The sequence below is a fragment of the Kogia breviceps genome, chromosome 6 (genome assembly GCF_026419965.1).
Source record: "Kogia breviceps isolate mKogBre1 chromosome 6, mKogBre1 haplotype 1, whole genome shotgun sequence".
Taxonomy (NCBI): Eukaryota; Metazoa; Chordata; class Mammalia; order Artiodactyla; family Physeteridae; genus Kogia; species Kogia breviceps.
The window spans coordinates 117,953,340-118,097,518 of NC_081315.1; the positions used below are offsets into that span (position 1 = coordinate 117,953,340).

Here is a 144,179-nt window from a genome sequence, read left to right on the forward strand (position 1 = left end):
AGAGAACAATGTGTTGTTGAGATCATCTGGATGGAATACATGGCTGAACTCAGTTAAGGCCTCTACAGAACATTTTAAGATTTTAGGGGGTTAGCGTGAAGATTTACTCATTTTGTGGGTGCCCAAGACAAGCCTTGTAAATAAGTTCCCTTACTTATTAAACCTGCCACGTACCAATCAGGAGTGGTCTGCCTCTTTCTTTGTTCTCTTCTGCCCTCTGTGTTCAGAGGCCACTTTCGATTTTCACCCAGGGAACTCCTGAGGTTGCAAACCAATAGGCATGCTGGGGTTGCAGTCTAAAATGAGCTTTTTTTTTTTTTTAATTTAAATTTTGTTGCTGCTTCACAGAATTAGGAATTATATATTATGGATTATTATGCTCTTTTAAAAATAAAGACCCAGTTTCTGAAGGCTTGTTTCTTCCTCTTGGTCAGAGCAACCTTTCTAGGTGATTGGGGTGGACTTAGCTGAAAGATGGAGCATGGGTAGGACTTCTCTTTTCCTTCTTGTTTACCAAGTACTTTAAAAAATCTGATATCTTTCATTAGAAGCATGGTATTACTTAATCTGTGAATTAAGCATAATATTACTTCTTTTTTTTTAAAAAAATAATAAACTATTTTTCTTAAAAGCAGGTTTAGGTTTACAAAAAAATTGTGCAGAGTACAGAGAATTCCCATATATTGCCTTCCCTCCCCTTCCCTCCAGTTTCCCTTACTATTAATACCTTGCATTAATGTGGTCCATTTGCTATAATTGATGAGCCAATATTGATGCATTATTATCAACTAAAGTCCATAGTTTACATTAGGGTTCACTCCTGTTGTTGTACATTCTGTGGGTTGTGATAAATGTATAATGGCCTGTATCCACCATTATCAGATCATACAGAATAGTTTCACTGCTCTAAAAATCCTTTGTGCTCCCCCTATTCATCTCTCCTCCATCCCAAACCCTGGAAATCACTGATATTTTTATTGTCTCCATAGTTTTGCCTTTTCCGGAATGTCATATAGTTGAATTCCTACAGTATGTAGCCTTTCAAATTGACTTCTTTCACTTAGCGATATGCGGTTATGATTCCCTCATGTTTTTAGTGGCTTGATGATTCATTTTGTTTTATTCCTGAATGATATTCCATTGTATGGATGTACCACATTTTGCTTATCCATTCACCTATTGAAGGACATCTTCCAAAATTTGGAATTTATGAATACGGACTGCAGTAAATATTCGTGTGTAGGGTTTTTTGTGGATATAAGTTTTCAACTCATTTTGGTAAAAACCAAGGAGCACAGTTGCCCTCCTCCTTCTTCAATACAATATTTATATCTGGTATTCATATCTTGATAAGTTGTAATTTGCCCTTGATAGCTAACTCCTGTGCCTGGGATCCTAATTTCTTTTCCTTAATACTATTTCAATTTCTGCCATGTATGAATCGCTAAGAATGCCAGGCAGATGTCAACAACTTTCTTTTTGAAGAACAAGAAAACGTTTTCAAATCTTGTAGGAACTGTCTCGATACAATTGACACTTATTGATAGAAGTGGACCGTGAAATAATCTGTGTGCTCTTTCTGTGGATGGATATTTAATAGTCACTCCTACTAAAACGCACTGCCTTGTCACTTCTGATTCCTGTGATCATATACATCTTTCTTTTGATGATATCCCAGCCTGTTTATTCTGATCTAAAATACCATCTAATGAGGAGAGAATCATGACTTCAGAATTCATATTCTCCATAAATGTGTGTAATATCGGAAAAAATTCTCAGCCTTTCTGATCTTCAACGTCCTAACTTGTGAAATGGGGCAATAATACCCACCTTAAAAGATGGTGTTGAGGAATGGAAGCAGTGTGAATAAAGCATCTGTATTTCCTATATGCCTGACATATTGGAAGCAATCTGTTGATGGGGTGGTGGTGGTGATGATTAATAACAGCTGTGTGTACAGCCAGGAGAATTAAGTGCTTTGTGCTTCAATAGGGAAATTTTATCTGAAGAGTTAGAATGATGACCAGCACACATAAACATATCTCCCAATAGCCTCCCTTCTCCTCTTGGTGTTCACTCATGTTTAAAAGCATTCAGAGCTGTCGCCTTGCCATTAACATTTAACTCTCTCATGGACCTACCAGCATGTCATCCCATCCAGCTGCATCACCTCAGGATCTACAGATCTAATAAATAAGCAATTTTTTCTTTGTCCTGTCACAAATCCTGTTGTCAGCGTGGCCTTTCTCCTTCTCCATGCCCGTCTGAGGCTTCCTAATTAATCCAGAAAGCTTTGCTTCATGCTCTGGTCCACATAGTTTGTGCAGTTCCCCTTCTTTCCTGACACCCTCCGAATACTTGGTGACTGGTCATTCATTAGTTCATACTCATAGACTCTTCTTTGTTGTGGTGGCTAATCAGCCCCAGCAAGGTCTTGAACTTAGGGACCATGACTTCTATTTCTTGTATTCCCTACAGTGTCCTATCACATAGAGCTCTTTAATTAATCAATAAATTAGTTAATTTGACTCAATCCCAGAAACTAAAAGGTATTAGGCAGCTCAAATCCATAAAGCTACAATAGATTTCTAGGCAGCATTAAAATAAGGAGGATGTTCATTTGTCCAGGAGAGTTCCAGTTTTATTTAGAAATAAGAATATGGACTTATTAAATATCTCTGGATGTCCTTTCTAGGTGGTAGTCCCTGTCCTATGTATTTGCCATCTGAGCAGCCCTAGGTTGTCTGGATGAGCTGGGATTGACCTTTAACATGAGTCACTAGTCTCAGCATCTACCATACCCATGTTGACTCCACCATTTCCTAAGGGGCTTATGCTCAACATTAATGACCACATTAGCCCAAGTGACGTGTAATTCAGAAAGCAAGATTTTTTACAACAAAAATAATATGAGAGGGCTTCTGTGATGGCGCAGTGGTTGAGAGTCTGCCTGCTAATGCAGGGGACACGGGTTCGAGCCCTGGTCTGGGAAGATCCCACATGCTGCGGAGCAACTGGGCCCGTGAGCCACAACTACTGAGCCTGCGTGTCTGAAGCCTGTGCTCCACAACAAGAGAGGCCGCGATAGTGAGAGGCCCGCGCACCTTGATGAAGAGTGGCCCCTGCTTGCCGCAGCTAGAGAAAGCCCTCACACAGAAACGAAGACCCAACACAGCAAAAATAAATAAATTAATTAATAAACTCCTACCCCCAACATCTTAAAAATAATAATAATATGAGAGATTCAAACTCCAAATAGAATACATTTGTGGGTTATTTCATATTTGTGTTCATGTTGTTCTCCTCTCTCTTCTCCACTAACAGACTGTCCTCTAAGCAAGCTCCTTCTAGTGCTGTCACCTGTGACACCCGGCAATGCATTTGCTGGAGGGGAAGCTCATTAACAAGGTTAGTAACTCAGTGCAGGGTATTTGTAGGACATTCATTCTGAGTCTTGAGTCTGAGTCCAGAAAGCAATGGAATATTCCATGTATTCCATGTATCCCCCCCCTCCCCCCGTGGCTTCTGCTGCCCCCTAGGGTCTGTTTCTCCGTGAGGGGTCAGAGCTGCCTGGCAGAGGCTGGCTGAAATCAGAGGAATCCTGACTTTAGCTGTTTCAGAAAAGTGACCCACTATTTGAAAATGACGAGAACATAATTAAACGTGAGTAAAAGGCTTGGAGTCGTTCCCGTTCTCCATAAGGGGTGTTCACCAGCGTGGCTGTTATTTTTGTGACTATCGCTTTATCCACATTTTGACTATAGTAGCACTGGGAACACTACCTCTGGGCAACTTAAATGAAAGCTTGTTTTCCAGGATGAAGTAAATTGGCAGAAATTTCCATTGTTCATCACATCTGGTGTAAATGGTTTGCCTGAGCTGGATATTTCTGGGTCCTGGGTGCACTCCTGAGGAAATAACTGCTGCTGTTCCAAGTAGAAAGTGGTCGAGGAGACAGCTATTCCACACTTGCAGCTTTTATTTTCTATCACTGAGATGTGAAAAGATAGCCTAAACTATCTGAGAAGGAACAGCATTCAGCTATGCTGGATTTCCAGTGCTTCCCAGATTTTGTGCTATTAGCTTATTTTTTCCAACACTGCTCTATGATAACAATCCCCTCCTTCCCCTGCACTCCTGGCCCCTCACGATGTTTTATTATGGTCCTGCTGAAAGAAAAGGTGTCTGTGCATACTGTAGCTCTTCATCTGGCGTCAGGGATTTCCCTTTGATTTGGAAAGAATAATCTTTCAAATTCCGCTATAAAATATACAGGAGGGAGAAAGATTAAGCTCCAGGAATGTGCACTGGTGTTGACATTCGTTCAGATAATGAGCTGAAGGTCATTTTTCTTTAATATTGCTCAGGTGAGTGATCAATTGCTCTAAAGTCTGCATTATCAGCAGTGCTGTTCACCACTGATTTATACAACGTGGTTTAACTCTGTCTCCATCCTTCCAGATATTCAAACGTAGCAAGTATTCAGCAGGTACCTCCAAGACATCACGAGCAACTCCCCAGCCCCCTCTTTGCTCTCTCCCTGGTTCTGCCCGGAATGTTTATGGTGAATAGCCAGCTATCTCCTCCTTGGCAACCGTCCATGCTTTCCTGTAGCTGGAATTGCCCACATTCGCATTTGCAAACAGAGGCTCGCTCAAGTGTAGCTAAAGGAGAGGGGTGGAGCCGAAAAGCTTTAAAAAGGAAAGGGGAGTCACTCTACTTTTCAAAAAGAGAAACCGTGTTTGGGGAGGAATCGTTTGTCCATATTTCTTCTTTCAGCCTCATCAAGGGTTGTGGTTGGAACTTTCCACCAATTCTTTCCTTTTTTTTTTTTCCCCTCTCTCTAGCCTTGGCCCTGCAGCTTTGCCTGTCACAGTGAAGTCCGCGGCAGGCCTCCAGTGCATGGCTGTTAAACTCTGCGAAATTTGTCATAAGGGTGTCAGGTATTTCTTACCGGCTTCCCAAAAACTTAGATAAAGAAATCTTTCCCTGGAGTGTCCCCTTCAGGCTGCATTTTGACGCTGTCATGAGTTGAAGGAGAAGGAGCTCGAGGGCAACAGGGCAGCAGAGGAAAAGATGCCCCAGGGCTGCAGGCCAACCCGGGTGGACAGGCTGGGGGTCAGACATACCCACCCTGCTCGGGCTATGCTCAAGCAAAGTCAACTTATTTTCTTTTGAGAGTTCAAGCCCATCAAGATTATGCTGCTGTCCCTTATCATTCTGTTGCCGGTAGTTTTTAAATTTAGTTTTGTTAGCCTCTCAGCATTGCAGCGCTGGAGCTGTCCTGAAGGCTCTCCCTCGAGAAATGGGAATTCTACTTGTGTGGGTAAGTAACCCCATCAAAAGGAGTTCGCATCTTGCCAGGAACTGCCCTCAGATACCTGTTCATTCTGTCTTGTATACTTGGGCATTTATTTTTGGTTTGTCTTTGGGTGTGTATATTTGCTTCCTTTTTGTTTTCTAATGCTGGCTGTTAGAGCTAATCTGCTATTAACTATATTCGTGGTTCTCAAATTGTCCTGTGTGTGAGTGAATAGGTCTCATTTTTAACTAGCTGAACATTTCACATAAACCTCCGTCTTGATTCTGACATGAGTGATTAAATAGTTGATTAGCTTTATACGGGAAACAGATGGCTTTTTTTTTTTTTTTTTTTTTGAGACTGTCTCTAAGCCATGAAGAAAAAAATATCCTCCTTCGGATAAATTTGTTTAAGAACTCAGAGGCTGCTAGAAACCAGTGAAAAATGGGAAGGGAATAGGGCACAAATGTGATTCTATCATTGTGAAAGTTAAGCTAAGTTTCAAGTTAAACCTCCTCCTATCCTCCCTCACTGCTGTTTCTGAAGCTCTGACGCAGCTCCAGTTTTTAGTAACAGGTGCATTGTAATTTTGGGAACTGCTAAGAAATGCTAATATGCCACAACCCCTCCCATATTAAATGGGTTTTTAATCAAGAGTGAGTGGGAATTCTACTGAATGTAAAATAGCAATCCTGAGTAAGGACTTTGCCTGAAAAAATGTCTCTTCCCCAGCCCCCTCCTCGATTCATTTAACTTAATCCTTGGGTGGGTCTCCAACCTGCTGCTCAAACAAGTTAGACATTTCCATCCATGACAGACCATGAACTGCCCTGATATTCCTTTCTTGGCATTTTGCCCTTCTGAGAAGAGGGCTAGTTCCCAAAAAGATGTAGATTGAAGGAAATACAGTAAATTTTTCAGATGAGAAGCCTCTGTAATATAGCACAAAATAGTGGGAATAAAGGGAACGCTTCTGAGGCAAACAGCTGTTGTTGGGCTCCTGTCCTGACCGTCCTGTGAAGGAAGTTACCCGTGAGGAAGTCAGGGCCCTGTCACCAGGCAGCATTTACTGGAACAGGTGAGCAGAGCCCTAGGGTACTGGAGGGAAGGTCTGCGTTCTAGTTATCTCCATGTCCCCAGCACCTAGAACATTTCTTCTCTCGTAGTATATGCTCAATAAATTCTTACTGAATGAATAGAGTGTGTTTCCCTGGTCTGCTAATCAAAGCCCTGAAGAATAGCAATGAAAAGGGAATGACAAAAGACAAAAATGACCTCATGAGCCTGTTACACAGCTGTTGGAGACATAGCTTTACACATAGTCATGTTGAGTGGACTGGACCGCTCCGGGGTGGAAGTAGTTGGCAAGTGACCAGAGTCGGGCACTGCCATCTGCATGGGATGAGGGGGAGATAGTGGGAGCCACTCAAAAAGCAGAACCTGAGAGAGCAAAAATAATACGAAAATGAACTTTTACTCATGGCTTTAGAGTCGCAGGGAACAACCCGATCCCTGCTAGCACGTGAGTTTGCACCTCATGCTTCTTGCCCCACCCCCACCAGTGGCTCAGAAGTGCCTTCACTGAGGCTGGTTGAAGAAATAAACTTGAAGCCCAGGATAGAGACAGTGAGTTAGGGGGACTGTGTCACAGAGTGGAAGGAACAGAGGTTTTAGAAGGAAACCTACCTCATTTCAAATCCATGCTCCCTGCTTAATACTTGAGCTACAGTGGAATATTGCTGAAAAGTAATAATGCCCCCTTTCAGAATTGTTGTGTGGATTCCATGAGATAACACGGGAAATGCACCTGCTACGGAGGCTAGCAGAATGTGCTCAATAAACGTCCTCCGGGCTCCGTATCTTGGCTAAGTAAATCTCTTTGATCAAATCCTATCACAAAATGCCTTACTTGAACACTGCAGTGACATGGCACAGACCCCACGGACGGTGGAATGTCTGGATGCCACTTTGTGACTCTGTCTCTTTGCTTCCTTGTTCCTCACAAGTCACAAGTTCAAAGCCCCTACTTTATACTCCACGTCTCCTGTTAGCTGATAACTGCCTGGGTCACACCCTATGCCCCATGCATTTCAGAGGATAGTATTTCTCCTCTCTAAATAGATATGGTGCCATCATCTATTTTTCCTCTAATTAAGTTCTACTTGCCTTATTCCTTGCCCCTGGCATTGAGACAGACCACCTGTAGCCAGCCTGACCCAGCAGGAAGAATGCTTTGTGGTCTGATTCAGGTAACTTTATGCAATGTTGTCCTGCATGTGACTGTGAGCCAGAGAAAACAAGTGATAACAACACAGAACTGGGTTTTCTTCATTTCTTCCCTCCCCTACACCTCCTGCGTTTTGTTTTTTAAAATCAACTGTGTATTCTGTTAGCTTCTGTTTGAACTAGAGTGCATAAGGAGAGCAGTAAGGAAAACTGCTGGCCAGTGGCTTCTGAACTTTCAAGCCTATTTGCCCTGGAGGAGAAATAGCAGTTGAAAAGGAACTGTTCCTGTTTTATGTCTGTACCTGCACTATTTATATGAACTTTCCTGGTAAATAGAGTGAAGAAGAAGTACAAGTCAAGCCTCAGAGAGCTGGCTGCAGGCTGGATCCTGGGCCACTAGTTAGCCAACTGGGGAGATCACTTTTAGCAGCAAACAGTGAAATCACTGATTTCAGCACCGGTTAAGGCTTGGTCAGCTTCCCAGTCAGGTGCAAACCAGAGGAACTCCATGATCAAAATCTTGTCTGTTGTTTCAGCCAGAGTTATGCAAAAGCTTTTTCAAAAAAAAATCTAACTGCAAAGAAATTACAGGAATGATCTTTTATGCATACCACGTGAATAAAAGCATCACCTAAATACTCAGTGGTTTGTGGTCTTTGAGGGGTAGTAGAGTTTAGTGGTAAAGAGCTTAAATTTTGGAAATTGCCTGCCTGGGTTCAAACCCCAGTTCTGCTGCTTGTGAACTGTGTCATTTTCCTCAGTATCAAATAAAGATAACTATCCCCTCCTCCAAGGACTGTTGTCAGGATTGTGTTAAAGTATTTGTTTTCAATGCTGGCTGTACATTAGAACCAACAATGGGGTTAGCATCCGGTCGGTGTGAGTGAGTGAGAGTCCCTTCTGGAGGTGGAAGCTGGGCATCTTTTTCTGCTACTCTCCCTTGGTGATTTCAACAAGCATAATGGGCAGCCTGGGTTTAGGGCCACTCAGTTAATACATGTAAAGTGCACAAAACAGCCTGGCATGTAATAAGCACTCAATAAGTCTTAGCTGCTATTAATATTTTTATTGTTGTTAACATTATTTTATTGGTGGGAATAGTAGTAGTATCTTCTAAATATGGCTTAGTTTCTTCTATAATAATTGAATTTCTTTTACACATGGAAAAATGCCACATTGAAAAAACCCAATGACAGTTTTATAACATTACAATTTGTAGTCAAAATAATTTCAACATACATAATTTGTATTTCTGTGCTCAAAAGAAATGTTTATGAAAAACACAGAACTGTATCAAACTGGTTTGAGTAGTGCCCTTGTGGAACTGCAGCTCTAATGTTTGCCTTTCTGTGACATCAAATGATAAAAAATTCCACTGAGTGCAAAGTAAGTCTGCTTGTTAGATTTCTTACCAGTAGTGATTTTAACAACAGCAAAAAACAAGCCACTTGAAAGTATTTAAATTTCATATGTATTTTTCCTTATGTTTGGAACCAATTTCCCTAAGATTTGTAAAGTTGTTGAGGGCATATAAAGGAATGATAAATTAGTTCTTCAAATGAATTTACATTTTTGGGCTAGTTGGAGGTTGTCCATTTTATTTGACATTCAATTTAGAAGTTGGAAGGCGAGACTTATTTGCTTATTTCAGAGAAGAGCAAATAATTGTTTCCCATCAAAAGTAAATGGACTAGTAATTTGGCTTAAGTAAATTCAGAATCTTACTTTATCATCTACAAATTTGCCTTCATAAAAATTCCATTTGAAATAATTCCTTGTATGGAATAAATTGTTGGCCTTTTTTTTAAAAACATCAGTAGTCTCCAAACTCCCATCTATAAAAAAAAAAAGTTAAAATGTGGACATATGCTCCCAAAACACATTTGTTTATTTATCAGTTACTTACATAATATATATACTAATATTACGAACATTATACAACACATAACATTTCTAACATTTTATTTCCACGCAATAATGAACCATCTTACAATCTCTAAGTGGTTACACATCCTACTTGGGAGAGACTGTATCAGAGAACTAGTAAAATGATGGAATAAATGCTTCATCCTTCTTCCTTATTAGCTCAGCTCCTTTCACTTAAGCATGAAGAGAAAATCAAAAAGGTTGCTAAGTTTTTTTTAAAGCAAAGGGGAATTATTTATAGTGCATGAGTTTTTTCAGAATATGTGATTGTAGAAATAAAAATTGATCTCCCCAGTTGGCTAACTTAGTGCCCCAGGATCCCTCCTGAAGTAGGGTTGTGCTGAAATTCTTCCATAAGGGCCAGAAGAACAGACCACATCCCTAAGAATGGGTTGGAGTTTCATAAATTCCAAAGCTCTATGGCCTGCTGGGGTCATAGTATCTTAGGATTTTTAAATAAAAATCGTCTGTGTCTCCATCCCATGTTCTTGAGGAACTCATCGTCTCCCTCCTCTATCCTGGAGGATTGCTGGGCGGGGACGGTGATGTGGAAGGAAAGGCTCTGTGTCCACTTGGTCCTTCCACTGAATTATTGATTACTGTGTGCCTTGCTTCCCTCACATGCTGTCCCTTTCCCACACTCCATTACCTCACACCCACACCACCCTGTTGTGAGGGTACAAACTTTAACTGAAGGCTTGGGGGAAAAAAAAAAAGTCATGGTCACATCCTGATCCAGCACATCAAACAACTAGAACAAAATGTTTTTCATTCTTGTACTTAAAAGTTAAATAATTGTTTTGTGTGGAAAAGCCTTACCCACCATCCTCTCTTGAGTGCCAGCTTCTTGCCACATTCAGCCACCCCTGTTTCTCTTTCAGTGATCTTGATCTACACCAAGTCCTCTTTTTCTCGGCCTCCATCTGTTTCAGGCAACCATCGTAGATTTATTCCTCCTCCAATTCTGTTTGCTTGATCGTATCCTAGGCCTCTCTTTATAAATAATAATTTTAAAACCTTAAAACATTTCTAAATGGTACACTGTTTTAGTAAAAACAAAACAGTTGTTTCTCAGAAGAGAAATTCTGGCCACAGGTTAAAACAATCATTTCGCTTGTCTTTCCACAATGGGGGAGTGTTAAGTTTGAGACAGAAGAGAAGGACCAGGTGGTGGGAATGCCACATGAAGCGGAGACTTTTCCTGAGCTCTCAGGCTAGGAAGGGGCCGCGGAGTTCCAGGGTTAGGGGAGCCCTTTCTCTGGCCCGGTGGACACAGGTCAGAAGTGAGGTAGGGCACTGCCTTGAAAAGAGACTTTCATAAGTCTGGTCTTGGCCAGCCATTGTAAGGTGGGTTCTTCTTTTCTATTAATCACTAGTCATTAAAGAAGATCTGATGAAAAGTTAAAGATGGATCTCACTTGCGCTGGGGAAAATGAGCAAAAGGCCAGTCCCCCGTTTCAGGTGAAATGGTAGAATGAGTGGCAGGTAGGACGGACTGTCTTCCACAAGCACTGTGAATCCACAGTGATGTGGCCGGAATGGGAGGAGGACGGATGAGAGCCACCAGTGGGTGAAGATGAGAGAGGCAGAATATTCCCCAGTCAGTGGTCTGCTATTAGGAGAATCAAATTGTTTGGATTATGAAGCAATTACAATGTCTCCTCTCTTATTTTTATCATGGACCCGTAGATTCTATTGTACTAATTTATTTAGATTAATTTATATATTGTCTCTTAATTCAGATGGTTAAAAAAAATCAAACATTAGACCTCAGATGAAAGGAAACAAAAATTCCTTACCTGGGAAACTTGTCTTCTAAAAATCTGTTCAACATTCTTAACCTTTTTGTCACTTTGATTATAGTGGAGAAAAATTGGAGAAGAAACTAGTAACTTTCCAATATGTGTAAATTGCCTGATCTAAGATATTTCAGCAATTACTTTAATGAAATAGTTTTGCAAACCTGTTCTGAGGGGAAAAATTAGACTCAGTAGCTAGCCGCAATAGCTGGAGAACTTTTCCAGAATGTCCAGGTCAGTTTTAAACAAGGTACTTTTCTTTCAAGGAATTTCTCAGTATTTTTTCAAGAAATTCTCAAATTCCACAAAGCAGTTTAGTGTTTAGTTAAGTTTTAGTAATAACTCCAAATTTGAGCAATCCTAGAGCTAGGGAACAAAATGTTAGTTTCACTGTGTTATAGTTTCTAATGTTAGAATTAGAATTAACTTTAAGAAACAACCAGGAACAAAAACAACAACAACAACAAAGAAAATCTTGAGCATTGAAACATAATTGTCCCCACTGTCTATTTACTTCTTGCCTACAGGTGAATACTTTCATCCAGAATGCTAATACTACTCACCATGAAGGGAGTATTACCTGGATATTAGGTGAACCAGGAATGCAGATTTATTTTGTAGGGATTCTGTATTAACAATGATGTTAATACAAATATTAGCTTTGCATACCATCACTCCAGTCATGTCCCCAGCTGCCCCATTTGCTGAGACCCACAACAAGAAGATGACTGAGATCCAGGCCTGAAAGGATGTGTAATGTTTTTGTCAGGTGTAGAAGAAGAAAAAATTACATTAAACAGAGGAGACCTTTATACTTCTTGAAAGATCTAGTCATATCTGAAAACACATTGTATTTTTTTTAAACATCTTTATTTGAGTATAACTGTTTTACAATAGTGTGTTAGTTTCTCCTTTACAACAAAGTGAATCAGTTATACATATACATATGTTCCCATATCTCTTCCCTCTTGTGTCACCCTCCCTCCCACCCTTCCTATCCCACCCCTCTAGGTGGTCACAAAACACAGAGGTGAACTCCCTGTGCTATTCGGCAGCTTCCCACTAGCTATCTAATTTACATTTGGTAGTGTGTATATGTCCCTGCCACTCTCTCACATTGTCACAGCTTACCCTTCCCCCTCCCCATATCCTCAAGTCCATGCTCTAGTAGGTCTGTGTTTTATTCCCGTCCTACCACTAATCTCTTCATGACATTTTTTTTTCTTAGATTCCATATATATGTGTTAGCATATGGTATTTGTTTTTCTCCTTCTGACTTACTTCACTCTGTATGACAGACTCCAGGTCTATCCACCTCATTACAAATAACTCAGTTTCATTTCTCTTTATGGCTGAGTAATATTCCATTGTATAAATGTGCCACATCTTCCTTATCCATTCATCTGTTGATGGACACTTAGGTTGCTTCCATGTCCTGGCTATTGTAAATAGAGCTGCAATAAACATTTTGGTACATGACTCTTTTTGAATTATGGTTTTCTCAGGGTATATGCCCAGTAGTGGGATTGTTGGATCATATGGTAATTCTATTTTTAATTTTTTAAGGAACCTCCATACTGTTGTCCATAGTGGCTGTATCAATTTACATTCCCACCAGCAGTGCAAGAGTGTTCCCTTTTCTCCACACCCTCTCCAGCATTTATTGTTTCTAGAGTTTTTGATGATGGCCAATCTGACCGGAACACGTTGTATTTTATATGGCCAATGTAACTAACCTCTGAGGGTAGTTGTGGAATAATACATGTAAATACATGTATGTCTTTCTTTAGGAGATCTTTTCCTTAACGTCATCATTCAAAACTTTCCTTTGATGCTGGAAATTAGTTAATGTATAGAAACTTCAGTCATTTTAGCCAAATGCAAGGCAGGAACTTCTTCTCTCATCACCTCTTGACCTTTCTAAGTCTGAAGTTTGCATTGGTGTGTGCATCTCTTTTCACTTATGACCTTGATTTTCATATTCTCCCAAGCCTGGCCATGGTAATGTCTCTCAGTGTCTGGATTTCCCAAGTATTTCCCAGGATACTTAGTACACTGGAGTTTGTGTGAGAATGACAGTGATTCATGGTGGGCACTGATTTATTTGCAAAGTGCCCTCCAGTGTAGGATAGACGAAACCTTTCAGAGAAAGGCACTACCTTCTTCCTCCATTCCGAGACACCTATCAGGGTGCTATGGACTAGCTTTTTGTGTAGTAAGTGGATTTCATTCATGGGGTGGTTCTTTTTGTGGGTAGTTGGTTGCTAGGATACACAGACAGTCCTAAAAACTTCATGGCAGCTGTCTTGTTCTTTAGCACATGGTGTGTCAGTTGAGAAATAGTATTTTATTTTGTTCACTTCAATGCTTTTCTGGTTAAAATTTCAGAAGCTTGAAGAAGGATCTTTCTTCTTCCACAAACTATCCTTGTATAAACAGGTCAAAGATGGAAGACCCCGTCAAACTCAACACTGTCATAATATATGGCTGTTGACACGAATCCTCTGCATTTTGGGTCCTTCCCTTATGAGGTTTCAAAACATGCCTAGAGATAGAAGCTACCAGGGATCTTCTGGTGTTTTTTTTCCTTCCCTCTGAAGCATGCAATTTTTCTGTTTACTGCAGGAATTTAATCTTTCCTTGGTTTGCAAGGAAATTGCAAAAAGCTCTAAGTGGATCAAAAGTCTTATTATGTTTTGGGAAACATTTGAAAAAGTTTCTGGAAGTTTTATATTTCTTGGCTATTCTAATGAGTCATGGCAAAAATTTCATGGAAGAGGAAAAAAATAAGGTATGTGAAGAAAACTTTCCATCGCGAATCTTAATGCATTTGAAAAGTACCCAATAATGTTCATGAGAGGATGATTGGAGACTGTCTTTCAACATTGATGTTATCTTCTGGAACAGAAAGCTAAATAGAAGCACCTTCTGCATGGATATCCCTCTTTAATGCAGACTATGTTGATGCATATAAAATGACCAGGTTTTATTCCTTCCAATAGACAGAATAAAATGCCATTTTTCAAACAGAGGATATATTTTTAGACAGAGTGAATTGTGGTTGGTGCTTTACCCTAGTGGATTGATCTTGTCCCAGGAAAAACTGGAGCTGTTTTGGACAGGTGGTAGTTCTAGTGTCGCACTTGATTGTTGCCTTGCTTTGCATGAAGGAGTCCTCTCACGCCTAGTCAGTGCACTATGCCTGGCAGGTTCTGATAGGCCTTAGCTGTTGAAATGGACAAGGTCCAATTATGTAGCTGATATGAGCTGCTAATACTTACCTCACAGGATTGTTATGAAGACTAAATAAATTAATTCGTGTAAGGTGCTTAGGATCTTGCCTGACACACAGTGAGTTCTCAGTAAATATTAGCTATTACTCTACCAAATACCATAGCTAAGACATATTAGAAACACCTTTGCTTTGTGTAATTTTTCTAGTACCAGTTTCTTCAGATTTGCAACAGTTCTTAGAGAAATCTGAAGTTGGTTTCTTGGCATGAGCCAAGTCCTAACAATCATCTAGGGTATTCTCTGTGATTTGTTACTATCCTTGATGATAAAGTATGGTACAAAATTCCCAATTAATTAATTTTTCTAAGTAATTATTCTTAGGGTTTGTCGCATTTGCCTTCAACATTCCAGGAAACTTATAGGAAGTATTTTTCTCTGTATTTATATAGCAATGCCCACAGCTAGGGCCCAGAAATTAGCACTGGTCAGGGTGGTATAATAAGAACAATGGAATTGGACTCAAGAGACATCTAAGTTCCAACACTTCTTCATTTTCTTTTCTTTCTGTCTGTTTGTCTAGAAACATTCAGAATTCAGTATCTATAGGCAAATATTTGTTTAGCCTTGCAATATGAGGAACATGATTGTGAAGGTAGGAAAAGGAGAAGATAATTGTGTTAGTTATAAATGAGACCAACACCAAATTTTGTACATTTAATAAAATTTTTACAGATTTAATCAATTGATTAATTTTGTAGACTTCTTTCAGAGAGTTGAGCTTTTGGTGTCACTTGGGGCAGGTTGTTTGCTTTAGGTTATTGTTTTATTTCCTTTATTAGAGCTCATAATGACACATTATTGATTTGGTGTTTGAAGTTTAGAGAAGCAGAGAGATGGAAACATTTCACAGAAAATAGGGGTTAAGATGAATAACATCTATTTATGAATTTACCACAAGCTTAGGATTCTTTCAAAAATGCGGCAAACACAGAAACTATTGAATTCTGTAAGACAGGCAGGTTAGGAATTGATAAATGTTAGATTAGAAAGGACCTTCAAAATCATCTAGCCCAACTGCTTCGTGTTACAGATGAGAGGTTGAAATCCACAGGGATGAAGTAACTCACCAGGTTCCTAAGAGAACTGGAATTCAGGACCCTCAACTCATTTTACAATATATACCAAGCACATGTTACCTCCCACAATTGATGTTGAAAACCCACCAGTGTAATGATTTTATTACTTCTTTCTATTGAAAAGTATTAATAATGTTAAGTTAGTGTAGGAAAAGTCTCTTACTAGCTCTCTATGTTGAAAGCGCTTTGAAGGTAGGACTGAGATTTCCTTTTATAAATATACCAATTATACCAATGAATTAATTCCCATCAATTCAACAAATATTTATTGAACATCAGTTATGTGTTTGGACTGACAGTGATGACATCACTGATCCAGATGCTCAGGGTATCCTGAGGGACAGTGAGGTTCTCAGAGGGCGAGGTGTGGGTGGGCTGCAGTTGACCTGATGCCTTATGGACCGTATTAGTTGGTTTTATCAAAGCTAACTCTTACAAAATCTAACAAGTGACTTAAAAACCCTCCTGCAAAGGAAGTAAAGATGGCAGACAATGCTAATAATGCAAGCCCAAGAAGATAATGAGGAAAGAACAGCACTGACCCCTTATTCTTAGAATGAGCTCTTCGTTGGCTGCATAAGGGATAAAAACATTTAGATTTGACAAAAAGGAGAAATTAACAAGAAGGAAGCCTGAAAAAATGGATTTATGCTTACTACTCTTATTAGTGATAAATCTCGAAACAAGTGAAAATTTGCCTCAAAATGTTAGCTAATGAAGCCATCAGGACAAGCAAGATGTTTTAGAATAAGTATCTAGAATGTGAAGATTAACTCTTTGTGAACAGTTGTGTTCAAAGTCATGATATGCAAGACTACATACCATAGCTTACTGATAAAAAGTTAGAGGGCTCCCTTGAGGTTTCTGACATTACAGCAAAAATGGTAAAGCCTCTATAAGTTGAAATATGCAATAACAAAATTTTTGTGACGGTTGCCTAAGTTTTTCAGTCATTAGGGCTAATGTGGTCTCTGGAAACAGGAGTTATCATCATCAATGTAAAAATAAACTCCCCTCACAAGTCTGGACTGCCAAAAAAAAAAAGGTGAAGCCTCACACTATTAGTTAAATACTTGTCCTCCTGCTCCCTGCTGTGGTAAAACATGCCTAAAGAAATACATGGAAAACCACATGGCAACAGATTAAATGTGTTCTTTTGTCAGCAAATACTACTGAAAACTTCACAGAAGGCATTACTGAAATTTTAAAGAAGTAAGTATTAGAAAAATTATACAGTTTGAGTGAGAGTAAAGGTGTTTCTGCTATATCTCAGCTTATGGTATTTTCTAGAGACTAAGAGTCAACATTTACTGAGAACTCACTATATGTAAGGGAAAATTCTAAGGTCTTGGCATGAATTTATTTTTTATTTATTTATTTATTTTTTTAAATATTTATTTCTGGCTGTGTTGGGTCTTCGTTTCTGTGCGTGGGCTTTCTCTAGTTGTGGCGAGCGGGGGCCACTCTTCATCGCGGTGCGCGGGCCTCTCACCGTCGTGGCCTCTCTTTCTGTGGAGCACAAGCTCCAGACGCGCAGGCTCAGTAGTTGTGGCTCACGGGCCCAGTTGCTCCGCGGCATGTAGGATCTTCCCAGACCAGGGCTCGAACCCGTGTCCCCTGCATTGGCAGGCAGATCCTCAACCACTGCGCCACCAGGGAAGCCCGGCATGAATTTATTTAGTCTTCATAATAATCCTATGAAGTACTATTATCATTTCCATTTCCAAGATGAAGGAACCTATGCACAGAGAGGTGAAGTAATGAGCTGAAAGTCACACAGCTATTATAATTAATAGTGGAGCCAGTAAAGAGTCAACATGGGTATTCTGTCTCCAGTGCCAGTGATCTTAGCCACTCTTGTATCTGCCTCTCTGTTTCAACAATGAAATGCACAAAGAACTGAGATACTTTTTTATAAGCCAATAAAAGAAAAATGCATCAGAGAAGAAATTTTCTTGGTAGTCAATGACTTCTTTATATATAATAGCAAATATATTGTGGAAAAAAAATAGTACGCACATACTCAGTGGCAATGGAGCCACTGCATTTACTGGAACATCAACAAAAAACGTTCTTGGGTGAGATGACAGCAGACCCTACAGTACAGTCTCCACAGTTTCACAGGGAATCAGGGCAGCAAAATCACTGAAACTGGAATTGCACAAAGTGCAGTGGGGCATCACTGATGTCATAATTTCTATAAAAACAAGACTAAACTAGATTCTTTATAATACTTTGTATTGAATGGGGGATAACCATGAAAATATTTGTCCCACATGCTTCCTGCAGAGTATCTGGAAACAAAGCACTTATGACAATGATCAAATGTTACATATTTTTCTTTTTAAAAAGGGACAAGTATTTCAAATTTTTTTACCTTTTCTGTGATGATAAATTGGTGTCAGTGGTATGCTACTCAAAAAATAACTAAAACAACAGAACTTTATCCCTTCCAGTTAAAGGTGACATTCTAACAATGAGTGAGAAAGTGACTTGCTGATTGTAGGAAATTTATGATGAAGAGAGTGGTCTGAAAACTGATGATGTTGGAAATGTTTCTATTGTCATGTGATTTGGTTGTTGAATCAATGTCAATATGTCACTTATTAAAAACTCTTATCTACCTCAGGGCCTTTGCACTGGCTCTTCTTTCTGGTTGGAAGGCTCTTACCCCACATATCTACTTGTCCCACCCTGCTCTTCTGTCTTTTCTCAATGTCACTTCCCCCATGAGGCCTTCTCTGACCACAGTTCTAACCTGCTCCACCCATCCTGTTACTGCCCACCCCTCTTTTTCTTTTTCTTTTTTTTCTTCTTCTGTGACACCTATCTGACCTCTGGTACACAGTGCAATTTACTGATTTACTCTGAAAAAACAAAAGAGCAAAACAAAACAAAAAAACTCTCATGTCTGCATTCTTGAAAAAATTCCTGTAAACAGTTTCCAAACTGTTTTTAAAAACTTCTAAATTAAGAATTTTTGTCCTTTCAATTCCACTTGCTAAAAATATAAAATGCAACACCTGGTTAGTTTGCATTTGCTGAATGAAATACAGGAAGGCAGAAATTTGCTAGTCTAATTCAATAAAATTTGTCAATAATTGATAGATGTAATTAAAAAGCATATTTTGTGATTTTGTAAATATAGCCAATGAAGCATTTCTTGTATTTGATATAGATATAATTGTGAAATATCTATTTTGTCTATGACAGTTATCAAAGACTAAATATCAAAACATATTGAACTTTAAACCAAATTTTTGAACTCCTATATTAAATTCAATCTTTTCAATAGATGCAAATGAATGTTGCATAAACTCAATTTTTAACATGCAGGGGGACTTTTGGGGCTGTGTGACATCTGCAACTGGAAATGTCCAGCAGAAAGTAGAAAATACAGAGGCAAAACTCAGAGGACAGGTCAAGATAGTGATTTCCGTGTGTGTGTGTGTGTGTGTGTGTGTGTGTGTGTGTTTGTGAGAAACATCTGGAAAAAAATTTTAATGTTGGGGAATGCATTTTAGTGTGGTAACATTAATCTTTAAATAAAATTGAGCATAATTTATGCAGACAAGCTGAGGAATAAACATGCTTACTTAAGATGAAGGATTACCTACAGCACAGGAACCTTCTGACAGCATTCACTGTTCTGCAAAACTGCATTATTATGAGTTTTAAAAAAGTTATAGTGAGGAATTCCCTGGCAGTCCAGTGGACTCTGCACTTTCACTGCAGAGGGCATGGGTTCGATGCCTGGTTGGGGAACTAAGATCCCATGTACAGCACAGCCAAAAAAAAACACAACAGTGATAGTGAGCTGTGATATAAGCTGAGTGATAGACACATAAATGAATGGAACAGACTAGAAAGCCCAGAAATAGAATTACATAAACACGGTCATTTGATCTTTGACAAAGGTACAAAAGCAATTCAATAGAGAAAGGATAATCTTCTCAACGTATGATGTTGGATCAATTAGACATCCATGAGCAAAATAATCTCAACCTAAATCACACACCTTATACAAAGATTAACTCAAAATAGATTATAGATCTAAATTTAAGTTTAAATAAAAGTTTAAAGCTTTTAGGAGAAAACATAGAAATCTTTATGTCCTGGAGTTGAGTTCTTAGAAATGACACCAAAAGCATGATATACAAAGGAAAAAAATTATAAATTGTACCTCATCAAAATGGAAACTTTTGCTCTGCTGTAGACAATGTCAAGAGGATGAAAACACAAGCTGTGTGCTGGAAGAAAACATTTGCAAAGCAGATATCTGACGAAGGACTTGTATCCAACATATATTTTTAAAAAATCTTTCAAATGCAATAATAAGAAAATAAATAACCTAGTTTAAAATGGGCAAAGGATTTAAACAGATATATTCAACAAAAGGCTTTAAGGATAGTAAATAAATCCATGAAAAGATGTTCACCATTTTTAACTGTTTTAGGCTGAATAAAGCCCCCAAATATATCTGTCTTAATTCCTGGAACTTGTGAATGTGACCTTACATGGCAAAAGGGACTTCACAAATGTGATCTTGAAATGGGGTAATTATCCTGGATTATCTAGGTGGATCCTAAATGTACTTACCAGCATCCTTACGAGAGGGAGGCCAGAACGTCAAAGGAGAAAGAAGACGATGGAAACAGAGAGACATTTGAAGATGATACTGTTGGCTTTGAAGATGGAGAAAGGGACCATGAGTCAAGGAACACAGGGAATACATTATATATGGGATGCAACATATTATAGAATTAGATATAAAAATATCCAGGTGATGTAATTATAGGAATCCACTGAAAGAGACCCTAATTAGTTCCTGGGACATGGATGGATGCAGAGAATCCAGCCTTTTGGTCAGCTTCCTGAAGTGGGTTCCTTGCCGGAGCTGAAGTACAAGACGCTAAACAATGAGTTCCTGATGAATTCAGTTTGGGATAAGCATGGTGTTTAAAAGCTAAATCTGTGTTCAGAAAGACATGGCTTTAAATCCCCAGTTGGTTATTTATTGGACATGTGACTTGTAGCAAGTTAATGGCTCTAAACTTCAGTTTCTTCTGTAAAATGAAGATGCCGGGAGCATCTACCTCCTAACGTTACCCAATTAAAGCAAATAATGCATTTAATGTGCTACCCCAGAGATAACACTCCAGATGTTGGCTGTTACTATTCTGATGGTATTTACCACCCACCTTCTTGGAGAATCAAAGTGTGTAACAGCACATTAAAGACTCTGAGTGGCTCTGTTGAAAAGAACAAGTTTAATTTTCTAGAACTTGCTAGCCTCAGTTACTAGCCTGAGGACCTGGTAATGGATTCTCTTTAGATTGATAATGAGAATGTGGCTGAGGGTCTGGAAGGGGCTATTTTTCGCTCCAGATGACTCATTTCTACCACCACTCAGGGACTAGGGTGGCAATCTTCACATTTTTCAGAGCTTTCCTTACAGAATTAAGATTTTGTAACTGAGCAGGACCCTATGGGGCCATCCCACGACAGACACCCCCCCCCACCCCCGCTTCAGCTTCTCTTTGTAGGACCTAGATAACAGTATTGGATGCCCATTTCCTGAGTTGTTTTACAGATGCTAAAACCCCCACCAAATGGAAGACATTAACTACTTGATGACCGTGAGCACACAGCGCTGCCCCAAACACACACCTGTTGGAGCTTAAGGATGAATATCGTTAACCCCTGTGACGCCGCCCTGTTACCTCGCCATCAGCCAATCAGAGAATTGTGCGCGAGCTGATCACACAGCCTGGGATGCCATTCCCTCACCTTCCTTTAAAAATGCTTTGCTGTAACCCATGGGGGAGGCCAAGGTTTCTGAGCACTAGCTGTCCTGGACTCCTTGTATGACTCTCTACAATAAATGCTGCACTTTCCTTCAAGTCACAACCTGGTGTCTGTAGATTGGCTTTACTGTGCACAGGCAAGAGGACCCAATTTTGGTATGGTAGCAGTTTAAGTTGACATATCCTGGCTCACCTTTCTAGATGTATTATTTCTTATTTCAAAAAAAATTTTATTGACGTAGAGTCGATTTACAATGTTGTGTTAATTTCTGTTGTACAGCAAAGTGATTCACTTATGTATATATATTTTTTCATATTCTTTTCCATTGTGGTTTACCACAGGATATTGAATATAGTTCCCTGTGCTATACAGTAGGACCCTGTTGTTTATCCATCCTGTATATAATAGTTTGCATCTGCTAATTGTTCCCTCCTCCCTGGCCCCCTCTCCCTTGGCAACCACAAGCCTGTTCCCTATCTCTGTGAGTCTGTTTCTGTTTCATAGATATGTTCATTTGTGTAGTATTTTAGATTCCACATATAAGTGATATCATTGTATTTGTCTTTCTCTTTCTGACTTACTTTGCTTAGTTTGTTAATCTCTGGGTTCATCCGCGTTGCTGCACATGGCATGATTTCATTTTTTTATGGCTAATATTCCATTGTATACATGTACCACAGATTCTTTATCCATTTATCTGTTGATAGACATTTAGGTTGTTTCCGTGTCTTGGTTATTGTGAATAGTGCTGCTATGAACATAGGGATGCAGGTAGCTTTTTTGTTTGTTTGGTTTTTGTTTTTTTTGCGGTACGTGGGCCTCTCGCTGTTGTGGCCTCTCCCATTGCGGAGCACAGGCTCCGGACGCGCAGGCTCAGTGGCCATGGCTCACGGGCCCAGCTGCTCCGCGGCATGTGGATCCTCCCAGACCGGGACATGAACCCGCGTCCCCTGCATCGGCAGGCGGACTCTCAACCACTGCGACACCAGGGAAGCCCCCAGGTAGCTTTTTGAATTATAGTCTTGTGTGGATATATGCCCAGGATGGGATTGCTGGGTCGTATGGTAGTTCTGTTTTTAGTTTTTTAAGGACCCTCCATATTGTTGTGCATAGTCGCTGTGTCAATTTACATTCCCACCAACAGTGCAAGAGGGTTCCCTTTTCTCCACACCCTCTCCAGCGTTTATTGTTTGTAGATTTTTTGATGACGGCCATTCTGACCGGTGTGAGGTGATACCTCATTGTAGTTTTTATTTGCATTTCTCAAATAATTAGTGATGTTGAGCATTTTACATGTGCTTTTTAGCCATCTATATGTCTTTTTTGGAGAAATGTCTATTTAGATCTTCTGCCCATTTTTTGATTGGGTTGTTTTTTTGTTATTGAGTTGTATAAGCTGTTTGTATCCAATGTATTATTTGAATTGCCTGGCTTCTATCTCACCTGTTCTGAATTTTGACCCTAATGAGTAAGCTGAGAAGAAAGCCGTGATTGCTCAAAAGGTAAATGTGTGCCCTTTTAGGAAAAGGAATTGAAAAAAAGATGAGGATAGTACTTTAGAGTGAAATAAAACTTTCTGCACTTCATAAAACCCAGATATTATTCAAGTCAGCCCCTTGGGAGGTAGGAATAAATGACTCCTATCAGGGGCTTAGGTAGGAGCAGGTGAGGAGGTATCAGGCTTTCTTACATCAGGCCCATCAGTTTAAATCTACATTCTTTTCTCATAGTGTCATTGAATCCTGAAAGTCCAGAGTTCCTTTTTCTCTTTTGTCCTGTGAGCCTTCTTCAGTCGGCCTCCAGATTTAGAGCAGGAAACCTGTGGCGGTGAGGGCAGGTGACAGTGTTGGCCTGAGAAGACTAAGTGTTGGTGTGTCTTGCTAACATGCTTGCCAGTATCCTTGATGTGGAAACCAGGTCCCACGAGCTTTTGTCCCCAAGGCCCAAAGAAGACAGTCAATTTCTCTTCTCATTTACCTGGGTGGGGCTGCTCCTCCAGACTCAGAGCAGATGAAGGGGTGATGGTTGTGAAATATTCTGTTTCTGCCACCCACATCCCCACCCCTTTCAATCAAAAACCGCTTTTTATAATTGATCTCTGTGCTCTGGAGGCCCCAGATCTGCAGTGTGCTCCAAACATTCTGGACTCCTTTCTAATTCCTGAAGATCCCCTTCTAATCCCCAGGTTGAGAAGTCAGAGGTTCCAATTGATTTGCTGTGACCTGTTTGCTGTCTTTGGGTTTGCATTCCTTAGACATGTTTGATTTTTCTATGCACTTCCTTCTCACTGAACTGCACCCAAAATAAATGCTGCGGGTTTTGACATGGGAAAGTTTAGCTGTTCAAACATGCACACCCTGCTGACACATCCACAGATTGTACCACACACCAGTGTGTATAGAGTCTTTGACAGGTTTGAAACAACACTAACTTATTTATCATTTCCAGTGTCCTACAGTCTAATGACTCTTTCGCCAGGCCTAATTCTCAGTCTTTTACTTTCTTTTAAATCATATTACAATTCATTTTCACAAATATTCATCCCAGGCCCTGGTTTACACAAAATGATGCTGACAACATAGGAATGGTGTTTTGAGGGAGGTGGAATAATCTGTTACAGAAGTAAAATGAAGATTGTGATGTCTTGACACATAACCCAGAGCAATGCAGGAAAGAGTACTGCGTTGGGAGGATAGTACATGGGTTCTAATTCCAGCTCTACCGTCTACTGTCGGTGGGACTCTGGGAAGCATCGCTGAATTTCCTCATCTGAACTAGATTACGGGTTTCCAAATTCACGAAGATATAAGAATCACCTGGATTGTCTGTTCAAAAAACAGATTCCTAGTCCTCAGCCCGGCCTTACTGAAATGGAATTTCCAGGGAAGGGAGCTGCAGAAGATAAACAAACACACACACACGCAACGCACGCACACAGAGCACCCTGTGTGATTGTTTTGAACAAACAGTTTTGGGAAACACTGAACTAGGTAATGTCTAGGGTGTTCTAGTTCTGAGGGCTATGATAAAACACTGGATGCTAGGATTCACCCATGAATGAGAAAAATCTGAAGATAAAAATGTATTCATTATTCATAATTAGTATCTTAATAAATATTTGTTTTTTGAAAAGATACTGAAGTTAATGCTATGGTCTGTTTTATGGGTCTAAGTGTTTTTTAGATTTATTTTTTCTCTTTGATTCATTGACTGTAATATCTGGCCTATGTAGCCCATGGTGTTATATTAAGGATAAATGAGACCAGGATGTGAAAGTTTGTTATTATTATTGTTGTTGTTGTTAGTAAAATAACTACCATAGGATTAGATTCTGCTTTTATTAATTTGATAGATCTGCTAGTGTCTATGTCTTCATTCATATTGGTAAAAAGCCCAGACAAATTAAAAATACAATTATTTCTTCATTAATTTATTGATTTAGGAAACAATTTTGAGTACTTACTATGTACAAAGCATTATGCTATGTTCTGTCTAAAATGTTTAGAGTGCTTTTCCTTTCTCCTTTTTCTACCTGGAAACCTATTTAGTAGTACTTTGGAATGAATCAAATGTTTTATCGATCTCATCAATGTGTCAATGCATTAGAAAATTAATAACATGTATTGACACATCTATTCAGTTTACACAGGATGCATGATACACATTTCAAAGAGAGGACTCCTGGCAACAAATCCACAGGCCCGCAGCAATCTGTGGCTCACAGATTAGTAGCTGTCTATTTAGGGTGTCTTTTCCTATGCCTTTCTTTTCTCCGTGCTACATTGCCATAAGAGAAATGAGTTATAGCGACATTCTAGTCCACGGGTTCAAACATGACCAGGGGTACAACCCTACGTAGTGAGACCTTGGTTGTGGGAATAAGTAACGGCAAATCATATTTGTGTAGTGCTTCACAAATAATGAACCAGTTTCACATCTATCATTTCATTTTCTTTCCCCAGTAGTCCTCTGATATGGGCTGGGGAGGTCCTGTAAGATGTCCAGAGAAACTAGTGAGCCAGGGCTGGAAACCAGGCCTCCTGGCTCTCAGTTTAATGCCCTTTCCATTTCTCCTGTGATACCTCTGATTCTACAGCTAGAATGGCAATGGAGAATGGGCTGTCCTTCACATCTCTGCAAGGGGTCTTGTGCTGTGGAAAAGATATGGGAAGAGTGATTTGAGCTAATTCTTTTAGATATTTATAAAGGCACCTATTTCAAAACTCTCACGATCTCACACTTTTCCCTTCTCTTGTATCTCTATTCCAATATATTCTCTAAAGTGGAGCTAATGTTTCTGACTCTAGAACATAATCCCCAAGTAAGAGGATGCTAATTCATCATCATTTGAAATCCTTAGAACAGGAAACACATTTATTATGTCACATTAAGTTATTAAGGTTTATTATTAAAACAGAATGGAGTCCGCCCAGCAGGGCAGTGAGAATGTGTTAGAATTCTTCTGCAGTTCCCTACTCATCCCAGTGGTTAACTGGTATAGTTATTATCTAAAGGCAGAATGGCAGAAGCCTCTTCATCCTCAGTCAGGAAAGACCAAGGAAACTAACCCTTGCTAACCGTGGCTGCAGAGTATGACACGGTGCCCTGACATTGGCCTGGAGCATTGGAGGCAAGCTCCATGTGGATGGCCAGTAATTTCTGCTGAGATTTCCAAAGAGACGTATCAGGTTCCCAAGCAGGTGTTGAGTACTTGGGAGTCTGAGTGGGTAGATAGATGGTCATCACCTGGAACAGGACGGGACCCCAGACATAGGGTTAGGATATAGGGCAAGGCCTTGTAGGAATCAAGAGATCCACTGAGGTCCACTACTCAGATTTGGCAAATAAAAGTTTAGTGCACTCAGTTACTTGAATTTTGAATACCAGGTAAACAGTGAATAATTTTTTAGGGTAAAGGATGTCCCATGTCCCAATATACATGCAATTCAAATTTAACTGGGAGTCGTAAATTTTATGTGGCAATGTTAACAGGAACAAAATATTTCAGAGCTTTCATGGACAGCATTTCAATTTTTCCTGATTCTGCTCAAGACCTCTAGGTTTCACCATGTTCTTCTTTGTCAGTAACCTGGATGCTCTGTTCATAAGGTAAGACTATAGAGGAGGGAGATCCATTTCCAAAACGGTAATATCTGAAATTTTATTTCCAATTTACATAATGAAATTTGACATTCATACAGACCCTCTTTACAATAGATTACAGTAGGTAGTTTCTTTTTGAACATAAAAATTAAGCTAGAAAGTGTCTTTCTCTTCAAATATTGCTATTTTCATAATTTGTCAATGTTCATTTCTTACAATCAATTTGTGGAGAAAATGATTTACAAAATTAACTGAACATCTACATGAAGTCTTTATTATCAAGACAATGGTATTTATTTAAAATATAAAAGCAGGACTTAAAAAATTAATTGTGGGGACTTCTCTGGCAGTCCAGTGGTTAAGACTCCAAACTTCCAAAGCAGGGGGCACGGGTTCGATACCTGGTTGGGGAAATAAGATCCTACATGCCGTGCCATGCAGTGCAACCAAAAAAATTTAAAAACATAAAAAAATAGAAAATTAATTCTGCCTGTGCTATTTGTCATGGGGAGGTATTTTGTCTTAATGGGATAAAATATCATTGAAAATATACTGTTTGGTTTATTTCTTCCCATGCAGGTCCTGCACCCTTCTTAATTTTCTCGCATGGAAACAGGATCTTTAGGATTGACTTAGAAGGAACTAATCATGAGCAATTGGTGGCAGATGCTGGCATATCCATGATCATGGATTTTCATTACAATGAAGAAAGAATCTATTGGGTCAATCTAGAAAGACGACTTTTGCAAAGAGTTTTTCTGAATGGGACAAGCCAAGAGGTAAAGTACCATTTCCCATGGCATTTGAGGGATTTTTGAACAGGCTGTCAAATATGATATAGCAAATTCATAACATATAGATAAAGGAAAATTACATTACATTGCAAATACGCGTCTGGCATATGTAGGTATTTATTTAATCTGCATCTGTGGTATCATGTTACTGAACAAGCCCATGCATGTGGCATTGATATTCAGAAGTCCCCAATAGGAGAAAGTGAGGATGTCAATGTAATTTTGAAAAGATGTAAGTTTATTAAGCCAGATCACCATTTTATGGTTAAAACAGATTATTTACATGATTATTTTCTACTCCAGTGGTTCTCAGCTGGTGGCAATGTTGCCCCTCAGGGGACATTTGGCAATGTCAAGAAATATTTTTGATTTTCACAACTGCACTGGGGAGAAGAGAAGATGTGCTAGAGGCCAGGGATGCTGCTAATCATCCTACAATATGTAGGATAGTCCCCCACAACAAAGAATTACCAGGCCCCCAATGTCAATCGTGCTGAGGCTGAGAAACCCTGTCTCATCTGTTTAAAATCTCTGTCATGGGTTTTTGCACCTAATATTTAGGAAGAAAATCTTTTCTTTTTATCCTCAAGGTGTTCACACTCTGGAAAAAAAATAATAAAGCAGGTGATAGATATAAAATATTTTGCTTCAATCACATATAAAAGATCTTTTATCTTTCTTCTTAATTAGTAGAACCCTTAAATGAGTCCCAGCAGGAATGGTCTCTCCTGGGAGATGGATTACAGAGAGCAAGTGGCCAGAGAAACCTTAAGCATTTATTCCCAACACAAAGTGCCTGCTGTTTGTTTTTGGGTTTTTTTTTTTCAAACACAACTTTCTCCCTCCAATTATTCTTAAAGCCTTCAATTAGGCACTAATCTGTTTTATCACATCTCTAATACTTACTAATCTCACTTTTAACAAAGATGGCTACTCATTACTCTCCAGCCATCTGTAGACTAGTTTCAAAATCTTGAGTTTAAGAATTTGGAGGTTTTCCTGTCAGAGAACAGGAAAAAGCATTAAATAGTTGTGGAATTTGTGGCAAGTCATTAGAAAAGGATTGGCCTGAAGCCTAAAATCCACTAGTATTAGTCCCTGCTTTGGGTTAAAACACTGTTTAAAAAGGACCACCATTAAAAGGCAAACAATTTACCGGGGTGAACTAATATATTAGCAATTAGTTAAATGGATTGGCTAGATTACTTTGTGTGGGGTGTAGGAATAGCACAGGCTCCTGAGACTGACTTCTGCCCAACTCTGTGTTTGCCGATTTCACATTGGTAGCTGAAAATCAGTGATTGTGGGAATATTTCCACCACAGAAATCTGCCATGGTACAGATCAGGGCTTCCTCCAATCTCTCACCCTCCACGCACCTGGAGGACCGGTTTACCCGCACATGCTGGAACTAGGAGATAACTGAGGTTTGGTTAAGTTGTTTTTATCACGAGAGAGCATAAAGAAAAGCCCTGCTATTCAGATCCTGGGGACAGAGCCTGAAGGCACTGAGGACTTTTAGAAAGGGAGGGACCTGGAAGGTCCCTTTATAAAGGGAGGAAGAGAGGCCAGAAGAAATTAATCTACTTCATGCCCCTATGCACAAACTCCAAGGGAATCTTGCCAGAATTTAGCAAAGCTTGGAATTGGGTTCAGGTGAGAACCTGGAAAGTTCCGTTAGCAAATGGAATTGAATAAACTAACCTTAAGGTAGCATGGAAATTCCACTGATACTATAGTTGAAATTATTAATACTTTATGGCAGATTGCCTAATTTCAATAAATATAGAATAAATTTTCATCTCAAAGCTGTGATATAAATACTGTGCCCAGAAATATTCACATGGGAGGATGAATATTGCTGCATCTGAATAATGGCATGGTATCTATGACTAGTTTATCATTTAAATTTTGGGAATGCACAAAAATGACAAGAACTTAAAAGAATAAACTTTGATACATAACAATAAAAACAATTTTGTTGTGAATGGGGAAATATTAATAACAATTTTAAAATTTGATTTTACAGAAAATATGCGAGATAGAGAAAAATGTTTCAGGAATGGCAATAAATTGGATCAATGAAGAACTTATTTGGTCAAATCAACAGGAAGGAATCATTACAGTAACAGATATGAAAGGAAACAATTCCCGTGTTCTCTTAAGCGCCTTAAAATATCCTGCAAATATAGCAGTTGATCCAGTAGAAAGGTAAATTCTGCTGGTTTTGGACATTGAAATACATTTCAAAATCTGAAATTCATGGAATCATAACATTTTGACTTAAAGAGACCTCCTGATTGAGACCAAGACTCTCTTTTACAATGCACAAACACCATTTTCAATAGGGCGTTTGCCTGGGGTTGAACTAAGGCAGGCTTGCTCTACCAGTAGCACTCTTGACTATACCATGGCTTCCTGCTAGAGAAGCGTAATTCTCCTTCTAACTTGAAATCACATGGAATTGCCATAACAGGGCAATAGATATTTGTTGACTTGAATTTTCATTCAAAATAGTCAAACTCGTCCTGTGCAGACATCCGGGGATTACTGAAAAACTGAGAGAAGTCAGCCATTTCAGTGACCTTACATTCAATTATGTGTCTACGTGATGTGTTTGCCCTCAGGTTTATGTTTTGGTCTTCAGAGGTGGCGGGCAGCCTTCACAGAGCAGATCTCGGTGGTGTGGAAGTGAAGCTTCTGTTAGAGACATCAGAAAAAATAACAGCTGTGTCATTGGATGTGTTTGATAAACGGCTCTTTTGGATTCAGTACCATAGAGAAAGAAGCAATTCTCGTATTTGTTCCTGTGATTACGATGGAGGTTCTGTCCATTTTAGCAAATATCGCACACAGTAAGTTTTACTTTTGGTATAAAATAACACAATTGCCATTTGAAGTGTGTGTGATAAATGAATTTTACTTTTGTCAGCTAAACTGGTGTAGTGGTTTAGTACAGATTTTGGAGTCCAAAAACTTGAGCTCAAGTCCCAGATTTACTATTTATTAGGTGAGTGACTTGGGCAGGTTACACGACTTCTCTCATCCTGTTTCCTTTAATGTGGATGTTGGAGTAGGGAGGGAACAAAAAGTGCCCACTGAACTGAAATGGTATTTTGAAACTGAAGAACAAGGCAGGCAGCTCCTTATAAGCAATGGATCAGTATATTATAGGGTAACTTTTTCAGAGGGTGGTATTGGGTAGGAAGCGATCCAGAGCATTTGTAGCTGCACTCCACACTCCCAAGGGCCCAGTGAGACAATTTTACAGTTAACCTAGGGTATGTGCTTGGAAACAGGAAGTCAAGATTTATTCCTAAGTCTTGTGGGTGCCGGAAATACGGCAGTGAAGGTCTTCATCATTTTATGGAGATTAAGAGAGCATAGAGGCCACCCGATCCTAATGATTATTAAACAATATCTATTATTTACAAAGCCCTTGACAACAGAGAAGTTATTTACTGCACAGTACAGTCCTGGGTAGGGTCAGCGGAAGGATAGGAGGAATCGTACGGGCCTAAGATGGCATCAGTTATGCTGAGAGCCATACAGTGGGGATGATAATAGGACGTATTTCTTGGGATTATTGTGAAGATTAAGCAAAGAAACACAAATAAAAATAATAGAATATTTGGCATATAATAAATTTTCACATGCTGGTTATAGTTATTCTTTTTGGAATTACTAGGTCATGTGTTTTGTGAAGCATCTGTCTTTCGTTTGATTTGCTATCTTGCCAGCAACTGACTCCAGCTTGTGGCAAGAGGCAGCAATTAGGTGTGCAAAATCGACACAACCTGAAGTCCACTCTTATCCTGTTCCTGTTTTCTTCCCTATTTTATTTTCACCACACTTATGTGCTGAGAGGCAAAAGAATGAGAATGGATCTGGAGCTAAAAATCGTATCCTTTTAATTCAGATTATGGCTACATAAAGAAAAATGTAAACTTAATATCTGTTTCTAACCCTAAATGAGAAACAATTGAAAAAGTAGGTGATTAAAATTCAGACAATAAATTGAAATGAAGGGAAACTTTTATAAGCCCAGAAGAAATGTTCTGCCATTCTTTATGTGTTTTTCCTGTTGTTTTTAGGCACAATTTTTTTGCGATGTCCCTTTTTGGTGATCGTATTTTCTATTCAACATGGCAAAAGAAGACAATTTGGATAGCTAACAAGCACACTGGGAAGAATATGGTTAAAATTAACCTCAGTCCATCATTTGTACCACCTGGTGGAATTAAAGTAGTTCATCCACTCGTACAGCCCAAGGCAGAGGGTGATCCTTGGGCACCTGGTGAGTCATCTTTGACCTCAAACAGGGTCTGGCATAGTCCCCACCTGCCTGCTTGCTCAAGATAGACACTTAGGAGTCATCCTTGATTTCTCCCACTGCCTCACCCTCAATTTCCAATGTACCACCAAATCCTTTCCATTCTACCTCCTAAATACATCTCAAAAGTCCACTCCCCGCTGCCACCACCATAGTCCAAACAGCCAGCATATCTTGTCTGGCCTATTGTAGCAGCTACTTAATCAATCTTTCTGTTTTCTCCTCTTGCCTTTAAATAGTAAATCTGATCTGTTAACCCCCCTGCTTAAAATCTTTCAAAAGCTTTCTTTTGCATTTAGGTCGAAATTTAACATTTAACCAGGCCTATCAATATTTGACCAATTTGATCCAGCATCTTTTCCTCCTCCCCTCACTGGACTCTAACACAAGTCTTCCTGTAGTTCTTTGGACATGCCCAGCTCCTTCATACCTTTGGGTTTTTTCAGTCACTCTTCTCTCTGCCTAGACTTCTCTTCAGTTCTGAGCTTAACTCTCATGTCCTCAGGTAGGCCTTCTCCGGTCATCCGAGCAAAGTTAGGCCCCTTCACCTCCTATCCTTCTCTAGATAGATATTCACTGAACTCATCAAACGTGGAATTACATACCACTTTGCTTTCTTTTTGATTTTCTCTCCCACTTGATTATAAATGCCATGCATGCAGGGACCATATCTGACAGATGGATGGATGGACAGATTGATGTAAACCACCCTATATTCAGTGGTTATTTATTTATTTATAAAGAATTAGTAAAATAAATGGATTAACTGAATCTAGTCATAGTCCCAAAGTGCTACCTTCAAATGTAGTCTTCTCTGAATTCTGTTGAAGGACGAAAGGAACGAAAAGTGCCCATTGAACTGAGGAAGCAACTTAAGACTGAAAAATGAGGCAGGCAGCTCCGTATAATCAGTGGATTGAATTATTGTAGAGGAACTTACAGGGTGGGATTGGAATTGGGCAGACAATGATCTGGAAGCATTCACAGCTGTACTCTGCACTGCCGAGGGGCCACTGGGACAATTTTATAGTTAACCTGGGGTATGGGGGTACGTGCTTGGAAACAGTGTTTATGAATGGGTCACTAGACTCATGGGTGCCAGGAATATGTCAGGGAAGGTTTTCATCATTGTTTGGGGACTCAAAGAGTATAGAGGCTACCTGGTCCTTATGATTATTACCTACAAAGCCCTTGATGACAGAAGTGATTCACTGCACAGCACAGTCCTGGGTAGGGTCAGCAGAGGACAGGAGAAACTGTAAGGGCCCAAGATGACGTCGGTTATGCTAACAGGCATACAAATTCCTTCACATATAATCTTTTTTTAGGTAGGCTGTCTTGATATGGCTTATATACCACATAGATTATATTACACTAACATCTGCCTTTATGTAAACATTTTATTTCAAGAGGGCTTTAAAATATATTTAATTTCATCTGCAACTAGCCTTGTGAGTTTCCGAAATAAAGATGGAATTGTTTGTTTTCTTTCTACCTGTTGGATGCTACTAGGATTTGGTAATAATGTGGGACATGGTCTAGACAATGAATCCCTCCCACAATTAGTGTATAAATGGGTTTGTACCTGCCCTTGACATAGCTCCTGAAGAGAGCTGTAGGGGCTGAACAGAGAACAGGAGTGAGATTGTCAAAGGGAGGTTAGAATCTAGAGGGAATTGACATTGTTATTTCTTATATCCTCAGGCAGGTAACTAATAGTACAAATGCTTTTAATCTATTTCTTTAAAAAACTTAGATAGAAACTATAATTTGTGTAATGACTATACTTTCAATGCAAGAGATGAGAAACTGCAAAGACAAATTCTTAGAGATGAAGCATTTGTTCAGGCAAGTTATTTTTTCAAAAATTCACTTATTTGAATGTAAAAAGCAAGAGTTGTGGTAAACAATTCAACTGTGGCTTGAGCACAACATTAAAGAACAACAACCAAGTAGCAAGACTATAAAATAGATGGTGACCATATTCCACACATAAAGGCAGTGAATCTGATATACTGCCAGTTAGTTACCTTACATGGGAAATTTTGACTCAAGCTCAAATACAACTTATTGTCCAAGTGGTGATGACTCCCAATAAAATTAGAACCAACAACTATAATACTATGAATAAATAATTATTGGTCTCATTCATAGTAGTTAGAGATATCATCATCACCATCATCACTATCTTACATTTATATGTAACCTCATAATTTCCAAAGTATTTTCTTGGGCATTATCATATGGGTTTGTCACAGCAACATTGTGAGACAGAAAGGTCCTCAATTATTGTACTCATTTCATAATTGAAAATTATGAAGCCTAGAGAAATAGAGTGACTTTTCCAGGATTACACACCTTGTAAATGATGGATTCTGGAAAAAAATCCCGTCAGTTTAGTGTTCTTTCTACCATAAACAGGTTAGCTCTTCAGAGTCCTTCACTATTACTTGACCTCTGATGGGGAGTTCAAATAGGACATTGAAAGCATGAATTTCAGGAGAAAATCTACAATGATGCGCTATAGAACAATGTGGCAAATAATAGAATTTGATTGGAAAGACGGTGCCAGCTGCAGAGTTACAGGCAAACCTGGAATCTAGAAGGTAGTTGGCACTGGAGATACTGGCTTTAGTTATTGATCAAAGGATGGGCTTCATATGAGGTCCAAGTGCAAAGGACTTTTTGATTTCAAGAGCGCTGTTACTTTGGCTATCATCAAATAGGTTTAAATTGATTTAGTGCCATGTACAACAGAAGGTCTTCACCTGAGATTTAAGGTTGTGAAGCCCTTGATTGTATATGTTAGATGAAGATATGCAATTGTCCCTCCAGTTAAGCAGGTTGTTTTTTTCTCAAGTGATATCTCAGAACCACTCAGATGGTTATGTGCACCGTTAATCTCTAAGGGCGGTATAACCTGTGACATTTTTCTATTTTATTTCCTATGCAGTAGGCTGTTTGTCTCCTGAATATATTATTTTTAGTCCAGACCTCTTTCTTGAGATATAGACAAATGAAGGGGGTGGGGGAACCTGAGGCATAGTGAGAGCTAAGCTGCAGAAAGAAGTGATTTCAAACATTGGAGATTTATTCATAATATACAAAAGGGAGCAGCCCTGTTGAAGGCCAAGGGCAAGGGTGGGGCTTACAAAGGCAAAGCCGCAGAGCTGCACAAGGAAGACTAATGTATCAGTTTAAACAAATCCTTGTTTGTCCAGGGCTTGTCCATTAGGATTGGCTGGTTATAGAGGAGTTCTATGCAGCAGATTGATGAGCCCAAGTTGAGGTAGCAGAGCCACGGTTTCAGCATCAGCCTGGTTTTCTGATGATTTTGACCTATTTCCTGAGAGTAGTCACTCTGGTGCCTCCTCTTGCTGTCTGCTTCCTCCCAGATCAGGGTCCTGCTGGGACCACGTCAGATATATACACTCAGGCTCAGCACAAGTTTCCTTCTCAAGGCCCACATGTTTACCTGCCTTCTGAGCATTTCTACTTGGATTTCTTGCAAGTGCTTCAGGAGCAAAGGAAATAACTGACCCACTCACTTTCCCCTCCCTTCTCCCCAGGTCCTCTCCCTCCAGTGTCCCTACTTTGGTGAGTAGCATTTTACCTCCATCTCGACAGGCAGAAATCTAGGAGTTGCCCTTTCCTCCCTCTTTCTCACTCCAACTCCATGAAATCAATCTCCAGCTCCTGACAATTCTACTACCTACCATCTAACCACTTGGTCCCCTCTCAGAGCCCTCCATCCCTGGTGTCCACTTAATTCATGTCCCCCACCTCCCTTTTCCATGCTGCAGGGGGTATAACCCTTCAAAATGAAGAACCCAATCATGTCGTTCCTGGGTTAGAATCAGTTGTCAACTCTCAATTGCCAATAATAAAACCCAGTCTTTTTATCTAACTGGTTCACGGGGTACCCCGTTCATTTCTCAGCTTCCACTCTCACCATTTTCTGCATTAAAGTCTGGGCTGCAGCCATCCTCAGAGATTTGATTTCCTCCAGGGAGGCATGCTTGCTCTCTCCTCCAGCCTTTCGGCATGTTCTGGAACACTCTTTTTTTTTTTTTTTTTTTTTTTTTTGGCTGCATGGCTTGCGGCTCTCAGTTCCCCGACCAGGGATTGAACCTGGGTCATGGCAGTGAAAGCCCTGAATCCTAACCACAAGGCCACCAGGGAACTCCCTGGCAGCACTCTTTCTAATTCTCGGCAGTGGCTTACTCTTCATCCTCTGAGAAACAGCTCCAATATCACTTCTTTCAGGAACACTTTCCCTGACCTCCTCACTCAGAGCCTCAGTAGCTATTTGCAGAAAATAGCAGATTTCCCCCGTCACAGGGCACTTATCATGAGTTGCGGTAATCGTCTGTCTTCCTCAACTTCCTTTGTCCTATGAGGACACAGACTACAGCTCTCCATTGTACCCAGTGCCTAGAGGACATGTAATAAACCAGAGTTGGAAAAACAACAGAGTGAGAAAAACACCCTTTGGTACCCTCTCCCTGCTAAATAATACCGCGAGGAACAAGTTCTAAAGATATTTAACAATCGAATGCGTGTTGCCCGTTCTTCCATGTTGCAAGCCCCTGCCCTTGGCCAGACAGTCTTCAGCGAGCCTGCTCCCTTTTGTATAGTTATGAATAAATCCCGGTGTTTTAAATCAGTTTTCTCTGCAGCAGATCTTTGCAGCTTAACTCTAGTGAGAGTCTTTTTCAGAGTCTTTTAGACTCTTTCATGCTTCAGTCTTTTTCTTCTTTCTTTTCATTAAGTGGTCTAGGTTTCAGGAAAAAGGTCTGGGCTAGAAGTAATAGATTTGGGAGTCACATGGGCTGCTGCGTAGGAAACAGAAAAATGGCACAGGTTGTATTGCTCTTAGAAATAATAGTCATGACCGGTGACTGGGTGCAGAATGATCTGGTCTGGACTTCTCCTACATTATCTCATTTAATCTCCACAACAGCCCTACAAATTAGGTGTGATTATTAGTACCATTTTATAGATTACAAAGCTGAGGTTCAGAGACGTCACAGTTGCTTGTTCAAGGTCACACTGGGGTAGACCTGAGATTTGAACCCAGGCAGACTGACACCATGCTGCCTCCCCAGCTACCCTCTCACCATTGTCTATAGTTTCCTATCTTAGGTTTGCCTTAATTGTTTTGGGATAACTTGTCATTTGGCATATTCTTGTCTATCCATGGCCTGCTGGTGGTTAAAAGCTTCAGTTTGCACAGATTATGGGGTCCAAACCTCATTTTTTTTCTCTTTAAAATTTTTTTTCCACTTCAGGGACTCAGAAAATCAATCTCTCTGTCTCTGTCTCTCTCTCTCTCTGTCTCTCTCTCTCTCTCTCTCTCACACACACACACACACACACACACACTCTCTCTCTCTCTCTCTCTCTCTCCTCCTCTGGCTCTCTGAAAAGAGACACAGACTTGATCTCACATTTTTGTTTTCATGATTAAACTTATTAGGCAACAGTGTTCTCCTGGCTGCCCTGACACCTATACCGTTAGAGTTGTCCCTCAGTATCCACGGGGACTTGTTCGGACTCTGGCCAATACCAAAATCCGAGGATGCACTAGTCCCTTATAAAGTAGTTATGTAACGTCCTCCTTTATACTTTAAATCATCTCTAGATTACTTATCATCCCTAACACAACATAAATACTATGTAAATAGCTGTAAATACTATGTAAACAGTCTCTGGCACAAGGCAAATTCAAATTTTGTTTTTTGAAACTTTCTGGAATTTTTTTAAAGAATATTTTTGATCCACAGTTGGTTGAATATGCAAATGTGGAACTCATGGATACAAAGGGCAGACTGTATATGAATCTCAGAGCCAGTGTGGGAACTTCTTTGTATACAGTGTTAATGGCATTATTTCAAGCTCAACATGTAGAGAATTTGCAACTATAGTTTTACTGCTCACAGATGTTCTTTTGTAAAACGTGCAAATAATTTTGCTTTCTTCTGTGATTCTTTAAAATGTAGATTCCAGTTTTAAGCTCATAAGAGAATTTCAAAAGCATCTTCTTTGGAAAATGAAGCACATCTGTCATCAACACTGTTTAAAATACTTTGTATTCATTTCATGCAGAAAAATGTTGCTGAATTTCTTTAATTCTGAGAGTTCCTGAAGGAGAACTGTCTCCACCTAAAAATGTACCTGCTTATGGAAGTGACTAGTGTAGCTAAAACTGCCCAGGTGGGACTGTAATTCACTTTGATTATGTCATTGCTGGGGTTTCTACTGTAAAACCTTGGTTTTTTTGATACCTCTGGAAAAGAATCATCCTAGATATATGAATATTTTTTTCACATATTTTTTTCTTAAAATGTAAATATTGTGTTAAAGTACACATAACATAAAATTTATCATCTTAGCTATTTTTTTTTTTTTTTTTGCGGTACGCGGGCCTCTCACTGCTGTGGCCTCTCCCGTTGCGGAGCGCAGGCTCCGGACGTGCAGGCTCAGCGGCCATGGCTCAGCGGCCACGGCTCACGGGCCCAGCCGCTCCGCGGCACGTGGGATCCTCCCGGACCGGGGCACGAACCCGTGTCCCCTGCATCGGCAGGCGGACTCTCAACTACTGTGCCACCAGGGAAGCCCCCATCTTAGCTATTTTTAAGTGTACAGTTAGGTGGCATTAAGTACATTCACAGTTCTTGTGCAACCATCACCACCATTAATCTCCATAAATCTTATCATCTTGTAAAACTGAAACTCTACACCCATTAAATGAGAACTCCCCATTTCTGCCTCTCCTCAGCCCCTGGCAACCACCATTCTCCTTTCTGTCGCTGTGATTTTGACTACTACTCTAAGGACCTCATATAAATGTAATCATACAATATTCTTCTTTTTATGACTGGTTTACTTCACTCAGCATAATGTCCTCAAGATATATCTTTTTTTTTTTTTGGTTCATAAATATTTATTAAAATTCAAAGTTGGAGAATTCCCTGGTGGTCCAGTGGTTAGGGCTCTGTGCTTCCACTGCAGGGGGCATGGGTTCAATCCCTGGTGGGGGAACTAAGATCCTACATGCTGTGCAGCATGACCAATAAATAAAATAGGCTTTTAAAAAAACGGAAAGTTGTTTCCTCTCCTATCCCATGAGCATCCATCCATCCAGCTGCCTGTCAACTGTTAAGATGCATGACTACTGTCATAAATGCCCTTGAAGTCTTCAGGGTAACACATTTGCCAAACTTAAAACTTCTTGCTCCCTGCGTTGTAACCAGTACCTCTCTTGACACCTTTATATAAAAGATCTCCAAAATTTGCACCCCAAGCAAGCCATCCATGGATAAAAACGTGTACCCAGGATCAAAAAGTTGGCCCAGACAGGTCAAGGATTCAAGTCCACCCCTTCAATTTTCAGCTTAGTGCCTACATAGTGCTTAACTTCCTAAATAGTGCCCATTTGCCCATGGATACAGCATTAAGCTTGTGCTTTAAGACCTGTCCACCAGAAGCCATCAAAAGCCACACTGCATTCATGCCTGGCACCGTCCCAGGAGCCGTCTCGTACCTTCTCAGATATATCTGTTTTGTAGCATGTGTCAGAACTTCTTTTCTTTTTAAGGCTGAATAATATCCCACTGCATGTATATATCACATTTTGCTTATCTGTTTATCCTTTGATAAACACTTGGGTTGCTTCCATGTTTTAGCTATTGGGAATAATGCTCCTACAAACATGGGTCTGCAAATATCTTTCTGAGATGCTGCTTTTAATTCTTTTGAACGTATACTCAGAAGTGAATTGTTGGATCATACGGTAATTTTACTTTTAATTTTTTGATGGCCCATTATGCTGTTTTCCACAGCAGCTGTACTATTTTACATTTACACCAACAGTACACAAGGAGTCCAATTTCTCCATATCCTCATCTACACTTATATTCTGTTTTCATATAGTTTAAATGATCAGTTCAAACACCCAAAGCTCTGTTATTTATTACAGAAATCTTAGCAAATTATGGATTTCTGTACTTCCTAACATATTTATAGTTACTGACATTTTCTTAATGATGAGGGTCACATTTACAAAGATACACGTCATTGGGTCAAGAATAGCACTGATTTGAGGCAAAGCTGGGTTTTTAATGCAGGTTTGCCCTGACACCAAATGGCTGCCATGTGAAGTGCCTTTTAAATACTTGGAATGGCTCTTTATCAATTTTCTATCTTTCTTGCTGTTGTCTCTTGCTTCTTGCTGGTTTCCATATGCCTGGCTGTGGCCTCTTTATTTTCTGAGACTTTTTCCTGCCATTCATTTGTTGAGGAACCCAGATCATTTGCCCCTTAGAATTTCCCACATTCTGGATGTTTCAGATTCTATCCCCATGGTGTCATTTAACATGATTCTGTTTTTCCTGTACACTGGTCGTTTTAGCTTAGAAGCCTTATCAGATTCAGATTTTTTGTAAGAGTACTTTATAGGTGGTACTGCAGGTGGTACCATATGCTTCCTAGTGACCACGCCAGAGGGCACGTAGTGGCTGGGTCTCCATTCTTTTTGTGATGTTCAAGATTCATCAGTGGTTCAGGTGTTGCCAGCCTGGTCTGTCTGTTATAGAGTTTCCTATCAGCCTTTTGTGTAATGGCTTTACAGGCTATTAATTGTCATTGCTTAGAGGCATTTTTTCATTAGAGGTTTGAAGTAATGACATTCTAATTCTATCACTGCTTATTAGTTGAATAACTTTTCCACATCAGCTCTATGATTTCCCTGGGGAGCATCTTTTATAGGAAAGGTAAATTAAATGCTTGATTTAATCTTTCCCTTAACTTATCTGTTTTCAGAATAAAGGGTTAGTGTATCCTCCAGAGGTGACCTTCTTTTTAAAAAAAGCATCTTTATAGATTCAAGGATGTAAAAAATATTTGAGATGTTTTTATTCATTGCAGTTATTATCATTTTCACACTCAGATTATGCTGTCTTTCTCCAGGAGGAGCTCTGAGATAAGGCTTCTAGTTGTGGGAAAGATGACCAGTAACTAACCCTTAGTGGTCTAGAATGCTGGGCTGAGGCTGTGTCTGGGCTCAGCAAGAAAGAACATCGGGATCATGTAGCCACTCCTGCTAGTGCGGAATGCACTGCGGGTGGGGGTGGTAGCAATGGGAACGGAGCCTCCACACCTTGTCTTTGCATCTTCATGCTGTGGACTGGCCAAGCTCCTCAGAAATAGGTCTGAAATAAGGAAAGACTGAGTGGGCCTGAGGGGTGCATCTGAGAGTAAAAGGCATTTATTTTTTAACTGCTGAGACTGTCGATTTGTTTACTTTCTTTTTGTTTTTAAGATTTTTTTTTAAGTGGTCCATTTAAAAAAATCTTTATTGAATTTGTTACAGTATTGCTTCTGTTTTATGTGTTGGTTTTTTGGCCACTGATGCATGTGGGATCTTAGCTCCCTGACCAGGATCAAACCCACACCCCCTGCATTGGAAGGAGATCTCTTAATCACTGGACGCCAGGGAAGTCCCGATTTGTTTACTTTCTGATTCTTAGGTTTAGATGGATAAGGATACCAAGTGGCTAAGTTCTGGCTAAGTGATTTTTTTTTTTTTTTTTTTTACTATAATTAGGAATTCCAATAGCACAGAATAACCATTCTCATTTCTTCCTTCTTATTTTCTATTAACAAAGAAAAATAAACTTCTATATTATACAGTTTGGGAAGTTTTTTGGGGAAGGTGAGGGAGTCATTTATTCAGGGAACTCACTAATGAAAAAGACAATAGATAAAAATCATAGACACTTATAGAAAAATATATTGTATATATAATTTATATATTTTATTATACATAAAATATATAGCATAACATATTAATATGTTAACTTTATTATATATCAGTATATAATGGTATATATTAATATATTATATTAATAATATAAATATTTCTATAAAAGCCCATAATTATATATATATACATAAGTATATGTATATACATATACACATACACACATATTATATACATTAAAGAGATGAGGTCTGTCATTGAAGACTTGAGCTCGAGTCCCACTCCTACCCCTTATTACCTATATGTGATCCTTAAGATACTATTTCCTAATCTGTAAAATGGAAGACAATAATTACTCTGCATAGCTCAAGGGCTTGTTATAAAAGTTACATGTGATAATGTAAATGCTTTATAAAATGTTATTCAAATTTTTAACTATTGGGGGTGCTAAATATTTAGTTAGAAGAATGATTCAAGTGAATGGGTTCCAATGGAAGAGACTAGAAAGGCTTTGTTGATGAGGTGAGTCTGACACTGAATTTGAGGTAGAGAGAAAGGTGTGATCAGTGGAGAGAAGCAGGCTCGGGAAACCCACGTGTGTTGTTTCAGAAGTGCACCAGGGTAAAATCTGTAGTTTGCTTGGCTATCGCAAAGCTCACGAGAGCTTGCGAGTTGGGCAGTTATTGAAGGCGCAGTTGGTGGTGGACATTAAACTCCATGATTAAGGAGCTTTAATTTGGTCTCAAAGGTAATTAGGATCCACTGCTGGGCTCTGGGAGGGGTGTTATCTGAGGTCAGCAGCAGCATTCTGAGTGCTAGCTTCAGCCTAATTTGAAGCTAAAGAACAGCAGAAGATTAAGGAGATTAAACAAAATACAGCCCTCAATCCTCTATGTTTTGCCTCTTCCTAAAATGACCTTTTAAGTGTTTAGTGTCTGAATTCAGGTCACATCTTCAGCACAGCCATTCAGAGATGAATAGTGATTGCTTTCCTGCCTATGTTCATCATTGAATAGTAATGTATATTGTTAATAAGTATCATTAAAACCGTCATCAGTATGGTATAGTGGAAAGAATACTGACCATCTATTTGAGTTCTAACTCTGAGGTTGACTGGAAATTCAAGGAGAAACCAAATAAAGGAGTTAAGTTTCAGGTTTCATGATCACAGGTTTTTGTGCATGTATTCTAGATGTTCGTAGCACCCCTCTGTTGTAAAAGGCACCAGGTTAAGTGCTATTGGGACTATAGATGTGAATGGGATACATGTTTTATCCTCAAAAGCTTACTGATTAATGAAAAAGATATATACATATATATATAATTGTGATGATGGTGATGTTGATGATAATAAGAACACACAGAAGAACAGGTAAGAGGTAGTAGAAAAATACAAAAAAAAGAAAAATAACATTGGATCTAGATGAAGAACAGGGCAACTTCCTGTACCCTAGACACTAATTGTTTTCTCCATAAGTCAGTTTGAATCTCCATTAACATATCATAAGCAGGTATTAAGGTTTGAGAATCTTTAGAGGTATAAATTTAGAGGAATTTACAACAAACATTTGATTCTGTATAGAACCATAATTTTTTTTTTAAGAGGGATCTCAAAGAATGTCTACTTCAACACTTTTATTTCATAGAAACTGAAGTCAAAAGGATAAAGTGATTTTATGTAAAAGGCAGGATGAAAACAGAACTCAGTTTTCCCAATTCTTAATGCAGTGGTTGTCTATCATACTGGGTTTGGAAAGATTTTTTTTTTTGCGGTATGCGGGCTTCTCACTGTTGTGGCCTCTCCCGTTGCGGAGCACAGGCTCCGGACGCGCAGGCCTAGCGGCCATGGCTCACGGGCTTAGTTGCTCCGCGGCATGTGGGATCTTCCCGGACCAGGGCACGAACCCGTGTCTCCTGCATCTGCAGGCGGATTCTCAACCACTGTGCCACCAGGGAAGCCCCTGGAAAGATTTTTATAGGGGATATTTACAGGAAGCATAATCTCTCAATTTTTGGTTACCTCAAGAAAGTAGTAGCACTTTGGTGCTATTAAAAGGCTATTAAAAGGTGCTATTAATCAGACCTTTCTGGATTTTTGTTGTTGTTCATTTGTAAACGTTATAAAAAATACAGTTAAAACAATCACATACTCTTTTTTAGAAATTTGAATTAGGTACATTTTGTCTCCAGTACATTTCTGAGTTTCTGACTTTAGTCATTTACTTAAAAAATTGGGGTCATTTTGTTTTTAATTTTCTTAATTAAAATTTTGATATGTGAAGCATGTTGGAACATGAAAAACAATGTTACTAAACATGAGTAATTGGCATAAAAACCATGGACAAGAAACAAAATTTTTGGAATCAGTATCCAAAATCTATTCAGTGTAGGGCTTCCCGGGTGGCTGAGTGGATAGAAATCTTCCTGCCAATGCAAGGGATACAGGTTTGTTCCCTGGTCCGGGAAGATCCCACATGCCACGGAGCAGCTAGGCCAGTGCGCCACAACTACTGAGCCTGCTCTTAGAGCCCACGAGCCACAACTACTGAAGCCTGTGTCCCTAGAGCCCGTGCTCCGCAACGGGAGGGGCCGCAGCAGTGAGGGGCCCGTGTGCCGTAAGGAAGAGTAGCCCCCGCTCACCACAACTAGAGAGAGCCAGCGCGCAGCAACGAAGACCCAACGCAGCCAAAAATAAATAAATTAAAAAAATTTTTTTAATTATAAAAAAACTATTCAGTGTAAATCTTAACTGACTTAGTTGATAATATTGCAACAGTATTAAATAATTGTGCATGTAATTCTATCAAGAGTTCTGAATAAACAAGTTTAAAATAACTAAAGAAATAACACAGATTAGCTAAAAGGAGGCGTACATAACTGAGGTGAAAGTGGGATATTCCATTAGTACTTTAGGCCAGTGTTTCTCAAAGTGTGGTGTAAAGACTCCAGCGTCAGAATCATTCCAGATTCCGGTAAAAGTGAGCCTTTCCCTTGATGTATCAAATCAGAATCTCTAGAGGGTGACATGCCCTCCAGATGGTCTCAAGGTACATTAGAAACATTTTCAAGGGGGCAAGAATATGTTTCTAATGTGTGATGCTTTGTTGGTCAAGAAAAGTGTTTAGTAACTTGAAGTAGAAGGAAAGGGGTAGAGTCAGAGTGAGGGGCACCTTTCTAAGTAGACAGAGACCAGAGAAACCTACACGGGGGACAGTCTCAGCCTCTTGCACTACTGTGCTCAGGCTCTCGCTGGCTTGTTTCTTGTGTCTTTCACAGCAACGCTGTGTTTTTAGTGGGCTCCTCCCCTTACTCACAGGCTCTCACTGATCTCAGCTATGCCTGGTCTCCTGGTGCCTGACCCCAGTCCTCTTCCCCTGCCATCACCTATTACCAGAGCTCTGGCCTCCATACATGCACCTTGAGAGCTGCCCTCAAATTCAAGCTTACCTCTGTATTTCCCAGAGCATTTCACAAAGTCATTATTAAAATTGGCAAAAAAAAAAAAAAATGAGGAGGAACAAAATTCGAACAGGGATATATGTGTTACTAGTTCAGCCCTTGACTCTGGCTTTGAAAACCAAAGGTACCAAGTTGGCCATTTGTTGTTCAAAGTGTTTGACTAATTTAATCCAAGCACCTACCTTACTGAGCAGATTTTACTATTCACCCTGGGCTATTTTGTCACACATGGAATGCTGGCAGCAATTAACTCAGAAACTTGGGGATAAGAGATATGGCGGTGGTATATACTGTCTGAAAGAAGTTGTTCTTCACATAATGATACTAAAAACAGATAAATATATAGATCTGACCTATAAATATTATACTTAAGAAGACATGTTCTTCGTTTTGCAGCCTTTTTTGCTTCTTAAACAGATATTTCATTTTCAGCATTTCTGTTTATTGCCTTATGTATTTTTTAAATAAATAAATACTTTTGATAAAAGCAGGTCAAAAAGAAAAAGCTATTAAGTTGTGCTTAGTGTTCGTAACCCAAGGAATGACATCTCCAGGTAATTAGTATGTCCTATCCCAAGAGCTACTGTAGGAGAGATACCACTAGAGAAATAAGTGGGCTTCAGAATGCTGAGTAATCTGGACTAATGTTCGACCCTAGAGCAGTGCCACCTCCGTGAGACAACACCCCTGCTGATGTCACGGGAAGATTAGAGTTCTTAGGAGCCATGAGGGGACCATGCATTGCCCCTGTCAAAACACACCTCCACTCCAAATTAACCGCCTTCTCTTTTAGATCAGAAACTCTGCAAACTGAGGAAAGGTAACTGCAGAAGCAGCATGTGTGGTCAAGAGCCTAAGTCCCATGTGTGCATGTGTGCAGAGGGATATGCTTTAAGCCAAGATGGAAAGAACTGTGAAGGTAATGTGTGGTGGGCCAGTGGCTGGTCTTCAGTGGGCAATCCAGAACCTCCACGTGAAACCAATTTCAAGTTTCCTCCTTTTTTCCCCCAGAAAAGCAATTTTATTTTTTCCCCAATTTTAAGCCCTTGTAACACTTTCAGGTCTCCTTTATATCTTGTGTTCCCAGATCAGATACTTTCAGAGGCTACTCAGGGATTGATATAAGGCAGGGATTCTCTGAGTGGACTCTACAGAGCTCTGTGGGTTTGACGATGTGCAAAATGTCAGTATTGTCAAATGTTTTAGGGGAGTAGTTCCGTAGCTCTCATGAGATCCTCAAAGGGTATGTGACTCCCACATCTCATCACATAACTGTTTGGTAGGAATCTTGAGAAACTGCACCTTGGCTGGTTATCTTGGGCTCGTCCTATTGTGAGACTCCAGCCCCGATGTAATTAAGCCAAGGAGAAATGCCGTGTCCTTTCTCCTGGGATGTCCAGTGAGTTACCGATAAAAAGAATCCAATGGCTGCAACGTACATTCAGTGGAATTAGTTGGGGTGAGACTTCAGGTAAACCTGGTATCTGCCTGTTAACTGCAGTCCCCTGCTTACGTGGGACTAGTGGGCGAGAGCCATAGCATAGAACAGTGATCTGGAAGGCTGGGTTTCAGCCAGAGTAAAACTGCTAGGGAATGCTCCCACATTCAGGTGAAGGGCTCCTGTCAGCACTGAGAAAGCTGAAGAGCAAAGCAGGGGATATCCTGCCCTTGTCAAGAACTTTCTAGGGTCCTTGCCTTAAATGGCTATATCTTTTCAGGGGAAATAGTACTACTTTATCCCAAGAGTAATTTTAATATGAAAATCTGTATTTGAAAGTATAAACTGTGACAGTTTAAACCATGGCTTTCATGATAATTGAACTAATTTCTTTCACTCTTTGTTAGAGTAGCAAAAACAGTCTTGCCATGGTCAGTTACAGCAGATAGAGGTGTGAGATACCCTACTTTTTGCTGACTTATTAGTGATACTACAATTTATTTTCAAAAAATAACCATCTGACTGTCTTGCTGTTGTTATGGTGTAGATGTCAACGAGTGTGCCTTTTGGAATCATGGCTGTACTCTTGGGTGTGAAAACATCCCTGGATCTTATTATTGCACATGCCCTGTAGGATTTGTTCTGCTTCCTGATGGGAAACGGTGTCACCGTAAGTCACAACAAGTATTTATTGCATTATTTCCTCCATTTTCACTGATGTTTCTAAGGTGGCTATGATCTGGGTTGGTGGTCCTCGATCAATAGTATGCATCAGGAGTACCTTGGAGTTTTATTTTGGTTTGTTTTTTAAAATGCGAATGACCAGACTCTATCCCAGACCTGTTAAATCAAAACCTCCAACAAGCATGTATTTATATATTTTACTGTTTATTTATCCATATTTTATTGTATTTCATTATATATCCCTGAAAGGTAAGCATGTAAAAAACATAATCATGATACACTATTACATCTAAAAAACTAGCTCGAATTCCCTAATATCTAATACCCAGTTTTCAGGTATAACCACAATACCGTTATCACAACTAAAAAAATTAACAATAATTCCCTAATAACATCAAATATCTAGTCAGTTTTCAAATTATCTTAAAAAGTTTTCAACAGTTGATTTGTTTGACTAGGTATCCAAACAAGCTCCGTGTGTTATACTGATATTAGCTGATACCTCTCTCTCTTATCCTACAGATTCCCTCTCCTCTTTTTGTCCCCTTGCAAGTGTTTGCCGAAGAAACTGTTTTTTTCCTGCAGAGTTTCTCACACTCTGGATTTTACTGAACACACTTCTAAGATGTCCCTGTCCTTCTCGAACCTGTAGTTAGACCTGCAGGCTTGATCCGATTAGGCTTTGAAATTTTGATAATAATACTTCATTGGTATGCTTATACTTCCATCAGGAGACACATAACATCTGGTTGTTTCTCCCTCTGTCATCTGTTCTAAAGTTCCCCAATGGTCTTTCTTCTGTTTTTAAAAAACAAACTCTGGACAGTTTTACTGAAGAAAAAACATGCATGATTTACTTTTCACCAGTCCATTCTGGCATTCTTCTAATGCTGTCACCTGGGTCAATAATAGCCAGTGTGCATGTTACTGACACTTTCCAGTCAGTCCTCACAAGGGTCCTCCTGGCCGGCATCGCTAGTGCCAATAGGACGAGACCGAGTTTGGTTCAGAAGCGAAGGAAAGCTTTATTACTGGACCAGAGATTGGAGGGATGGGAGCTCACCTCCCTAGTACTCGCTCCCCTGACAGGCTGTGGGCAGGGCTGCTTTATAGGGTTCTCCACAGCTGGGAGGGGGCGGAGTTCCCATTGGGCACACACAAATGTGCTGCTCAGGCCCCAGATCGCAGTGCTGGGTGCAGGGTCTCTGCACACAGCTGTCTCTGCCATGTTGAATCGAGGTGTCGAGCACAGTGCTTCTGCATACGGCCCACCGAGCTGCAGTATCAGGTGCAACAGTTCTGCGCTGGGAACTCTGATCCCATGTGTTAGGCGCAAGGCCTCTGCACACGGCCCCCTACATGCAACTGAAACGAGACTAAGCCCAAAGAAGAGCTTAGACCTTATCTTATCACCTAGATTCCATCTTATTTTTCCCGAGGACCCCAGTGGGCTTTGCCAGTGACATACATACTCTAGTATTTTCCACATGCCATGCCCAATTCAATATTATTGCCACTGTAGTGGTGGCCACCAGTTTGGGCCAATATGGTGTAGTACTCTATTTCAGATTTCCACAAGGCTGGGCATTTGTTGGTGAGGATGACCAGTTTCTCTTTGCCTTGTCTGAACATTTCCAGAATCTGCTTGTACCTGCAGCACCTACTTTCCACTTTCTATAATGAGTTGGAGCATAGAGTTGATCAGGCCCAGCAACTTTTTCGTCTTCTTTTTGGCCACCATTTTTCTGCCTTAGGGTGGGACTGCCCCCAACCAAGAGCAGCTGCCAAGACTGCTGGGAGCAGGAAAGGGCCCAGTCGTCTTTCAGGGGATGGCTGTAGTGGCCATTAACACTCGTTTTCTAGATCCATTATTTCATCAGGGGAGTTGAATGATGATTTCTAGTTCTAATATTTCTTTTTAATCATTAATTGTAATACCTTTATAAAGAGAATGTTCTCTCATTAACTATTTGGTGACTTCAAGATACAATTCTTACAGTTAAGGCAGTATAAATGATGAATTTTTTTCTCTTTGTTTACTTATATTTAGGATAATGGGTTGGTTCTTTAACACCTTCCAAAGGTGGCCAATGGGGTTTTTTAATTTTATTTTTATTGAAGTATAGTTGATTTGTAATATCACATTAGTTTCAGGTGTACAGCAAAGTGATTCAGTTATACACATATATATGTATATATCTATATTCTTTTTTAAAAAACTCTTTTCCGTTGTAGTTTTCTGGGTATTGAGATATTGAATATAGTCCTCTGTGCTTGTTGTTTATTTTATATATGGTAGTGTGCATCTGTTAATTCCATATTATGTCAAATAGAAGTGGTGAAAGTAGGCATCCTTGTCTTGTTCCAGATTTTAATGGGAAGGCTTTCAGCTTTTCACCATTGAGTACTATATTGGCTGTGGGTTTGTCATAAATGGCTTTTATTATATTGAGATATATTCCTTCTGTACCCACTTTGGAAAGAGTTTTTATTGTAAATGGATGTTGAATTTTATCAAATGCTTTCTCTGCATCTATTGAGATGATCATGTAGTTTTTGTCCTTTCTTTGGTTGATGTGGTGTATCATATCGATTGATTTGCATATGTTGAATCATCCTTGTGACCCTGGAATGAATCCAACGTGATCATGGTGTATGATCCTTTCTATGTGCTTTTGGATCTGGTTTGCTAATATTTTCTTGAGCATTTTGCATCTATAGTCATTAAAGATATTGGCCTGTAATTCATCCAAGATATTGGCCTGTAATGTCTTTGTCTGGTTTTGGCATCAGCGTGATGGTGACTTCAATGACTTTGGGAGATTTGTTTTTTGTTTTTTGTAAGTATTATTATGAACTCTTGGATTTTTAACATTTTTTTATATGTTTCAACCCATTGCATTTGTTATTCTTACTAATGAGCAAATTGTCTCCTCTTTGGCTGGTGGGAGAATCTTCAAATGGGTTCCAGACCCCAGTAGTCTTTGATAGTTTTCTCTTACCTGGTAGGACATATTTTCCAGGCTTGTCTTGTACATTCCATGTTCTAGACCTAGAATCAGCAATCTCTCAAGGCCACTGCTTCCTTTTTATGAGAAATTGTATTTAGAAAACATAACCTGCTTCAAAGTCAGTTATTGTTTTGAGTGTTTTAGGGCATCAGAGTTAGGAAAACACTTTTTAAAAAGAGAAATACATTATGAGTTTATATGAATATTCTCAATTCAAATTTAGGATTACATATTCAGATACCTTCTTATAGGTTTCTTATTGAATCTACCAACATAGCTTAGTAGAAACGAATGTTTAAAATCATGTGGGAATTCCTTGGCAGTCTAGTGGTTATGACTTGGTGCTCTCACTGCCAGGGGCCAGGTTTCAATCCCTCGTCGGTGAACTAAGATTCCACAAGCCACGCAGTGCAGCCAAAATAAAAAAAAAAATCTCATGTATATTGTCTAGTACTGCTTCACAGATGATGGAGAATATGTTAGTCTGGATGTTATATGTGCTTGTGAAACAAGGCACAGAAAAATGGATGGCTGGTAATGAAGTTCTTAGAAATTACCCACTACCTTTGTGACTGTTTATGGAATTTGCCCTTCTTCTAATACCATGTGGTTTATCTGTGAGCAGATACACTCAAGGGCATGATGTTAATATGTTAGAGTCCATTATGTGCCAAGTAGGACACACATAATCTCACTTGATTGTCAAAACTGCTAGAACTTCTATGGTATATATTTTACATTTTAATATTTGATTTACTTGGAATTTATTTTGATGTGTGGTATATGGTAGGGATTTAGCTTTTATCTCAAAGCATTACTCATTTATTTCTCTACCATTTACTGGATGATCTTCCACATGCTCAATGATTTAAAATACCTTTATCAAAAATAAAATAAAATAAAATACCTTTATCACATACTATATTCTTATGTGTACTTCAGTCTTTTCTAAAATGAGCTTTCCAATCTTTCCTATAACTGTATTTCATTAATAAGGTATATTCTGAAAAACTTATAATAATACCTGCTTTAATACTATCAGGGAATATTTTGATGCAAAAAAAATCCACATTAAGTTTACATAAATTAATTTTCAAGTAAAAAAAATGCTTTCACAATAATTATCTTCCATTGAAATAAATCTTCATTTTTTTAAGGCAATGATGTAAACTGGGGCCTTGTTCTTTGAAAATAAAGAAACTGTAAAACGTTGTGTTTGATATAAACCTTGACATTTAGACTGGGGCAATCTGAATTCTATCTATAGCTGTCTAGAATCATAAGCAAATGAGTTACCAGATATCTACAAGGTTCCTGACAAACCAAACCATTGAGAAACTGTTTGTTAGATAAGTAAATTTGTTAGTTAAGTGCAAAACTGTTAATTTCATTTGAAATTGTGAGAAAATAAATTTTTCAAATTGCAAAAAAAAAAAAAAAAAAAGAACTTTCTGTCTGGTTCTATTGATATTATCCTCTTGGTCTATTCCTGTACTCATTACCCACTATTTTAATTATTGCATCTTTGTGATACGTGTTGATATTTGTTTAGAGCCTCTCATTCTCTTCTTACACCTAACCATAGTTACACAATGTTTTTAGTTTTCTTACACATGTAATTTGTTTTTCAGATGAACTTGAGAATCATTTGCCCAAGTTCCATTTAAAATATTTTGGAATTTTGATGACTAATGACTTAAAAAGTATTAATTGTCAGAGAAGAAACTTTGAGGAAACTAGAGTCATTTTCCAAAATTATAAATCCTTCTTTAATTTGTTTTATATTTGAAACTTTTTCTTTATTTTTATATCTCCATTACCACAGCAATTCATAAATGTTCAATCTTTATTTAACTTATTCTTTTCAGGATATCATTTTTGTTAGCAACTGAATTTACCAAATTTCCACAAATCCGATTTAACACTAATCTCGACCTTATTTTTCATTAATTAGAATTAATTTCCTGCCCAAGCAATGTGTCTGAATGCAGTCATGATTGTGTTCTGACATCAGACGGTCCCATATGTTTCTGTCCTGAAGGCTCAGTGCTTGAGACAGATGGGAAAACCTGTAGTGGTAAGTTTATTTACCTACTGTTTGTTTGAAAACATTCATGTTCTAATTGACACCTAAAAATCCATCTACTGACAAAGAGAATAGATTTTCCAACATTACTCATTGAAAGATATTTACATAATGGATTAACATATGGATTTAAATAAGATTTTTGTGTTTTGATTTTAGATAGCATAGTGTAGTGGTTATGAGCAAGAGCTTTGAGGCTAGACAGCTCTGAGATAGCATTACCAGTTACTAGCAGTGTTGTTTTGGACTAGTTGCTTGCCCTCTTTTGGTCTCAGTTTCCTCATCTGTAGAGGTTAATGATACCTGCCTCCTGGATTTGTGACCAGCATTAAACAAGACGGTGGATGTGGAGTGCTTAGCCTGTTCCTTGCACCTATGAATACCTCCCTACTTTTATCTTCATAGAGACTTAAGCATATAGAGTGAAGGCTATAACTCAAAATTAGCAAAGAGTTATGTGTGACATATTTTTAAATAAAAAGAGCAAAAGAAGTCGAGAGACCAAAAATGTGAGAGAGAAAAAAATATATTAATCACTAGGAAGAATTAGACCAGCTGCCAAACTCGTCAAAATGCATTTTTTATTCCAACCAGCTGCCAGTGTGCTTGTTCGCAAATTCAGCGATAGAACAAGAAGACAAGGGTCATTGGGATGTGAAGGATTAACACTGAAGATGTCAGGTTATAGGGAAGTAGAGTATGGTTACATTTTCTTCCTAATCTCTGAAAAATAATCTTGATTGTGACAGTATGAATGATTGTGGAAATGGTTTTAAAAAGCAACGTATATTTGGTTCACCTTAAAATTGATATTTTTTAAATACCATAGCATCATTACCGAGGAATTGTTTTTTGTAGGTTGTTCCTCTCCCGATAATGGTGGATGTAGCCAGCTCTGCATCCCTCTTAGCCCAGTATCCTGGGAGTGTGGCTGCATTCCAGGGTATGACCTGCAACTGGACAAAAAGAGCTGTACAGCCTCAGGTTAGTGGTGTGAACATTTGAAGGTGTGTCTCTGCAAAAAAGATTATGTGAAAAACAACATTTTATTTAGAAAGTGTTAAATTGCTTTTGGCTTCTGCATAGAAAGTCTGATTTTTTAATTTTTGGAAATGGAAAACAAATCACATTATAAATATAAATAACATAAATTAATATTATATAAATAATAATTCTGTGTTTGAGGAACATTTTGAAGTTAATTAGTGTTAAGCAAAGATTTATTATAACATCAGGTATGGCATTCCAGTATATGTGAAAGTCATAACCAGAATAGTCTTAAAACACTTTATAGTTAAGAGGCATTTAATAAATATTTGTTGATTGATTTGATTTTTATCTCTCTGGTGAATGTAATAATCATACTACTTTGACAAGTTCTGTCCTTTTCGTGACAAAATTTAATATGAAGTTGTGTGCTTCAAATATTTTTTCATCTTCTAATATTACATCTCATGTCCTTCAGCAGCCTTGGAAATCCTAGATTTATGCCAAATTGATTTAATCTCTCCTGAGGTTCATTATGCCTGTAATCTGGGATAACATAATGATGAGCCTACAGAGCTTGCCTTAGACCCCAGTACTCTTAACTTCTCAGAGCCTTAGTTAATATAGCATAATCTGAGCTCTGAAAATTATCAGGGGTCTAGTTATTAACTCACATAATCATACCTCCATTTAAAAAGTGTCCAGACCAGAGAAGGGTATTTTGGGGGCATGAATTAATACAATCTGCTGATATTAATGTTTCAATATGTGTGAATCAAGGAGATTACACAGCATAAGACTTACATCATTTAGTTAAGATGTTTGTTACTTAATACTGTCTCTTTCTATAAGTAATTTGCATTTTAAAAGCAGGCACCTAGACAGGGAGGAAACCAGTGATGAAATTCTGGCTGTATGTCACCTCATGGAAAAGGAAGTCTTGCCTCTCTTAACCTACACCGTACTGGTGGGAAATTAAGAAACAAGTACTGCAGAAATTAAGGAAGAGGGTGCAATGAACGGGAAGAGTCAGAAGTGCCTTTTGGGTTCCAAGGCATATTTTAAATGCAACCATATTTAAATTTGGTTATTAGGACCACCACCGTTTTTGCTGTTTGCCAATTCTCAAGATATTCGACACATGCATTTTGATGGAACAGATTATGGAACCCTGCTCAGCCAGCAAATAGGAATGGTTTTTGCCCTAGATCATGACCCTGTGGAAAATAAGGTATGGTTTTGCTGCTTGAACAAATGTGACTGTGCTTTAAGGACAGAGTGGAGGATTTTATCCTGACAGATAACCTGGGTTACTTAAAAATCCTCTGCTAAGCTCAGAACAATTAGGCAAAGAAAAATTTAAATGTAGATATTAAAACATCACTTGAGAAAGTTTTAAGGATGTTTCTGTTATCATAACCCTACCCTCTTCCTTGCTGTGATTCAGCCATTTTATTGGGGATAATTTGAACAGAATCTGAAGTTTAGTTTCCTCTTTGGAAATGAGAATAGGAAGCTGGCACAATGCCATACACACAGGAGGCGCACCATAAATAGGTTTTTATTTATTTGTGTTTTGGGAGAAATAGGAGGTTGAGGTACAGCATAGGAAGTGTGGATTACTAATTTGCATTTAATACATGTCCTTAAGGGAGGAAATTCAGTGACCTCCTAACCATGAAAACCAAGAAGCATAAGTTTTACAGCTCGTGTGTGAATGTCAGTCTAACACAACATTATTTATCTAATAATTTTACATGAAGTTTTTTTTGTGTAAACATTAGAATTTCTAAATTATCAACAAAATCAGCTGACCATTTGGTCTTTAATTTCTTGTTATCTTTATGCTAGGTTAGAATGTGCTTGAAATGATATGTTACAGTATCTTCTGGAGATTAATCAGCCAATAATTATGAAGTTACATAGTTATTAATCTCCCTCCATAATGATTTAGTTATCACTAGATGGTGCATTAATTCCTAGAATTTTAAAACTTGTGCTTTTGTTTCTTCCTGATTTGAAGCATTCTGGTAAATGGCCAAAAGAGACAGAGTGAAGCAAATTGATTCTGTGTTTAATTGGTCTGGATTGATAGCCAAATATAACTACTTTTGCAAATAGAAGTTTTGTAATTAAATACTAGCAAACAGTTCTCTTTTTTTTTTTCTATGAACTGAATCTATTTGACTCCATAGAAGAACTATATTAACAGGAAAAAATTAATAGAATAAGTTCAAGATTCATTTATTACCAAATTAGTTTTTTCCCACACAGTCAGTATTTTTTACAACTAGGTGAATAAGGAAGCCTAAAATGAACTTTAAGTCATGTGGCTTATTCATGGTTTTTCATTTCTCTGGTCAATGTTCTCATTTTCTTGCTTCTCAAACTGTGGTCCTTAGACCAGTGACATCAAAATCACCTGGAGTGCGTTAGAACTGCAGATTCTCAGGCTCCACCACGACCACTGGATCAGAATCTGCATTTTAACAAGATTCCCAGGTGATTCATGTACACATCTGAGTTTGAGAAGCAGAGCACTAGCAGAGTATTTTTTAATATAAGAAGTGCCCATTATTGTATTATGGAATAGAACCTTTTCTATTTTATCCAGAAAGATGATAATCCTTTATTTAATTACCATTTTATGAATATTCTCATTATTGATGATAGGTTTATGTACATATATATACTCACAGTTAATATTCCACATATGCTATCACTAAATTGTCAGCTAACCCATAGCAATTTTTTATTCTTGTACCTATTTGATAGTCTGCATACTAGACTGAAAAAGAACTTTGCATCTTCAAGGTATGTTCTGTTGGACAAAATCTATTAATTAAAATGAAATTATCTACAGTTAGAGATGAAAGGAACTTTAGCAAATACCTAGTCTGACTTTGTCATTTTTATAGCTGAGAAAATTGAGATTAAATGACTTAACCATGTACACTGTTATTGGGAATGTAAATTGGTGCAGCCACTGTGGAAAACAGTATGGAAGGTTCTCAATAAAGTAAAAATAAACCCAGCAATATGACCCAGCAGTTCCACTCCTGGGTATATATCAGAAAAAAACAAAAACACTAATTCAAAAAGATACATGCACCCCAATGTTCATAGCAAAATTATCTACAATTTCCAAGATATGGAAGCAACCTAAGTATCCATCAGCAGATGAATGGATAAAAAAGATGTGGTACCTACACACACATACACACATATACACACAATGGAATACTACTCAGCCATATAAAAGAGTGAAATTTTGCCATTTGAAGCAACATGGATGGACTTGGAGGGTATTATACTCAGTGAAATAAGCCAGACAGAGGAAGACAAATACTGTATGTTATCACTTATATGTGTAATCCAAAAAATACAACAAACTAGTGAATATAAAAAGAAAGAAGCAGACTCACAGATATAGAGAACAAACTAGTAGTTACCAGCAGGGAGAAGGAAGTGGGGAGGGACAATATAGGCAGAGGGGATTAAGAGGTACAAACTATTATGTAAAAAATAAGCTACAAGGATATATTGTACAACACAGGGAACATAGCCAGGATTTTATAATAACTATAAATGGAACATAAACTTTAAAAATTGTGAATCACTGTAGTATATACCTATAACTTATATAATATTGTACATCAACTACACTTCAATTTTCAAATAAATAAATAAAGTGATTTAACCAAGGCAATCAAACAAATAAGTGTCAAAACTGGGAGAGGAAGCTGTGCCTCCTGACTTGCAGCAAAGTGGAATCCTGGGGATCAAGCAGTAGAAGTTAAAGCTCAGCTTGCAGCCCCCATTAAACTGCTCATCTTTGTTCCCTTTCAGGCTGTAGAAGCCATTAGAGTTCAAGTATGATGGCTTTGTTATTGACCCATGATCAAAGATAAGCAAATTACCCATAGCAATAGAAATATGTGCCAGGCACAAGGCTAAGAACTTATATGTATAAAACTAATGCGCTTCATAGTATTATTCCCATTTTACCAATGAGGAAACTGAGCCTCTGAGACACTGATAAACTTTCTTAAGTTTACACATATCTGGGAAGCAACCGAGGTGGAGTTCAGTTTAGGTGTGTCTATCTCCAAAGCCCAGCTCTTAACTATTGTACTGTATAGTATAAAGATTTACTAACCTCATTTGTATATATTCCACATTAAGTTTTTAAACAAATCAAACTGAAATGCCTGTGTTCTCTTTTGTAGATATACTTTGCCCATACAGCCCTAAAGTGGATAGAGAGAGCAAATATGGACGGTTCCCAACGAGAAAGGCTTATTGAGGAAGAAGTAGGTGTGCCAGAAGGTCTTGCTGTAGACTGGATTGGCCGCAAATTCTATTGGACAGACAGAGGGTAGGTTTCCTCTTTCAGTTTTAAGCCGCATGGGAGGGGAGTGATTGGATAGGTAATGCAGCTGGCTTCATCCTCCACTTTGAACACAGGAAAATATTGCTGGGCACCTGACTGGGATCGGAGGAAAGATGCCCCCAGTGCTGTGCACAGTCCCTCCACCCCCTCCCCACCACGAAACAGGACATTCTTCCTTTTAATCAAGACTGTATCTTTCATCAAGGTCTGTATCCATGGGCAAGTTTTGAGGACAAGAGAGCAGCATGTGTTTTTGCATTTCAGGCTATTGGTTGTAATCAGGAAAACACAAAACCTGTCTGGATATAATCAACAAGCATTCTCTGAGCATCTGCTATGGATCAGGCTCCCTCCTAGGTAGCATGGGAGATACACAGGAGCATGAGGAGTGCTCCATGTTTTTCCAGTCACCTTACACTTTGGCCGGGGAGATACAGGGAAAACTAATACAAATGCTTGGTCTAAATCTCAGTACAAGAAATATCATAAGGTCATGCATAAATAATTGCCGAATGAAGGATGGATACTCCCAGAGGGGGCTCTGGAAGGGGCTTCAGGGATCAACTTCCCCTTCATTTTACAGGTGGGGAAACAAAGGCTCAGAAAGGCTATGTTATTTATTCAAGGTTGCACAACATTTAAGTGACAAGTCTTGCTAGAACCCACATGTTGGCTCTCAGGGTGGGAGAGATGGCAGGACCAGAGAGAAGTTGTGGTGTGTCTGTCCTCTGGGCACACTGCTCTTGGGGCTGCAGGAAGCACTGCTGCACTTGGTGTGTGTGTGTAGGGGGGGCTTGTGAGCCTGGTGTGTGTGTGTGTGTGTTTGTGTGTGTGTGTGTCCTTGTGAGCCCCAGGAATGGGGTAGGAGAAGGGGAAAGAAGGAAGCAGCTGCATCCCTTGTGTGTGCTAATGAGAGCCCACTTCCTGCTTCTGAGCAAGGAGCCAGCCATGGAGTACCTCACAGAAGAAGGTTAGAGATTCCATGCTCTGGGATACTTTCTCAGAGTAACTTAAAGCTTAAAGTGACCTGGTGGCCACCCAAACCTCTGGCACCTCTTCAACCTTGTTAAAGTAAAAGGAGAGAGAATTAATTAGGATTTCACCTCTGAAATCAGTGGTCCCAACATAGAGGAAGAAGTCCCAGGGAGCGGATTTATATGCTTGAGGGTAGGCTTTCTATGTCCCGGAAAATCTCTTTTGGTCTGGATAACCCATGGGAAACAAACAGGATTTTAAAAATGAGCCAGATGCATGATGTGGTGCCCAGTTATCAATAATATGGCATTTCCATAACCAGAGTGAGTATATTTTAAATAATTCATTCAATCCTTTGTTCATTCACTTAACCATACCTTCATTCCATTCCTTTATCCTTTGGGTATTTATTCATTTATTGAACAACTGAAATGCACCAGATACTGCACTAAGAGCTTTATATCCATATTGACTCCCCAAAAGGTAAGTCTTCTTATCCCCAGTTTACAGATTAAAAAATTGAGAAGCAAAGAGGTAAAATAACTTTCCTAAGGTCAAGCAGCCAGCAAGTACTGGATCTGGAATTTGAACTCAAGGATGACCATTTCCAAAGATTGTGTTTTTAATAATCATAGTACGTACTGCCCTCTACAACCAGGGTCAGTTAAATGTCCTCGACCCAGAGTCACATAACAAATGAAAGTCAACCTCAGTTATAACAATGCTAAAAATCTTAATAATGGCCTTCTCTGTTTTGAACCTACTTAAAAGGACATTTAAAATATTAGCTGCACATAATAACAGAGTTTGTATACAGCTGTTCTAGGAAACGTTGATTAGGACAGCAGATGTCTGCCACTTTTGGCCCCTCTAAGCATACTGGGTCTCCTCATATTTCCCACATGTGCACGGCACCTCTAATTTTACATGTTTGATTAATAGCACCATAGTACCTACTGCTGAGGCAATGCCTTCGGGAGATAGGTAGGCACCACCTATATCCTGGAGGATCAGACCTCAAATTCTCTAGTTCATTGACTTGAGTAATAACAATCCCTTCTCATGTCCTCGGCAGCCTCTAAGAGAAAACCTTTAATTTGCCTGGAAATGAGAGGTTTATAGTTTGAAAACCTTAATATTAGCTAGAAACTGGATTTAAATAACTGGGATTCCAAGCTTGTGATATTAGATTATATAGTAACTCTTAACCAAGTGAAAGAACCAGAATGGATGCTTATGGTTTACATTGGCTTAGGAAAAGACAGATTCAAATTAACAGCTAACTGTAGGAAGGAAGCAGATTGATAATTCCACTGGCAGTGCTGTTATTTAGTATTAAGGAATCCTGATTCCCAAAGTCAAATGCCTAGAAAAAAGAATCAAGAGGGAAACAATATATCTGTTTGCTCATCCTTTTGAGGTAACAAAAACTACTATGAGGTAAAAAAAATCACTCTTCTAGGGTTCTGGATGGACAACGCTTGCCCTGGAAATAGGGTAGGTTTAGAGGATCCCAGTGGTGGCCCTGAGACCAATTAGATAACAAATAAGAGAAAGATACTCCACTAGATTAAGGGTTATACTTGAACTCACGCGAACCCAAATGTCCGCCCTTGTCTTTGCTGTCTCATGACCAACCCTGGAGTTCAAGATGTGCTTTGTGGCTGAATCAGATAGAAGTGTGTTATTGGGTGACCCCCTTGGGGAGCTTTGAGCCCGAGGCAGCTCCGGAGTCAGGAGCTTGTGTCCGTCTCAACTCTCATCACCTCACTCTTGCTCAGAACGGTAAGAATTTAGAGATGATGCAACAATGAGATCAGAACTGACAGTTGTATTTCCCCTGGGCACAAGCAAGTGGCTTCAGAATTCCTTCCCTTAAGGAAACAGGCACAGTGACAGCTGAGACTGAGTGAATTTGACACATTGAGTTCAAACATACCTTCCACTTCATCTGGGGATAAAATGATCTTTTAAAAGTGGCGCTGGAGTATAAATGATTTCAAATTATCCACTGCCCTGAGTTGGTAGTTTGCAAAGTGTATTTGACCCAGCCAGGCCCTGAGCCAATTTTACCTTTATCTCCCTCCTGCATATGGCCCATGAGGAAGAATAGATCAAGCCCCGGCCCCCGTCTAGAAAGGCCACTTGAACAAGTCACCTGCAGAAGGTCTCCTGAGTGTTTTGTAGCACAGGGAGGAGGGACTGGTCTTGCCCTGTGTTTCTGGGCAGGTGGCACGAGGTGGGGAAGGGAGGTTCTTTTTGATCTCCTCTGTCGTGGTGCTGCCTGCTCAGGGAACCTGCTGGGGCTCCCAGCGCACTCCAGCAAGCCACCCGCACTGAGTCTGCCCTTGGCATTCTTTACAGTCTCTGTATTACAGTTCCCTCTCCCTCTCTTCTCTCCTCTCCTGCCCATCCTCCTCCCCCCTCCCCCACTCCCTTCGGTCCACCTCCCCTTTGCTCTCCAGCTGATCTCTAACTCTTTAAGGACAGAGCCTGGTTTTGTTTACTATTGTATCTCCAGTGCTTAGGTCAATCCCTGACACACACTAGGTGCTGAGGAAGTGTCTATTTGATAATAAAGATTTGTTTGACAAATAAATGGAAAAATTAGAAAGCAAGAATTTTCTCCCCTGCCAGATTCCAAAGAGTTATTATTATTATTTTTTTTTTTTAAATTTTTTTCGATACGCGGGCCTCTCAGTGTTGTGGCCTCTCCCGTTGCGGAGCACAGGCTCCGGACGCGCAGGCGCAGCGGCCATGGCTCACGGGCCCAGCCGCTCCACGGTATGTGGGATCCTCCCGGACCGGGGCACGAACCCGTATCCCCTGCATCGGCAGGCGGACTCCCAACCACTGCGCCACCAGGGAAGCCCCAATTTTTTAATGTAAAGAGTAGCAAAGAATATTTCGGTACTCCCATTTGTCTTAGAATCGGATGGAAGAAAATTAAAGTCAGTGTAAGTCTTCTCCTACTGTCCTTGTGTCGGTTGTCTCTGTGGCCCTTCGAGGTCTACTCTCTTTCCTCCCTGTGATCTGTGAACACCAGGCTGAGGCTTTTATTGGTTCCATCAGGAGCTGGGAGGTTGTGAAGAGAAAGGGATGGTGGCATTTGCACTTCCTGGCTTTATCCCCGCTAGGCCACCGACACAGAACCCTCTTACCTTATCCTTTCACGGTGTATTTTAATTGCTTGGGATAAATATTGGGAAACTAATTTAAACACTGTGTTAAAAAAAAAAGAATAGACTTTGCGTATGTGTTACTCCTGACGTGTGTGTTCATGTGCACACCTGTGATAGGGGAGTTTAGAATGACTATTTTTCTTTTCAGTAAGCAACAGGGAAAACAAATATTTTTGTTTAAAAAGTAAAGTTGATATAACAAGTCCCTTTATATTACATGCATTTTAGGAAATCTCTCATTGAAGGGAGTGATTTAAATGGGAAGTATCGTGAAATAATCATTAAGGAGGACATCTCTCAGCCACGAGGACTTGCTGTTCATCCAATGGCCAAGTAAGTATTTGTGAAAATAAGGCCCTTTCTGTGGAGGTCATAGGACAGTTTATGTTTGATGTGCTAGTGTCCAAAATTTGTCTTAAGACCTCAGGTGGTCAGTGGAATCAGAAACCAAGAAAATCCATGAGATTTGTTCAAATGTTCAGAAATGGTATGGCTAACATAACTTTCTCATCCTTTTAATGTCTTTTGATTTGTTTTTCCTATAGAAAACTTTGTTTCGATACCCTTTCACTTTAATCAAATTCAATTTCTTTTTGAAAAGAAGTGGGTTGTAATTCATTAATCAATGAGGCATAAGCCCCTTACACTATGTACTTCCTTTAAAAACTATATTGTTCCTTGAGAGAGGATGACATTTGCATTTCATGGCTTATGAATTCTATTTAGAAAATTCATGAGTTCCAGTGATAGGTCATTCCTAGATTTAGGGAAGAGGAAAGAGAAATCGTGAAATATTAGGAGGCTCTATGTTGTTAATTGTGAATTAGTGACAAATGTTGGTTTAAGTTTAGAGAATTAAGTTAAGGAGAATAATTCTTTCCTAGTTAAAAATCAAGGATAAAACTCATCCTATTTTATTTATAATGGAAATTTTATGATGGTCTGTGGGAAATAATAAACTGGTAGAAATAGATAATTAATTTGGAGCCAGCCACATGATTCAAACAATGAGAATGTAACCATCTCTAAACAAGCCAGTGAAAAGATACTGAACCATACTGAATTCAAAAAATGTGCCTCAGCACCTGATTTACAGAACTTAAAATTGACCAAGTTAACTGAGTACATAGTATAAAACAGGATAATAGATAAATATGCTCTTCCCTTTACGTTGTAATCCTACATATACAGCAAGTTTTACATATGCATAGCAGAGGGACAGGCTAGCAAGATTCCTTTGCCTTTTGTAGCATGAAACTCTAACTTAAGAATATGCAAACACCTTTGATTAGTAATATACTACAAGTTTTTTTTTTTTTTTTTTTTTTGCGGTATGCGGGCCTCTCACTGCTGTGGCCTCTCCCGTTGCGGAGCACAGGCTCCGGACGCGCAGGCCTAGCGGCCATGGCTCACGGGCTTAGTCGCTCCGCGGCATGTGGGATCTTCCCGGACCAGGGCACGAACCCGTGACCCCTGCATCGGCAGGCGGATTCTCAACCACTGCGCCACCAGGGAAGCCCTATACTACAAGTTTTTAAACTAACAATTCCTTTTTTATCCAATCATCTGAGCCTTAATTCAGCGTTTTCTGTCCAAGATGTTGTACAGAGAAGGTAATTTTTTGCTTTTGAAAATTACGTGTCCAATATTCAGTGCTATACTTTCTCTTTCTGTATTCCTTGGTGTACCACTTTAGTTTATCCTAAAGTGATTTACATTGATGTTTTTAATAATGAAAGAATAAAAAGTTTTTTTCCTTGCAAGTTTTATTTGTTGTATGCTTTCTTGATTAAAGGAGATTATTCTGGACTGAGATGGGGATTAATCCACGAATTGAAAGTTCTTCCCTTCAAGGCATTGGCCGACTGGTTATAGCTAGCTCGGATCTGGTCTGGCCCAGTGGAATAACAATTGATTACTTAACTGACAAGTTGTATTGGTGCGATGCCAAGCAGTCTGTGATTGAAATGTCCAATCTGGATGGTTCAAAACGCCGAAGACTTGCCCAGAACGATGTAGGTGAGGCTTTGGAATGGGTGATTTCTTCAACTTGATTGAGTGTTGATGAGTGTTAAATACAAAATGTGTTTACACACACGCACGCACACACACACACACTCACTCACTCACCCCCCCACACACACCCTTAAACATATGGTGAGAAAGAAATACAGACAGACTAACAGATTTCTCCAGAGATTTATGAGCTACAAAGATTACTTTAACATTGGAATATTGGATAAAAAATAGTGATGCATAATCATTTCTCTTTGCCAAGATTTCTTAAAATCAGAATGAAAATATTACACATTTTAAAACTTCTTTAAGAATAACAACTTGTTCAGCTACTATCATTTCTTATGTTTTCTCAAATGTCATTTTCACAGGTGATAGTATCACCTTTAGCCATTCGTGTGCAAAGGTTAATACAGTTTTCCCTCTATTTTCAGATTTTGCATGAGGTGTCGTATTTTCATAACAAGTTTTGAAACACTGTAGCCTATGCTAACTGTTAAAAGAGAAGTACAAACTGTTATGACATTATACAGCAGTAGGAGATTCATTTTGACTCAGGGAATCTGCAAAGACAGTATTTGAACTGAGCCATGTGGTAAATAGATGGTGATAAAACATTATCATTTGAGATAAGGCTGCAAAAATTGGTCTTTGTATGTTAGTACTGCCAGAATATGTTAATTCTGGTTAATGTTAATTCTGAACGTACTAGGGAGCCATTGCATATTCTTAAGCAGGAAAAGTACCTGATAATATTAGTTTATCAGAACCACTTAGGTAACAGTATAAGTGTTGGATTGGAATTTGGAGAGAAGGAAATGAGTTAGGAGGTTATGATAATTGTTCGGTCAACAGTTAATAAAGGCCTGAGCTAGAAGATTTCCATTTAAAAAGTAGGATGGAGGATTAGAATATTAAAAAAATCACTGTGAATGAAAAACCGAGAGGATTTGGTAACAGATTGGATGTCGAAATGAAAGCCAGGGTGATGTTAGAGATGCTTTGGGAATTGAGAAACTGGTTGGTTGAGAAGATGAAAAAACATGGTCTCTCTCTTTTAGGAAGAAGCTAACAAACTAATAATCCATGTAAGGTATTTATTTTGCCCTTTCTCTTTGGTAATGAATTTCTAGATTTGTATTATACATTAAATAGATCAAGATAAATATAATTAAAATTTTTACATCCAAGCTTCTTTAAAAATTGACATACTTCACAATAAATTATAAACTTATGTATAATTGTAGACTGTTATCATCCATGTGCCATTATAGGAAGTGGAGATACAGTGGAGAGTAAAACAATTATGGTTCCTGTGAAGTCAGAGAGTCTAGTAGGGGAGATGTACATTGTTAAAAAATACATCTCCCAAATAAATGTAAAGTTATAGCTTTGCTATTTGGAGGTATAAAGGGATTTGGAAATTCCTAACTAGAATGTAAAGACAACATATTCTAAACCAAAAAAGCATAGGAGATATTTTGTAAATAATTTGTATTGCTATAATCTGTGACTAATGCAACTTCCTATTAAATACAAATACAAATAATCTGGTATGTAAACATCTAAATAACCGTTCCCACCATTACAGTGCCATCTACTACTGGTAGTTCAACTGTGGCTCTCCTGTAAACAAAAACGAAGGAAGATTATATCTAGTGTGGGGTTTGTGTTGAAACACAATAGCTAATTCTGACACATACTACAACATAGATGAACCCTGAGGACGTTTTGCTAAATGAAATAAGCCAGTCACAGAAGACCAATATTGTATGATTCTACTTACTTAGGGTATCTAGAATAGGCACACTTTTAGAAACAGAAAGTAGTATAGTATTTGCCAGGGACTAGGGGAAGGGGAAAACAGGAAGTTGTTTAATGGGTATAGATTTTCAGTTTTGCAAGATGAAAAAATTTCTGGAAATTGGTTGTGAATGTATTTAACATTACTGAAACTGTGGGTTAAGTCTTAGGCTTAGATGGTAAATTTTGTATTATGCGTTTTTTTATCACAGCAAACAAAACAAAACAATAACTATATAGAAAATTCCCTTCCTGCATTTATGGCTTTAATTTGGGACAAAGGCTAGAGACCAAAATGAATCTTAATGGCCCTGGTCAGTAGTGATGGGTGGAGATTCATTTCACCTAGAAAAATCGTTTGAGTTTGCTGCCAGTAGGGGGCGACATTCACCCTAATCCACCAAATCCATTGTTCATTAGCAAAAAGACTGGCCTGGGGAATGTGACTGGATGTGATAAAAGCTTCCAAACCTAGGGGTCCTTAGCTTTAGCCTCTAAGCACTTGAGATAGTATATTAAAACATTTCCCAGCTTACTGAATACTGGAATATCTTATCAGAGCAGTTTTCAGTGGCATGGAGGGGCGGGTTTAGTTGAGGTGGGATCAGAAGAGGCCACTTAGGGGTTGATTGGAGCCATGAAAATGGAAGCAGCAGATAATAAATAACTTCCAAAAAACTTGTCTGAGAAGGGAAGGAAAGAGACAAAAAGAAGTTAGAGGGGTCAAGGGGATGAGGGAATTAAGATGGGAGAGACCTGAACATATTAATCAGCTAAGGGGAAGAAGCTGGTAAGATGAAGAGAATAGAAGAGAATTAATGTAAATGAAAGGAGTGATTGACAGAACAAGGTCCTAGAGAAGGCAGGAGCACAGTCAATGGACTAATTTTAGTTAAGAGGAGAGATCGGAAAGGAAATGTATTAGTGGAGATGGGAATTAGAGGAGGCTGTTATTCAATTACCTTAGATTTTTTTAAATGTTGTAAAAAATCTCAATTTACAGCAACCTGTAAATTTAGTCTACTACTTATTACTGCCATTCAAAAGACAAGGAACCTAAGACAAAGAGGGGTAAAATCACTTACCCAACTTACCCAGTCAAGTTGTTTAGTCTATAAATAGTGACAGAATCACTGAACACGGAAACATTCCTGCCCCGATCTCCTTCTTACTGGTGGTATTATGTCAATCACCCACATTCTCCCACTCTCTGAAATGCTGGGTGACCATGGGCTTCGCTAGGACTTCATACCACCAGGCTCCCATTCTAAGAAGAGGTTCCCTCATCATGTGGGTTCTCCTTGACGTAGGTGGCTCAAGGAAGTGGCTCATACATAGCTTAGCAGCTGTATTAAAGAATTGATTTAGTGTAGGAATTGAGTATATGTTTCAGGCCTTGTCCTTTTAAAAATATTCATGGCAAAGACAAGATGTTTATAATGGATCTCAACTGCTTCCAGGTCACCCATTTGCTGTGGCTGTGTTTGAGGATCATGTGTGGTTCTCTGATTGGACTCTGCCATCGGTAATAAGGGTGAACAAGAGGACTGGCGAAAACAGGGTACGTCTCCGAGGCAGCATGCTGAAGCCCTCATCACTGGTTGTAGTTCATCCATTGGCAAAACCAGGTACACTGGACACAGTCTTTCTTTGACTGGCATCTGCAACTATTTTAATTGTTTGACGGCAGGGAAGGGGGTGTGTGTTGCATTTCTCACTAATTTAGGTAGATGTTAAGATCTCCTGAGATTTGGATTTCATTTAAACTAAGATAGTCTGGTAATAAGTTTGGGCCTTATCCCTCCAACCTCAACTTTTCTTCTCCTGAGTAGCTTTTACTTATTTGCTCCTTTTCAAAGACTTTTGGGTTAAAGGCACCAAGGGCAGGGGCGGGGATGGGTTGGGGGGAGCGACTTAGAAACGCCGCAGTGGAAGCTTCTGCCTACACTGGGCTTTCCCCCACCTCCTGAGAATGCACGTGAGTGAGCTTCAGCCAGGAGTAGGTACGCAGATGGAAAAGCCACTTAGTTTCCCACAGTAACTCTTCTTTCTGAATCACCCTTTGTCAGTTTGACTAGATTATGAGTCAGGAAATAGGAGTCCTATCTTCCCAAATAGCTTCTTGAACAAAGGTACTGGCTTAACTCAATAAATACTCCTAAGGTAATAACATTCTGAGTTTATCTTAGAACCAGTGGCTCTTTATAGGAACTCTTCTGAAATAGCTCTTGATATAAACTGCTCCATTTAGATAGTTTCTTTCCCCCAAAGCTGTACACTGATTTTACACCTTTTCATCTCCAAGCCCATCTGTGAATGTACCTCCTCTCTGCTAGGAGCAGATGCCTGCTTACATCAAAACGGAGGCTGTGAACATATTTGCGAAGAGAGATTTGGAACTGCTCAGTGTTTGTGTCGTGAAGGTTTTGTGAAAGCTCCAGATGGAAAAACGTGTCTGGCTCTGAATGGCCATCAGATATTGGCAGGTAATATGATAAACTATGTGGCCAAATTGTCTTACTTTAGCTCAGGAATATTGTTCTACATTGATTTTTATGCTTGTGCTAATTTTTAATACTTTGGATTATTCAAAGCTCCCTTGCTTTTAGCGATGCCAAGCTGTCTTTTTTTTTTTCCCCCCTCTGATGAGTTTGGCCTCCTCATTACAAACTAAATTCAATTGACTTCCTCTAGCTGTAAAATTAATGAGCAAAAGATAATATTCAAAGTCTTAAGTTCCAGTGCCCCAGGCCCCATTTTTGGTGGAGTAGCCCATCCTTGGAAATAAATGCCAGTATTTTACCAATTCAGGGAATGTTCGAAGACATTTTGTTTAGACGTTTTATGGCCTCGATTTTAGAGGTAGTCATATATAAACCCCCTGCCACATGACTGTCTTTATATGAAAAGCAAAGTCCTTTGTAATAAATAAGTTTAGGATACCAAACAGGTGTAGGGAATCCATCCCGACAAGGCTTGCAATCCACGTTTTTAAAAACTAAACGTGACTTTGAGGAAGAAGAGATCTAATATGACACGTAAACAGTAGTACTGATTTACTTCCCTTGAATGTGCATCCAAACAGGTAAGGTGTATTTGGATTCATCTCTTGATATCTTATACCAAAGAGAACTTAAATTTTATTTTAGATGTTTTTTAAAAAATTCATATTTATCCAATAGGCATGATATGTTAGGTGACATTGACAGCAAATAAATGGATTAATTTATCCATGGACCAGAAGTGGATATTTGGGATTTTTCTGAACTTTCTATCAGTCGTTGCCTTAGGATAACAGTTCTCAACCTTTTTGGTTTCGGAACCTTTTTACACTCTTAAAAATGATCGAAAGACTCGAGTCTTTGTGTGGGTTATATTTATCAAGATTTATGATATTAGAAATTAAGACTAAAAATTTTAACATCTCTCTTAAAGTTACAGTAGTAATATTCCATTATATGTGAACATGTTTTTATGAAAATAAATGAAATAACTCTATTTTTCAAAACAAAAATATTTAGTAAGAAGAATGGCATTGTTTTACATTTATATCTTTAATATCTGACTTAATAGAGGGCAGCCAGATTCTCCCATCGGCCCCTCTGTTAAAGCTGTTGCTGTGTTGTTTTGTTTGAAGCCTATAAATAAAATCAGACACACATGGAGCTGGAAAAGGGAAGATTGCTTAATAGCCTTTTCAGAGGATTTTTTTGTATATCTTCTTTTGATATTATATATATCAGAACTAGACAGGTGGTAGTTTCTTAGAGTTAGTTGCAATGTTGAATCTGAAGCCATATCAATGAACTTTTTGTCCTCTGCTATGTTAAAACCCAGTGTTCTGTTTTGCACTTTGAGTGGCTCTTTTGCCATGCATGATTTTGTTGCATCATGTTTTGGTCATTTAAAAATATTGATTGAGTTATGCTAGTCTGCCAAAGATCACATTAATATACCTACCATAACATTAACTAATTATTATTATCAAGCTCATCAGAAAAGTCTTTGAGTGTCTGGATTTTGTTAAAATTTTTTGGGGGAAAATTTTCCAGAATTCTGCTTTCCACTTGAAAGCTTAAATTTTATTACTGGCAACAAGCACTGTGAGCTAATTTTCCTTGAAGTGACAGCATCACTTCATTCATTTTTGAGAAAATATCAAATCCCCAACCGTTAATGACATAGTTTATCAAACATTCTTTCAGGTAAAAATCATGTTCAGTGAAAAAAAAAAAAGAGCCTAGTGTTAGCTCGTATCTCTGAGACTTCCCAGGTGCCTTTCCTCCAGACAGTCCTCATAACTTCAGTGTGTGCACAGTGTTTTATATGTTGCTTCCCATTTCATTACACAGAAGATTAAAGAGCCAGGTAGTCCATGGTCAAGATTTTTAAAAATTAGTAATTTTACTGCTCCATCATGGGCTTTTAAAGATGAAAATGGAGTGTGTGTGTGTGTGTGTGTGTGTGTGTGTGTGTGTATGTATGTGGCAGTGAAGAACATGACCACAGTAGAGTACATGCTACTAGTATCATGACTTGATTCACGCTAAAGCACCACACTTTCACCCATGTCTGCTTTTGCCCCATCAGTATCAATGTTGATAGTGAAAATAACAATACAGTTATTTGCCTTTTATGAGAATAGTTTTGACCTTCTAGATGCCATGCAGTGAGACCCCAGCGATCCATGGACCACACTTAGAGAGTACACAATGTTTTAGGGGATCCATTTCTTCCATGTTCTGGGGAGTTGCATAGGTCCCATGCCTATGTTAAATTATAGCTTGTTTATGCCCTTCCACATTTCTAAATACTGGCAAAATCAGGCTAAAATAAGTGTTATAAGCAGCCTAAAGGAGAAGGGGTATATATGAAAGGCAGGTTGGGGAGATCATCTCACTAATTTGTCCTCAGTAATGGCGAGCAGTGATTATGAACTGACTATGTTCATAAGGATTTTGGTATTCTACTTTTATTGTTTTTGCCAGTACCGAGAAGAGTCCTGTCTTTCTTCCCTACTGGCTCTCCCTACCCTCAACTATAAGTGCATGGAGTGAAGCTGAGAGGGTGTAGTGTAGCAGAGAAGGTTTTCTAAGCCACCAGGACCCTGGCAGTTTTTCTGAATCCTCCGACTGTAAGAAAGAGTCTGAACTCAACAACCAACAAACAGCCATAAATATAAATTAAGTCAAACATTTCTTGAATCACAAAAGGTAAATTAATTTTATCTGTTGGCCTTCAATAGGTAGTGAAGCAGATCTGAGTAATGGAGTAATACCGTTGGACATCTTACCCAGCAGTAGAGAGCTTGAAGATAATATTACAGAATCTCAACATATGCTAGTGGCTGAAATCATGGTGTCAGGTATGAATATTGAGTTCTCCAATACAGCTTTGGTTCCAACAATTTCCATCCTACTAATTAGAAATTCTGAATGAACTCTCTAACTTAATGTTAACTAAATCTACACAAAGCTAGTGAAGACAAACTTTGGACTTAAACTTTGGTCCTTCTCTTCTGAATGGTTTATCTGAGGAAGATGGCTCCATATTAGAATGGACATGAACTTTACTCATTGAGGGTGGTTGGACTGAATCTTTTTTGAAGAAATCTAACTTGGAAAAAAAGTGAAAAATAAGCCAGGACAGATTTGGGTGTATCCCCATCCATGCCTAGTATTTTTGGTGTTTGGCCCATTTGGCTTTACTTCTGTCAGTGTGAAAAGCAGATGGTAGTTGATAAGCAAATATAGGCTGGTTGCTTCAGCTGCTCCAGAAAGTCCACAAACAGCAAATGTTAGATATTTTTTCTTCTTCTATAATATATTGCCCATTTATCACCAAAATGCTAAATAATTTATTCAGTATGTAACGACTTTAGGGAACCTAATTCTTTTATACTCTGTGTTCACTCATGAAGCCAGTGGTTTTCAAACTGGGCTTAGCTCAGCCCTAAAGCTTCTGCAAACCCCACCTCTTCTTCATGCTAAGTCTCTGCCTTTCAATCAGTGCAGCTCTGCTTTGAAGCATTTTATTTATTTATATTTCTGAGTGAGACTTAATTTTAACACTGTATGTGGCTAAAAATAAATTTGAGACCTCCACATTAGGGCATTATATACACTTAACCACAACTTTTGTGGTCAGCAAACTACAATTTTCGAGGCCCTGGGACCTCTTACCCCTTCTTATAGGATTTTATCAGTGTGATTTTTGATAAAATACAAAGAGGTGACTATTTTTAGTAATAGTAATTTTTAAAGAGCTTTAGAGTTTACCAGGTCCTTTAAGTATATCCTCTAATTTGACCCTTATCACAATCTATCATTTTACAGATTTGAAAACTAAGATATATGAAGTTAGTGACTCGACCAAAGATTTTGAAAATTATGACCAAGTAATTAATTCATATCAAGAAAAGAATTACTGGAAACATTGTTATGTTAGGAATATTATTCATTTGGTGACTATTTGTTTGCCATACACCGTGCTAAATGCTGGTGATACCATACTTAGCTAAATATAGCCCCAGCCTCCAAGGTCATAGTCAGATGTGGAGACAATGTGGTAGAATAAAACAATATACATAATATATATTAGCAGTATAGAGAACCTTTTCAAAGTCACTAGGGATCCCTAGAGGTTCACAGAGGATATTTTGAAAGGCTAATGTTTGGGGGACTCAAAGACCAAGGTAAATGACAGACAGTAAATTAGGCCACGTGGGTGGCACGGGGTAGTGACAAAATGGCTAAAGATTTGGAATACATATATAACAGGCTGTGTTTGGCTTCATGCCTGGAGACTGTACTCTGCCTCGTGTGGAATAAATGAAATTGATTGTCTTGGTGAAGATTACCTCATCTTTCCCTCCCTGGACTGTGTTCTATTTTGTATTAGCCTGTAAAGTTTTAGTTCTACCTGTGTTAGGCTAAGGGTCTTATTTATATTTTGTCGTGAAATTTCATTTCAAACAAGTATCTACACTAAAAAAAAAAATGAAAACTTTATGTTAGATTTTAGGTCCATATCTTTTTATTCTCCAAGGACACAGAGTGATATGGAGCAAGCAGATCTGTGTACAACATGGCAGAGATTCAATCATAAAAAGTGTCATTGTCAAATTCACTAAAATCACGAATTCTTCTAAATTCATGAATAAATTGTAAAATTCTTAACGTAACCTGTTGAGCCCTGGAGAAACTAGCCTGTACCCACCCCACCAGCATCAATTTGTGCCCTTGTATCCCCAGCTTTCTATGGCCTGCTTCCATTACATGGGCCTTAACTATAACAGCAGGTGTTGTTTCCTCGGCCTGCAGTGCTCTTTCTAACCCCACCTCCGCAAGTCCTGTGTATCCTTCAGATCTCGGCTTAATATGCTCTTTCTCAGAAAGCCTTTCCTAGTCTCCTGACCAGGTGAGGCGAGAGCTGTTTCAGCTCTCTTGGAACCCAGTATTTTTTCTTGATTGTGCTTATTACACCTGTACTTCAATAAATAATCATGTAAGAAAACAGAGCCCTTGTCTATATTCTCCACCACCATATTTTTGGCCCTCATTAGGATCTGGCACATAGTAGGTACTTCAAAATGAATTAATTTTGTTAATTTTACAAACAGACCCCAGAGTCTTTTCTAGTGTGATAAGGCTAATTCTGATTCAGGCTGTCACAATACTCTTCTTCTTTATCATTCTTATCTAGATATGTAAATATAGTATTTTATAGTTCTCAAAAGATTCTTTTAAAAAAATCACTTTTTCTTCAAGTTCTTACAACAACCATGTGAAGCAGACTGGACAGAAACTGTCATCTGCATTTTAGAGAAGAGGCACGTGAAGCATAAGCATGCCTTCCTTGTGGAGCTAGTTTGTCACAGGAGGAGCTTTGGCTATGGCTCATCCCTCGTGCAACTGCACATCCACTGCTCTTCATTATGCAAAGCTGCCTTGGGGTTTGCAAGTTACCAAATAAATCCTGAATCATATGTTAACTTAAGATAATTCCGCACGTGATTTAAAATGTCTTGGGTAATTTGATACTGTCCACCATACACTCTGAACAGCCTTGTGATTTGGGAGCTAGTCTTCCAAATAAATGCTGAATCCAATGGATAATCGATTTAGTCTGAACTTATCCATCTCGAAGGGTCATGGGTGACAGGAGGTGACCAAGCAAGCATGAAAGGCCCGTGTTCCCACAAGAAAAATCTTCTCACTCAAATAGCTAAGCAAATCAAATGCAGTTAACCAATGTCTGCATTCATATGGCACCTGATTCCTATTTAGATCATTTAACTTTCTTTAATTTATGGTCAACTTTGGAGGGTTTCTTGACCTCTTCGATACTCAGATGAGCAAAGTTACCAGTGAAAAGACAGAAGATAGTTTATATCCTACTGTAGTATGTCAGGTACCCCCGACTCCAACAGAGATGAGGCATTTGGAGAATGATTATATACATAAATAGCTAAAGGAAAAAAAAAACTTGCTCATGTTTATGGCTCAAAAAGCAACTCTGTCTTCTGGGGCATTTGCATTTCATTGGAGTATGAAATGAAATAATCCATTTACAGCATTTAGTTTGTATGGTTCATGACTCTGTAAAAGTGCCTTGAGGTGGGGATTCCCTGGTGGTGCAGTGGTTAAGAATCCGCCTGCCAATGCAGGGGACACGGGTTCGAGCCCTGGTCCGGGAAGATCCCACATGCCGCAGAGCAGCTAAGCCTGTGTGCCACAACTTCTGAGCCTGTGCTCTAGAGGCCAGGAGCCACAACTAATGAAGCCCACGCACCTAGAGCCCATGCTCCACAACAAGAGAAGCCACCACAATGAAAAGCCTGCGCACTGCAACGAAGAGTAGCCCCCGCTCGCCGCAACTAGAGAAAGCCCGTGCACAGTAACAAAGACCCAACACAGCAAAAAATAATAATTTGAAAAAGAAAAAAGTGCCTTGAGGTTTGCAAGTCACGGCATAAATCTTGATAATAAACATACATTTTGACGTACATATTCTAGTATATATATCAAACATAATTTTAGTAAATTGACAATAAATCTTTTTATGATTAAATCTCTTTGTCATGTTGGTACACAGATCTACTTGCTACATATTAGTTGCATATCTTTGAGAGATAAGAATATATTGACCCCTTTTGTATGTCACAGCGGTTGGGAATTCTCAAATAAAGCAATACAATTTTTGAAGTTTGAGTCCATTTAGTCCTAGAAATTGTATAGTTCAAATTTGCAAATGCTTTAAAAAATTATAAATAAGTTCACACGGGGGTCTTTGAACACCACATAGTTCTTTAAGACTAAAGATTTGTTGTAAACAGAAACATATGGTTTGTGGATCCTTTAATACAGGTATAGCTTACAGATCAGCACAGTGTTTCTATTTGGAGGTTAACCTGCCCCAGAACTTGAGAAAAGAAGTACTGGAATTTTCGGTAGAATGCAAAACACTGAAGTCCATTTTCTTCTCTGAGGTCTGGAAATAATCCTGTGGGGTTCTCGCTGTTTGCAGATGACGCCGACTGTAGTGCCTTGGGATGCAGTACACAGGCTTGGTGTGTTTCAGAGGGAGAGAGTGTCACGTGTCGGTGTTTGAAAGGATTTGCCGGAGATGGAAAACTGTGTTCTGGTAAGAGCCAAATCCAAATACACATAATATCTGGAAAATAGTGAATCAGAAACATTCTCTCAGATCACACTGATTCACAATCTCCAGAAGGATTTACGTTACCTTCAGGATTGAATACATTATTTGATATTAGCTAAAAAGATAATGGGTGTATGAATAGAAAATAAGAAACATATAACATATTGTTCTATTACATTGAGTTATATTAAAATTCCATAATATAGACAACATTAAGGGGAAGAATTTTTTAATATAATTGATTTTTTAAAAAAATTTATTTCATTTATTTTGGGCTGTGTTGGGTCTTCATTGCTGCACGCAGGCTTTCTCTAGTCTTTGCGAGTGGGGGCTACTCTTCATTGCAGTGCACGGGCTTCTCATCACGGTGGCTTCTCTTGTTGTGGAGCGCAGGCTCTAGGCACGTGGGCTTCAGTAGTTGTGGCACGTGGGCCCAGTAGGAGCACAGGCTCAGTAGTTGTGGCGCACGGGCTTAGTTGCTCCGCGGCATGTGGGATCTTCCCGGATCAGGGCTCAAACCTGTGTCCCCTGCATTGGCAGGCGGATTCTAAACCACTGCGCCACCAGGGAAGCCCCAAGGAGAAGAATTTATAATTAGCTTTAAAAGCATGAATTTGAGTTCAAGTCAAACTTATAAACTCCCCAATTCCAATAAAAACACAGCTTTCCCCCCCAGAGGCTTAGGTCATAAGTTTTAGTTTATTAAATAGGTTTTGGTGGCGGCAAATAGCCATTATTGTAAATGTTCTTATGGTCTGAAACTCTGGCACAAAGTGATTTACTTACACTAATGAAACACTGAGAAATCTGTAAAAATTGATTCGGAAGTGAACTTTAAGTCCAAGATGGAGGGTTTGCATCCCATTTGCAAGCAGGACCTGTAAATGGCTGGACGATTGTATGTAAGATTATACTATCCTTTCCTACTCTTTTCCTTTATACCAGGATTGCCTATGTATTTCACTAGCTCATCATTTTGCCCACAGATATAGATGAATGTCAGATGGGCATCTCAGTTTGCCCTCCCACCTCCTCCAAGTGCGTCAATACTGAAGGTGGCCATGTCTGCCGGTGCTCAGAAGGCTACCAGGGAGATGGGATCCACTGCCTCGGTAAGAGAGCTGTGTGCAGAGGGCCAAGGGTGAAGGCAGGCCTTGGAGAATCACCAAACACTGGGTGTGGCGGGCCGAGAAAAGACAGGAGAGAATTGCGGTGACACACATGTTAAGACTAAAAGAGGAGTCGTGTGATCTGTTCAAACTGACATATTTCAGTTTTTGGTAAATAGTCAATTTCGTGCCCTTTGGCCTTGACCGCACTAGTCAGCTTCTACACTCTGCAGAGGCTGTTTTCCCCTCTGCCTCTCTAATTCTTTCTCCGGGGGTGGAGTGACATCAGTGCCTCATTGATAACTCCACACCTCGAGCCATCATGGGGGGAACTGGACAGCATTTTCTTTGTCACTGAATTTGGCAATTGAACCGTGGTGAACTGCAGAGCTGATGTGGGTTTGTTGGAGGTCACGGCTGTGTGTAAAGGGAAGGAGGCGTGGTTCTGTGAAAGGGCTTACAGCTGGCTCTTTATAAGTTCAAGCTGTTGACATTTAGAATCAAGCAAGGAATGATTAAGACCTCTTTCATAATCACCATCCTCTGCCAAGGTCTGGGTGTGGCTTGCTGGGTTGGGAGTTCGCTTAGTGGATGTCATGTACCATTCCAGGTGTAACACAACGTCACCGTACAAGTGAAGACCTGCCTGAAGCCATCTTGGCCCAGTAAAATAGTTATCTCAAGTTTTATGGGGCTTTAACATGTCTCTTTCAGTATTTTCCTTTCCTTCTGAAAACATAAAAATCTTTTCACTGTGAGGGGCAGATGCCTTGATAACAAATTAAATGGCATTACTTCCTCCCACATGTTGAGGTTAAAGATGAAATATCAGTCATAACTACCAATTTTCTGGATCTGGTTGGTTTAAATCTGATGTTTATCAGATTAGTTTTGTGGAGTCCACAGACATTTGTAAAGGCTCTTTTAAGCACATATTTGGCTGTCAATTGGGAAAATGTCACTGCTCTAATTAAGCAGGCTCATAGATAATTTAGACAAACAGGCTTTATATTTTTAATTTACTTTGAAGAAAAAGGAAGGTATACTTTCTTGGATGTTTAAACTCATTATACTCTGGATTCTCACTCTGTTACTCACCCATCTCCTTCCATGGAGCACAGTGTCATGGCCCAGGCTGCCTGGTTGGCATGGCATCTCAGGCCACATGGAAGGACTGAGCTTGTTCTTGTGCTCCGCACTTCCCCCTGGCCCCATGTATATATATTAGATATAGAGATGTAGTAGATATAGTGCTTTGAACCATGCCTGGCACACAATAAGTGCTATATAAAACTGTTGTTGTTATTCTTAAGAGTAGCTGTGTTTCTTGGCCAACAGTACACCATTGTTTTTGCTTCTCTCTCATTCTCAAGGTGATAGTTCATAGAGATTGCAGTAGGATGTCAGTTTAAAAAAAAAAAAGACTCCCTTTGGGCTATTCAGGTTAGTGATTCAATGTGGCAAATATTTAATTGACCCCTATTAGTGCAAAGACACAGTGTTAGGATCTGTGAGGAATACCAAGATGAGGAAGGCAGCCCTTGCTTACATGGAGAATATGATCTAAAAGAAATGCAGCTGTGATAAGTGGTGAAGAAAGGTATGCATCACAAGAGAAGTAAAAACTGTAAGTGGAAGTTCAGAACTGGTAAACATATCTGTTTGAGGTATTGGGAAAGACTTCATGGAGGAAGTATCATTTTAGATGGAACTGGGGGCATAAGTACATTTTTATTATGCAGAAATGTGAAGGAGTGGGGAGCATCCCAGGCATGAACATATCACAGGTCTTCTTTGGGGGAGGGGGGGTAGAGAAAAGCCTAGAGCCATAAGTATAGACTGTGTGTCCATACTGTGTGAAGGAGAACAGAAACTGAATCTGGCAAGGTGGTGTCTCTATCTTCTCTGGCTACCATAAAAAGTACTGTGTAGACGGGGTGGCCTAAACAACAGACATTTATTTTCTTAGAGTTCTGGAGGCCAGAAGTCCCAGATTAAGGTGCTGGCAGATTTGGTTCCTGGTGAGGACTCTTCCTGGCTTGCAGACGGCCCCCTTCTTGCTCCACACTTACATGCCTTTTCCTCTGTGGCTTGTGGAGAGTGTGAGAGAGGGAGAGAGAGATACCTCTGGTATCTCTTCCTCTTCTTAGAAGGACATCAATCCTGTTGGATTAGGGCCTCACTCTTATGACTTCATATGAGCTTGACTGCTTCCTCATAGGTCCTGTCTCCAAATATAGTCACTCTGGGGGTTAGGGCTTCAACATATGAATTTTGGGGAGATGCAATTCAGTCCATAACAGGTAAGTTGAGTTATATTTGTGGAAAACTAGAATCTGAAAGTCAGGCATTGGGGTTTTACTTCTCTAGACCAGCACCATCCAGTAGAAATATAATGTCAGTCACATACGTAATTTTAAATGTTTTGTAGCTACATTACAAAAAGCAAAAAGAAACAGGTGAAATTAATTTTAATAATATTTTATTTTATTCAATATATATCCCAAATATTAACAGTTTAATGTATAATCAATATAAAAATTATTAGTATCATCATTATTTTTTAATTGGAGCATAGTTGCTTTACAGTGTTGTGTTAGTTTCTGCTGAACAGCGAAGTGAATCAGCTCTACGTATACATATATCCCCTCTTTTTTGGATTTCCTTCCCATTTAGGTCACCACAGAGCACTGAGTAGAGTTCCCTGTGCTGTACAGTTGGTTCTCATTAGTTATCTATCATATAAAAATTATTGATATATTCTATGTTCTTTCATAGTTGGTACTACGTCCACAAAGTCTGGCGTGTGTTTTACACTTACAGTACATTTCAGCGTGGACTAGCTGCAGCTTAGGTGCTCAATACCCACGTTTGGCGATGGCTACCATATCAGGCAGCACAGCTCTAGGAAACAGACAATACTGGCAGCATCTGAGTCGAGTGGTGCAGTGATGGGAGATGTGGTTCGGAAGATTAATGTGGCACTGGTGTTTAGGAGAGATGGGATGCAGGGAACGTTGTAAGGCTGCTCCTCTTACAGCAATGGAAAATTGAAGAAGGACCTAAAGGTTAGGGTGGTGGTAACTGAGAAAAGAAAAGATGGGTAGTTGGGAAAAAAGTGATGACTTTGTTCATATTTATGTATAAAAGGCAAAAATGTTGAATTTGATATGATCTGAACTACTAAATGTTTACCTAGAGATAGTTTACCATCTCCAACTTTCCCACTGAGCTACATGTGCTGGGAAATTTCCTTTCCTTCCAAGCAGTAGGAAAACTTCCAGCCTCATGTCAGGAGTTAACCTGCATGGGCATGCAGCCAAGGGGCCCAGTCCATCTCTCTCTCCAACATTTATAATAGAATTTTTGAGTCTAAAAATGTATAGAGCTCTGAGAACATGTGGCATGACAGAAGTTGAAGATGCTCCCTTTCCAGAATATTGGGTTTTCCAATTATACCACCCTCTGTTCTTCTCTGCACCCTACTTTTCTCTTTCCTACTCCCTTTTCCTGACAGATATTGATGAGTGTGAACTGGGCGTGCACACCTGTGGGGAAAATGCCGCCTGTACAAATACGGAGGGAAACTACACCTGCACGTGTGCTGACAACTTGTCTGAACCTGGTCGGACTTGCCCTGGTAGGTTGGTAGGTGGTCCAGATCCAAGGGGAGGGGCTTGATTCTGAAAAAATCAGTACCCAAGTGTATTTCCATTAGAGCTTCTAGAAATCATTCAGGTCAATCAGGCTGGTGAGTTTACTTTCCTGATTAGATTGATGCTGTGGTTGAGAATGTGAAATGGCCCAAGTTTTCTTAATTTAATAGCATCTGGAGTAAATCCTTTTTTATTATTCACAATTCAATAAAGGTGGGAACACAGGTGGTTCTCTTTAACTATGCAGCTAATGTCCTGATTTGTAGTGTTGATTTTGGGGGCTGCTGGAAAAGCTCTGCAGGGCTAGACAGGTTGAGGAGGATGTCCGGACTCTTAGCATTTTGAATCACTTTCAAGGATTTTAAAATAAGCTTTTTCTGAACTTAAATTTTTTAATCTAAAGATAGAATCCCATTTTTAATGAACTTAAAGAAATAGCAAAATCACTACTTTTTTTTTTTTCCATTCCTTTAGGAAATAGCTGTTGCCAAGGTGAAGAGGTAGATACTATTTCGTCTTGTAATATAAGGGGGAGTATGGTTTGCAGAGGAATTGCTTTTTAAAATAAAGTTGGAGTTTCAAGGGATATCAGTGTTCATCTATGCCATCTCTCCAGTTTCAAAATGGTTCTATTCCATTCTAGAAATTTGACATATGTAATTTGAAATTCTTAATAAAATTGCATTTAATTTTATTTTAAAAAGTCAGTATTTCTTGATCTGAATTAGAACTTTAAAAAATGTTAATAATTGTCGCTTCCTGAACCCCCTCCCCCATAACAGCAGCATCTTCTCACCATCAGCACCCAGAAGGGGAGCTGGCTTCATAGACAGCCAGCTAGAAGCCAGGGTCAGCTAAGTCATTGCCAGCTATTTACCTGTCGCAGCTCTGCAAGCAGAAAACATCCTGAGAAAGGAAGGTTCTGCACTTGCTCGGGTCTCTGTTTTTTTAGCATATTATTTTCTCAAATAATTTGCTCTTCTTAAAGGTACTGAAAGACTCCTAGTATTTATATAGTCAGCTACACACCCTAATGTTTTCCTTTTGAAGAGCAGCAAACCATTCAATAAAACGGACTTCCCCACTTTGGCGCCCCTCTGTTATGGTAACATTTCCTTTCTGTCAAAGTTGCTAGTCTTGTCTTTGAGGGCTCCCCTGCAACTTAAAGTTTTTAGAAGAAAGTCTCATGTGGGAGAAATTTTTGAGACTCCCAGGAAACTAGGGGTGGTGGACTGTGTAGTGGGAGGTGGTTTATAAGCCATAAAGAGATACTGTTGTTCAGTGAGATGCTCTTAAGCTAACTGCTGTTTCACACAGTGTGTGTTTTTGGATGATGGATGTGCTTTTATAATGAGATCTGCACTCGGAATTCATATGGTCTTGGGATTGACCATTCTCTTACAGCTTCCAACATGCTTTATGTCAAATAATGCTGAACCTGAGGAAAGAATGGCTGGCTCCATGTTGAAGGACATGAGGTCCGGTTAAGAAAGTAGAACTGTTGTTCTATATCACAACTATTGTTCTATCTCACAAATTGTTCACAGAAACTACTTCCTGATATTGATATCTGAAAGACCCCAGTCACTTCAGAAAGTAAAAGAAATGCCTTTGCTTCTTCTAGACTCGACTCCACCCTCTCATCCCAGGGAGGATGGCCGCTCTCCTATGAGAAATATTTACCCTGAATGTCCCTCGTCCCATGATGGGTACTGCCTCCATGGCGGTGTGTGTATGTATGTTGAAGCAGTCGACAGCTATGCCTGCAAGTAAGTCAAGCTATTTTTCTGATGGCACGGAGATATGATATTGCAGCCCATAACTTTTAGCAGATTCAGAAAACTTATATTGAGATTTTTCTATAATTAGGCTTTTCCATAGGGAAAATATATAATTTATATATGTAACCCTATATTTACATATATAAATTGTGTGTGTGTATTACACCTTTCCTGCATATTTCACCTCCCCCTGCCCCTAACCCGGTGCTAGTGGTAAATATTAAATGTAAGGAACTGTTTATTTTCCCTCTTACTTAAATGACTTGATGTTACTACTGGTATAGGCTGAGGATTAAACTGAGAGAATTTCTTAAAACTTTGATTTATTTTCTGCCAAATAGATGAAGCGCATCAATGCTATGTTTCTGAATCTTATGAAGTGCTATATACGTTCACACTGGACTTCCTGCCTTCAATGCTCAAAACGAACATATTTTTTCCCTCTTTACTTCCTAATAGTTGGCATGTACATTTTTGTTGTTTGGTAACAGCTGCTGGATGCAGCCGTGGCTGCCTTTGCTCTGCTTTTGTCCCGGTGATGGTTTCGGTGGGCTAAGTGTCAACCTGAAGAGAGGGTTCAAGGAAGCCCTGGAAGTATAAGGTGTTCCCATCGCACTCACTCAGAAACCATGCCCCTCAGTTTTTAGTAAAAACCACGCCCAGGGGGCTTCCCTGGTGGTGCAGTGGTTGAGAGCCCACCTGCGGATGCGGGGGACGCGGGTTCGTGTCCCGGTCCGGGAGGATCCCACATGCCGCGGAGCGGCTGGGCCCGTGAGCCATGGCCGCTGAGCCTGCGCGTCCGGAGCCTGTGCTCCGCAATGGGAGAGGCCACAACAGTGAGAGGCCCGCGTACCGCAGAAAAAAAAAAAACCGAACAAACAAACAAAAAACCACACCCAGAAGATCTAGTTTTGTATCAAATCTTACTTTTAATTACTTTTATAATGTGAAGGCAATCTGAGGGAATTGATAGATACTGAAAAATGAATAGGTCTCCTATGGCTGGACTCCTGACTCATTGATAATTTTCTCTGTGCCTAGTGAAGGAATGATGAAATACTTCGATGCTATAAGCTTAGAGGCTTTGATTATTTTATCACTAATAATCAGCAGAAACATAGTCTAAATTATGAGAAGAATAAGTTATATTCTGTAACAAAGTATATGGCCTTGCATTATAAATCACATCAGCCTGACACAGTGAAAAATGCTCATGAATATTAGCAAAAATGACTCAGTTCTAATAGAAATCTGCTTTCATATTCATATTTCATGCTGTGATTTTCTAACCTAAGATAAATTTAGTACTTAATTATGATCATCCTTGATTTTGATAATAAGAATCAAATTGTTTTTACCTGTTCATGGTTTCTTGTTGTTACAGATAATGAAATTATGAAAACAAGTGTCCTAGCAATGGTTTGTGTTTCTCTCTGATACTTTAACTTTGGGTTATTAAAGACATTATAGACCTAGAGTCTGTCATGCAAAGTGAAGTAAGTCAGAAAGAGAAAAACAAATACCATACCATATACTAACACATATATATATGGAATCTATAAAAAAAATGGTTCTGATGAACTTGGGGCAGGACAGGAATAAAGATTCAGATGTAGAGAATGGACTTGAGGACACAGGGAGGGGGAAGTGAGCTGGGACGAAGTGAGAGAGTGGCAGGGACATATATACACTACCAAATGTAAAATAATTAGCTAGTGGGAAGCAGCCGCATAGCACAGGGAGATCAGCTCGGTGCTTTGTGACCACCTAGAGGGGTGGGATAGGGAGGGTGGGAGGCAGATGCAAGAGGGAGGAGATATGGGGACATATGTATATGTATAACTGATTCACTTTGTTATACAGCAGTTTGTTATACTAACACACCATTGTAAAGCAATTATATGCCAATAAAGATGTTAAAAAAAAAGGACATTATAATAAGAAGGGTACTGCAGGGTTGCCTATTGCAGTCAGCACGTTAATTTCATTTGGACCTGATAGCAGCAATTCATTAAATGATTTGTGAACTCTTTAGCACACTGCTTTCCTTTCTGTCATTAAATCCTGATGAAAATATCATACTCCCCTAATAATGTTTCAAACACGAGTTGCTACAAAATGACAATTAAGCGGGATCTAACACTTAAATTTAAGGACTTTTAATCAAAGGCAACATTTAAAATATCACCAGAGTTCCCATTAATCTGGATCATAACTTTGTTTTTGAATTCTATATTTAATAAAAGTGTGGTTTAATCAGATGTCCAACCCTTCCCTCCTTTCCCGCCCCAATGACCTCACCTTGTAGTTTTTTTTTTTTTTTTATTTTGTGGTACACGGGCCTCTCACTGTCGTGGCCTCTCCCGTTGCGGAGCACAGGCTCCGGACGCGCAGGCTCAGCGGCCATGGCTCACGGGCCCAGCAGCTCCGCGGCACGTGGGATCTTCCCGGACCGGGGCACGAACCCGTGTCCCCTGCATCGGCAGGTGGACTCACAACCACCGCGCCACCAGGGAAGCCCACACCTTGTAGTTTTTTAATTCCATAATAACACATCTCTAAGGAGTGCTTCCCAGTCCAGCTTTTATTAGAAACACTTCACAGGCATCCTTCCACACAGAGTTTTCTTAACATTGTGAGCACATTAATAAAGGAATGTGCTTCCTTCCTTGTTTGGAGGCAACAAAAGCTCCCCTCAGATGCAGGACCCCCTGGCTGCTCCGGGGATGCAGAGGACGTGAGAACTGGAAGTCTCCACACCCCAGATCCTCCTCACAGATTCCCCGCTCTGGGGATTCTCAGAGGACCCCAAACCTCCTGAGCACAAAGAGGTCCTCATTCATTCTGGTTTGGCTTTGAACCAACCCACACCCTATGGGGCAGGTCTTCTTCAGCCCAAGTTCTCCCAGCAACGGTGCTGTGAAATGTTTCATGAAAAAAAGGGTTGTGAATGGGCAGAAAACCTAAACAGACATTTCTCCAAAGAAGATATACGGATGGCCAACAAACACATGAAAGAATGTTCAGCATCACTAATCACTAGAGAAATGCAAATCAAAACTACAATGAGGTATCACCTCACACGAATCAGAATGGCCATCATCAAAAAATCTACAAACAATAAATGCTGAAGAGGATGTGGAAAAAAGGGAACCCTCTGGCACTGTTGGTGGGAATGTAAATTGATACAGCCACTATGGAGAACAGTATGGAGGTTCCTTAAAAAACGAAAAGTAGAAGTACCATACAATCCAGCAATCCCACTACTGGGCATATACCCTGAGAAAACCATAATTCAAAAGAGTCATGTACCACAATGTTCATTGCAGCTCTATTTACAATAGCCAGGACATGGAAGCAACCTAAGTGTCCATCGACAGATGAATGGATAAAGAAGATGTGGCACATATATACAATGGAATATTAGGCATAAAAAGAAACGAAATTGAGTTATTTGTAGTGAAGTGGATGGACCTCAAGTCTGTCATAACAGAGTGAAGTAAGTAAGTCAGAAAGAAAAAAATACCGTATGCTAACGTACATATGTGGAATCTAAAAAAAAAAAAAGGTTCTGAAGAACCTAGGGTCAGGACAGGAATAAAGATGCAGACGTAGAGAATGGACTTGAGGACACGGGGAGCGGGAAGGGTAAGCTGGGACGAAGTGAGAGAGTGGCATGGACATATATACACTACCAAACGTAAAATAGATAGCTGGTGGGAAGCAGCCGCATAGCACAGGGAGATCAGCTCGGTGGTTTGTGACCACCTAGCGGAGTGGGATAGGGAGGGTGGGAGGGAGGGAGACGCAAGAGGGAAGAGATATGGGAACATATGTATATGTATAGCTGATTCCCTTTGTTATAAAGCAGAAACTAACACACCATTGTAAAGCAATTAATTATATGCCAATAAAGATGTTAAAAAAAAAAAACTAAAGAACTAGTGGAGCGTGGCCTGCCCTTGTGAAATGCTGGCTGATTGCTCTGGGCCTTATATGGCTGAGAGGCTTTGATATCGCAGCCTCCTTGGCTCCCAGTTCCCTTGTCACGTGCTTGGCATATTCCTTGAGACCCTAAGATCTATGAGAGAATTGGAGGTGTGGCCTATTTATCCAACAGTTTAAAAGTGGTTGCTAGGCATTGATAGTAATCGTCTATAACCAAGGACAGCTAGAATTAAAACAGCACACAGGAAAGCCGGGAATAACCTGATGGTCCTTTATGCTTCTTGCACTCAGATCCTGCATTCTCTGGTAGGATCACTTCTAGAAGAACAGTTTTTCAGAGGTGCATGGAACTTAAAACGCTTTTTGGAAGTGACCCAATGTAGTAGAAAGAACACAGACTTTGAAATCAGAACCATTTGAATCAAACCTGCCATTCACTAGCTGTGTGAAAAATTACTTAACTCCTTTGAGTCTCACTTTCCTCATCTATAAAATGGGAATATGCCATCAAAAGTAAAATGAATAAAAGTACCTAGTACAATATCAGAAACATAAGGTGCATAACAAACACTAGTTACTTTCCCTCCTGTCTTTGAAAGTGACTCACCAAAGCTCCTATAACCAACTCAGGTAGAGCTAGGACTAGACTTGAGACCTTCTGGGCCTTCATCCATGACTTCATCCATGATGCATGCTTCATCTAATGCTTTTCCCTTGCTGCCTCTTCCCCCCATGGGGACTGGTATCAGTCCTCTGTATATTCATTCCTTTACCTCCTTTTGGAACAAAGTGGGAACATGGATATACAGAGAGTGGATCCAGGGCCAAGGTGAAGAAATTCCTAACAAGTGAGCGACACAAAATTTCTAATAGAATATTTTTTAAGTTTATGCTCTTGCAAAGAATAATAGAATATAGTTCTACCCAAGATGCTGAGAGTTTCTGGAAGCATGCATTCCCAGTAGATGGCAGCATTGTTTCATTTACTTTCATCTAAAAGTTCGCAGCCTGTGTTGCCCACGGGTAATTCCAGTAACAATTTCACTAATGAAACAGCAGGATGTTGGTGAATGCCTCTTGTCCCCCACTTAGTTTTTCTCCCTTGAAGAAGTAGGCAAATGCTTGTGTGTCACCACCGAGTCCTTTTGAGTCTGTGATTTTAAAAAAGAAGGAAAAATGGTTTCCTCTGCAGACTAGTCTATGCTTGCAGTTCAGAGACTACTCAACATTCTTTTACAACCTGGTCTCAAGTGAAAGACTCTGCTTTGAATTCTTCCTTCCTTCGACCTATATACTCATTGCAGTCTGGCTGAACATTTGTTCGAAAACTCCCTTGGCTCTTAGGGCAGGGTTGCTTTATGTTGGTCTTAGAGGAAGCTTCACAGGATTTTAGCCTAACAGAAATTGATCTTTAATCAATGTTCTGCAGTGCCTTATAGAGGCGGTATGCAAATAATCCCCCTTTAATCCCAGGGCCAACAGACCAATGGGGGAAGTCTGTGTTGCATTAACTTGTAAATTAGAGTGCTTTCAACTGACCCCTGATGGATTTTCCATATGTCCAAAGAGCTGAAGCTGAAATGCAGAGGTTGAGGGACGGCTGGATATTGAGTGCAAAACTATAAGCGTTTTCGGCCTTGGCTCGCTGCTGACCTCTGTTTGTATGTTGCCACAGCTGTGTCGTTGGCTACGTCGGGGAGCGATGTCAGCACCGAGACCTGAAGTGGTGGGACCTGCGCCACGCGGGCCCCGGGCGGCAGCGGAGCATCTCCGCGGTGGTGGCCTGCGTGGTGGTGCTGATCCTGCTACTGTGCCTGGGGCTGTGCGGGGCCCAGAAATACAGGTGACTTTGCTTCCACTGGCACTTTCAACCTCCTTCTAGCTCCTCCCAGGGGCTTCTTGACATGAGTGCTTCTACACACTTATTTTATGTAAAAACTGGAATAACAGTAAAAGAAAACAAAAAATGGTCCAGGATGTCATTACTCTAAAACATCAGTGGATTTATTGTTCCATTCCAGTCTTTGTCCATAAACCTATGTCGTTTACTGGGCTGTTATTTAACCTCACACGTTTTTATATCGCACTTTTTTTCTTTTAGCATCATGTGCTTCCTCTCACGCTATCCCCAGCCAGTATAACTATAATTTTTCATGGGTGCCATCCATTGAGTTGATTTCCCACAAAGTATTAACTTCTGTTCAAGAAACTCAGTTATCTTCCTTAACTTGGAAGGAAGTTTCCGGTCCTTGGAGTTTATGTTTTTAATCATTTCAAGTTAAAAGTTTAGAACTGTGGAACGATAATATTTACACATTTATTTATTTGTTTATTTTTAACATCTTTATTGGAGTATAATTGCTTTACAATGGTGTGTTAATTTCTGCTTTATAACAAAGTGAATCAGTTATACATATACATATATCCCCATATCTCTTCCCTCTTGCATCTCCCTGCCACCCTCCCTATCCCACCCCTCTAGGTGGTCACAAAGCACCGAGCTGATCTCCCTGTGCTATGCGGCTGCTTCCCACTAGCTATCTATTTTACGTTTGGTAGTGTATATATGTCCATGCCACTCTCTCACTTCGTCACAGCTTACCCTTCCCCCTCCCCATATCCTCAAGTCCATTCTCTAGTAGGTCTGTGTCTTTATTCTCATCTTACCCCTAGGTTCTTCATGACATTTTTTTTTCTTGGATTCCATATATATACACATTTATTAAAAAAAAAAAAAAAAACCACTACATTAGGGTGAAGAAATGGGCATCACATTGTTTGCTCATTTTCCATTTTCTTAAAAAGTAAGACAGCATCTTCCACTATCCTCAATACAGAAAGCATTTTATGCACTGTTGTAGTTTGTCTGGCATATATGACTTAATAAATGCTTTTTGTAATTGTTATGATTTTCCATGAACTGTAATCTTCCCCAAGGAGTCACACATTCCAAATCCTTTTCTATCTTGAGAAACAGGATTCTAGACAAAAACTTGAAATTTTAATTTAGTGGTTCATCAGTAACCATTGTACTTTTTAGCCTGGTGTTCAATCAATATCTTGGATATTTGTAGGAAGAATATTGAATAATCAGCGTTTCATCCCATTGGACAGGATGCCAAAAGGAAAGTAGATGATTGGCAAATAATGTAGAAAAGAATGGAAAGAAGAAACAAGCCCAAGTGTACTGTAGTTATTAGGTATTTTTTCTTATTCTATGGACTATGACATAGTAAGTAATATGCTGCTAAATTCAAATTAAAACTGCCAGTTTAAATATTGCCACGTCACTAACGTACACCAATAAATACAGATCTAGCATTGGGTTTGTCAGTTAGGTGTGTTTTGCAATTTTCTTTAAAGAGTTAAAATCAGTTATTCCTCCCTTTGTGTCAGTCTGACCTGTTTTGTCTAGATTGACTGTCTGACACTCTGTCTTGTGTATCTCTGAAAAGATTGTGGAACTAAATAATTTTAAAAGTATTGTAATATTATTACTTCATAAAACTTGTTGGGGACTTCTCTGGCCGTGCAGTGGTTAAGACTCCCTTCCAATGCAGGGGATGCGGGTTCGATCCCTGGTCAGGGAGCTAAGATCCCACATGCCTTCATAAAACAGAAGCAATATAGTAACAAATTCAATAAAAAAGACTTTAAAAAATAAAAGTAAAACGATTTCTTGGAAGGACCGTTTTGTAAAACACTCAACAGGAAGTATTATGTCACAAACTATAACTTGCAACTTTGGAACTATTTATATTAACCACTTCAATTTTTTTCCTTGATGCTTTTGATTAAAAATAATAATCCAGGGGCTTCCCTGGTTGCGCAGTGGTTGGGAGTCCTCCTGCCGATGCAGGGGACGCGAGTTCGTGCCCCGGTCCGGGAAGATCCCACATGCCGCGGAGCGGCTGGGCCCGTGAGCCATGGCCGCTGAGCCTGCGCGTCCGGAGCCTGTGCTCCGCAATGGGAGAGGCCACAACGGTGAGAGGCCCGCATACGACAAAAAAAAAAAAAAAAAAAAGTAATAATAATAATCCACACCATTTCTTGATGGGGTTCCATCTGTCTCATGGAATTCGCAGCTCCTGGGATGGGGCTTCCACAGCAGCCCCTACCTTCCTTATTGCCCTTCCTCCGATGGTCAGACAGGCCTGTTTGACTGAGGGTTACACTCCTAGAGGGAATTAAGATGTCATCTGCCCCGAGATAGCAGCACTATTTTGGAGTCTTGAGGCTGGCTGGTGGTCTTCTCCACCACTTTTCCTTCATTGGTTTCCCTGAAATGGCTGCTCAGTATGTGATGTACCTGTCTCTCTCCCTCTCAAGGCTATGCTTTGAGGACAGGGATCCCACTTTCATTTTCGACGCCCCTCCCCTTCACCCCCTCCCCCAGGGCATGACACCGTGCCTTGCATAGACCTGGAAGGAGCCTAGGCTTTGCATCCGTCGACTGAAAAAATAAAAGCACAACGTGAGAGTTATGAGTTAAGTTTTATTTGGGGCAAAATGAGGACTATAGCCCAGAAGACAGCATTTCAGATGGCTCTGAGAAACTGCTCCAAAGAGGTAGGGGGCCGTGTATATGTGACTTTGGTGAAGGAGGAGTACAGACAATCAAGCACATATTTTTTGCAGAAGGTTGCTGCTAGTCTCGTGAAGGTCACTGCTACTCATGAGGAGGAGACGTCACCATGAAGGATTTTAGTGCTTTGCTAGATACAAGGAGATGTGAGAATTGGACTCATAAAATCTTTTCCTGAGAATATCTAATTATCTAAAGTCCTGTTTTGCCAGGTTTCCGTAGAGCACAGAGTGCCTCATTCCTGATCTCTGCACTGAACTCCTTTCAGTGGGTGTTGAAGGTCAGCAGCTGCTACAGCTCATGATAGAATCCTTGTAGAGGTAGATGGCAGCTGCCAATATGTAGCTGGCACAGCATTGTGACCCAGGTCCTGGGCTGCCCTTGGTAGCTGTGTGCCTTGGGTTCATCACTACTATATTCCAGTCCCCACTGGCTTCACTTGTAAAATGAAGCTAATATAGTGTGTGTCACACAATTACTGTGGTACTCTTTCCATGGGCACCCCCTCCCCACAAATTCTAAGTCCATTTAGGTAGAGATTTTGCTGTGTTGTTTTTCCATTGCTATGTCTCCAGTACTAGGACAGGGCCTAGGATATAGTTAGTACTCAATTGATATGTCCATGAATAAATGAATGAATAAATGCATGGCTTCCCGCCCACCCCATGCCCTCCTACCCCTTGTCACAGTACCTTGGAAAGAGTGAAGCATCATCTGGAAAGTAATGCAGGTAAGGATGCCTTAAAACCCAAAGTTAGGCTCCTAGTTTCCTTAATACTTCTTCTCTCCCGTGCATTTTAAGTACCTAAATTTCAGTAGCAAAAGTAGTTGTCCTTGACCATCACTGAGTAGGCTACTGTTTTATTTTGTTTTGAGATTGTCTGATATTTTGGCTCTATGGCAGGACTCAGAAGCTGCTATCGAAAAATCCAAAGAATCCTTATGAAGATTCAAGCAGAGATGTGAGCAGTATCAGGCCTGCAGATGACGAGGTTGGGTTGTCCTCTTGCCGCCAACCTTGGGTAATGTGACCACAGTACACGAAGCAAGAAATTAAATACGTGAAGCAAGAAATGTAAAGCAATAAGGCTTTACGTTAATCCCAGTTCATTTTTTTTCCTCATTCTTCACTGAGTTCAGAGAGACTGGAATCTATTATAGCTTCCAGCTGGTGTTAATGTTACCTAACACCACAGCAAGTGGGAGGTCCTGGGTGGGCAGTGAGGGTGGGGGAACTGTGTCCTAAATTAAAGTAATCAGATAAGCTAAACTAGTGCCATAATGTAATGCACGAGACATTTATGGGATCTTTTTTCTAGCATGTACTTTCTTGCTATAACTTAGCTTTCTATGTGTTTGTGAAAAGTCTTTCCCCGTTTTTGAGCGATCCCTTTCAGATGGGTGTCTTAAAAACCCAAGATTATGCTTCTAATTTTGTTAAAATTTCTTTTCTCACGCACATTTTAAGTCCTTAAACTTCAGCAGCAAAACAGTTGCCAGATTTAGCAAATAAAAATACAGGACACCTAGTTAAATTCATACTAATACTGAAAGTTCAATTTTAAATTCACATTTTACTGGGTATCCTGTATTTTATCTGGCAACCCTGTATATTTTCCAAAAAGCATAGTAATTGCGAAGTTCAAAATGCTTCATAGATCATCTACTCCATATTTAATCTTAGAACACTAGAGGGCAGACTTGGGACAGGCTCTCTTGAAATTGCTGGAATTTCCATTTTCAGAATCCCGTCAGAGAGAACTTGACTGGTTCAGTGTGTGTTGTTGGTATCATTTGTGGTATATGTCGTGGAAGAGGCTGGACTATATGGCAGGTCCGTGGGGAATCGAAACCTGTGGGCACATAGGGAAAAGGTTATTAGGGAGAGGTTGTCAAGGGGCAAAGGCATCATTTGGGGTCCTTCATTGGGGTCACTTCTCCCACTCCCCAGCCCCTGCTTCATGTGCATTTCAGCAAACAGCTTTCCTGTGGCTATGCTTTTGACTAACAAGTGACCCTCTGTCTCTGCCTGTTGCAGGCATTCAGTGTATACTTATTTTTTGGTGGAACTTGAGTACAGAAATACAATAAGAAATGTGAATTCTGGCTTTACTCTTCTAACCAGTTGGCTAATTTTCAGCAAGTCACTGAACCCCTGTTTCTTCATCAGGACTCCAAGGGGTTTGGATTACATGAGCTCTAAGATCCCTCCTGTCTCTGGAGATTCCCTAAGTGTGTGGTTCTGGGTGGACTTAGTTATAGACTGTCCTCAGTTCTTTGAAGCTTCATGACTTGTGGACTCTTTAATTTTCCAGATCTCATAGTCAGCCTGTATGGTACTTCCTTCAGGTTTGGGGTACCAAGTTTAGTTCATCTTATTTAAATCATGAGAGAGAAGGAGAAACACAATCTGTGTCTTATGTCTTAAAAAACCAAAAACACTTGCTGCTGTCATGAGCTGAGTGCTGTTTCAGGGCTGTGGTGAGAGGCTCAGTCTCTCAGCCGTCAGAACTGTCGTGGACACCAACTGCTGCTGCAGATATCAGTGGGAGTGGGAGAGAGCTGAGGACCCAAACTAGAAGCAGCAGAAACAAATGTGGTTCCATCACCTGCCTTCTCCAGCCCAGGCCAGAATCCTGGGACCTCCGTTCTTCTGGCAGAGAGGCATGTGGTTGGAAAACTGGCAGTGCAGTGGGTTGGATTTTAACTTGAGCCAGAAAAATGGGCATGTGCCCTTAAACAATGGGTCATGTATTAGTTTTGCAATGAGTTACTGAGGGAGACCATCAATGAGGAGGAGGGTGGAAAAGGGTGATTAGTGTTGTGGAAAATAAGAAAATGAAAATGTGTTCAGAGGATCCACCATTCTCTCACCAACATTTCTCTCCCTAATTGACTCTACTCATTTTTAATCCTATACTTTTCTCAAGGATATTTTTTTCTATTCTCTCTTCCTCATTGTATTTCTGAGCTATGGGCTCATTATGTGGAAGGTACATTTCTGAACCAGTAGAGCATTGGTTCAGAACCTTGGGGCAGTCTCTCTGCTGGGTTACTGATTGGCAAGGAAGGACTTCACCAAACTGCATCCTTCATCCTGGGGCATGGGGTGACTTCTTTTCTCTCCTTTTATCTTTGATCTACTTTAATCTCTAATCTATCTGGTGTGAATGTGAGCCAGTGAACTCTGGTTAGCCTGCATTGCAAGTGCCCAATCAAATGTGGACAATACAAACAATGACAAAAATAATCATTCTGTTGACCAAAGAGAAATAATGTTGTTTTCTGAGTCTGCCTTTTAGAATTCTGGTTCCCAAGCTGTTCAAGCATGAAAAGACATTTCATGGATCCCTGCAAAATAGTAGTTGCATTATTAGTTCTTATTACCCACTAACGAGCCCAAGTTATTCAGAACTTGATAGCATGTTTAAGTGAATGTTCCTAATTAAGCACACACACATATTTGAAAAGTTGGAGCACATACATGTGCGAGATATTATTTGTCTGGCCTGTGGGCAATGCTTAGAACACTTGTGGATTCATGTATGGGTAGTGCTAGTTGCTTTAATAGAGAGTAACAGAAGCTTTCTCACTGAAAACTGAATCCTTCATTAGCCAGAGAGACAAATTTGACAGGGCCTTTCTTTTGGCTTTTACCTTCTATAAGGTGGACATGAAGCCATAGATTTTATTTAACGTATGTTGAGATAATTTATGGATGTTGACGATATCCTCTCTCTCCCTTTTGTTTGCTGCAGTTTGTGGTTATAAAGGAACATCAAAACTTCTGCAATGGGAGTCAACCTGTAGCCCTCAAGGACGGCCTGGTGGCAGATGTTGGCCAGTTTTCTTCCCTGGAGCCTGGTGAATGATTATCTTCTCCTGGATCTTGAATGTTTCCCTGAATGTGAAAAGTCTCATCTACACACAGAAACAGTGAATAGTGGAATTGTATAAGCTGTGTGAGCAGCTGGCTGTATTGGAATGCCCTAGAACTTTAGAGAAATATGTTTAGACTAGATTCCCGTTTACCTGAGGTCACCATGTTCACTCAAAACTCTGGTCACACAGCAGTCTGCTAGGTCCCCTTAAACAAGCGCACAGCAAGTCACTCCTTATTTTGATTCAGGTTGGGTTTTGAGGTCATTCTTGGGGTTCGGGATCTATATTGGCAGCTGCAGGTATGGTTCCAGTGAAATTGCAAGTGGCTCCAAGAAAATGTGTTCTATGTTTTAGAAGGAAGGATTCTTGTGAATTTAAGTTGATCTGGGGGTTCTCCTAGGGATCTGGGAGTATTTAAGTCTTATCAGGAGCTAGCCCTCAACCAGATGCCTGGCCATCTATGAAATCCAGCCAGACCCCTGCGAGAGGGACTGTAAAATCAACCCACATTTTCAGGCTGTTCTGGAGCTCAATCTGCTACCAGTAGAAATGGAGTTACGTGTGATTCGACATAATACTTTTGTCAAGAGTTGTATTAAGATAAATTTCTTGGGCTTGGGTCTCAGATGTCATAGTTGTATTTCCTATCTCAGAGGACAAGGTTGAATATGCTTTTTGTATCATAAACGTTCAGAAAGGTCAGAGAAACTTTGAGCCAACAAAACCCAGTTCCTCTGCTAATGAGAGGCGCTTCAGCCCCACTTATATTTTCTGATATTTGCCCTTCATAAATATGCTTATTACCATTCTCTTCTCCTCAGACTTCCTCGTAGAGAGAACATAGGCTTCTTGTTTTGAAAAACTCACTCCAGATCCCCCTCTCATACATGTGTTGCCACGTAACCCAAATTCAGTAGAACTTTCTTTCCTAATTTGAGGAAGGCTCTGGATATTAAGGTATACTTCAGAATTGAATATTAAAACTACAATAAATATTATATATATGTATATATATATCATTACAAGTGTTGTTCATCGGGATAACGAAAACATTTAGCATTTTCAAATGTTGCTTGGGTTTTTGTTGTTATTAGTAGCATTTTTAAATGTAATGGAATATCTTGTTTTACATAGTACTTTTTCTTGAGGAGCTAAAAGCAAATAATTCTTTGTTATGAAGATAATCTCCCTTAGAGGTATATATAATGTAATTTTGTAAGATATTCAGTAGCACAATTAAAAGAGTATTGTTAAACTCAGACAAGAACTAAGGACTCAGTTAGCTGAATACTCAGGAATAAGTTAGAATCTCTCTCTTTTTACTCATTCTATTGCAAACAGTTTGACCCATTCTCTATGAGCCACTCATAATACCTGTCTCCCAATGTGAGTGATCATATCCCCAGTCATGTCCAGCCATCTCATAAATGCCTATTGTGAAAGTGCATGTGGAGATCGGAGGTGGGGAGGTAGAGGGGGAAATGAGACAAAAGATCAAGATTGGCTCTGAGCCAATTCTTTCTCTACCCTGGAAAACCCATTAAGCCACAGGCTATACTAGTGGTGCCTCCATAGAACCATATTCATTGACCTCAGCCAAGATCAACTGGTGCAAATTAAGTGCAGAGTATCCTGCTAGGGGATAGGAATGCAAGTGCATTTAAAACCCGAGCTCTGTTCTCAAGTCATTTATGGGCCAAATGGGGACAGAGGAGGTACACAGAGAAAGCTAAGTAGCAATGTCCGGTAGCACAGTCCTTTGAATCATCTTACTAACCAAAACTATTTTAATTTTTTAAAAATTGGGTCCAGAATGGTTTGAAAATGGATTCATTTGTGTCTCATATTTCAGGCCTACTCTCTGGCCACTACTATTAGGGTCTGTCTTGCTGGACATTGTGAGTGATGTGAATACTGAAATGTCTTTTTTCTCTTGTATAGAGTCATTGCAACCAACATCATGGAGAAAGGAGCCCCAGATGTATATAGGCACAGAACAAGGATGCTGTGTTTCATCATCCAGTGATAAAGACTCTAGTCACCAGAGAATGAAGTGTAGCTTTCATCTCCCCTCCTATGGGGCATGGCCCATTGCTGGGGGAGTTGAGAAGTCCCATTCTCTCCCATCAGCTTACCCATTATGGCAACAAAGAGCTCCGGATCCACCACACCAAATGGAGCTGACTCAGTGAAAGCTGGAATTAAAAGTAAGATCAAGAGGAACAAACTGTATTGATGGATAGTCATACTTCATTTCAAAAAGTAGAGGAAAAAATACAGATTTTCATTCTACAATCTTTACAACTAATCACCTACTCAGCATCAGAGACAAATATGTATTGTGCTTTTGCTTCTTCCTTCAAGCAGTCTCACTGCAGATTTTCAAGTAAAAGTAACCTGGAGAATCACTGGGTAACTCATTAGAAACCAAAATGGGGAAAGTAGTGCTTTGTAAACTGTGTTGTCTTCAATATTCAATACAGACAGATTTTTTTTTCCAGCAGCCCCAGAAGATATTTGGGGTTAAAACAATCAATCATACAGGTTGGGTCAGTTATAAAGTAATTTCTCTTATCTGGACAGAACATTTAGCTCAAGCTTATGAAATGGTTAGAATATTAAAATTATTGTTATTGATATAATACATCGGTAGGCATTTAACTTATTGGTGTGGTCCATGCTGGTAATTTTGCAGAATGAATTTTGATAAATTAATGAAAACTATACTAACTTAGAACCTGATTTCTTCCAAACTGGATGGCTTATTTTGTCTTTAAAAATCTTTGAATGAAAACATTTAATTTTTAAAACATTACCTGAGACTTCTGTGTTTCTGACATTACTACTCTTTCCCCCACATAATTTTTTCTCTAATGAAAATGGTAAATTCTCCCTTTGTGTGTTTGCACAGAATTTTTACTTATTTTCAAAATATGAGATTGTAAGCAAATTGCCTGATTTATTTTAATTTTGGACAGCAATCAATTTCTTCTAATTATTTAAATAAAATCAGCATTAAACATAAACATTTTATTGTACACCTGGTTAAGTAATAAATTATAGTTTAAGGGGATGTTAGAGTTGAAGCAAAGTGATTTTCTAAGCTTGCTATTGTTACTTTACAAAAAAAATCATATTTGAAATCTTTCTAACGTTATAAAGTAATATTTCACAAAGTGTTCCAATTAAATATTCTTGCAGCCAAGACATTGTTACTACATATTACACAACCTAATACTGTAACTGTGGATTGTTTGGGGCTTTGGATTATTCAGTTTATGCATTAACTAGTCCCTTCGCTTATCTTTTCTTTCCTTTCTCTTGAACTCCTTGGACTTTGGTTACACCAGAAGTCAGAATGAAAAGGAGTTGAAGCCCATCTCAAGTAGATACTTCTTAGAAGTTTTGGTAAAGATTTCGTGGTGGAGTTAATTCAGATTTTTCTGTATTCAGTTTTGCTGTAATTGATAGTTGATAACCTATCAACTATCAGGATCAGTCTTTTATTTCTAATGAGTGAACTGACCTCAGAAAAAATGTAGTCATAATTCTCCCAATGATGGGAAAATTATATTTGTAAGTGTGCCTATTTTTTCTTCTTCCCAAAGTGAACATTTTTGAAGCTTTCAGTGTTTAGATTACATTTTTGTATTTTAGCACCTCTTTTAGGATTCTAGCAATAACATGAGACCACAATAGCCCATAACATAGCATTATCTTTGAACTGTTATCTTCAAGCTGTGCAGTGAATCTGATACCTCATAAACTAGGACCCTGTGTCCTTGATCAGGATCTAACACTGTCTCCCTGGTCAGAGTAGAGAGAAAACACACTTTGTGTCCTTAGCAAGTCACCCTGAAAGAGTTATTTTCCTTTGCTGAGGCTCCCACATCTCTACCAGAAATATCCTCCTTTAAGAATCTATTTTTTTAAAAGAGCATTTTCATCTAAAATATTCAGTCTGGAAAAAATGAAAATCAAATATTTTTATTTCCTAAATCTCATGGTCTCATTGTGCACAATGCCTGATTGTGATCCTATTTGACTAAATGTCACCTGCTACATAACATGAGCATTCTGCCCTCTTTTCTAGCACCTAATAGAAGGCTTAGCATACTCTATTCTTTTGAAACCGTATGGTTCCAGTTCTACCTATTAACCTTGATTTCCAATTGATATCCTCTTCATGTGAATAAATGATTATCGTGTGATCACTGAAAATGTGTTAAAAACACTAAGTAAATTATTTAAAAACATACAAACAAACCAACAAAAAGGCTGGGAGAAAGGGAAAATATCTAGGTAATTTAAGCAGCTGTGACAGGCAAGATTTTGTTGTTGTTGTTGTTGTTTACTTTTTCTTCTTTTTTTGTAAGTCCTTAAATGAGAAACCCTCTCTGCATTGTTTCATCCTGAGCTGTTTCACTCCAGACAGGCCTGAAGCAGAGTTCTTTACCGTTTGGAACTTGACAGGGTTTCTGTCGCTAGTAGCATATGCTTACAACAATGTAGCTCAGTAGGAAAATAATGTGATGGACATGGATCCTTAGTTAATCACGCACATATCTGAACCAGAGACTGTAGGAAGCACATAAATTACCAAACAGGAAAATTTCCTAGCTGGTGGTCTATTTTTTCTCCTCTACAGTGAATATTTGACCCTCTGACATAGTTCAATTTCCATTTCTGGTGGGCCAGAAGGAAAATTATGTTGTGCCTTACCCAACAATTAAGCCTTCAGAGTGCATTCTAAACTAAGAGTTGTCAATCCCAGACTAATGCCTGAATTATTTGGGTTCTTATTTTTCATTTATACCACTCACCTGCCAAAATAATTAAGTATAGTAAAACGGTATTATTCAGAATTTTAGGGAGTCATTTGGACAGTGGAGGCAGGTGCTTGTACCGTGGTTTCTTTAGCTCTAAAATGAGGCAACTTTTGTATGAAACAACTTAAAGTAACTGCAACACCAATGCAAACTAAGGTTTTATTTCTACCACCGAGGTATTGAGGTAATCAGGGCCTTACTGCTCTAAAAACCAAATATTCTTTTTTTTAAAAAATCAATTTAAGATAGCACTCTTTCCACCACTCTATGAAACACTCTGCACATAATTACACATTTTCTTGATGACGTAAGAACTTCATTACACACCAGGCATAATATAATGCTACAGTTTTGTGACAGAGCTTCTTTGCCGCTTACAGAGATCCTTAGAACTTGAGTCCAAATACATTAACCTGTTATTTTTTATTACTTTTATGAACTTTTAAGCAGTCAGCCCTCATGGCTCTATCAGTTACCTTCCATAGATGCTCCTTATCACCTTCCTTGTTGCTTCTGTTTTGTAAACTTGGTGTTCAGATTACCAAACAAGTTAGCACTGTAAATAAAGTAAGAGTACATGTATAGTACTGAAGGAGAGCTGAAGTACATTTCCTGTGTAAAGTACTTAAGTTTTAGCCCTTAAACTTTTTAAAAATATAGATTTATTTATTTTTATTTATTTATTTTTGGCTGCGTTTCTGTGTGTGGGCTTTCTCTAGGTGTGGCGAGCAGGCTTCTCATTGCAGTGGCTTCTCTTGTTGCAGAGCATGGGCTCTAGGCACGTGGGCTTCAGTAGTTGCGGTGTGTGGGCTTCAGTAGTTGTGGCACACTGGCTCTAGGGCACACGGGCTTCAGTAGTTGTGGCACGAGGGCTCAGTAGTTGTGCTGCACGGGCTTAGTTGCTCCTCAGCATGTGAGATCTTCCCGGACCAGGGTTTGAACCTGTGTCCCCTGCATTGGCAGGTGGATTCTTAACCACTGCACCACCAGGGAAGTCCCAGTCCTTAAACTTTTGACATGTTGCATCCTTTTATTTTTTCCTTACTCTTCTCAGCTGCATTCTCAGAGTGCAGATACATCGATTCCAGATAGAGGAGGTGGTGTGGGTACGTTGAATGACAATACAGAATATAGTGGTTATGAAGATGGTCTCTGAAGTCAATAAAACTGAATTCAAAGCCCATTGTGTCACTTAACTAGCTTTGTTACCTTGTTCAAACTACTTAATGTCTCTCAGCTTAAATTTCCTCATCTGTAGAATGGGGAGAATAACACTACTGTTGTCAGAGAACTGTTGTGATTTTTACATGAAATAATGCATGTAGAGTACTTAGCATAATGCTTACCATAAAGTTAAATGGTATTATTATAGTTATTATTTTGCCCTTTCCTGAGACCACTGTTTTAATAGCATTAATTTACATTATGGTGACCTTGTTTTTTCTGCTTCTAATCCAGGCAATTGGCACATGAAGATGGGGCAAAGAGCAGAACCCTAAACCCCTGGGTCAAAATTTTAAGAGGCATTATGCACAAATGTCAAGACAGACTAAATATTCAATTTCATTTTTACATTAAAATCACTACCTTAGACATATACATTGGGACATGTTGGTCATTTATTCAAGTTTTATACATTGGATAAAGAAATTAATGAGAATATTAATTCATGACTATATTAGTATGAGACAACACTGTGCAGCTTATCTGTGCCTTGATAGAACTGGGAAAAACATTTTTTTGTTTTTATCTATTTTTTAAAGGCAGGAAGCTTATAAACAGACGGTATGTCCTTGAGAAACTATCATAAGGCTTCTACTGAAAAAATCTCAGATGGTAATTAAATATCCCATGTGTTGTAAGAATAACCCCTTTGTATATTATAATGAGATATTTCTCTAATATTTGTTGGCAGCTGCTAAGCCAAGCAGAAATACACTGTAGAATGTGGACATTAGTTTTAAATACTTATTAATTTGTTAGAGCTGGAGACAGCAGCACAAAATATGTAGGTGGTAGCTTCTAATGATCAGTATGAAAATGTGTAGAGTTCTAGAACCACTTGATCTCTGTCAACAGCAACTTTCCAAATTTTTCACTATCATTACCTGCTTTTAGTATTTATAACTTGCCTCAATGATAAGGAAATACCATTTCCCCAAATGAAATTAAAAGGAGAAATAGACAAATCCACAATTACAGTTGGAGACTTCAAGACTCCTCACTCAGTAACTGACAGAATTAGTACACAGAAAATCAGTAAGGCTATAGAAGTCCTGAACAACTCTATCAACCAACTTGATCAACCTGACATTTATAGAACACTCTACCCAATAACAGTAGAATATACCTTATTTTCAAGTGGTCCTGGAACATTCACTGAGATAAACTATATTCTGGGCCACAAATTTCCTTAACAAATTTTTAAAAATATGCAGTTAACCCTTAAATAGCATGGAGATTAGGGGCACTGACCCCTCACACAGTCAAAAATCCACATACAACTTCACAGTCAGTTCTCTGTATCCAAAGTCCTGTATCTGCAAATTCAACCAACCATGAATGATGTAGTAATATAGTATGCATTTATTGGAAAAAATTCTCATATAAGTAGGCCTGTGCAGCTCAAAACTGTTGTTCAAGGGTCAACTATATATCATACAAAGGATGTCCTATGACTATAAAAAAATTAAACTTGAAATCAAAAGTAGAAAAATACCAGGAAAATCCCTAAATATTTAAAATTGAATAATACACTTATAAATCACCTATGGCCCAAACAGGAAGTTTCAGGGGAAATTAGAAAATATTTTGAACGAAATAAAACTGAAAATACACAAATAAATAAATAAATAATTTTTAAAAACCTATGGTAATGACTGGGCTGTGATTGAGCTTTTAAACCATTTATACCCAAATCTCATTTAAGCTACCTAGTCCCATAGATGTGGGCATATATGATAGTTTGCACTGGGATCAAAAAGCCTTTGTATCTGTGTTATTAAAATATTTTTCTCCAGAGTTCTATCATACATTTGCACTGTGCTTTTTATTTTATTTATTTATTTATTCATTCATTTATTTAATGATTTTGGTCTTTTTATTTTTTATTTAAGTATAATTGCTTTACAATGTTGCATTAGTTTCAGCTGTAGCATGGTGCTTTGTAATAGGATTTTTGTATTCATTATCTTATTCAACCTCATTAATTCTCACACCCAAACTATAAAGTTAGTGGGGCAGATATTCTTTCCATTTTACTTATTCTTAAAGATAGATTATGTCCAAACTGAACGAAAGTGAAGATGAATAATAAAATACATTACTAGAGATAAAAATTACTTCATAATGATAAAATGTTCAATTTGCCAGAAATATAATTCTAAAATCATGTACACTTAATGCCCTGCCTCAAATATAGAAAGCAAAAAATTGACAACTTACAAGAAGTATTGAAGAAAACACTATCACAGTAGGAGATTTTACCATACTACTTTAGGTAGTTAATAAACTTAGGAGACAAATTAGTAAGGATATAGAAGACTTTACAATTTTTCCAATTGGATATATATAGTACACGTAGAAATTCATGAACGTTAGTATTTGCTAGTCCATAATGTAGCTTCAGCAAATTTCACAAGACCACATGAATGTGGTGGTATAAACCATATTCTCTGACCATAATGAAATTGAGTTAGAGTTAAATGATAAGTGATAATGAGAGTGCTTGGAAATTACAAAAACACTCCTAAATAACTTACAGGTGGAAGATGAAACCATAATGGAAATCATAATCATAATGGAACTGAATAATTGTGAAAATTCTGTATACCACAATTTATGGTGTATAACTAAACTGACATTTAGAGGAAATATTAAACCTTTATATGTTATATAGGAAAAAAGACTGAAAGTTAGTGAGTTAAGAAGCACCCAACTGAAGAAATTTTTAAAAAGCAGAATAAATCCAAAGAAAGTATAAGCAAAGATATCATAAAGAGCAGAAATTAATGAAATAAAAAATATAAGAAAATTTTAAAAGCCAGAAGTTAGTTGTTTGAAAAAATTTAACAAATTTATGACAAATTAATCGGGAATAAATAGTGAACAACTATATAATGTTATGGATGAAAAGAGCATAAAACTGTAGACATGGTCATGATTTTAAAAAATAAGAACATTGTATGAATAACTTTGACAATAATATTTTAAATTTAGGTCACATGGAAAATTGCCTAGGGAAAAAAAAATCAGCTTACCAAACTTTCAGAGAAAGAAATAGTTTTAAACCCATTAAAGAAATTTAAAAATTTAAAATTCTTCCCACAAGGAAAATACTAAACATTACATATTTGGTAGCTTTGCATTGTATCAACTGGGTAAACTGTAACTGTTTCCCAGAATTTCCTCCTTGTATGTTTTTGTGATACAGTTGGTCATCATGGTTATATTCAGTGAAAGACAGATGCACAGGTGCCAGTGAGTCCTCACTGTTCCCCATAGTGATTGCTGCCAGGTTGCAGATTGTTCTCTCTCTCCCTTATTTGGTGTTAATCTCTTTTTCCTGACTGTTGACCCTGATGCACACAAGTGATCCCAGTTCCACCATTAGACACAGATGCAGACGTCTTCCATTGACCTCCCCAGCAGCTCTGCTTCAGCTACCACTTGAAAGGTAAGAGTGCCTGGTGTGCAGATTTCTCTGTAAACTTCACCTTATCCATGCATTCCATTGCATCAAGAGTGCTGATCAGTGACTTCTCTGACGGTCCAAATCCCTTCTCTGGATCTTACTTTCCCAGCTCCTCCTGCAATTAGGTAAGATATAATTTCTATAATAAATTCTTTATTCCATATACCTAGGTGTTTGCTTCCTTGATTTAATCTTAACTGACATACAGTCAAATTCAACCAAATATTCAAGATATAGCTAATTCTTATATTACACAAATACTTCCATAGAATAAAAAAGGAAAATGAGAAGATATGTTGATGGCAAATAAGCATATAAAAAGATGATCCACACAATTTTTAATTTAAATTTTAAAACAACAATGAGATACTGCTACACACCTATTAGAATGGCCAGAATCTGGAACATGGACAACACCAAATGCTGGCAAGAATTTAGAACAACAGGAACTCTAATTCATTGCTTGTGGAAATACAGAATGGTACAGCCACTTTGGAAGACAGTTTGACTATTTCTTATAAAACTAAACATACTCTTAGCATATGATCCAGCAGTCAACTTTTTGGTATTTACTTAAAGGAGTTGAAAATTTATGTCCACACGAAAACCTGCACATTGGTGTTTATAACAGCTTTATTCATAATTGCCAAAACTTGGAAGCAATCAAGATGTCCTTCCATAGGTGAATGAATAAACTGTGATAATCCAGATAATGGAATATTATTTAGCACTAAAAAGAAATGAGCTATCAAAGCTATGAAAAGATGTGGAGGAACCTTAAAAAAAAAATTCCTAAGTGAAAGAAGCCAATTGAAAAAGGCTACCGGTATGATTCCAACTATACAACATTCTGGAAAAGGCAAAACTATGGAGACAATAAAAAGATCAGTGGTTGCCAGGGGTTAAGGGAGAGACATGAATAGGTGGAACACAGAGGATTTTTAAAGCAGTGAAAATATTCTGATGATACTATAATGAGGGATACATGTCATACATTTTTCCAAACTGAGAGAATGTACACCACCAAGAGTGAATCTTAAGGTAAGCTGTGGACTTTGGGTGTTTATGATGTGTCAGAGTAGTTTCATCAATTGTAACAAATGTACCATTCTGGTGGGGGATATCAATATGGGGGAGGCTATGCATGTGTGGGGGCAAGAGGCATATGAGATATCCCTGTACCTTCTTCTCAGTTTTGCTGTGAACCTAAAACTGCTCTAAAAAAATAGTCTTTTTTTTTTTTTTTAAGGAAAACACTCCCTAACTCATTTTATGGTGTTAATATAACACTTATTTCTAAAGTAGACAAGTATAGCACAAGAAAGAATGATTACAAGCCAAAGTCAATTATGGGTATAGATGTAAAAAGCCTGTACAAAATACTAACAAATGAATTCAGCAATTTATTTAAAAGATAGCATATCATGACCAAATGGCAATTATATAATAAATGAAAATTTGGTTAAATATTTAAACCAATAAGTATAACAGTAACAAATAAAAAGAAAAAGAGTAATAAATGCAGAAAAGATTTTCAATAAAATTTAACATCCATGTATGGCAACAATCTTAGCAAAATACAAAGAAAAGTGAAATTCCTTAACTTGGTGAGGGAAAATCTGCTAAAATCCCACACAGCAAACATTATATTTAATGGTGAAATGTTGAAGATCAGAGTCAAACCAAGGATGCCCTACTAGCATCACTTCCACACAACATGGCACTAGATGTTGTAGACAGTAATTTGACAGTGCCATAATATTCCAAAATAATGAGATTAAATATTTTAAATATGTAAAGATTGAAAACAAGGAACTTAAACTCATTATTTTAATATGATACAGTTGTTCATAGAGAACACAAAAGAATCTACAGTTAAATTGCAAGAAGTAATACAAAATCATACCTCAGTAATACTAATTAGAAAATATAGTTAAAATACATATTAATTACAATAGTAGTGTAAATATGAAGTAACCATGAATAAATCTAACAGGGTCCAAGCTATGTTGGAGAAAATTTAAAACTTGCTGAAAAGATACAAAAGATACCCTAAAGAAGATATACCATGTTCATGGATAGGAGGTCTTAATAAATCTCCTCAAACAGATATTTAGATTCAATAACATTTTAATAAAAATTTCATGTTTTTAAAGTAAAACGACAAACTTATTCTAAAGTATAAATGCAAAGTTGTAAGAGTCTAGCATATCAGAAATTTCCTGCTGTGAATAATTAGAAAATTGCATAAAATACAAACAATCTATTTGAAGGCATCAGAGAGCAACTAAGGCAGTGAGAATTTGAAGGGTTAAATCTTGGAAAGAAGGAATGGAAAATGCAGAGATGAAACTGACATTTATTGTAACTTTTCTTCTTGAGGCATTTGCCAACTTATAAACAGAAGACTAAAAGGATAAGAGGAGAATAGCAGTCAAATGAAGAAAGGTTTAACAGAGCTTTCAACAGTTTTATGGGGCTGGGAGAAAAAAATCAGAGCTTAGGGCTTGCCAAAGAGGAGTGGCCCTGATAACCAATGCAAGCTTTCATAAAGGATCTTTGAATGCTACACCCTAGGCAAAAGAGCTAACTAGAAACAGTCCAGCTCTCACAAAGAAACACAGATTCAAATTAGCTCATTCCCAAATAGGATTAAAGTGATCTTAACTTTAATTTTGCTACAGGCAAAAAGTGGACCCTGTCTATAGGAACATAACATCATTCAAAACCTCTGATTATTTCTTCAATTTTTTATATGCTATGTCTGGCATTTAATAAAACATTATTAGGTAACCCAGGAGATAAACAATTGACCAAAAACCAGGAGAAGAGGAAAAAAGAATTACAGGCAAAATGAACAGATTTATAGGAGATTCAATTACTGAAGTTATTAGACATGGATTTAAAGGTAACTTAGGTTTACATGTTGAAGAATATAAAGGCTGAGAAAAATAATTCAGCAAGAATTTGAATCTATTAAAAATAATCAACTGGAAATTACAATAACTGAAATAAAGAACTTAGTAAATGGGTTTAACATATTAGACACAGCTGAAGAGAGAATTAGTGAACTAGAAAATTAGGTCAATAGAAAATATCTATACTGAAACATGAAGAGAAGAGAAAAAATGAAAAATACGAAAAACACAATATGAGACACACAAAAAACCTTCTAACACACACCAAATATATATATTTAATTCCAGAAGGGTTGAAAAGAAAGGATGGGAGTAAAAGCAATATTTGAAGATATAATGTCTGAGAATATTCCAAAATAGATGAAAAATAATAAACCAGATTAAGGAAATGCTACAAAATTAAACAAGATAAATATTTAAAAGCTTAAATACAATGAAAATAAGAACACTTTTAAAGCATTCAGAAATAAGAAACATAATTTCAAAAGACATAACAGAAATGATGTAAGGCAGAAGAAAATAGAATAATATATTTAAAGTGTTGAAAGAAAATAACTAGCTGTCTACATCCAGCAAAAAATATTATTAAAAATGAAGGCAAAATTAAAACTTTAGATAACAAAAACAGAAAATTGGACACTAGAAGACATGCACCAATAGAAATACTAGTAATTTTTCAGACAGAAGTGGAATGATACCAGGTCGAATCATGAATATATAAGAAAAGAAGACTAACTGAAAGGGAAAATATGTGGGTAAATTTAAGTGAATATAAGCTGTTTATGAAAAGTCAAAAGTTATTCATGAACAACCTAAATGCTCATCAACTGATGAATGGATAAAGATGTTGTATACACACACAAACACACACACACACAATGGAATATTATTCAGCCATAAAAAAGAATGATACAATGCCCTTTGCAGCAACATGGATAGACCTAGAGATTATCATATTAAGGGAAGTAAGTCAGAAAGAGAAAGATAAATACCATATGATATCACTTACATGTGAAATCTAAAATATGATACAAATAAACTTATTTACAAAACAAAAGTTACCCATGAAGAAGAATTAAATAGGAGGACTTGATCTAGCAGGTATCAGAAATTATTATAAACCTATAGCCACTAAGAAGTGTAGTGTCATTGTAGAAATATAACAACAATGGAAAAATGGAATATAAGATACCCATACATGAAAACTTGAAAGATGATAGAGTAGGTAATGCACATCGGTGGGATAAGAATGGAGTATCAGCAAGTACACCTGAGAAAATCAGTTAACTGTGCAGAAAATAATGAAACAGATCCCTTCTTTACACATTTACAAAAAAATAAATCTGTCTAAGGTAGACTATAAACTTAAATGTGGAAAGCAAAACTAGAATGCCTTTAGAAACATTTATAGGAGCATATTTTAATAACCTTGGGTGAAAGGAAAATTTCCTAAGACCTCAGAAAGGAAAATATCAATAAATTATCATTAAAATTAAGAACCTTTCTGTTCCTCAAAATACACCACAAAGAAAGTAAAAATACAAGATGTAACTTTGTAAAGAAGTTTGCAATAGGTATAACTGACAAAGGATGATATAAACCTAGAATATATACATACTTCCTAAAGGGAACAAGAAAGAAAATGTAGTAGAAAGGCAGAAGAGGGAACACAAATATGCCTCCAAAAACCACATGAAGAGGGAATTCCCTGGTGATGTAGTGGTTAAGAATCTGCCTGCCAATGCATGGGACACAGGTTCGAGCCCTGGTCTGGGAAGATCCCACATGCCGTGGAGCAACTAAGCCCGTGCGCTGCAACTACTGAGCCTGCACTCTAGAGCCCGTGAGCCACAGCTACTGAGCCCATGTGCCACAACTACTAAAGCCTGCGCACCTAGAACCCATGCTCCGCAACAAGAGAAGCCACTTCAATGAGAAGCCCGTGCACCACAACAAAGAGTAGCCCCTGCTCGCCGCAACTAGAGAAAGACCATGGGCAGCAACAAAGACCTAATGTAGCCAAAAATAAAATAAGTAAATAAATTTATAAACAAAACAAAACAAAACAAAAATACCACATGAAGAAATGATTAATCACATTAGTAATCAGGAAATCAAACTGCAATGAAATATCATTTCACACTCATTGGCAAAAATTTTAAAGTCAGACCTGTCTAAGTTTTGGCAAGAAGTGTGGAACAACCAGTACTCTATGCTGGTGGGCTGTTAATTGGTATCACCATGTTGGCATTACCAAGCAAATTTGAACATTGTTCATATTTTACAACCTAGCAATTCTAATCTGAGGTATATATACTAGAGAAACTCTTACACCAATAATATATCTCAAGGCACATACAAGAGTGTTTACAATGGCAACAATACTGGAGCCCATATAAATATCCATCAACAGTAACGTGATAAGAAATCAGTGTATAGGTTTATTATGGAATACCGTAGAGCAGTTAAGTGAATTATAGCTACGCACATGAAAGTGGATTAATCTGAAAAACAATATTTAAACAGAAAAGAAGAAAAATTTATGTACAAAAGAATTCCATTATATAAAGTTATAAGCAGGTAAAGCTAAACAGTATATTGTTTGTGGATGTAGGCTTACATGGTAAACTTATAAAGAAAAGCAAGGGAATCATTGACAAAAAATTCTGAAGGGTAGTTGTCTTTGGCACTAGGAGAGGAGACCTTCAGCGATGGGCATCCAAGGCTTCTGAGGTCCTGGTAATGTGATATCTCTAAGTCTTCGTAGTAGGTACATAGGTATTTCTATTGTTATTATTTCTCCGTAAACTACCCGTATATCATAATATAAAAGTGAAAAAAAATGTGCCTTTCACAGTTGCCAAAAAAAAAGGGTGAAAAGGACACAAAAGATATTGTCCCTAAATTTTACTGAGCACTTCATGGATTCCAAAGCAGAATTATTCACATTCCTTGCATGTGTCTGGGCTGGGTCTTCTGAACTCTGGATCCCTGAAGCCATGGAGCATGTATGCTGGGTTAACATGTTTCTGAGCTGGGAATTTTCCTCCACAGTTGGAAGTCTGAAGAGAGGCAGAGAATGCTGTTTACCACACACACGGAATGCTTTGGGCAAATAGAGTTATAAAAAAGAGGAATGAGATAACAGATGTTATGAGGAAAGAAAGGCTGTGTACAAACTAGGGGGCAATATATAGAAAAATAAAAAATTGGCATTTGGAGTCTCATAAGAAATTACTTGGTTGGGGATGGTAAGAAATTATGTTCATAAGTATGATGAGAAGAGTCATTCAAATTCTGCTGCTTTGATTTGCTTCATTCTTCTATTAACAAATCTGATCTTTAGCAATTTGTCGTTTAGGTTTTCCCATTAACTTTAAGTTTTAAATTCTGCTTCTCAAATCCTTGTGCAACTTTCTGTGTTTGCTAAATTACTCAACAGATTCATACAGCATTGCTTGCTTATGTTTGCTCTGTGCTGGAAATGATAATGAAAGTGTCTGTACTTCCTGCCTTCGTGAGATAGTTGATAGGGATAATTTTTTAAGCAATTAAAATAGAGAGGAAATAAAGATCACAAATGCAAGAAAGCAGAAGCTTCAAGGTCCTCTGCCTCTAACAGCTTTTTTAACCCTCTGCCATATTAGAACTCTTGGAACCAGCTTTTGTTCCTTTCTCATTTCAAACTCATAGCTTTCTTTCAATTTCTCTCTTGGACTCCAAATGACTTTCTATTCCCTCACAATTGTTACCATCTTGTTATTCAAAATCTGTCATAAAACTCAGCAGAGTTCTTAGAAAATAAGGCAAATAGAAAAATCTGGACTTCTGTGATCACTCAGATCACTATAGCAGTCACTCTACCTGCTCAAGAGTAGATGAGGGAAAAGAACCTTTATAATTCTAGCCCCGTAACTGGACAATCTTAGAGATACAACATATCTCAAAGGTCTTCTAGTTCCATGCTCGAAGTAGAATTTTCTCTCCCAAGTCTCTGAAGAGGGTCTTTTGGCTTCAGCTTTCGACTTAAGACTTGTGGTCATAGGGAGCTTGGTACTTCAAAAGACAGCTTGTAATGCCGTTGGAGTCATAAGAAAATTTTTCCTTACAGTGAGCTGTTCACAGCCACCCACTGGGTTGGCTCTGACATCTAGAAAGATCAATTCTTTATCTAATCCTTAAAATATTAGAAAATAGTGTCTCCTTTTTCAAGACGTATCTTGAGAATCTTCTTTTCCAGGAGCCAAATACCCTTGCTTTTGTTGCCCGTTCCTCTATTGATTATATTTTCAGACATAGTTCAGACTATGCCTCTTTGGAAGTCTGACGCCACGGTGTCAGTACCCTCAGTATCTTCTTTTCCCCCCCCTGCCTAAATATTTATTTATTTATTTATTTATTTATTTATTTGGTTGCATTGGGTCTTAGATGCAGCACACGGGATCTTCATTGAGGCATACAGGATCTTTAGTTGTGGCATGCAAACTCTTAGTTGTGGCATGTGGGATCTAGTTCCTTGACCAGGGATTGAACCCGGGCCCCCTGCATTGGGAGCATGGAGTCTTAGCCACTGGACCACCAGGGAAATCCAAAGGTGCCAGGATCCTTTTTGACATGAGATGTCCAAACTGAGCGCCATACTCCAGATGTGGCCCAGATCCTGTGGAGAACTAAGTGATTTATTTCCCTTTTTGCACTCAACTTCCCAAATCTTGTTAGTTTTGATAGCAACTACATCACACAGGAAAATCATATAGAGATAATCAGGGATTAGCATCAGAATTTCCCTAACAAAGTATTAAATTTAAAGTTGCCACAGATCATAGGGCATCCATCCAAGATGTGAAATGAGAGATCTCTGTGTCTGAGGACTGGGCAGGAACGTAAGGAGTTGGTATAATTCTCTCAGTCCCTTGTCCCAGGGGCTCTCGTCTCTGCTTCTCTCTGCTCTGCTCTTCCTCTTCCCTTGACAACATGGCCTCTTCCAGCCACTTCTGTTTCTGTGTAACTTTGGTTTTCCTCAGCTCCAGTGTGCCCTGAAACCAACCTAGACCAAGTTCTGTACAACTTTTCATTTGAAGTACCCACCTCCCCAGCATCCAGCTCAGTGTCTCTCAAATTTTTGTGTCCACAAAATCACACAGAGATCTTGTCAAAAATGCAAAGAATGGTTCAGTAGGTCTAGGAGAAGGAATGTACATTTTTAACAAGTTCCCAGCTGATGTGGATGCTGATGGCCCACAGATCACACTTTAAGTAGCAAATCAGTCAGGACTGAGTTAAGCTAAACTTGTTTCTGATGTCTGAGGCTTATGTCTGTTAAGTTAAAATATTCCAGAAAAGAAAAAAATTATGAATTATCTTCTTAAAATAGGTTTTTATATTTTAGATTCTATTCATCTGTCATTTCAGTGAGATGGAAGAAAAGAAAGACTTGTCCTCAATCAGATATCTTAAAGGAGCCCTTTACGTTGCGTTCTTTATCTTTGTAACAGGCCCCCTGAGCTAGGTGCAAACTTGCAGTTACAAATGGTCAAATGCCCCTTTTCAATAGCTTCCCCAGGTGGGCTGGGCCCGTGTGGCCCTTCCAGGGATCTGTGAGTGTGATTTCCAAACTGTGCAAATGATGTCTAGAGGGGAAATATTGTGGTTCAGAACTAAAACCTATACCCGACACCCGAACCCGCAGACCATGCAGGATGCCAACTTCCCCACATTACGGATACTGGGAACCATGTCAGCATTTTATTACTTTTACTCCCTAATCTAGATGCTTACTCCATGGTAGTGATACCTAGTCCAGTTAGCTTCAATATTTCTTTAGTTTTAAGTACATAGGTAGTTTCTAGAGACTGAAGTACTTGAGTGAGTGTGCAATGGAGAGGGGTTGATGAGAATATGATGAGACAGGATGATGAGAAACTTCTCTGGGAGGAGACTGGGGAGGGTAACAAAGTGATTCTATCTTGGGGAGCCTAGGAAGAAACCCTATCGCTGTTCATTTCAAGCCTGGCTTGTCAGAGTTGGTCCTATCATTCATTCAGTTTTTAAAAACTAGTCCTAGAAAGACCACACGATCCATTTGGGGTTTGCATGAGGTCTTCTATAATTCAGCAAATGGGCACCTTAATTTAATCAGAAATTTGGCTTCCTTTCCATCTCTTCGATTTTGCCAATTAAGAGGCATAGCCATGATGGATAGCTTCATTTAGGATGCAAAGAAAATCAAAGTACTCTGGGAGATTCGTTAAGCCAAAAATACACTCACCTGGGACCATTGTAGAGATCAGTTTTCAAGCCCATGAAAAATAAATTAAAGTGTCTTTGTGTGAATCTGTCAGCATCTGTACCACTACATTATGCATGATCCAGCCATGTTTGACTTGCGTCTGTTCATCACACGGTTTCAACAAGAGTTTTCCATTTTACCAAATGGGAGAGATCAAGGCAGAATCCATAGTTTCCTTACTCTGGTTTTCTTGGCAGGATCCTCTCTTTTCCTTTTTTTTTTCTTTAGAGATCTGTAATTTATCTTTGGCTATAGCCACAGAGGTATGCCTCTTCCCTTAGAAGGCAGTTTTGAAGGCGTATAGTCTTAATGTTTGCTCAATAATTTTTCTTCTTGCATCACTGTCATTTTTTAAAAATTTCAAATAAACTTGTTATCAGTTTGTCTAAGAGTAGATCTCATCTAGATAGTTAATAACTTTCATGTAGATATTATAAGAAGAAGAAACATTGATCTGATTCCTACCCTCTATTAGTTTACACACATATACACAGATATAAAGCAAATAGCAATCTGGGTTTCTTTTTTCCTAACAGCAATTAATTTATTCATTTTAGTGCTAGATTATGTAAAATGGAAGCTTGCGTTTGAATTACAATTCTAATAAACAGAGTCATTATAATTGCCTAATTAGAACAATTTCTGCATTTGATAGGCATTGAATTTTTTTTGGATACCATAGCAAGTAACAAGCCCATGTGCCATTTTTTTTTTCTACACAAATTTAATCTATGCTAATAGCTATTCAAACTCATTCAGACTGCTGAATATTTGTCGTTAGTGCTTTTCTTTTCTTGATCAAGATAGTAATTGTCATGGCTTAAAAAATAATCATTTTGTTTATTCTGCCTAGCTCCAAATCTTCTATTGTAATTTGTTATATATTGCTTGCTCTGCTGTTCTAGCATTCTCAATTTCTTTTGATTAAGGACTATTGTTTAAACCTTGTGAATGACAGTCATTTAGTTGTCACACAAATATATTTTAGTCCAAATCACTGTTGATATGGGTTGCTATTGGATTCAAATATTTGATAACTGCATACTATAACTGAAACTTTAACAGTATCTCAGGCAATGGTTTTTAAGTGGCGGCACCTATAAAACTTACAAAGTTCCATAATGGTCAGCTTTCATTTTTTTCCATCATGCTGTTAAATTAGAGACATATTTGTTCAGTGAGCAAGACTTCCAAAAGCCAAATCCCTCTCTTTTCCTAAAGAATGACCTTCCTAAAGGAGAATAGAGCTCATTTACAAAATTTTAGTCAGTTGTTCCTTTGTTTCAGGAAAGCTTGGAATTGAGACAAATAGGAGAAAATGTGTGATTTGTGACTTGAAAAGTGAAGAGGTGTATGTGAAACTGAACCACAACTTTTCTACTCAGCTTTATAGGCTGAAACAGAGCTAGAAAAATGTTCTTTTGCAAATCTAGATGCCAAGAAAAAGCAAGTTTCTGCTCCAGCAGTGTTTGCAGGCTCTGAACATGTACCACTGGAGGGAGATGAAGTGCTTTCAAGTGGTAGCTAAGTGAACAGTGTATTTTAACGGTTAAGGTATTTACTTTTCATCCAACATTTAATTAGGGAAATTTTCAAAATGCAGCCAATTGGAAAGAGTTTTACAGCGAACAGCCGTAAACCTACCACCTAGATTCTCCATCAACATTTCACTGTACTTGCTTCATCACATATCTAACCTTCTAGCCACCCCTTGATGGAGCCATTGATTCATCGTATTTTTAATGCATTGCAGACACTGGTGCATTTCCCCTAAAACCCTTCTGCATGCAGGTTATTAATGAGTTCAATATTTGTTTATAGTTTCTTTTTCTTTTTGTTTTTTGCATTTTTTTAAGTTTTTATTTTATATTGGGATATAGTTGATTTACAGTGTTGTATTAGTTTCAGGGGTACAGCAAAGTGATTCAGTTATACATATACACATATCTATTCTTTTTCAGATTCTTTCCCACGTAGGTTATTACAGAATATTGAGTAGAGTCCCCTGTGCTATCCAGTAGGCCCTTATTGATTATCTATTTAGTTTATTTTTCTATATTAGTAAAATTTACTGAGTTTGACAAAATGAATACATATACCTATGTAGCCCAAACTCCTGTAAAAATACAGAATAGTACCATCACCCCAGAAAGCTCCCTTATGCCTGTTCCTCCTTCATCTCTGTCCCATTCTTATCCCCAGGTAACCACTGTTCTGTTTTTTTTCACCATAGATAAGTTTACCTATTCTAGAACCTCAATTAACTGGAGTCATATGATATGTATTCTTTTGTCTAAGACTTCTTTCACTCAGCTTAATTTTTTCTTCATTCGTTTTTCTGTGTACATTGGTAATTTATTCCCTTATGTTGCTGAATAATATTCTGTTAATAGACCGCAGTTTGTTTATCCTTTCTCTTGTTTGTTTCCAGTTTTTAACCGTCATGAGTAAAGCCTCTATGAGCATTCTTATGCCAATCTTTTTGTGTAAATATATTTTTATTTCTCTCAGGTAGGATTCTAACTGCCAGGTCATAGGCTATGTGTATCTTTTAGTTTTATAAGAAACAGATTTTTTCTATACTTTAGAAAAAATATAAAACGCTTGTACCATTTTATATTTCCACCAATAATGCATGAGTGGTTTGGTTGTCCTATTGTCAGTCTTTTTAATTTTATCCTTTCTGGTGACGTGAGTGTTATCGCATTGTAATTTGATTTCCCAGGTGCTTTTTTTCTGCGGTACGGGGGCCTCTCACTGTTGTGGCCTCTCCCGCTGCGGAGCACAGGCTCCGGACGCGCAGGCTCAGCGGCCATGGCTCACGGGCCCAGCCGCTCCGCGGCATGTGGGATCTTCCCGGACCGGGGCACGAACCCGTGTCCCCTGCATCGGCAGGCGGACTCTCAACCACTGCGCCACCAGGGAAGCCCCACCAGGTTCTTATTTTTAATATGTTTTAGGAAAAAGACGATTAGAGCACCAACTCCATGATTTCAGGTACTTCAGGCTGGAGTCAGGGCCAATAAATAGTGAGTCAATTTAAGATCAAGTTCAATAAAAATACCAAGTAAATAATAGTTGAGGTGGTGTATGGATATAGAAAATTTGTGAATAAGTGAAGCTTAAGAAATACTGTTATAGAGAATCTTTTTTCAGACTTCATCTATTTCCAAGGCTTTTCTTTTCTTTTTTTGGATCGAGTCAAAAACTCAACATGTAAAAATCTTTAAGACATTTCAATTACCTTTACCCACTACAGAATCATTGAGTTCTGAGATGAGAATTCTATGTAAACCTGGAGTGAAAAAGATTTCAGCATCACCCTTGCTTTTGAAACCATGCTTTAAGCAGTCTAATTGTATAAAATGGCAACTAAAGAAAACTATTACAAAGGCAAAATAGCAAGGTAGACATTAGCACCCATTGGAGCCAGCCTGCTAGACTTGCCCCTCGGTTCCACCACTTACTAGCTGTATAAAGCTGGCAAATTATTTTCTTCTCTGTGTTTCAGTTTCCTCATCTATAAAATGTGGGTGGCAATAGTAACAACTTATGAAGCTGTGAGGAATACATAAATAAAAACATGTAAATAGCACATAGTAAGTATCATATAAGGGTGAGCTACTGTTATTTTTGTTGTTTTAGGAGCACCACTCAGCCCAAAGAAGGGGACGATTCCTGTAGGCCAGAAGAGGAATAAGGCAGGGCAGTAGATACCTCGAGAAAGCAGAAAGCCCTGTGCCTCCGGAAATGGGCACTATCTTATTATCAGCCTCGGGCTCATTTCTCCTTCTTGCTTTCTCTGGGCAACAGCCTTTCCCAATCCTCAGCTTAGGTGGGGCTGAGCTCATTTCCTGGCCATGTGATCCAGGCCCGGCCAATCGGCATTTCTCATCCCTAAGTTTACATTGACTGGTCCCAGAGATGAACACTTGATCTCAATCAGGATAATAATACTCTATCCTGGGATTTCTGCAGGGGCTCTTGAGAGAGTTACTCCTTCTCTTTTTGCCAGAGATGTGAAGCTGATAAGACATAATCATGGTGCAGCTGGGAGTCATTTTGCCACCCCCTGGGGAGAGCCTGCCACAGAGAGCCTCCCACAAAGAGAAATGCGGCACAGGGGAGTAAGAGCGAGAGAGGGAGGGAGAGAAAGAGAGAGACGTAGAGGGACAGAGACGGAGAAAGATCACTGACATTTTAGCACCTGGCTCCAGCTATATTGATCTGACCTTACCATCTGTGGACTAATCAGTACCTTTTTCACCTAAGCCATCGTGAGCTCGGTTTCTGTTATTTGTGAGGGTCCTGATGAATACATCTTTTATAATCAAGGGCACATTTTTGCAAGATAATCTCTTTGAGTTTCAGAGGCTTTGCTGTGTTTACGTAAGTATCTTTCTCCACTGAAACTTCTGTAGGTTGTTTGTGTAGGCTACGTGGAGACACTGCCAGAGCGAGGTTTATGAAATCCCCCAACAGATCAGGAGGCAGGTGTAGAGAGAAATGATGCCAATCAGTTTATTGTGTAGCAGCCGTGGGAACCAGGAGGAGACCCTTCGTTCTCAGGGTCATCTGGATTCTGTGGAGCCGAGTGGGGTGGGGGAGTGGGGTAGGGTAGGATTCTTGGGCAAATCTACCCTCCGTAGATATTTCCCCGGCACTCCCCATGGGATGGGGAGATAAGAGATCTGCTTTCTTTTCCTTCTCTTTTCTCAGTCCACTTCTCTCAGTTGTTGCTACTCAGACTACTAGACCTGTGCCTCCAGTCCTCAACACTTTTTGATAACATTCTGATAACAATACTCCCTTATATTCCTGGACAAATATGCAGTAAAAAAACATGAGTAATCACCTGATTTCAATCAGCCCAGCATTCTGGAAAAGGTGCCTTTCAATCATTGGGTTGCACTGGCACTCAGCCTAAGATGACCACATCTAAATTTAGTGACATCCTAATCACAGTGTCAGTAAGTATGGCTTCTCATTGCAAAGCTGGATAATTGTACTTATTCCTGTTAACATCTCATGTGCTTCAAAGAGTAATTACAGATAATGAGAAAATTTAGGTACCAAGGATTGTGCCTATTACTGAGTGACGAATGGAGGGTGCTTGAAAAGTGTCAGGGGGGTTAATTACCCAGGACTGACACTGCTTACTCGTGCACAGCTCAAGGAGGCATGGTGTGAGCTCTTGCGTGGTACCTGCCATCGCAGCCCCACACGGGCCTCACTTATGGAACCCCAGCTACTTTGGGGAAATGAAGGGAAGTGGTGCTGAGGAATAAGTGGGTTCAAGAGAGTGCGGACAGAAAGCAGTAAAAGTAACCTGGGATGATTAACAAGAATTTTCTAGCTCTCTTCACTTTGTTTTTTCTTTTTTTTTTTTTTTTTTTTTTTTTTTTTTTTTTTTTTTTTTTTTTTTTGCGGTATGCGGACCTCTCACTGTTGTGGCCTCTCCCATTGCGGAGCACAGGCTCCGGACGCGCAGGCTCAGCGGCCATGGCTCACGGGCCCAGCCGCTCCGCGGCACGTGGGATCCTCCCGGACCGGGGCACGAACCCATGTCTCCTGCATCGGCAGGCGGACTCTCAACCACTGCGCCACCAGGGAAGCCCTTCATTTATTTTTATGTTCAATTCGTTCCTTCAAAAAATGTTGAGACTCTACTTATGTTGCAGGGACCGCACAGAATGCTGGGTATAAAATGACCCGCCCTCACAGAGTATAGACCATCCAGGGACTAGAATGGTGATGATGACGACAGAGCCTGCTTACAGTGTGAGATGCTAGACTCTAACCTGGTCGGCCAGGGACCGGACAGATGTCCATGAGGATCTGACACTGAAGCTGAGACAGGAAGGAGAAGGGAGAGTTTGACAGGAGGAAGCGAGGGGTAGAAAGACCACTTCTGACCACAAGAACAGGTGACGTGGAGGCCCTGGGATGGGAAGCAGCTGGCTCCTTGGAAGAACTGAGAACGTATCAGAATGATTGAAGGAAGGAGAACAAGGCAATGGTGGCTGGAGCTGTGAGCTGGAGCCGGTGAGTCTTTCTTGGTCCTGTGTCGGAGGCTAAACTTCATCTAAAAGCTGGCAGGCTTAATGGGAAATTGTAAGTTTTCTTATGATTGGACCTTATCTAGTGTTAGGTACACATAAGATTCTTTTCCTTTCATTCTGTAGTTTTAATCCCTGTGAATAAAAATGAGGCAGAGGAATTTATGAGGCAAAAGAATTAGTAAGTAGGCCAACAAGGACAGAGAACTGACAAGAAAAGAGTTGGGAATTTCCTTTGTTCCCTTATACCATTTTAGAAGTATTTTTTCCTTCTTTCCTATTTGCATGTTTTGGAAAAAAACACACAAAAGCTGTCAAACTATTTTTGCGAAATAGATGTCTTTCCAAACTTTGTTAAATTTTTAAGGCTATATAACTGACTGAGATTTAAGAGTCTCTTCTAGAATAAGTCGATATTTATAAGGTAGTAACTGGAATTTTAGAACAATGTGGTGATTAAGAGCAGGAGCTCTGATCTCAGGTTAATCAAGTTCAAGCCCAGCTTTTTTCAATCACTTGATGTGTGACTGAATATGTTGTTTAACTTTTCTCCTTTTATCTGTAAAACAGAGACAATATTAACTACTTCATAGGGTTGTTGTGAGGATTATGATATAATGTATTTAAGCAAGGTGTCTGGTAAATAGCATACGATCAATCAATTGTTAATTAACACAAACATTTTAGTGGGAAATTATCTTTCCCACTGTAGTAGATTGTGAAAAATTTCATGTTTATTGTAATATATACCATTTTATAAATACATATGTGACAAATGACAGAAAACCAAGTTCACACACAAACAGTAGGTAATATATAGATGTTTTGGAAGGCAATCTGAAGGATTAGAAGTTTGGATAAGAATGAATGAATAAATGAGGAATTAATTACAGTTAAATTGTGATAGAATTTAAATATAATAAGACAAACAGCCAGGTTTAAGTGGGTAAATAAACAGATGTTAAAAGAAAGGCAATAAGTCTTTTCAGGGGATTCAAAAAGCAATAAAGAGAATTTTAATTGATGCTTGAAAGCAAAGGGGCAGAGAGCAGAGCAGGACAACTAACAAATATCTTCAAGGGCCAGGGAAGTAACACGACCATATAATTCCACCGCATATAACAGACTAGGGAGTTGTGGGCTCTGCATAAAAACATTCAAATCACAAACTACATGTATAAGAGAAATCATGCTGACCCAACAGTTTGCTACCCCAGGAATAAAGCGAGAAGTCTCTCAAATGAACGGAAAGTAGCAATGGAAACCCTGAACGAATACTTTCTGCGGTGTGAGTCCTGTTCCGCACCCTCCTGTCTTCCCTGATCCACATCCCTGCCCCGCCAGCATCCACAGGCTCCTGCTGATTCATGTTAGCCTGGCCCTGTGGCGCTTGGGAAGACAATCTCCCTCTATCCTGGCAAACCCAGCAGTTCCTCGGTTGGTTACGCTGAGATTTGACCCTAATTGTGGGTGTGATGGCCAAGAGGGAGTACGAGGGGTGGATCACGACAAGGGCAAGCAGTGAGGCAGCTGAGGAAGCGAAACCTCTTCAAGTAAGAATGTGTGTGTTTGGGGAGGGGCCTCCACCGCAAGCCCCGGGAGTTCACAGGAATCTGGAGGGGGTCTGTCCAGGTTCTCAAGTGCATCTACCCAGAGGTCCCCATGCCAATCTGCAGGCTCCCATTTCTTCCCCATCAAGGCGCCGACTTTGGCCTTTGCTGGGAATGCAACCTTCTCTCAACTTCTGCTGTTCTTACCATTAAGCCTTCCAGCTGCAGGAGATGAGGGTCATTGTAAAAAGCTGCAGAGGTTCCTTCTTCTCTTTCTCTTATACTTTGCTTTAAACTGTTGATTACTAGATCTGCCAGTCCCTTTCTCTTCTTTAAATCTCCCAGGCCTTACAATTACTCTTTCCCACGTACCCTAAAGGCCTATCTCATTGAACCAGTTAATGCGCCACCTTCCACCCAAATTCCAACCCGGTTCTCCCCAGGTAAAGGTCTTAGCAATCACCAAGCTGGGAAGTAGCAGCCCTCCACCTCCCACCAGTGACGTGAGCCTCCTTTCCAACTGGCCAGGTAGGGATGCAGAGCGTTCCACCCTCAGCATTGCTTCCTGGGAGCAAATGCAATACCACCCCTCTTGGGTTGGGTTCCCTGGAAGGAGCTTGATGTGCAGTTTCTTGTTCAGGTTATTTATTGGAAGAAAGCTTTCTGGAGAAGAGGAGTAAAGGAATCAGGGATAGGGCAGAGAGGAAAAACTAAACAAGGGTGTGATGTAAGCCAGAGGCCAGCTTGCCCTTGTGGAAGATCTGGAGCAGGAATTGCACTGCAGGACTGACCCCCCACCCCCTGGGGTGAGTGGGCCCATCTTTTGTTTCAACGTCAGTCGGTAACTGGTGGCAGTGCACGCTGTCTGTGCCCATGCCCACAGCCCCAGTACACACGCAGAGAGAGTGGGCAGCTCTCCAGTGAGTTGTTATCGGCTGTTGAATTGAATTTCTAGGCCCAAGATGGAGCCACCCCTTCCTGGGGGGCCACTTCAGCAAACAGACACTTAGATAACTTGCGTGGCCCTGGAAATGCTTCGCTTGACCGGAAATGCAGTATATCCAGCCAGCCAAGCCAACTCTGGACTCTACTTATTTCCTTGTTCTTTCTCACCCCGGACCAGGTTGACTACATGGCCCCTGCCACTCAGATGTTTTCTATTTGTCTCTTCCTTGTTCTTTATTTTTCATCCTCTGAAAGCTTCCCGCCTTCTGACCCAATTTTCAGTTCTTCAGGTGGAGACTGGCTGTGTCATGACTTTGTTTGTGTCACTGACCTTGTTTTCCTCAATCATCCTTTAACACAGCAGCTGCGGGGAGGGGCGCTCCAGGTGGTAGAGAGAGTGGGGGCGCCAGCAACCTTCCTCACAGCTGTCATTATTATCATGATGGATGATATTATTGAAGAGCAGTTTGTAGTTTTACAACTGGAAAAATTTTCCCTTTCATGGTTGATGTGAAGCTGACAGTAGCTTTCTTCCTTCTGCTAAAGGCGATGTTTTCCTTAATGTTAGACCAGGATGTTCTAACTGGAAAAGCCTTTTAATTTGAAGGGGAAAAGCAAGTGAATTTATTAAATAAAGTGTTAATAAAAAGGTGTATGGTAGTAATTTTTCTCTTCTCTTTCCCCACAGGCCTCCTAACGCATTCCCCTGACACTCCTCTCCTAAACATGTCTGTCTGCTGGCTTCTGAGGTAAGAAAACTTTTTTTTTGGTCAGCTGTAATCCAGGCAAAGGTTTCCAAGTTTGTGAATTAATCCACTGTCTCCTGCTTACAGCTAGCTAAGAAGGATACAGTATCACATTATATATTTAGCAAAATACATGCTTCAATATGTGAACCAGAATTGACTTACATTTTGGGTAGAAAAATCCATTTTGCCTCAATCATTTCATGTTAGCACCCGAGAAATTGTGTTTCTGAAAGCTGCTGGGCAACTTCCAGAGTGATCTATGGAACTATAAATGTGAATCTATTTGTAATTGACAAGCAAATAAGTCTCAGGCATGTTCTTAGGGTTTCAAGCTACTCTGACTAGTCCTCATGGCAGAAAAGGAAAGAAAGTACTTTTCTGAAGGTAACTAATTTTCTTCCCACATTCGGCATACGTGAAGGAATTTAGGGGAAATTTTGCAGTTAATGAAACCCATTTATAAATTTTTCTTATGAAAATAGTATACCGGTTGCAGCAATCATGGGGACAGGAAGTGCTCAATCTTTTTTCAAGTCATTGGTTGTGAGTATTAGAAGTGAGAGCTGCTGAGGTCTGTGGTATAGGAGGAGTTGGCTGAAGAATCTTGTTAAAAGGGAGACTTACACATTTCAGTGTAAGTCTAAGACCACAAGTAGATATGACCTTTCAGGGAAAAAAATGCCAAAGAGGTGGATTGCTTCCCCTGCCAGGAGAGAGAATTTTTGTACAGCTTTCAGGAGAGCAGTACTGGTCCAGCAGGGGTTTGATTGATTTGCAGCTGGATAGGTACTCACTTGAAGAAAGTGTACCAGAAATATTTGGAAGTTATGGTTTCTCTATTGGACTGCCTTGAAAATTTAACTGTCCCCACAGGTGCTGTGTGATCTATAAAAAATGTAGTGGCTCATGAGCTTTTGGTGGTGGGTGATGAAGGGTGATGGTGATATGCAGAAAGAAATCAAAATTCTTTTTTTGGGTCAGGTATGGTAGCTTGGTTTGATGTATACTAGCTAATATTTACTGAGGGCTCAGGCTGTACCAAGCAGTATCTAAGAACTTAAATGTATTTACTTATGAGGGAAGTACTTTTACTAACCATGTTTGATAGATAAGGAAATTGAGGCAAAGAGAGGTTAAGTACCTTGCCTATAGTTACATAGCTAATTAGTGATAGAGTAAGATTTATATCTAGATAGTTTAACTCCAGAGCACATGCTCTTTACTGTTTTGCTACCCAGCCTCCGAGGGCATATAACTATAACCAGGAGGAGGCATTTATAGGCTTACATCATTCAGGTTACTTTGAAGCGAGACAGTGTCCCAGCAAAAAAGTTAAGTGAGGAATTGCATTATCTTCTGGTGAATTCAGTCAATCCTATTTGTCAACCCATCTATTTGAAACAGTCAAGTTGTTGATGATGGTGTCTAAGTCCTCAATTACTCTTTGTTTGGGTTTTTTTTCACCTGTTTTCCTAAATTCTCCACTTCATTGTATTGATTGAGTTTGTACCAGCTAAAAAGAACCAAAGTGCAGTGATGCAAATGAAGTAGGCTGGATCTAACCTTGAGCGTATTTCTCTTTGCCAATGTGGAATTTGGACACACGTGTGTAACTTTAATTGGGAAAAAGTTGGAGTCAACGTGACCCTCAGAGATCATCTGGAGACGAGGAACCTGAGGATCACTGAGGGTCAGAGACTTGCACAGGATCACACACAGTGGTTCACAGAGGGGCTTCAAGGGAACCTAGGATGCTCACTTTCTAGAACAGAGCTCTTTCCACAATGGTGCCCTGTGACCTGAAGAAGCTGTAAAGTAACAGTGAAGAGTAACAGCTCTGGTGACAAGGCATTTGCTGACAAAGAGGCAGAATCCAATAGTGGAATTGTCCTATTAGAAGTCTCCTGGGCCATTCATCCAGGGAGAGCCCTCGGGGAGGAATACGTTTGGCTCACATTTACTCTTTGGTACAATAGATGCCTGACAATGAGGTGGCTGGGGCTGGTGAGGATGGTGATAATGACAAGTTGGCAACCAAAATAAGAATGACCCAGACTTATAACTTGAAACCTAACCCAAACCACAGTGTAAAACAAGGGACTATCAAATGCCAAGGACCTCAAGGGATTTGATATCTCGGGAAATTAGGCCAATTTCCTCTTCACATGTCTAAGTCTTTTGAAGACATCATGATACTGTAATCCTACCTTTGACAGTTGTGGAATAGTTCAATTGTGATTGATTTAAAGTCACAGGAAAAGTATCCTATCTCTAAAAATTAATTTAAAACATCACAGCCCAAAAGACTAAATGTTAGTGTCTCACGTTTCTAGGCACATAAATATTTACTGACCAAATAAATGTTTGCCCTAGCCAGTACATGACATCCCTGGCTAATCCTTATCTATTTTTATGTGAAATAAAAATTTTAAATTATGATCAAAACACTTCTTTTAAGTTACTTAACTAACATTTAATTAAATAACTGCCAGTTAGGATCATTTGCATAATAGTTTTTGGACTGCTTTGTACAATTTCTTTAAAGTCTTGACCAGGTTTTTGTTAATAGTGAGAACATAACTGATGCCTTAAGGTTTACATGCCTCTAATATTCTGTACAATTAAGTTTCTGCTTTTCTATTCAGCTCACCTTATTAGATGGGGATAAACTATCTTGTACCAACTTAACGGGAATATTGCAGAACCAGTGAGGAAATGCCCAAAGTGCTTTGATAATCTTACTTGTGTGTGCCTGGTGATATTAGTTAAAATGTCTTTCGTGAGCAGCACGTAAGTGGGTTTTTAGTCTTTGAAATAAGTTGATTTTCCACTTGATAATGTAGTTAAATTCAGCTTCATTTTGAAATGTAAGTATTTTAGAGTAGAAAAAAGTGGAAATTTCCACCACTGAAAGAAACTGTGACTCCTTGGAGAAATGCTTGATTCTGGGTCTGGGTCAGGAAAAGCTCAGGTGAGCCGGGGACTTCCTGTTCTGCCCAAAGGAGAGGAAGCTCTCAAAGACGTATGAGGACACGCCAAAGGGCCATAGCGGCCGTTCTAAAGGGTGCCCACTGCCTAAAGATGCGATAACTTGAGCAGCCAAAAAAGAATAATGACTACAATTGGTTGAAACATGTAGAAAATATAAAAATCCATGAGTTCATTGCTTTTTTTTCCGTAAAAACACCAAATAACAGATGACGCCGGTGCTATGGGAGGCCCTGGGGGCCCTGGAATGAGAGGCCGCGGTGGCTTCCGCGTAGGCTTCTGCAGCGGCGTCCTGGGCTGGGGTCGGGATCACAGTCGGGGGCGGGGCCGGGGTCGCGGTCGGGGGCGGGGCCGAGGCCGCGGAGTTCACGGAGGCAAGGCCAAGGACAAGGAGTGGCTCTGTCACCAAGCTGCGCCGCCTGGTCAGGGACGTGAAGATCAAGTCCCTGGAGGAGATCCATCTCTTCTCTTTGCCCATCAAGGAATCTGAGATCATTGACTTTTTCTTGGGGGCATCCCTTGAGGAGGAAGTTTTGAAGATCATGCCTGTGCAAAAGTAGACCTGTGCTGTTCAGCGGACCAGGTTCAAGGCGTTTGTCGCCATCGGGGATTACAACGGACGTGTTGGTTTGGGTGTGAAGTGCTCTAAGGAGGTAGCCACTGCCATCCGTAGGGCCATCATTCTCGCCAAGCTCTCCTCATCCCCGTGTGACGAGGCTACTGGGGGAACAAGATCGGCAAGCCCCATACCGTCCCTTGAAAGGTGACTGGCCGCTGAGGCTCTGTGGTGGTGCAGTTCATTCCTGCCCCCAAGGGCACTGGCATCGTCTCAGCCCCTGTGCCCAAGAAGCTACTTACGGTGGCTGGAATTGATGACTGCTACACCTCTGCCAGGGGCTGCACTGCCATGCTGGGCAACTTCACCAAGGCCACTTTTTTTTTTTTTTTTTTTTTTTTGCGGTATGCGGGCCTCTCACTGTTGTGGCCTCTCCCGTTGCGGAGCACAGGCTCCGGACGCGCAGGCTCAGCGGCCATGGCTCACGGGCTTAGTTGCTCCGCGGCATGTGGGATCTTCCCGGACCAGGGCACGAACCCGTGTCTCCTGCATCGGCAGGCGGATTCTGAACCACTGCGCCACCAGGGAAGCCCACCCAGGCCACTTTTGATGCCATTTCCAAGACCTACAGTTATCTCCTCTCCTGATCTCTGGAAAGAGACGGTGTTCACCAAGTCTCCATATCAGGAATTCACTGACCATCTTGTAAAGACCCACACCAGGATTTCCGTGCAGAGGACTCAGGCTCCAGCTGTAGCCACCACATAGTTTTCTATAGGAAAAATAAAGTGAATGAAGCTAGTTTAAAAAAAAAAAATCCATGAGTTCATAAAGAACGAAAAAAAGAAGAGAGCAAAAGGAAAACAGAACCTCAAAACTCATCTGTCACCTTTGGAAGTCACTGCTATACCAGGCTGATACTCTGATAGTCATCATTTAAGGAAAGAATTAAGGATTTATCCTACCTTACCTGTCTAGTTTCCTACATAAATTGTATTTTAGAGTGCCCAAATTGCCTGAATTGATGAAGAGTGATTATTTTTTCTTTTTCATTATAGTTTATTCAAAGTTATCGAATATAGTTCCCTGTGCTATACAGTAGGACCTTGTTTTTGATCTATTTTAGATATAGTAGTTTGTATCTACTAATCCCAAACTCCTAATTTATCCTCCTCCCCCCCCAACCGCTTTCCCCTTTGGTAACCATAAGTTTGTTTTCTATGTCTGTGAGTCTGTTTCCATTTTGGAAATAAGTTCATTTACATCAGTTTTAAGATTCCACATGTAAGTGATATCATGATATTTGTCTTTTTCTGCCTGACTTCCTTCACATAGTATGATAATCTCTAGGTCCATCCATGTTGCTGTAAATGGCATTATTTCATTCTTTTTTATGGTTGAGTAATATTCCATTTTATCTATATCTGTATCTATATACCACATCTTCTTCATCCATTCATCTGCTGATGGATATTTAGACTGTTTCCATGTCTTGACTATTGTAAATAGTGCTGCTATAAACATTGGGGTATATGCATCTTTTCAAATTAGCATTTTCTTTGGATACATGCCCAGGAGTGGGATTGCAGGATCATATGGCAACTCCATTTTTTGTGTTTTAAGGAGACTTCATACTGTTTTCCACAGTGGCTGCACCAACCTACATTCCCACCAACAGTGTAGGAGGGTTCCCTTTTCTCCACATCCTCTCCAGCATTTGTTATTTGTAGATTTTTTTAAACATCTTTATTGGAGTATAATTGCTTTACAATGTTGTGTTAATTCCTGCTTGTAGATCTCTTAATGATGGCCATCCTGACTGGTGTGAGGTGATAACCTCATTGTAGTTTTGATTTGCATTTCTCTAATAATTAACAATGTTGAGCATCTTTTCATGTGCCCATTGGCCATCTGGATGTTTTCTTTGGAGAAATAGCTATTCAGGTCTTCTACCCATTTTTCGACTGGACTGTTTGATTTTTTGTTATTGAGTTGTATGAGCTGTTTGTATATTTTGGAAATTAAGCTCTTGTCATTCGCATCATTTGCAAATATTTTCTCCCATTCTGTAGGTTGTCTTTTCATTTTGTTTATGATTTCCTTTGCTGTGCAGAAGCTTATAAGTTTGATTAGACCCAATTTGTTTATTTTTGCTTTAATTTCTATTGCCTTTGGAGATTGACCTAAGAAAACATTGGTATGATTTATGTCAGAGAATGTTTTGCCTATGTTCTCTTCGAGGAATTTTATGGTGTCATGTCTATATTTAAGTCTTTAAGACATTTTGTGTTTATCTTTGTGTAGAGTGTGAGGGTGTGTTCTAACTCCATTGATTTACATGTGGCTGTCCAGCTTTCCCAACACCATTTGCTGAAGAGACTGTCTTTTCTCCATTGTATGTTCTTGCCTCCTTTGTCCAAGATTAATTGACTGTAGGTGTGTGGGTTTATTTCTGGGCTCTTATTCTGTTCCATTGGTCCATATGCCTGTTTTTGTGCCAATACACAAATGTGTCTTTATTACTGTAGCTTTGTGGTATTGTCTGAAGTCTAGAAGGGTTATGCCTCTAGCTTTGTTCTTTTTCCTAAGGATTGCTTTGACAATTCTGGGTCTTTTGTGGTTTCATACACATTTTAGGATTATTTACTCTATTTCTGTGAAAAATGTCATGGGTAATTTAATAGGGATCACATTAAATCTGTAGGTTGCTTTGGGTAGTATGGCCATTTTAACAATATTAATTCTTCCAATCCAAGAGCATGGGATATCTTTCCATTTCTTTGAATCGTCTTCAATTTCCTTTATCAATGTTTAATAGTTCTCAGCATATAAGTGTTTCACCTCCTTGGTCAGATTTATTCCTATGTATTCTGTTTGGTTTTTTTTTTTGGATGTGATTTGAAAAGGGATTGTTTTTACTTTCCCCTTCTGAAGTTTCATTGTTAGCATAAAGAAATGCAACAGATTTCTGTATGTTAATCCTGTATCCTGCTACCTTGCTGAAGTCATTTATCAGTTCTAGTAGCTCTTGTGTGTAGTCTTTAGGGTTTTCTATATAGTGTCATGTCATCTGCATATAGTGACAATTTTACCTCTTCGCTTCCAATTTATTTATTTATTTTTATTGAAGTATAGTTGATTTACAATGTTATGTTAATTTCTGCTGTAGAGCAAATTGACTCAGTTATACACATATACACATTCTTTTTTATGTTCTTTTCCATTATGGTTTATCCCAGGATATTGAATATAGTTCCCTGTGCTATACAGTAGGACCTTGTTGTTTATCCATTTGATATATAATAGTTTGCATCTACTAACCCCAAATTCCCAGTCCATTCCTCCCTAACCTCCACTCCTCCTTGGCAATCACAATCCTGTTCTCTCTGTCTGTGAGTCTGATTCTGTTTCACAAATAAGTTAATTTGTGTCATATTTTAGATTCCACATGTAAATGATATCATATGGTATTTGTATTTCTCTTTCTGACTTATTTCACTTGGTATGATCATCTCTAGGTCCATCCATGTAGATGCAAATGGCATTATTTCATTCTTTTTTATGGCTAAGGAATTTTCCATTGTATATATATATACCATATCTTCTTTATCCCTTCATCTGTCAATAGACATTTAGATTGTTTCCATATCGTGGCTATTGTGAATAGTGCTGCTATGAATGTAAGGTGCATGTATCTTTTTGAATTAGTTTTGTCTGGTTATATGCCCAGGAGTGGGATTGTTGGATCATAGGGCAACTCTATTTTTACTTTTTTTAGGGAACCTCCATACTGTTCTCCATAGTGGCTGTATCAATTTACATTCCCACCAACAGTATAGGAGGGTTCCCTTTCCTCCACGCCCTCTCCATCATTTGTTATTTGTAGACTTTTTATTTATTTATTTTTAACATCTTTAATGCAGTATAATTGCTTTACAATGGTGTGTTAGTTTCTGCTTTATAACAAAGTGAATCAGTTATACATATACATATGTCCCCATATCTCTTCCCTCTTGCATCTCCCTCCCTCCCACCCTCCCTATCCCACCCCTCTAGGTGGTCACAAAACACCTAGCTGATCTCCCTGTGCTGTGCGACTGCTTCCTGCTAGCTATTTTACGTTTGGTAGTGTATGTATGTCCATGCCACTCTCTCACTTTGTCCCAGCTTACGTTTCCCCCTCCCCATATCCTCAAGTCCATTCTCTAGTAGGTCTGTGTCTTTATGCCCATTTCACCCCCAGGTTCTTCATAACCTTTTTTTTTCCTCTTAGATTCCATATATATATGTTAGTGTATGGTATTTGATTTTCTCTTTCTGACTTACTTCACTCTGTATGACAGACTCTAGGTCCATCCAGCTCACTACAAATAACTCAATTTCGTTTCTTTTTATGGCTGAGTAATATTCCATTGTATATATGTGCCACATCTTCTTTATCCATTCATCTGTTGATGGACACTTAGGTTGCTTCGACGTCCTGGCTATTGTGAATAGAGCTGCAATGAACATTTTGGTACATGACTCTTTTTGAATTATGGTTTTCTCAGGATATATGCCCAGTAGTGAGATTGCCGGGTCATATGGTAGTTCTATTTTTAGTTTTTTAAGCAACCTCCATACTCTTCTCCATAGTGGCTGTATCAGTTTACATTCCCGCCAACAGTGTAGGAGGGTTCCCTTTCCTCCACGCCCTCTCCATCATTTGTTATTTGTAGACTTTTTAATGATGGCCATTCTGACCGGTGTGAGGTGGTACCTCATTGTGGTTTTGATTTGCATTTCTCTAATAATTAGTGATGTTGAGCAGGTTTTCACATGCCTCTTGGCCATCTGTATGTATTCTTTGGAGACATAGCTATTTGGTTCTTCTGCCCATTTTTCTTTTTTTTTTTTAAATTTTAACCTTTGTGTTATCAGCAGTAACAAATTAGAAAAAATCTGATAATGGGAATCCTTCACTAAAAACTTCATTGTGATAAAATTATTATCAAATTAATTCATTCTTGATTGTTTGTTTAAAAAATCTCAAACCTTTTCAGTAGTGGTCACTAGTGTTATCAAATATTACAAGGCTTCTTAAGCCATAACCAGTTTTGTACTTCAAATATTTCAATAAGAAATATGGAGGGAAACAAAGTGGTTATTGTAGAAATTTTGTTTATTCTACTTCCATATAAAATGTAACACATAAAATCATGGTAGCTGTAATCTGTAGAAATTGCCATAATGTATGTGACATTTTACTTCTGTTCATGGGCTAAATAGTCAGCACAAGCGTCCTTTATTTTATTTCTGTGTAATGGACAATTTGAAGATTCCTTTTTATCTCTATTAAATGTAATTGAATTTATACTTCTACTAAAACAGAGATGGATGGATAAAATTCTATCTTTATACAATGAAAGCCATATGGTCTTTTCAGTGAGGGGGAACAAAAACACAGCTTTAGAGTTTCACACAGGAAAATCACATTGAATCAAGTAGACCTGACTGACTTTTTTTTCCTGTCCTTTTTTTTCCTTTAATTTTTATTTTATATTGGAGTATAGTTGATTAACAATGTTATGTTAGTTTCAGTACAGTGAAGTGATTCAGCTATCCATAACAAGTATCTACTCTTTTTCAAATTCTTTTCCCATTTAGGTTATTACAGAATATTGAGCAGAGTTCCCTGTGATATAAAGTAGGTTCTTTTTCGTTATCTATTTTCAGCTTTTCATCATTGTGTATTATATTGGCTGTGGGCTTGTCATAAATGGCTTTTATTATGTTGAGGTATGTTTCCTCTATACCCACTTTGGTAAGAGTTTTTATCATGAATGGATGTTGAATTTTGTCAAATGCTTTTTCTGCATCTATTGAGATGATCATGTGATTTTTGTTGTTTCTTTTGTTGATGTGGTGTATCGATTGATTTGCATATGTTGAACCATCCTTGTGAACTCGAGATGAATCCCACATGGTTGTGGTGTATGATCTTTCTTATGTGTTGTTGGATTCAGTTTGCTAGTATTTTGTTGAGAATTTTTGTATCTATATTCATCAAAGATATTGACCTGTAATTTTATTTTTTGGTGGTATCTTTGTCTGGTTTTGGTATCAGGGTGATGGTGGCTTCATAGAATATCTTTGAGAGTGTTCCCTCCTCTTCAATCTTTTGGAAGAGTTTGAGAAGGATTGGTGAAACTCTTCTTTGTATGTTTGGTAGAATTCACTTGTGAAGCCAGCTGGTCCTGGACTTTTGCTTGTAGGCAGTTTCTTTTTGTTTTTATTGTTTGTTTTTTTGTTTTTGTTTAATTACAGATTGTATTTCACTTTTAGTAATCTGTCTGTTCAAATTATCTCTTTCTTCTTGATTCATTTTGGTGCACTGTATGTTTCTAGAAAGTTGTCCATTTCTTTTAGGTTGTCAAATTTATTGGCATATAATTGTTCATAGTATTCTTTTTTATATTTCTGTGGTATTGGTTGATATTTCTTTTTCATTTCTTATTTTGTTTATTTGGGTGCTCTCTCCTTTCTTCTTGGTGAGCCCGGCCAGAGGTTTGTTAATTTTGTTTACCCTTCAAAAGAACCAGCCCTTGGTTTTATTGACTTTTTTCTATTTTTTTTAACAGATTTTAAAATTTTTATTATTTATTTTTGGCTGTGTTGGGTCTTTGTTGCTGCGTGCAGGCTTTCTCTAGTTCCAGTGAGCAGGGGCTAACCTTTGTTGTGGTGTGCAGGCTTCTCATTGTGGTGGCTTCTCTTGTTGCAGAGCATGGGCTCTAGGCACACAGGCTTCAGTAGTTGTGGCGTGCAGGCTCAGTAGTTGTGATGCATGGGCTATAGGCTGTGCGGACTTCAGTAGTTGTGGCGCATGGGCTGAGTTGCTCCACAGCATGTGGGATCTTCCTGGACCAGGGATCAAACCTGTGTCCCCTGCATTGGTATGCAGATTATTAACCACTGAGCCACCAGGGAAGTCCCTTCTATTGTTTTTTAAATCTCTATTTTATTTATTTCCTCTCTGATCTTTATTATTTCCTTCCTTCTGCTGACTTTAGATTTTGTTTGTTCTTTTTCTAATTATTATAGGTGGTAGGTTAGGTTTTTTATGATTTTTTTCTTGTTTTCTGAGGAAGGCTTGTAGCACTATAACTTCCCTCTAGGAATTGCTTTTGCTGCATCCCATAGATTTTGTATGGATGTGTTTTAATTGTCATTTGTCTCAAGCTATTTTTTTTTTTTTTTTTTTACGGTACACGGGCGTCTCACCGCTGTGGCCTCTCCCATTGCGGAGCGCAGGCTACGGACGCGCAGGCCCAGCGGCCATGGCTCACTGGCCCAGCCGCTCTGCAGCATGCAAGATCCCCTCAGACCGGGGCACGAACCCGCATCCCCCGCATTGGCAGGTGGACTCCCAACCACTGTGCCACCAGGGAAGCCCTCAAGCTATTTTTTAAAAATAAATTTATTTATTTATTTATTTATTTTTGGTCTTTGTTGCTGCATGCAGGCTTTCTCTAGTCACGGTGAGTGAGGGCTACTCTTTGTTGCAGTGTGTGGGCTTCTCATGCGGTGGCTTCTCTTGTTGCAGAGCACAGGCTCTAGGCATTTGAGCTTCAGTAGTTGTGGCTCATGGGCTTGGTAGTTGTGGCTCATGGGCTCTAAAACACAAGCTCAGTAGATGTGGTGCACAGACTTAGTTGCTCCACAGCATGTGGGATGTTCCCAGACCAGGGCTTGAATCCATATCCCCTGCATTGGTAGGCTGATTCTTAACCACTGTGCCACCAGGGAAGCTCTAAAGGTATTTTTAAATTTCCTTTTTGATTTCCTTTTTGACCCATTGGTTTTGTAGTAACATATTGTTTAGTCTCCATGTAATTGTTTTTTTCTCATTTCTTTTGCTGTGGTAGAATTTTAGTTTCATGCTGTTGTGGTCAGAGAAGATGCTTGAAATAATTTCTATGCTCTCAAATTTGTTGATGTTTGTTTTGTGCCCTAGTATGTGGTCAATCCTAGAGAATGTTCCAAGTGCGCTTGAAAAGAATGTGTATTCTGTTTTTTTAGCATGTAATGTCCCCAAAATATCAATTAAGTCTAACTTTTCTATTGTATCATTTAGGATCTCTGTTGCCTTACTGATTTTTGGTCTAGAAGATCTGTCCATTAATGTGAGTGCATTGTTAAAGTCTCCTACTATTATTGTATTCTCAACAATTTCTCCTCTTATGTCTGTTAGTATTTGTTTTATATATTTGGTTGCTCCTATATTAGGTGCATATATGTTGATGAGCGTAAAATCCTCTTCTTGTATTGATTCTTTTATCATTTTATAGTGTCCTTTATGGCCTTTGTTTTAATGTCTATTTTGTCTGATATGAATATTGCAACCCCTGCTTTCTTGTTATTTCTGTTTGCATGAAATATCTTTTTCCATCCCCTCACTTTTAATCTATGTGTATCCTTTGCCCTAAAGTGGGTCTCTTGTAGGCAGCATATTGTAGGCTCTTGTTTTTTTTATCCAGTCTGCCCCTCTATGTCTTTTGATTGGAACATTAGTCCATTGACATTTAAAGTAATTATTGATACTTATTGCCATTTGAAACGTTGTTTTCCAGTTGCTTCTATGTTTCATTTTTGTCCCTTTCTTTTTCTTTGTGCAGTTTGATGATTTCCTTTTATTTTATGCTTATATTCTCTTCTTTTTGGTTTTTGTGAATCTATTGTATGTTTTTGATTTGTGGTTACCCTGCTTTTCAGGTATATTAACCCCTTCCTATATCTGCTTACTTTAGACTGATAGTCAGATAGGCTCAAACACAATCTAAAAAAAAAAAAAGGAATCTACATTTTCTTACTTTCCTCCTCCACATTTTATAATTTTGATGTCCTCTTTTACATCTTTATGTTTATCCTTTTGCTGTTCCTTTTGTTATCATCACTTTCACAAATAGATTTTTTTCTTTTTGATCTGTATACTGGCTTATTTAAGTGATTTACTTTCCAACTGTGATTTCCTCTTCTCTATATCTTCTTGCTTCTTTTCTATTTAGAGAAGACCTTTCAATATTTCTTTTAGGATAGGTTTAGTATTGCTGTATACTTTAGTTTTTGCTGGTCTGAGAAATTCTTTATCTCTCCTTCTATTCTAAATGATAATCTTGCTGGGTAGAGTGTTCTAGGTTGCATACTTTTCCCTTTCAAGACTTTGAATATATCTTGCTACTCCCTTCTGGCCCACAGTTTTTCTGTAGAGAAATCAGGTGTTACCCTTATGAGGGTTCCATTGTAACTAACTCTTTGTTTTTCTCTGCTGCCTTTAGAATCCTCTTTAACTTACCATTTTTATTATAATGTGTCTTGGTGCAGGTCTGTTTGGGTTCATCTTGTTTGGGACACTATGCTTCCTGTGTCTGGATATCTGTCTCCTTCTTTAGGTTTGGGAAGTTTTCAGCCATAATTTCTTCAAATACATTTTCAATCCCCTTTTCTCTTCTTCATCTTTCTGAAATCCTTATTATGTGTAGATTGGCACACTTTATATTATCCCATAGGCCTCTTACACTGCTTTCATTTTTTTCATTTGGCTTTCTTCTGCTGTTCTGATTGGGTGATTTACATTATTCTATCTTCCAGATCACTTAGTTGATCTTCTGTGTTATTCATTGCTTTTAGCTCAGCTTTCGTCTCAGCAAACAAATTTTCTAATTTTTCTTGGTTCCTCCTTGCAGTTTCTAGTTCCTTTTTACAGTAATCTACATTTATGTTGATAGCTTTTCTTAATTCCTTCAGTGTTTTAATTACCTCCTTTTTTCCCATGTAATTTTAAAAATCTTGATCTTTTGTTAGCACTTTTATGAATTCATCAGTTTTCCGTTAGAGTTCTGAAAATGCTTATTCATTCAGTTCAGCAGTATAGTCAGTTACCAGAAACCTGTACTTGTCAGAGTCTTTTCCATGAATTCCTTGAAGATGAAACCCTTATATAGGAACATTTTTGCAAAAGCATCAGAGTACACCCAGAACTGTCTGTAAATGACAAAAGACTTAAAAATGACCACAGTTAAAGATTTGATGAAAGTTCATAATAATGCAATTGACAAGGAAATTTAGTTATTTCTGATATATACATTTTAAATTAATAACTAGAATTATGACTTATAACATTATACCAGAACATATAAGATTTTTTAAAAGTTTATGTAATGTCTGAAACATTTATATTAACATATTTCCATACAAATAACCCAATGAAAGTTTAGTATTTGTTGTTTTTTTGTTTGTTTGCTTATACTGCAGGTTCTTATTAGTCATCAATTTTATACACATCAATGTATACATGTCGATCCCAATGGCCCAATTCAGCACACCACCATCCCCACCCCACTGCAGTTTTCCCCCTTGGTGTCCATATGTTTGTTCTCTACATCTGTGTCTCAACTGCTGCCCTGCAAACCGGTCATCTGTACCATTTTTCTAGGTTCCACATACATGCGTTAATATACGAAATTTGTTTTAATCTTTCTGACTTACTTCACTCTGTATGACAGTCTCTAGATCCATCCACGTCTCAACAAATGACTCAATTTTGTTCCTTTTTATGGCTGAGTAATATTCCATTGTATATAAGTACCACATCTTCTTTATCCATTCCTCTGTTGATGGGCATTTAGGTTGCTTCCAGGACCTGGCTATTGTACGTAGTGCTGCAATGAACATTGGGGTGCATGTGTCTTTTTGAATTATGGTTTTCTCTGGGTATATGCCCAGTAGTGGGATTGCTGAATAATATGGTAATTCTATTTTTGTTTTTAAAGGAACCTCCATATTCTCCATAGTGGCTGTATCAATTTACATTCCCGCCAACCATGCAAGAGGGTTCCCTTTTCTCCGCACCCTCTCCAGCATTTGTTGTTTGTAGATTTTCTGAGGATGCCCATTCTAACTGGTGTGAGGTGATACCTCATTGTAGTTTCAATTTGCATTTCTCTAATAATTAGTGATGTTGAGCAGCTTTTCATGTGCTTCCTGGCCATCTGTATGTCTTCTTTGGAGAAATGTCTATTTAGGTCTTCTGCCCATGTTTGGATTGGGTCATTTGTTTCTTTAATATTGAGCTGCATGAGCTGTTTATATACTTTGGAGATTAATCCTTTGTCCGTTGATACGTTTGCAAATATTTTCTCCCATTCTGGGGGTTGTCTTTTCGTTTTGTTTATGGTTTCCTTTGCTGTGCAAAAACTTTGAAGTTTCATTAGGTCCCATTTGTTTATTTTTGTTTTTATTTCCATTACTCTAGGAGATGACTCAAAAAAGATCTTGCTGTGATTTAGGTCAAAGAGTGTTCTTCCTATGTTTTCCTCTAAGACTTTTATAGTGTCTGGTCTTACATTTAGGTCTCTAATCCATTTTGAGTTTATTTTTGTGTATGGTGCTGGGAGTGTTCTAATTTCATTCTTTTACATGTAGCTGTCCAGTTTTCCCAGCACCGCTTATTGAAGAGACTGTCTTTTCTCCATTGCATATCTTTCCCTCCTTTGTCATAGATTAGTTGACCATAGGTTCATGGGTTTATCTCTGAGCTTTCTATCTTGTTCCATTGATCTATGTTTCTGTTTTTGTTCCAGTACCATATTGTCTTGATTACCATAGCTTTGTAGTATAGTCTGAAGTCAGGGAGTCTGATTCCTTCAGCTCTGTTTTTTTTTCTCAAGACTGCTTTGGCTCTTCAGGGTCTTTTGTGTCTCCATACAAATTTTAAGATGATTTGTTCTAGTTTTGTAAAAAAATGCCATTGGTAATTTGACAGAGATTGCATAGATTCTGTAGATTGCTTTGGGTAGTATAGTCATTTTCACAGTATTGATTCTTCCAATACAAGAACATGGTATATCTCTCCATCTGTTGGTATCATCGTTAATTTCTTTCATCAGTGCCTTACAGTTTTCTGTGTACAGGTTTTTGTCTCCCTAGGTAGGTTTATTCCTAGGTATTTTGTTCTTTTTGTTGCAGTGGTAAATGGGAGTGTTTCCTTAACTTCTCTTTCAGATTTTTCATCATTAGTGTATAGGAATGCAAGAGATTTCTGTGCATTAATTTTGTATCCTGCAACTTTACCAAATTCATTGATTAGCTCTAGTAGTTTTCTGGTGGCATTTTTAGGATTTTCTATGTATAGTATCATGTCATCTGCAAACAGTGACAGTTTTACTTCTTCTTTTCTGATTTGTATTCCTTTTATTTCTTTTTCTTCTCTGATTGTTGTGGCTAGGACTTCCAAAACTATGTTGAATAATAGTAGTGAGAGTGGACATCCTTGTCTTGTTCCTGATCTTAGAGGAAATGCTTTCAATTTTTCACAATTGAGAATGATGTCTGCTGTGGGTTTGTCGTATATGGCCTTTATTATGTTGAGGTAGGTTGCCTCTATGCCCACCTTCTGGAGAGTTTTTACATAAATTGGTGTTGAATTTTGTCAAGAGCTTTTTCTGCATCTATTGAGATGATCATATGGTTTTTATTCTTCAATTTGTTAATATGGTGTATTACATCTATTGATTTACATATATTGAAGAATCCTTGCATCCCTGGGATAAATCCCACTTGATCGTGGTGTCTATGATCCTTTTAATGTGTTGTTGGATTCTGTTTGCTAGTATTTTGTTGAGGATTTTTGCATCTATATTCATCAGTGATATTGGTCTGTAATTTTCTTTTTTGTAGTATCTTTGTCTGGTTTTGGTATCAGGGTGATGGTGGTCTCTTAGAATGAGTTTGGGAGTGTTCCTTCCTCTGCAATTTTTTGGAAGAGTTTGAGAAGGATGGGTGTTAGCTCTTCTCTAAATGTTTGATAGAATTCACCTGTGAAGCCATCTGGTCCTGGAGTTTTGTTTGTTGGAAGATTTTTAATCACAGTTTCAATTTCATTACTTGTGATTGATCTGTTCATATTTTCTGTTTCTTCCTGGTTCAGTCTTGGAAGGTTATACCTTTCTAAGAATATGTCCATTTATTCCAGGTTGTCCATTTTATTGGCATAGAGTTGCTTGTAGTCATCTCTTAGGATGTTTTGTTTTTCTGCGGTGTCTGTTGTAACTTCTTTTTCATTTCTAATTTTATTGATTTGAGTCCTCTCCCTCTTTTTCTTGATGTGTCTGCCTAATGGTTTATCAATTTTGTTTAACTTCTCAAAGAACCAGTTTTTAGTGTTATTGATATTTGCTATTGTTTTCTTTGTTTCTATTTCATTTATTTCTGCTCTGATCTTTATGCTTTCTTTCCTTCTGCTAACTTTGGGTTTTGTTTGTTCCTTTTTCTCTAGTTCCTTTAGGTGTAAGGTTAGATTGTTTACTTGAGATTTTTCTTGTTTCTTGAGGTAGGCTTCTTTAGCTATAAAATTCCCTCTTAGAGCTGCTTTTGCTGCATCCCATAGGTTTTGGAGTGTTGTGTTTTCATTGTCATTTGTCTCTAAGTATTTTTTGATTTCCTCTTTGATTTCTTCAGTGATCTCTTGGTTATTTAGTAATGTATTGTTTGGTGTCCATGTGTTTGCGTTTTTTATGTTTTTTTCCCTGTAATTCATTTCTAATCTCATAGCGTTGTGATCAGAAAAGATGCTTGATATGATTTCAATTTTCTTAAATATACTGAGGCTTGATTTGTGACCCAAGATGTGATCTATCCTGGAGAATGTTCCATGTGCACTTGAGAAGAAAGTGTAATCTGCTGTTTTTTGTTGGAATGTCCTATAAATATCAATTAAATCTATTTGGTCTATTGTGTCATTTAAAGTTTCTGTTTCCTTATTTATTTTCATTTTGGATGATCTGTCCGTTGGTGTAAGTGAGGTGTTAAAGTCCCCCACTATTATTGTGTTACTGTTGATTTCCTCTTTTATAGCTGTTAGCAGTTGCCTTATGTATTGAGGTGCTCCTATGTTGGGTGCATATATATTTATAATTGTTATATCTTCTTTTTGGATTGATCCCTTGGTCATTAGGTAGTGTCCTTCCTTGTCTCTTGTTAAAATTCTTTATTTTAAAGTCTATTTTATCTGATATGAGTATAGCTACTCCAGCTTTCTTTTGATTTCCATTTGCATGGAATATCTTTTTCCATCCCCTCACTTTCAGTCTGTATGTGTCCCTAGGTCGGAAGTGGGTCTGTTGTAGACAGCATATATATGAGTCTTGTTTTTGTATCCATTCAGCCAGCCTGTGTCTTTTGGTTGGAGCATTTAATCCATTCACGTTTAAAATAATTATCAATATGTATGTTACTATGACCATTTTCTTAATTGTTTTGGGTTTTAGTAGGTCCTTTTCTTCTCTTGTGTTTCCCACTTAAAGAAGTTCCTTTAGCATTTGCTGTAGAGCTGGTTTGGTGGTGCTGAATTCTCTTAGCTTTTGCTTCTCTGTAAAACTTTTGATTTCTCCATCGAATCTGAATGAGATCCTTGCCAGTAGAGTAATCTTGGTTTTAGGTTCTTCCCTTTCATCACTTTAAATATATCATGCCACTCCCTTCTGGCTTGTAGAGTTTCTGTGGAGAAATCAGCTGTTAACCTTATGGGAGTTCCCTTGTATGTTATTTGTCGTTTTTCCCCCGATGCTTTCAATAATTTTTCTTTGTCTTTAATTTTGGCCAGTTTGATTACTATGTGTCCTGGCGTGTTTCTCCTTGTGTTTATCCTGTATAGGACTCGCTACGCTTCCTGCACTTGGGTGGCTATTTCCTTTCCCATGTTAGGGACGTTTTTGACTATAATCTCTTCAAATATTTCCTCTGGTCCTTTCTCTCTCTCTTCTCCTTCTGGGTCCCCTATAATGCAAATGTTGTTGCATTTAATGTTGTCCCAGAGGTCTCTTAGACTGTCTTCATTTCTTATCATTCTTTTTTCTTTAGTCTGTTCCATAGGAGTGAATTCCACCATTCTGTCTTCCAGGCCACTTAACCGTTCTGCCTCAGTTATTCTGCTATTGATTCCTTCTAGTGTAGTTTTCCTTTCAGTTATTGTATTGTTTCATCTCTGTTTGTTTGTTCTTTAATTCTTCTAGGTCTTTGTTAAACATTTCTTGCATCTTCTCGATCTTTGCCTCCATTCTTTTCCCGAGGTCCTGGATCATCTTCACTATTGTAATTCTGAATTCTTTTTCTGGAAGGTTGCCTATCTCCACTTCATTTAGTTATTTTTCTGGGGTTTTATCTTGTTCTTTCATCTGGTGCATAGTCCTTTGCCTTTTTTTAAAAATTTTTTTTATTTTTATTTTTATTTTTTTTAACATCTTTATTGGAGTATAATTGTTTTACAATAGTGTGTTAGTTTTTCCTTTACAACAAACTGAATCAGTTATACATATACATATGTTCCCATATCTCTTCCCTCTTGCATCACCCTCTCTCCCACCCTCCCTATCCCACCCCTCTAGGTGGTCACAAAGCACAGAGGTGATCTCCCTGTGCTATGCAGCAGCTTCCCACTAGCTATCTAATTTACATTTGATAGTGTATATATGTCCCTGCCACTCTCTCACTTCGTCACAGCCCACCCTTCCCCCTCCCCATATCCTCAAGTCCATGCTCGAGTAAGTCTGTGTTTTATTCCCGTCCTACCACTAATCTCTTCATGACATTTTTTTCCCTTAGAGTCCATATATATGTGTTAGCATACGGTATTTGTTTTTCTCCTTCTGACTTACTTCACTCTGTATGACAGACTCCAGGTCCATCCACCTCATTATATATAACTCAGTTTCATTTCTTTTTATGGCTGAGTAATATTCCATTGTATATATGTGCCACATCTTCTTTATCCATTCATCTGTTGATGGACACTTAGGTTGCTTCCATGTCCTGGCTATTGTAAGTAGAGCTGCAATGAACATTTTGGTACATGAGTCTTTCTGAATTATGGTTTTCTCAGGGTATATGCCCAGTAGTGGGATTGCTGGGTCGTATGGTAGTTCTATTTGTAGTTTTTTAAGGAACCTCCATACTGTTCTCCATAGCGGCTGTATCAATTTACATTCCCACCAGCAGTGCAAGAGGGTTCCCTTTTCTCCACACCCTCTCCAGCATTTATTGTTTCTAGATTTTTTGATGATGGCCAATCTGACCGGTGTGAGATGATATCTCATTGTAGTTTTGAGTTGCATTTCTCTAATGATTAATGAGGTTGAGCATTCTTTCATGTGTTTGTTAGCAATCTGTATATCTTCTTTGGAGAAATGTCTATTTAGTTCTTCTGCCCATTTTTGGATTGGGTTGTTTGTTTTTTTGTTATTGAGCTGCATGAGTTGCTTATAAATTTTGGAAATTAATCCATTGTCAGTTGCTTCATTTGCAAATATTTTCTCCCATTCTGAGGGTTGTCTTTTGGTCTTGTTTATGGTATCCTTTGCTGTGCAAAAGCTTTTAAGTTTCATTAGGTCTCATTTGTTTATTTGTGTTTTTATTTCCATTTCTCTAGGAGATGGGTCAAAAAGGATCTTGCTGTGATTTATGTCGTATAGTGTTCTGCCTATGTTTTCCTCTAAGAGTTTGATAGTGTCTGGCCTTACATTTAGGTCTTTAACCCATTTTGAGTTTATTTTTGTGTGTGGTGTTAGGGATTGTTCTAATTTCATACTTTTACATGTAGCTGTCCAGTTTTCCCAGCACCACTTATTGAAGAGGCTGTCTTTTCTCCACTGTATATCCTTCCCTCCTTTATCAAAGATAAGATGACCATATGTCTGTGGGTTTATCTCTGGGCTCTCTATCCTGTTCCATTGATCTATATTTCTGTTTTTGTGCCAGTACCATATTGTCTTGATTACTGTAGCCTTGTAGTAGAGTCTGAAGTCAGGGATCCTAATTCCTCCAGCTCCATTTCTCATTCTCAAGATTGCTTTGGCTATTCGGAGTCTTTTGTGTTTTCATACAAATTGTGAAATTTTTTGTTCTAGTTCTGTAAAAAATGCCAGTGGTAATTTGATAGGGATTGCATTGAATCGGTAGATTGCTTTGGGTAGTATAGTCATTTTCACAATGTTGATTCTTCCAATCCAGGAACATGGTATATTTCTCCACCTATTTGTATCATCTTTAATTTCTTTCATCAGTGTCTTATAGTTTTCTGCATACAAGTCTTTTGTCTCCTTAGGTAGGTTTATTCCTAGATATTTTATTCTTTTTGTTGCAATGGTAAATGGGAGTGTTTTCTTAATTTCACTCTCAGATTTTTCATCATTAGTGTATAAGAATGCCAGAGATTTCTGTGCATTAATTTTGTATCCTGCTACTTTACCAAATTCATTGATTAGCTCTAGTAGTTTTCTGGTAGCATCCTTAGGATTCTCTATGTATAGTATCATGTCATCTGCAAACAGTGACAGCTTTACTTCTTCTTTTCCTATTTGGATTCCTTTTATTTCTTTTTCTTCTCTGATTGCTGTGGCTAGAACTTCCAAAACTATGTTGAATAAGAGTGGTGAGAGTGGGCAATCTTGTCTTGTTCCTGATCTTAGTGGAAATGGTTTCAGTTTTTCACCATTGAGAACGATGTTAGCTGTGGGTTTGTCATATATGGCCTTTATTATGTTGAGGAAAGTTCCCTTTATGCCTACTTTCTGCAAGGTTTTTATCATAAATGAGTGTTGAATTTTGTCAAAAGCTTTCTCTGTATCTATTGAGATGATCATATGGTTTTTCTCCTTCAGTTTGTTGATATGGTGTATCACGTTGATTGATTTGCGTATATTGAAGAATCCTTGCATTCCTGGAATAAACCCCACTTGATCATGGTGTATGATCCTTTTAATGTGCTGTTGGATTCTGTTTGCTAATATTTTGTTGAGGATTTTTGCATCTATGTTCATCAGTGATATTGGCCTATAGTTTTCTTTCTTTGTGACGTCTTTGTCTGGTTTTGGTATCAGGGTGATGTTGGCCTCATAGAATGAGTTTGGGAGTGTTCCTCCCTCTGCTATCTGTTGGAAGAGTTTGAGAAGGATCGGTGTTAGCTCTTCTCTAAATGTTTGATAGAATTCACCTGTGAAGCCATCTGGTCCTGGGCTTTTGTTTGCTGGAAGATTTTTAATCACAGTTTCAATTTCAGTGCTTGTGATTGGTCTGTTCATATTTTCTATTTCTTCCTGGTTCAGTCTCGGCAGGTTGTGCATTTCTAAGAATTTGTCCATTTCTTCCAAGTTGTCCATTTTATTGGCATACAGTTGCTTGTAGTAATCTCTAATAATCTTTTGTATTTCTGCAGTGTCAGTTGTTACATCTCCTTTTTCATTTCTAATTCTATTGATTTGAGTCTTCTCTCTTTTATTCTTGATGAGTCTGGCTAATGGTTTATCAATTTTATTTATCTTCTCAAAGAACCAGCTTTTAGTTTTATTGATCTTTGCTATTGTTTCCTTCACTTCTTTTTCATTTATTTCTGATCTGATCTTTATGATTTCTTTCCTTCTGCTAAATTTGGGGGTTTTTTGTTCTTCTTTCTCTAATTGCTTTAAGTGCAAAGTTAGGTTGTTTATTCGAGAT

The 144,179-nt window shown here is 38.8% G+C and overlaps 1 protein-coding gene and 2 pseudogenes across 1 annotated transcript; 2 read left to right on the forward strand and 1 right to left on the reverse strand.

Moving 5' to 3' along the window:
- The first annotated feature begins 4,725 nt into the window (after positions 1-4,725).
- EGF (epidermal growth factor) lies at positions 4,726-97,098 on the forward strand. Its single transcript, XM_059066164.2, has 24 exons — positions 4,726-5,326; positions 27,114-27,313; positions 29,357-29,538; positions 29,955-30,182; positions 31,422-31,624; positions 45,676-45,801; positions 46,868-46,990; positions 51,970-52,092; positions 52,960-53,085; positions 54,183-54,319; positions 57,318-57,466; positions 61,867-61,971; positions 63,434-63,657; positions 66,918-67,085; positions 67,794-67,943; positions 70,703-70,822; positions 74,986-75,102; positions 76,107-76,232; positions 79,747-79,869; positions 81,510-81,654; positions 87,290-87,457; positions 91,104-91,221; positions 93,958-94,063; positions 96,023-97,098. Exons 1-24 carry the CDS (start codon positions 5,200-5,202, stop codon positions 96,271-96,273), a joined length of 3,645 nt encoding a protein of 1,214 aa, XP_058922147.1. The 5' UTR covers positions 4,726-5,199; the 3' UTR covers positions 96,274-97,098.
- Positions 47,858-48,745, reverse strand: LOC131758252 (large ribosomal subunit protein eL30-like; annotated as a pseudogene).
- A 28,205-nt stretch (positions 97,099-125,303) lies between the features above and the next one.
- On the forward strand, positions 125,304-125,861 carry LOC131758204 (small ribosomal subunit protein uS5 pseudogene; annotated as a pseudogene).
- The last annotated feature ends 18,318 nt before the right edge of the window (positions 125,862-144,179 follow it).

Bases quoted from the DNA above. Each gene is read 5' to 3' on its own strand.
- EGF (XM_059066164.2), top strand. From the start codon at position 5,200: ATGCTGCTGTCCCTTATCATTCTGTTGCCGGTAGTTTTTAAATTTAGT. The intron at 27,314-29,356 runs GTAAAGTACCAT...TTGATTTTACAG, and splicing joins TGAATGGGACAAGCCAAGAG to AAAATATGCGAGATAGAGAA. The intron at 29,539-29,954 runs GTAAATTCTGCT...GTTTGCCCTCAG, and splicing joins GCAGTTGATCCAGTAGAAAG to GTTTATGTTTTGGTCTTCAG.